Source organism: Mytilus californianus, unplaced genomic scaffold (assembly GCF_021869535.1).
Source record: "Mytilus californianus isolate M0D057914Y unplaced genomic scaffold, xbMytCali1.0.p SCAF_2, whole genome shotgun sequence".
NCBI lineage: Eukaryota > Metazoa > Mollusca > Bivalvia > Mytilida > Mytilidae > Mytilus > Mytilus californianus.
In genome coordinates, this window is record NW_026262668.1 from 114,818,632 (window position 1) to 114,962,810 (window position 144,179).

At 32.4% G+C, this 144,179-nt stretch overlaps 4 protein-coding genes across 4 annotated transcripts; 3 read left to right on the forward strand and 1 right to left on the reverse strand.

Moving 5' to 3' along the window:
* Positions 1–3,775: 3,775 nt before the first annotated feature.
* Positions 3,776–10,422, forward strand: LOC127727770 (putative protein TPRXL). The gene is made up of 3 exons (XM_052234886.1): positions 3,776–3,796; positions 4,903–4,947; positions 9,661–10,422. Exons 1-3 carry the CDS (start codon positions 3,776–3,778, stop codon positions 10,420–10,422), a joined length of 828 nt encoding a protein of 275 aa, XP_052090846.1.
* Positions 10,423–12,566: 2,144 nt separating this feature from the next.
* LOC127730800 (putative ferric-chelate reductase 1) lies at positions 12,567–75,806 on the forward strand. Its single transcript, XM_052239386.1, has 8 exons — positions 12,567–12,970; positions 39,571–39,763; positions 47,605–47,666; positions 50,040–50,117; positions 65,725–65,761; positions 69,231–69,375; positions 73,104–73,347; positions 75,214–75,806. Exons 1-8 carry the CDS (start codon positions 12,730–12,732, stop codon positions 75,360–75,362), a joined length of 1,149 nt encoding a protein of 382 aa, XP_052095346.1. The 5' UTR covers positions 12,567–12,729; the 3' UTR covers positions 75,363–75,806.
* A 10,589-nt stretch (positions 75,807–86,395) lies between these two features.
* Positions 86,396–104,210, forward strand: LOC127730804 (glutathione S-transferase-like). The gene is made up of 5 exons (XM_052239391.1): positions 86,396–86,499; positions 101,115–101,326; positions 101,688–101,822; positions 102,311–102,464; positions 103,545–104,210. The coding sequence occupies exons 2-5, from the start codon at positions 101,116–101,118 to the stop codon at positions 103,753–103,755; spliced, it is 711 nt and encodes a 236-aa protein (XP_052095351.1). The 5' UTR covers positions 86,396–86,499; position 101,115; the 3' UTR covers positions 103,756–104,210.
* Positions 104,211–109,870: 5,660 nt separating this feature from the next.
* On the reverse strand, positions 109,871–121,254 carry LOC127730801 (uncharacterized). The gene is made up of 10 exons (XM_052239388.1): positions 121,158–121,254; positions 120,394–120,411; positions 119,871–120,066; positions 119,531–119,563; positions 118,450–118,506; positions 118,153–118,203; positions 113,362–113,493; positions 112,215–112,475; positions 111,872–111,943; positions 109,871–111,530 (listed from the first exon to the last, which is right to left on the reverse strand). Exons 1-9 carry the CDS (start codon positions 121,248–121,250, stop codon positions 111,882–111,884), a joined length of 903 nt encoding a protein of 300 aa, XP_052095348.1. The 5' UTR covers positions 121,251–121,254; the 3' UTR covers positions 109,871–111,530; positions 111,872–111,881.
* Between the last annotated feature and the right edge of the window lie 22,925 nt (positions 121,255–144,179).

The window sequence follows — 144,179 nt, forward strand, 5'->3', positions numbered from 1 at the left end:
TTTTTTTAATATTATCATTATATTGAACTTTTAGTTTCATAAAATCTAAGGTTGAAAAATATCCATCGAATATTAAAAACGTTATTGAAGTTAGAATAAGTCCGACCATAGATTTTCAGGTCCGTTCAGGTCTTTTCATTTCCCCGTTCAGGTCCAACTTTTGGCATCAAAAAATTGTTTTTTTTTTAATGAAATATGGATATTGACATTTAATAAAATTCTAACTTGAGGAAATTCCATTGAATAATAAAAAAGTTATTGCAATTTGAATAATTTGAGTCGTATATCTTCAGGTCTATTCAGGTCTTTTCAGGTCCACTTTCAGGTCTTTAGTGTAACCCGGAATCTAAAAGTAAGTGTCACCTATGAGCATAACATGCTTTAGGATCTGGGTTAGATGTGGGATTGAAAAAAAAACTGAAAACATTTAAGTAGAAAATTAGAAATCTCTAATTAGAAACATCAGGCATATATATCATAGAACAGAACATGTTTGAACATCCTTGGCAAAAACAATGACCCAAGGTAGAGCACACTGACCAGACGTCATCTCTTTTTTTCAATGGACAGGACTTGTATTAAATAATGACCTGAGGTCATTTCCATTTGTTGTATAGTTCTATAGAATGAGTATAAAACATTGACCTAGGGTCGTCTCTGTCGTCTACTCTTGTATACTAATGTAGAAAACAATTACTCGATGACCTTCCCTTTTGTCTATATTAATTAGAACCCAATCATCATTGGATAAGTATATTAATTAATCCTCCTTGCATATTAATGAATAACGCAATGACTCAAGGTCATCCTCCTTTGTCTTGTTTTATAATTGATTTGTAATCCTTTTCTATTTGGGGAATAACCTTAGGTCACTAGGTGAAACTCGTCCTATACGATCTCATACCATTTGGTTTTGTACATATACTTCTAATAGACGATTAGGATAACCTCAGTCTATTGTGCTACATTTAGCTACAAAGGGGTTTGGTGACAGGAGTTATTGTGAAATACTACTATACAAAGTAAACTGGCCTTTTTTCTTGTGTTTGATACAAGTATCATATTATTCAGCTCCATTCCATAAACCCCATTCAAATTGGATAGGTCATGATATTTTCATATTCATGATATGAGGAAATCAGTTATCACTATAAAGAAACTAAGGTTTAACTCCCTCATGAAAAGTTGGCCTTAGAAGGATTTGGCTATTATTTTAGGTCATTTTTGATTATACAGCTCTTCAACTGTTTCGGTTTTATACATCCTTGGCCTTCAAATATTTGGCATTGAGCGTTCCTGATGAAGGTAAATCCAGAAAAGCGCTTCGGACGCATTAAATTTATACCGTGTTGTTTTCATTATTATCATAGTCATCAAACATTTGTTAACGGTTCATACTATTGCTGACGATCTTTAACATTCGACGGTTATACAACGAAAGTAGAAATGTCAGGCGAATTTAGTCTGAAGAATAAATATCTTTGACGAGGACCTTTTCGGCGATTATGATCAGGGAGGATGATCTGTCGTTGATTCTGACCGGACATGTTAATTGCCCAATTAACACACTTGATAATGTTTAAACGGTTGATCGTTCGATCTCTCTGACTATTTAGAATTGAATTTTAAAAAATGCTTTTAAACAAAGAAATTTTGACTGGGAAGCAGTTCTTCTTATATGACATGATTTCATTTTATATAAAATATACGGAAATAGGTCGCCGAAAAATAGTTTTCAACCTGAAACTTCCATTTAAAGTCTCCAAATCTGCGACACGGAAACTGATGAGAGATGTTTGAGAAAACAGAGCACAGAGACGTCTGCTTGATGGAAATAGATTATGGGTCAGTACCTTTCGTGCATTACATTATTTGGGATTAACAATTATACCTTGATAGTATTTTCTTCGCTTCGAAGCCGCAACCCTGTGTCATACATAGCCAACACTCCGCATGTGGCGTACAATTTGGCTTAAATATACTTTCCTGGTTAAATCAAATATGTGTTTACATGTTTCTAATGCATCATTTAAGATAATTTGGTTGTTGTTTGAGCTCACTGATAAAAGAACTGTAAGTTTAAGAGACGTCATATCAAAAGTTTGAATAATAGACACAATAATTAAGCGGACTCATTGTATCTTTTTAACGAAAGAACGTTTACCCATTATATCTCCTTTATATAATTGAGAAAGGTATGTATCTATGAATATTTTGTAATCATAAAATCACTTCTCATTCAGAAAAGTCAGGGCAAAGTTTAACTACGCACCAAGAAAACAACAGTTTTATCAATACTTTACATACAGAAATTGGAAATCAACAGCTTTCATCAATTTGTGTAAATGAGTACCCTAAATGCTACCAATTTATACATGCTCAGTGTCGAGTTGAAAGTAAACAGGTTTAATTAACTACATTTAGAACGAAGCAAAGACATAAACGTCAATGCTTATTCCTTAACTTCTTCTTTCGGTCAATTAATGTCGTAAAAGACGTTGACATATATGAAAAATGCATTAGAGCGACACTTTGGCTTTGGAACTAGCAATAAATCTGCAATTATAAAGAACCAGCTATCCTTCAATAGTTCTACAGCATATGTCAGAACATTGGAATATTTTCATAGATTGCATCATCAGAACATCTTTTTCAAAGTGATGTTTGCATTTGTTGTAAGGAAACGAATCATAGATACTGTTAAGGAATTTAATTTAATTTAATTCTTTATTTATTTAAAGAAGATTGCCAACAACCAGAGGCTACGTGTGGGTCTCCTCAACATAGATATATACAGATTCACAACTAACAAAGATTTTTTAGTTTACAAACATGTTTGACACAAGACAAGACAATATGTACAGGACAAAACATACGAATGAAATTTGACTACACACCTATCCAATCACTCGCTCATTCTTACTCACATACACACGACTTCACAAACATGTTGGATTCAGTAATATAGAATAATAATTATGGAAAGACGATTTTGAGTACAATCAGGTCAAATGAAAACAAAAGAAGAAAAAAAGAATAATAGATAAAAATAAAATAATATAAGTGTATGTATGTGTTTCACATCTAATATGTTTTATTACAAGGAAAAAGGGAAAAAGATAGTATACGAATAAGTTATTGAGCTATCGAGAAAATCTGTTTGAAGATTTAATATATCGAAACACACACTCAAACAGATCTAAATTAGTATCATCAGACAAATCGTCACTACCTTCTATTAAAATTTTACTAAGATATTTCGGACATAGATCCCGCAACATTGCTATATTCATATCAGGACAATCAGATTCTTAATACCAAGTAGAAGAGTAATCCGATAGTTCGTGTAACGGACGCAATGAATTAAATAGTGCTCAGTGCTTTCAATACGGTTTCCTGGGCAGAAATCGCAAAACCTATTTAATGTAAGATTTTATTTGTACAAGTGGTCATTAAGGGCACTAAGCCATAAGCGTAATCTAGTATGAATCTTTTTCTCATAACCATGCCCTCGTGAATATATTTTTTATTATATATATATACACAAATTGAGATTCTTCTTTAACAACCTTTTGAAACTCGCCAAAGATGTTGCTGAAATTAGTTCAGCTGACAAGCTATTCCAGTCTCTAATCGTAGCTAGAAGGAAAGAATTATAGTATGCTACTGTTCTTGACCTGATAGGTATCAAGTTGGCATGTCGTCTTTAAAAGTTATAGTTTTCAGTGTTATGATGGAATAATGGATGAAAATTACGGAGATAATCTGGGACAAGATGATTTTTAATTTTGTACAGGTATGTAAGTCTATGAACTTTACGGCGTGTTTTAAGAAGCTCAAGGCCAACCTCTTTTAATAAAGTGACATGTTTTGTGACCCTGATTGCCCCAATAGATATAATGCAGGCACGTCTCTGTACAGGTTCAATGTTTGCAGAATCAGCGCTAGAGCAGTTATCGTAGATGACATCTGCATAGTCTAGCAATGAACGAACAAATGCTGTATATAACTTTTCAATGCATAGTCTAGGTAATAAATGTCGCATCCTCAAGATAGTGTTTAGTTTACTATGACATTTCTTACAAATATCAGCAATATGATCGGTCCAAGAAAGTTTATCATTAAAAATAAGACCTAAATGTTTATGGTGTGTAACTCTCTTTATATTTACATTATTTAAGATCAATGGAGGGTAATGGGGTATATTCTTCTTCTTAGAAATAATGAGATACTCTGTTTTTTGTGCATCGAATGTTACACACCATTGATGGGACCATGTGTTCAACGTATCGAGGTCTCTGTTCAGAGTTTGAAAACAATCAGAGATGTTATCAATTTGTTTGACAAGGGAAGTATCATCAGCGAACAGTTTAATATTGCTGATAATTCCATCTTTAATATCTTTAACATAGATAAGAAAAAGCAGAGGACCGAGTATAGAGCCCTGGGGTACACCAGCATTGGTGTTTTGACTCGATGATGTCTGACCATTAATAACGACTCTTTGAGTACGACCTGAAAGGTAATTCTCTATGAGAGACAAAAGTGAACCACATATGCCAAATTGTTTAAGTATTTTTAATCAGGCCTTTGTGCCAAACATTATCAAAGGCCTTTGACACATCTAAAAAGATTGTACATACATCTTTACCGTTATCTAATGACTTGTAAATTTCATGAGTAATGGTAATTAGTTGATTCACTGTTGAATCGTTTTTCTTAAAACCTGAACTGTTAGTGATAAGTATATCATGAAATTCACAGAACTCATAGATAGCCTTGTAGATGATTTTTTCAAGGATCTTGGACACAGATGATAGTAGAGCAATTGGTCGATAATTAGACATGATATTTTTATCGCCTTTATTTTTGTACACTGGGCACACATTTGATACTTTCCAGAGAGATGGATATACTCCAGAACGTAGTGAGAAATTGAACAGTCTAGTGAGTGGTTTATACAGAGATTGAGCACAGTACTTTAGAATATGGTTTGATATACCAACCGGGCCACATGACTTACGTGGGTTAGATTGGCGTAAATATTTAAGAACATCTGATTCAACAACCACTACGTCCTGAAGACGCTCGACGGTAAGAAACGATATTGGCGGTAGAGCGGGTAAATCGTTTTCATGTTGACCTAAGTGCATCTGAGCAGAAACATAACAATTAAAGAGTTCTGCCTTTTCAAGATCATCAGATATCAGATTCATGTTATCTTTAAAAGGGGGGATAGCTCTTTCTGAATTGTAACCTAAAACAGATTTACTAAGGGACCAATATTTCCTAGGATTAAGGTTTTCTCTAGAAAATGAGCTAATGATATTAATATCATATCTTTGCTTAGCGTCTCTTTTTAAGCGATTGACCTCTCTCCTAGCAATTATGTGATATAACTTGTCTTCATCTCTCCGGGTCCGTTGATATTTTTTGAAGCAACGACCACGCTTACGAATCGCTCGCCTAACCTCGTTACTCATCCATGGTTTATCCTTATGACGAATAGTCACTGTTTTATTCGGTATAAATTCAGAACAAGCGGAGGTGATAAGGTCGATCGTATAACTAGCAATGTCGTTTACATCGTCAAAAATTTCATATAGGGAAACAAAGGGAGCGTTATATAATGCAGTATTCAGGCTTTTAAAATCGGGGACTAACTCCGAAGTTCGATACACAACGTTCATTGTCAGAAATATAAGGTCTAACAGTGTCGCACTACTATCCGTATACCTGGTCGGTTCGTTAATTAATTGTGATAGACCATACCTATATGCCAGATTAAAAAGAGAAAGACCGAGCTCGCTGTGACTATGACTATCAAACCATGAAACACATCGGTCGTTGAAGTCCCCTAAAATCAAGCAAACATCTGGGCTGTGTGATTCATATTTTCGACGACTGCAGTAAAGTTATCAATGAATTTTCGACGTTCATTGGCCGTTACGGTCGGCGGTCTGTAACAAACACTAACAAGGATAGACTTATCCTTGGTTTTGACTTCGCGCATAGAATATAATCGGTCGGAAACATATATGGCTACACCACCGTAACCCGACCCGTCAGCCCTATCTCGCCTATGGATATTATAACTATCAATCTTAATATCTTCAAATGAAATATCTGGTTTTAACCAAGTTTCACTAATACAGATCACATCATATGGGAATTCGTTACACAGGACGAACTCAATTTCGTCTAGCTTAGTTTGGTTAGACTTTAATACGCTATCAAAAGAATATAAACTACGTGCATTTAAGTGACATACAGATAGTTTCCCGGACGGACCCGGATTAGGATGAATAGTTCCCGATGTGACTAGTAATAAAAACATCACCATTGCTAGCGTGTGTAATGAAACAGAAAAGGAGAGAACGGTAATAAATGAACAAAAGACGTACATGTAACGGGAGTGTGACAAGATGTTACTCAAAAAGTGATAACTGTTTAGTCGTAATTGCTTCGATACAATAGTATTATGAAATCGTCCGATACACGATCTATACTGATCAACCCCGATCATAGGTTAGCAGGAGGAATGTTGCGGGGTTATGGATCACTACATATGAACAAAACATATATGTAAACAAACAGTATAAAGCAAGTAGACAAAAAAATACAAGCAGGGTACACATAGAAAAAAAAAAAATGAACACAGGCAAACAGATATCCAATGCACACAATAAACAATTAATCATTATAAAATTGGCAACGAATTTTGTATGCCTAGAATAATTTGGGATGTTATCAAGACTGAAAAAGAGGTTCATTAAGAAAAAAATTCAAATAATAATGATTATTTAAAGATCAAGAGATTTATTGCTGCAAACTTTTACTATTGATGAATGCAAAAAAGCAATATATATCCAAAAACTGAAACAAACCATAGGAATCTGTTGCTCATGAAATTAATAAAATATTTACCATTAAGAATATATATATATATAAATATAAAAAGAATAGGTTTCATGAAGCAACATAAATAAAATTATATATATATATATATATATATTCTAAAGAAAATGCTTCAACTCACGAGAAACAGTGTTTTTATATGTGAATTTAGTAAATAAATCAGCTAATAAAGACCCTATTAACATCAGCAATGTCAATTATTCTCTTTATATCATTGTTTTTGTGTTTAGCAAAAATTTTACCATTGAAAGACCAAGCTTGATCTATAAGCTCATGTTCCTGGAGACTTTTTAAAAGTTCAAAGTTCAGTTTAGTAAGTTCGTCACTAATAGAAACTTTTTGGCCTCTAAGTTTACGACGGAATGCTATGATTTTCATTTTATCAGTTCTACGGAGCATTTAACTGTTAAGGAACTGTTGTTTAATTAAATTATATGACAAACTTAAAAGGATTACTTAAAATGTTTTACTCTTTTGTGTGATATTTTCCATTATTCACAAAAATAGGATTTAAAATTAGATGCCCACAAAACAAAATTACTTTGTATATACATGTATTATTATGCATGAATACACAGTCACGTTCGGCTTAACTAAACTATGGGTAATGCTTTAATTGTATTGGGCAATTTATATTTTCATTATTTGTTTTACTGCTTGAGTATCATAGCAAAAATGATATTCCTTTCTTTTATTGCATAGTATATCTTACGTATGATATTTTTACACTTTGCTTTAGATGTCTTTATATTCTGATCAAAATCGGGGAAAATCTCTTTAAATGATTATCACTTTGTTACGGGTGGAATTTAACTTTATAATTGCATCCAGCAACTTCACAGTATTGGGAGGATGGTCGAAAGTTATAACTTTGTTAACAGCATGATTTTGTTTATAATTTAGATCCTAATTTGATGATCTACCGCGGTATTTGAATTGGAGTACAGTTGGACGATAATAAGATAATAAAAGTGCAGCTGCCGCATGCTTTTCTCGGGCAAAAGTGAATTTCGATCTGCAATGTGGTTTTGCCCGTGTGATCCGATACCTTTTTTAAAATATCCTCTTCGGAAAATAGTCTCCGGGTCAATTAGATTTGTAAAAGCATGTCAAGTTATTGTTACCAGAAGTATTTGTGAAATAGTTACTAAAGCACATGCCAGAAAAGCATTTAAAAGATGTGTGTCTACATATATATGCAATCTTCTCGATTTATTCGAATAGCGTTTTTATGTCCAACTCTTGATAAGGTATGAATTCGACTTTGTCGCATTAATTCAAAAGTGTTAATCGTTGCTGCATTTGATTCGATATTGTTAATATGTTTTCCTGTAAATGATAATTCTTTAGTTTAGCAGTTTTTAACTTATTTTTATTACACAAAACTTCTATAGCCCTCTGTTCTTCTCGTTTGTTATATTTAGAGGGAAATAATAACTTCGTACGATAAATCGTTATATTTAGAGGGAAATGATAACTTCGTACGATAAATCGTTATATTTAGAGGGAAATGATCACTTCGTACGATAATTCGTTATATTTAGAGGGGAATGATAACTTCGTACGATAAATCTGATTCAAAACCATTCCAAAATGAGATAATTGTTTGTCATTAATTTTTTCATTGCAATTTGTTGTGATAATAAAATTTTAAGCTGGTAATAACCTTCACAAACGATTTTTGTGACCATAATAACGATATCAGTCGGACATAAATGAAAGGAAATATGGTACACCTGTCAAACATTATGGTTTCCCGGTGTTATCTTTTAAACTATATGTCCAATGTTTACTAAGCTTGGTTTGATAAAGCCACATTAAGCGAGGAAAACCCCTATTTATTTTTGGATCGATAGTTCAAGGTTAATAGACTAACTTTTGATTACCAAATGTTATTTTTTTACCATATGTCCATTTCTTATCGATTTTGTAATGTCACACAAGAAGACAACACCTTGATAAAACACTTTTTGATTTCGAGGGCCCTAGGTCAAAGATCATATTTTAAAGTTAAAGTAATTCCTATTAAAATAAAACGAACGCCATCATGATTTATGGAATGTCTGTGTCACAAATTACCACTGATATGTTGAAATTTTCGTAGCCATACTATCGTCTTCTTTTCCTCGATTTTGACATCATCGAATGCAACTTATCGCCATTTTTGTACTTGTCATGAGCACCACGACGGGATCCACTTGTGGAGCAGGCTCTGATTACCTGATATCATCTCCCAGGTTTTGGTGGTGTTCGTGTTGCTCAGTCTTTGTATCCTGTGAAGTCCTATGTAGAATGTTGTTTGACTTTTTGTTGATTTTCATTTTTGCCCATAAGTTGAAGAAAATAGAGAATATCATGGACAAAAGGAGATTTTTGGTATCTTCTACCTCACACCTTTTTTTCAACAAACTTAAAAACATGCATTTTTGCTTTTTTATTTGTTATTTAGTTTTATTTTAACAAAACATTTAAATATCAACGTTTATAGTAAGTTGCTTGATCGGCTTGAAGTCCGAATAATGTGTCCGAGTAGAGTTAATGTCTTCCTGCGGACTAGTATCTTATACACTATTTGGACGTTGAAAATTCGTATTATAATAATTTCTCTTTATCATGTTCTCGTCCTGATATGAATGTAACTTGACATTAAACATCAATCCATCACCATCACCATCATCATCACCATCACCATCACCATCACCATCACCATCACCATCACCATCACCATCTAATCTACCAAAGTTGGTGGGAATATCTTACATAAAAAGTATCAGTCCATCACCATCATCATCTAATCTACCAAAGTTGGTGGGAATATCTTACATAAAAAGTATCAGTCCATCACCATCATCATCTAATCTACCAAAGTTGGTGGGAATATCTTACATAAAAAGTATCAGTCCATCACCATCATCATCTAATCTACCAAAGTTGGTGGGAATATCTTACATAAAAAGTATCAGTCCATCACCATCATCGTCTAATCTACCAAAGTTGGTGGGAATATCTTACATAAAAAGTATCAGTCCATCACCATCATCATCTAATCTACCAAAGTTAGTGGGAATATCTTACATAAAAAGTATCAGTCCATCACCATCATCATCTAATCTACCAAAGTTGGTGGGAATATCTTACATAAAAAGTATCAGTCCATCACCATCATCATCTAATCTACCAAAGTTGGTGGGAATATCTTACATAAAAAGTATCAGTCCATCACCATCATCATCTAATCTACCAAAGTTGGTGGGAATATCTTACATAAAAAGTATCAGTCCATCACCATCATCATCTAATCTACCAAAGTTAGTGGGAATATCTTACATAAAAAGTATCAGTCCATCACCATCATCATCTAATCTACCAAAGTTAGTGGGAATATCTTACATAAAAAGTATCAGTCCATCACCATCATCATCTAATCTACCAAAGTTGGTGGGAATATCTTACATAAACCATCACCATCTAATCTACCAAAGTTGGTGGGAATATCTTACATAACATCTAATCTACCAAAGTAGGTGGGAATATCTTACATCATCATCTAATCTACCAAAGCTGGTGGGAATATCTTATATAAAATTGTTCATTTAATCAGACGTCCATTTCGATGAACTAGTTGTGACTTTATTGTTAAGGGGACAGCTGTAGCCCGCCTCCTGGTGCAGGATTTTCTCGCTGCGTTGAAAACCAATTGATTGTCTTCAGCTGTTTTCTACTCTTTGCTCTTTGGTCGGTGTGTTGTCTTTTGACAAATTCTCCATTTCCATTCTCTATTCTATCATTCAACTTGGTAATGAACAAAGAAGGAAACAAAACTTTTAAATTAGGAACAGCTTCTTGTCATTTGCCTGAAACTTCTTTGAAATTGCCAATATTTCAAACGTAATTATCCTCGTTGTTTTCATACTCTATCCTACTAATTGCTTCAAAATCAATAGAGTTAAGATAATTACATAAAACAATGCATAAGCCATTTCCTATGTTTTCTGATTTCTCTATACAGTTTGACAAAAATCATTGTTTTATAGAATGTATAGCTGTCGGCATATTTGTTCAGATTAATGGTGCAATATTAAATATACTGGTAATTTATGTTTTGAGATAAAACATTTACCTCCAACATTTTATTTTCTACTTTGTTAACTGTAGTAGCGCGAAAGAAAACAGCCGGGTCTCTACCCATCTTGCTCTAAATGCTTATCTAGGTTGTTTTTTATTCGATAATTGGGTAAGAGAATATGTAAAGACCTATTATTTTGGCCCTGAAAAAAATTCTTAATCCTTTCTAAATAAGGTCTGTCAATTTAGACAATACATGAAAAGGATTAAATCTGGACACTTTAGTGCAGAATGCCACTTGTGATGACATAAACATGTCGAAATAGACGTATAAATAAGAAGGTGTGGTATGAGTGCCAATGAGACAACTATCCATCCAAGTAACAATGTGTAAAAAGTAAACAATTATACATTACAATAGTGTATGGCGAAATTAGATATGCACCAACATTGATTCTTCGTATAAGACTTCTTGCATCAAAATTATTTCCACTATCCCAAGCATTAACATCTGCTAAAATTTTCGAACACTTCATGTAATTTTGAAAAGTTTTACACAAATTTGAAAAAGCCTTTGTAGTTGACATGGTACAGATAAATGAATGGTTTGTATCTACCCATAAACAAAGTAAATTATACTCTATTGGACTATAAAATTTCAAATGTCCGTATCTTTTTTTTGTAACTAATTGAGATATTAAGGTGAAAATTTGATTTTGTGTTTCTGTAATAATCTGGCTGAAATATATGAAGTTATAAAAACATTTGCTATAGTAAGTACATCAGCAGATTACTTTTCACATTCTGAATTGAATTGGTTCGACTTTACGGCTAGCTTTCCAAAGTACCGTTAATATGCACTTAAAACAAAATGTTTTGAATACATATTTGACGTTAGTGGATGCACCGTTATGTCCAGCACATATCCATGTGGATATCAGTAAAGCTCAATAACCTTTTATAGCAGTTTTTATTTTACTAAGTACTGCGGAATCCCTATTGGTTGTACAAAAACACCTTCCGGACCATTTTTTTCCCTCTTCGAAAGAAGTAAAATAACTGTATGTTAAATAGTTTTAAAAACGTTTTACGTTAAATTCAACACATATTATCAATATAATACTTCCGTGATTCAACTAAGTTACGAATTTTTGAATTAATAAAAAAAATCTTATTTCACGGATATAAAATCAACTCAGTAAGAGTTTTAAATGCCTCATTGAAACAACTTGTTGCAAATGTGTTGTGTAATGTTATGAATTAGATGAATATTCTGCAGTTAGTTCATTTACCAAACTATCTCAATCACATATAGAGGAACGCAGGGGACATTTTATTATGTTCTTGATTATTCCAAATAACATCATAAGATATATAAATTGATAATATTTTATGAAATTGAGACGGGATCGATATTTCCGTTACTGCGTTAAATACCCTTGAGAGATGAACACCAATCTAAATTTGTCTGTTATGGTTTTATTTGTAGTACTGCTCCTGATGGTTTCGCAAATCATAAAAATCTTTATATCTGTAATCGGAAGCGATGATAAACAGACAATAGTTCGTTCGAATTGCATTTAATCACTACGATTCTTTGGATGTTTTATATTCTGAAGATTCAACAAGTTTTACCGTCACTATCTGATAATTAAAAAGTGCTTTAAATAACAACAGTTAAAACAATACTGAGTATTGACTTTATTGTGTTGCTACACTTACTGTCTGGTAATAAACTTATTTACAATGTTCTACTTACTTGCATTATGGATAGGATTTACCAATAGTGTCTTATCATATAATATTAGCAACAGACCGGGAAGCTATCTAAGTTGTGTTGACAAGTCACGTAAAACTAACCAAAGCAATGAATTCGTTGATATATTTAATGCTTCTTCGTTTGGCTCTGTCGAATGTCCAAAGCGACCGAACAAGTTGAAGATTATAGAAGTAATGCCTCCTAACAAAATTAAATTTACTTTCAGAGGTAAGTCCATGTATTTTATTTTCTGCAAAACATCTTCTGAACTGATATCTTCAAAACAAAACAAAACAAAACAAAACAAAACAAAACAAAACAAAACATAACAAAACAAAACAAAACAAAACAAAACAAAACAAAACAAAACAAAACAAAACAAAAACAAAACAAAACAATGGTCATAGTTTTGTTGGGTTGCCGCTTCAAGAACGTTTACCGCAATCTTTTATTCATAAACGAATCTCATTTGGAGAGCTTAGGAGAGCCCTAAAGTCAAGTGCGAGTAAATATATGAACAGGCTTGAGATCTAACAGCATATCAAAACAATAAATAATAACAAGGGAGGCACAAACAAATGATCGTAACAGGATGAAACACATATAGTTGTTGAGGGACGAGTTATTTCTGGGTTCGTTGCCTGTATTCAGTTTTCATTATAAAACCGGATTCAGGCATATTCTACTAAACATTTAGTTTATATGATGGTTAATAGAATAAAACACAAAGTGGTGGTGTTAAACATATCGGAGAATATGTTATAGTTATTGAATAAGCAAATCGGTATATATTATTATATCTGCACGGCTCGGGGGACCCTACTGAACCCGAACGACGTAGGAGTTCGGGTTAAAGGGTCATCACGACCGTGCAGATTAAATGACACATACCGATTTGTTTGTCCAATAACTGTTTAAATACATCAATTTACATGAACTTTTTGGATATATGCGGACGATATTCAATCAACGGCTCATGGGAAGTTCTCTTGTAGAGTAAAAAAAGGGGAAAATAGGCTTTTATGTTGAGAAAGGTAGGTAACTTTTAAATTGTTAACATTTGTGATATTCAGGCTTTCTCCTAAATTTTTACATTATATCTAGAGAATTGCGATTTAAGGTAGATAGGGTGTCTTCCTCCATCTTGGATTTGGAAATACCAGAAAACAAGGTCTAGATCTTTACTAGAATGTGCAAATTTTGAGAGTAGTAGGAAATTCATGTGTAAGAACTTTCACTTCAATATAGAAAATGACATGTTTTATCATATTTATGGTTGTATTTTACAAAAAACAGAAAACTTTTGTTTGATTAAATTTTTTCCAACTTTGCCACATAAGGGGAGGCAACTCAAATGCAAGGGCAGATAATTCAGATAAGGGTATTTTTACAATAGAATGTGTTAGGAATTTACCTATTTTACTATGTAGCAAATAAACGGGTCCGGTGACCCCATTTTTTCTTTTTCTTAACTGAAAGCATACTATTAAAGCTATCTTCTCATATGTTATCTCAAAATTCTATGGTGTAGTTTTCGCTTTATTGCAGAAAATTGGGTTTTCCATGCATAATCTATACAAAATCTGTCAATTTTGAACACCGTGTAGCGTGAAAATAAGCCCCGTGACCCATTCTTTTTATTATTTTTTTTTAAAAAGCATGATATAAACTACATTTTGGCAAACTATTAAAAAAATCTATGGATTATAATTTAGACACCCCATCTACCTTAATTGCAGGTCTTTGATTGTTTCTTTTCAATTAATTCACATTTTCCCCCTCAAGGACACAACCCCCCCCCCCCCCCCCAACCCACTCCCCTAATTTTTAAACTGTTTTCGGCGATTAATTTTGAAGATATGTCGCATTTTAACTAAGAGTGGTTGATCTGCAACTTTTTTTTTCTAGTTTTGGTACATACTTAAATATGAAAAGAACCTCATTAAATTGATCCCAAATAGACATTAAAAAGGAATAAATATTTGAAAAGTTGTAATAAATTCAATTGAACACAAAACTAATCCAAATCCGATTTCGGTTATTTGGGTATTCTAAAATAAACTTATTTTTTTTGCAGAAATAAAAAAGAATATTTAGTTTAACACTGATTTAAGATTTACATTGTACACAAGTTTTGTCATAAAATGTTCCCAGTGTAACGAATGAGAAACATTTTCTTTTCCATACTTTGAAACGACGAAGTTTGTACTTTAGTTGTTGATTAATCAACTATGTCGTAATTGCAAGGCCAGTGGCGGATTCAGGGAATAACTTCTTTGATGGGAAACTGTATTTCTTCAGCATAATATCGTCAAATATTTGAATAGAAATTACGCCCCATTTGACAAATCCTTAATCCGCCCCTAAAGGTAAGAGTACATTTGAACTGTGCAGTATATCTGATGTAGTCAATGCACACAGTTGCTGTGTATTATCCATATTATTGCACAGTATTAAAGAACATAGAGATTTTGCCCATGGCATGTGTTAAAAATGAGCTATCGCAATTGAGACTCTGTACATATACTGAGCGCTGTATAGCAGTGATACTGTCACAGAGTTCTCTATATTAGTGACTTTCACTGAGCTAAACATGTCGGGTAAAATTATTGAGTTAAGTAAATTTAAGACCTAAATTGAGCTGTATCGGAGAACATTATTTCTGAGGTATGTATATCGAAGAACATTATTACTGAGGTATGTATATCGGAGAACATTATGACTGAGGTATATATATCAAAGAACATTATGACTGAGGTATGTATATCGGAGTATATTATTACTGAGGTATAAATATCGGAGAATATTATGATTGAGGTATGTATATGACGTATATCGGAGTATATTATGACTGAGGTATGTACATCGGAGTATATTATGATTGAGGTATATATATATCGGAGAACATTATTACTGAGGGATGTATATCGGAGAATATAATGACTGAGGTATTTAGATCGGATATTATTATGACTGAGGTATGTATACATACCAGAGATTATCTTACCTCCTATACATTCTAGGAATATGATTTGTTAAAAGTGTCCGCGTGGAGACCGTGTATATTCCATATTAGGTTAGTAGGGAGGTGGGGCTTATTTCAGTACACGGCTAGTAGTGGCGTTACGTCCCTGTCAATACGTCGACGAGAAGTACGAAACGATTTGCATGGACAACAGATCAAGAAATTGATGCCAAAAGATTAATTGCGAATGCCGATAATACCTTGAAAGTAAACAGAAAGTGTGCAAATATACTCCGGGAATATCTTCAGGAGAAAGAACAAGATTATGACTTTTAAAAATTGATTGTGTGCGGCTGAATGAGACTTTGGGTCATTTTTAAGTCGATCTACGTAAATGTATTGAATGTTCTGTTTAATATTGTTATATCAAGGTTGTTGATATTAAATTGTTATTGTTGACATTAGTTTTTTTGTGTAGACCAACGGAAGTAGGTTCTTAAAATTGAAGACTTGAACACTTTAATATAAAAATAAAAAGATGTGGTATGATTGCAAATGCGACAATTCTAGTCTAAATTCAACAAATAAAGATAGTCGGTAAGATGAATTCGTTACATAGTATGCTAGTGACCTAATACGATATATACGGGGTCAGTAAATTTCATATGGGCTTCGTTCTCACCCCATATGGAATTTACTGACCCCGTATATACCGTATTAGGTCACTAGCACACTATGTAACTAATAATATTATGACTGGGGTATGTACATCGGAGAATATTATGACTGAGGTATGTATATCGGAGTATAGTATGACTGAAGTATGAACATCGGAGATTATAATGACTGAGGTATGTACAACGGAAATTATGACTGAGGTATGTACATCGGAGTATATTATGACTAAGGTATGTACAGCGGAGATTATTATGACTGAGGTATGTACATCGAAGAATATTATGACTGAGGTATGTTTATCTGAGTTTATTATGACTGAGGTATGTACATCGGAGAATATTATGACTGAGGTATGTATATCGGAGTATATTATGACTGAGGTATGTATTTCGGAGATTAATATGACTGAGGTATGTACATCGGAGAATATTATGACTGAGGTATGTTTATCGGAGTATATTATGACTGAGGTATGTGCATCAGAGAATATTATGACTGAGGTATGTAAATCGGAGATGATTATTACTGAGGTATAGACATCGGAGATTATTATGACTGAGGTATGTATATCGGAGAATACTTTGACTTGGGTATGTATATCGGAGATAATCATGACTGGGGTATGTATATCGGAGAATATTATGACTGAGGTATGTATATCGGAGAATATTTTGACTGAGGTATGTATATAGGAGAATATTATGACTGAGGTATGTGTATCGGAGTTATCTTACTTCCTATACATTTCTAGGAATATGATTGGTTAAAAGCAACCGCGTGGAGATAGTGTACATTTCATATGGGGTAATTAGGCGTGGTTTATTTCAATACACGGTTAGTAGTGGTGTTACTATCAGATCTGTACTTAGTGTATTTTTGTTTTTTGGATATATAAGTACCCGTTCACGTCCACTCTGTGTTTTTCTTAGATGTATTTCTATTTGTATCCATCTGATGAGTTAAGCCTTTTCAACTGATTTTCTGATGTTGTACTGTTACACCACTGTCCCATGTTAGGGGGAGGGTTGAGCGCTCACAAACATGTTTAACCCTGCCACATTCTGTATGCGCATGTCCCAAGTCAGGGGCCTGTAGTTCAGTGGTTATCGATGGTTCATGTCTGTCATATTTGTTTTTCGTAAATTGTTTTGTTATAAATTAGGCCGTTAGTTTTCTCAATTGAATTGTTTCATATTTTTCATGTCGGGGCCTTTTATAGCCGACCATACGGTATGGGTTTTTCTCATTGTTGAAGGCCGTACGGTTGCCTATAATCGCTTACATCCACTTCATTTGAAATTTGGTTGATAGTTGTCTAATTGGCAATCATACCACATATCCTTATTTTTATATTACGTTCCTTTGTAAAAACAACACGGTGTTTAGGAAAAATCTTAAAGGTTTCAACAGACGAAGAAATTGATGATGAACGATTGAAATAGATTCATAAAACACATTTAAAGCTAACAAGTTATTATTGTTGGCATTTTTTTTTGTATAGACCAATGGAAGTAGATTCTTAACACTAAGTATTGAAGACTTGATCACTTTGATAGACCATTAGTCAAAATACCACATGTTAAGATAGTCGGTAAGATAAATTCGTTACACAGTGTGCCAGTGACCTAATACGATATATATGGGGTCAGTAAATTCCATTTGGGGATTCGAGCGTCGCTCTCACCCCATATGAAATTTACTGACCCTATATATATCGTATTAGGTCACTAGCACACTATGTAACTAATGATATTATGACTGAAGTATGTATATCGGAGAATATCATGACTGAGGCATGTATATCGGAGAATATTATGACTGGGGTATGTATATCTGAGAATATTATGACTGGGGTATGTATATCGGAGAATATTATGACTGAGTTATGTATATCGGCAAATATTATGACTGATGTATGTATATTAGAGAATATTATGACTGGGGTATATATATAGCAGAATATTATGACTGAGGTATGTATACTGGAGAATACTATGACTGAGGTATGTATATCGGAGAATATTATGACTGGGGTATGTATATCGGATAATATTATGACTGAGGTATGTATGTCGGAGAATATTACTGAGATATGTTTGCGCGCGAAACTATTACCGGACTTGGCCTTTTTGGTACCATTACTTAATTATGTAAATATGTAGTTTACGTTTTATCAAATGTGTTTATTTTGTACATTTTTTTTTATTTTTGAAAAATAAGATGATATATTGTACAGCAGAGCTGCACTCAAATTTTTGATAAATAGACTTAATTTACATCTACTTTAACATCTTACAGCAACCTCAGATTTTAATTCAGACTGACTGACTATTTTATTTATACAAAGTAATGTCGTCAAACCTGTAGCACAAATCTTGCAAAAAGTATTGGAATCGACAATTCTACGCATTGAAATGTAATCTTATTCATTTCAAGAATTTCAAGAATTTCTCGAAGGTATCAAGGGTCTTTGATTTTCGGATGACGAAACCAATGTCTTCTTATAGAAACCCGTAGATAGAATCATTGTCATTTAAGAATTTTTAAGGCAAGAAACTTTTATTGAGGAGAACTGTTGGTTTAAATATTTTTTGTGACCCATGCATTTCATATCGATCAAGGGTTAGTACTAAAGATATATTCATAAACGAAACAAAAATCTTAAATTTTGAAACTAATATTTTGTTGACCGAATCGAATCCATTGCTTATAAAAATTGGCGTTTAGTGATTTTTTCAAAATATTACAACAATATCGCGAAGTTCCAGTTTTGTCAAAGCTTAGATGTATTGAACACAATGACTCCTGAACGCAAAAACTAATGCGAATATATTATAAGGAAGATCCGTTGCTTTTGGTCTTAAAACACATTTCAGAAGTGACGTAGACTTTAAACAAACTGTTTTGACAGGTTAAGATACGATTTCTATAACTCTTATTGAGACTCATTGTCTTGTATCAATTGACTAAAGAAATGTCTTGGTTTTACAATAAAAAAGGTTTCAATGTAGAAATTACTGTGGGCGAAATCGATAAACAAAATAAAAGCAATCCACAATAACTAACAGAATGATGAAATTATATTTGTCTTCTTATGGGTTAATTCATATACAAATGCGAGGGATAATAAGATATAAAAATAACTCTCTGCAGACGACATGACAATAACAGGAGATATGGGGTAAACGTTAATGAGACAGCTACCAAACGAAGCATTAATACCAAAAAAATATATGACTTCTTATGACCAATATAATAGAGATATTCCAAAGTTTAACTGAATTTTTAACAAAAATTCGTAATAGTAAAGTTGCATCGAAAAAGATAGGAAAAATATTTATGATACATTTTCAACTGGTCTACTTTTTCCAAAGTCCCTTTTAATCTATTAGTATATACAGAATACACATATAGATACATCCTATTCAACCATCACGAGAAATGAAAATAGCGGAATACAGATACATCGTATCCAACCTATGTCACAGAAAGTGAAAGTGACGGAATACAGATACGTCGTATCCAACCTATGTCACAGAAAGTGAAAAACGACGGAATACAGATACATCATATCCAACCTATGTCACAGAAAGTGAAAATGACGGAATACAGATACGTCGTATCCAACCTTTGTCACAGAAAGTGAAAAAGATGGAATACAGATACATCGTATCCAACCTATGTCCCAGAAACCGAAAACCACGGAATACAGATACGTCATATCCAACCTTTTTCACAGGAAGTGAGAGCAGCTGAATACAGATACATCATATCCCATCTATATCACAGAAAATGAAAAAAAACGTATTTTTACTTTGCAAGAACCATATAAGACTTTGTTAAAAATCATAGTAGCATGTACCATATTAATTTAACATTTCACATTGCACATTTTGAAAATAAATTCTACAAGTAGGTACTCTGAGGCACCATATGCTTGTTAGACAAGAAAAGGAACAAAACTAATGTGTCGAAGTGTCGAAAAAATTTCAAAGCAGTTGTGATATTGTGAACGATTGGAAGATACAAACGCGCAATCCCTCCTCAACAAGGAGGGTGGCTAGCAAGAACTAGGACATAGAAGAAAACAGGCATGGTAAGCTACAATTTATAAAAGAAAGAGCAGATAAAATGCTTAAAAAACTTTAAAAAAAATAATTAGATAGACATAGGACATACTATCAGCAGATGAAATCCGTTAGCTGTTAATTCCAATTACTGAAGTATATTCAAACCCAATTGACTTTAATTACTGACGTATTATCTTCATTGCAGACTTAATTTTTACTGTCGAGTTATTACGATTGAAACTGCATAGTGATTAAATGGCGATAAGGAAATGTTTCTCTACTATATAGAAAAGTAATCGATGAAGACGGTCATGGAGAAAATTAAAAGTACGACGGAAAATGAACGGAGGATATTTCATTTTGATGAAATAACGTTTTTTTTAAACAGTAACAATCTAAATTGCTTAACAATACAAACATAAACATATTGATATAAAAGTATGATTCCTATCTCAGCATCCCTGACACATTTTACTAGAATAACTTTCAAGGTAACGTTCGAGACAATATTTAGGAAACATAAATACTAAAATAAAATCCGTCAAAACTCTATGTTTTCTTAAACCGTTAATTTAAGCACTATTAACAATTCATAAACTGGAAAATTGAAATTGAGATGGACAAAATTAATCATTGAAATGTCGACGAATTTTACCCTCGAGAGCATACAAGCTACAAGCAGCGATGGAAACCCAGTGGTAGTATTAGACACATTTAATTCCGATGTCACTGTGCACGACGAATTTCTTCAGATAGGTTGAAAATTTGAGAAGTCAACTATATAAAAAGTTTTGACAATATCAAAGTAGGTCTAAATATAGTTATTTGGAAAGTTTGATGGTTATTGCAGATCAGTGATTGTTTCTGTTAAATTTATTCCCTATTTTTATAGACTACCGACAATTTAGAGCTTGACACATTGTGTAGACACCTGTGTGTTGTTGAAAACTTTGTTTTGTCCTCTAGATTGCGGTTGGTAATTATTGTCGTTTGGTTACTGTCTCATTGACGTTTATCACGTCTATTTTTATTCATAGTAAGTAGATCAACTATCGTTTCTATGAAGTCAAGTTTGCCTGACGAGGTCGATATCTGTCTTGAAACACTCTCTAACCGCTGAATTATTGCACAATATATTGGACTACTTGAATGTTTAAAAACAGATATGCATACCGTTGGAAAACGGGTGATACACATTATCGCCATTATTAAAAGGATATTAACGTTCAAGACCATATGAGTATTTATGCCATATAGATGTTTTTTCTCGAATGTATTCTGACTTCCTTTGTAGGATGGCACAGCTCATTATCCGAACCCAAAACTTCACAAGTTACTAACCAAAATCCTTTATCTTTGAGAAATTGTTTGAGTTTTGGTGTATCTGTTATCTTGCCTACGCTAGAATCAAATTAAAGCGCCTTTATCCTATCGACTTGTTCGTCCGTCAGTGAAACCACAGGCCTTTTTGGCATGCGGTGTTTAGGTAATTTTCTTTTAGAAAATTCAGTTGATGTGTTTTTGCTCCCATTCATACGATCTTACAATAAGTAGTTAAAACGTGCTACCCCTATATTCTTATTTTTCACATTATATTCTCTATATTCTTATGACAAAAAGGTATTTGATTGAGAAAAAAAAATGTCTGCTTTCTTTAAATGTGAAATTCAAGAAATCAGTATATTTTTGAATTTGACATACATTCTTGTTTAAGTTAGGCTTCAAACTTCTTGCATTTAACGAAAATAAGCCAAAACTGAGATCCTGTGATTAATATTTAGATATATAAGCAAAAGTCCTTATACCAAAACAGTTTTTTGCTACAAAATTTCTTATACAAAGATATTGATAATGTTAAAATATCTTTTTGATAAGGCTAATTTCTTTTTTTTTAATTAGATAGTTCAGGCAAGTGACATCACAGTGACCTCGCATATAACGTTAAGGATGCAATAAATATTCTAAATTATATAGCATCCTTATTATCAATAAAACTATATATAGGTGCAGTGTGTAATGATAAATACATTGGACAGCATCGTGATATTATAGTGTTTGATAACCAAACAACAAACACATAGTATATACTTTTACCCAAAAAACTTCTTTCTCTGTCATAAACAGTGAAAAATAATAATCGACGAGAGTGTCTGTTGTTTGTGAGCAGGGAAGTTGTCCATTGATATATGTCAAAATTTGATTCTTTATATGAATGGATGCAAAAGGCATTAAATATGCTATAGCAACTAAAACAAATTGCAATATGAAAAATGATATACAACAGAGAGCGAAACAAGAAAACAATGTAGATTAGGCAAAAACACGTGATCTGATTGACCTTGCTGTCATTTTATGTTTTGCGTGTATCATTATTCTGTCCTTACTTTCTTTAGATGTAAATGAATTATTGAATTGTTGTATTTAGTTTATTTTTTGCTAAGTTTATAAAAGCTTTATCTGATTACATTCGTGTTAACAGCAATGCTGACATTCGTCCAGTACTACAGCATTATTTGTGTTTTATGCACTTTTTTCGTTTGTTTTTTGTAGGTTTTGTATTATGTGTGTCGTCTTTTATCGTAGTAATTTATCTGTGTTTGATGTTGGTGCATGTACAATTTGTTGTGTTTTGTGTAGTTAATTTTATGCTTGCTATTGGGTTTGTTTTATATCAATGAACATATTTAGTAATATTTCGTACCATAAGTCATTATCAGTGGTACTGAAGTAATCATGTATAAAGTTGAAATACCGAACTAGTCTGTCCCAAGTCAAATACTTCGTAAGTGGTTGTCATTATCATATCTCCGTAAATTTGCTCAAAAGAATTGGATATTGATGACAAATCATTGGTAGCCTAATCTAATAACTTAACTTTTGTGGGGGTTTGTTCCGGCTTATTCATATATATATATATATATACAAGTCTAAATTGAAAACAACGTTCAAACCTATGATTGCGTTGGATAAAAACCGCAATTTTTATACGTGTGCATGCAAAACAAATTTCTTGTTAGAGGGGTCTAAATACAGCACAAACAACATTTTCCAAAAGACCAAAAAAGTGAAAAAGTATATTTTAACAAAACGCATTTGACTAACAGGTCGAACAGCAAATGTTCTTAAATCCTGCTGACTGCCATTGGCGATTGCCAAATAAACGGATCACAAGGTGTAATAAATAGATCTTAACTATAAATTTAATACCAAACAGAAAACAATAAACTTGCGGCAAAGATGGTATACCGCAAACAAAAGTGCAAAGATTTTTTGTACACCATATCCGGATTTCGACAATTAATGTCTCTTCAGTGATGTTAGGAATCGAAACGGTTATTGGAAGGCCACATAATTTACTTCAATTTAGGATAGACTCTTGAATTTTGAGGAGTCAAAATAGGATGAACGGATCATATAAACCCGAAAGCAAATATAATACAAGCCCAAACGAAAAAATATAACACCAGATGCTTAACTCTGCCACACACATACAACTGTCGCAATTTTTGCTATTTTAGGCGGGAATTGATAACATTTAATGGAAATCTTGTTTTTGTTTCAACTTTGTTATATTGTTATTATGGAATCTAACTATATTATATGCAATATAACATGATCGTATGGATGAAATGCAAAACGAAAATATAGCTGTCATACTATGACATTGGGAATTAAAAAAATAAATGAAATGTTTGAATGAAGGTCAAAATAAATTGGTTAGAATATTACAATGAAGAATATATCTCTAAATGAATGTTTGATAGTATGTTGATAGTTAGTCATAATCTAGAAAACTGAATACTGATTTTTTAACTAGTCAGAGACTGCGAAGATTTCTTGGGTCTTTGACTGGGTTTAATCAGGAACATATATATTGACTACTGTTCCCAGGTTTAATACATATATTAGAAGTCATTATTCACTGCGGAAAATATTTAATCAGGATGACAGTTGAAATTTTCTTTTATTTGATAGAAGTGGTCCCTTGTTTAATGGCGTGTTGGTTAATCAACCATAATTCCTAAAAGGCCTCTTATTTTTATTATTTCCTGAAAGTTTGACAGCAATTTGATTGTCTTACTGGATTGTATTTTATTTTTTCGATATTGATCATGTGTAATTTTTGTAATTGTGACTATTTTGGTCTATCGACGGGGTTGAAGAACATAACTTCAAAATTGACCCCATCCTTCCCACAAGGATATTGCAGGCTAACTGTGTTTCTCAATTGATACATTGGATTCAGAGAAGATGTTTTAAACCAAAAGTTATAGCGTACGTTAAGTGATAACTCCAACATGCCTTTTGGTCCATGTGAGCTAAAAAGAAAAAACAAAACCGAAACCCTGTGGAAGGCAGTGATAAATTAACTTTTGCAGACATTAATACTGAAGATAAATGTCTTCAGCTTCTCACAGCAATCCCGATGTCATGATATCCAATATAAGTAAAATAGCCCTTTTGTGTTTGGTCAAATGCTATATAGTTTGTTCATTTCTGCTTTTTGGTTGCACTTTCGTGTGAACACATATTAGCCTCTACTCAACACTATTTTTACTCGTCTAACAATGTTGAAATTGACATTATACAGGCATCCCTCATTGATCAAAAGCAATTCCAAGCTAAAGATTATCGGTAGTTGGAAGTGTTTAAAGTTCATGACAATTAATTGCAGAGTGCTATATTCAATGAGGTTTTTCAATTCTCAAAGTCATCAAGCTTAGTACATATTAAGATGAAAATTTCTGCTAACTGGAGTGGTTTTTAATGAAAAAGTATTGACAAGTTGACAACTTTCGAAGTAATTGAGAAAAACTATTTTTAGAAAAAGGAAAGTTTATTCTTAAGAAGTGAAGATGCGTCTTTAAGCTATTCGTTTGCGTCTGAACTGTTTTGTCTAATTCAGTATGCCACTGTGACTAGAACAAATATTTACCTAAACTATTTAGATGAATTTTTGTTTTATACAATTCAGGTGATACTTTTCAGATGTCATCGTTTTAAACAATCAATTAAAACATTGGAGTGAAAAATATCAAAGCCGAGAAGTGATATAGCGGAATAAAGCTCTAGATTTTTTGTGAATTTCGAAAACTATTTTAATGTCCATGTTCTGTTTTGATGCGTTTGAAACTCGTTTCTTGGTCCATTTACACCCGGAAAGCTTACAGCTTACAGTTGTGACAGATAAAAGTAACACCAGGAACGCTTACAGCTTACAGTTGTGACAGATAAAAGTAACATCAGGAACACTTACAGCTAAAGCTGTGGCAGACAGAACTTACACCAGGAACGCTTACAGCTAACAACTGTGACAGACCAAACTTACTTCATGAACGCTTACAGCTAACAGCTGTGACAGACAAAACATACATCAGGAACGCTTACAGCTAATAGTTGTGGCAGACAGAACTTGAATTAGGACCGCTTACAGCTAACAGCTGTGGCAGACAAAACTTACATCAAAAACGCTTACTGCTAATAGTTCTGATAGATATACCTTACATCAAGAACGCTTACAGTTAACAGTTGCGGCAGACACAATTTTAACCAGGAACGCTTACAGCTTACAGTTGTGGCAGACAAAACTTATATCAGGAACCGTACAGATAACAAATGTGACAGCCAAAACTTTCATCAGGAACGCTTACAACTCATAGTTGTGGAAGACAAAACTTACACCCGGAACGGTTACTGCTAAAAGTTCTGGCAGACACAACTTACACTTATACACACTTAAATCTAACAGTTGTAGCAACCAAAACTTACATCAGGAACATTACAGCTAACAGTTGTGGCAGTCAAAATTCTATCAGGAACGCATAGAGCTAACAGTTGTGTGAGAGACGCAATTTTATTAGGAACGCTTGCAGCTAACAGTTGTAGCAGTGTAAGCTGTAAAAGTTCCTGATGTAAGTTCTGTCTGTCAAAACTGTTAGCTATAAGTGTTCCTGGTGTTAAAGTTGTGGCAGTCAAAACATTCATCAGGAACACATAGAGCCAACAGTTGTGGCTGTAAAATTAAAAAAAAAGTAAAATAGATATGCATCCATGGTTAGCCGTCTTACCAATAGGGACATTAAAAGAAAAGTAAAAACCTGATAAGGTCAACTATAATAGTACCTAATGTCCCTTGTTTTTTTGTCGGCATGTATTTCAATTGCTTAGAGGAATATAGGAAATCAAAGATTACCTATGTAAAATCCTTGCCATTTCTAACTACTTAGTTATCCAATTTACTTTAAAATTTCATTGGTGAATCAGTTTATTCATAAAACCTAAAAATGTAAGACGTCTTCCATCATTCCATTATAGTTACTAAAATCATTTGGTCTCTTGTGGTTAGCTGTCTCATAGGCCATTATACCACATTTTCTTCTTTTTACTAAATTGTACAATTTGTAAATATTTTAATTCTGCAAAAGAATGAGAGAGAAATTGGTCGTATTTTTATTTCTAAATAAATAAGGTATAATAAGTTCTCACAGCCAACAAAACAATAATTCATTTAAAATTACAAGCAAAATTCTAATAAAATATTTGAATCTGTCATGTATAGATAATCTAATTCTCCTTCACTGTATTTTCAATAATACAGCCCTAAAAATTATTTTGAAATAATGTAGAATTTGTGTTTAATAAATGTCAGTTCTATCAACTATGATTAATTTTAGTATTGCATAACGTAAAGCTTCTTTGAGTAACTTGACCCATTTATGATTTCTTTATATATTTGTTATGTGACCACTTTTACTCACCTTTTAAACTTGTATACAGATAAGGAGATGTGGTATAACTTCTAATGAGACAACTATCAACCAGTCTGAGAGACTAGAAGTAGTGGATGTATAACTATATGTCACCGTACGGCCTTCAACAATGATCAAACCCCGTATAGCTAGCTATAAAAAGTCCGGCTTGACAAAATTTAAATTTAAATGAGAAAACCAACGGCGTTATTTTTGCCACAAAAGAGTAAACGAAAAAGAAGTATTGTTAACAGCAACAAAGACAACAACTGAATAACAGCCCCCCCCCCCTTTTTCATGAGAAAATGGTGTTACACCATTAACCAACTTAAGAACAAACTGTAAAATCAGTTGGAAAGGACATGACTGACCGGAATGCAACAGACACCAAATAGTTTAACGAAAAGACAAAACACACAAGATCACAATCTAGGGAACTCCCAGTTACTGACAGCTAGTTCAAAACCAATTTCAACTAGAAATAAACCCAGACAAAATACTAATCCGTACGCATCCAACGGATTTAATATATAGACGATATACATGTTATCTGTAACGTGTTCAAATATATCATATTTGATTTTTATTTTGCTCTTAAGATTCACCAAAAAATGTATTATAAAAAATCTGAATTCCAAGGTAAATTCAAAAAGGATAAGTCTATAAAACCGGACAAATTCAAACGCTCGACTATACCAACCAACTGAACGACTGTAAAACACTAAGACATCCTCCGAAACTATCTTATTTCCACTATACTAGTAGATTTAAAAAGAAGATTTTCATTAATATCTTTATAAACAATCAAAGTGAAAATAAGTGAAAAGTTGCTTATATTATTGATGCTGATATTCAAAGTATGAAGTACGAAATAACCTGAGGCTTGAGGGGGTAAGAGACAATTTTTGATTTCTAAAGATTTTTTTACAGATTTAATATTGAAACAAAAACTTTTTTTTTTATCAAACTATTCAAATACAGGGGAAGGGTTGGGTACTAAACAAAACCATCTTAACCTCAAAGGATGTTGATATGTTCGCCCTTTGTCAGTAATCTCGTCATGGATTGTTTTATCAAAATGGCTTTTTGTTCTTTTTGTCCTTTATAAAATAAATGTTGCTGTTATAAAATTTTTCATTAACAACATATCTAGACTCCGGTTGATTTAGAGGTTGATATGCAATAAAGTCATCCGTGTAACATTGAAGGTTGTTTACTGACCTCTAAACTTCTTTATACATGTAGGTTAACCAAGTGTAAGTGTATTGATACGTTCGTTGTCTCATTAACGCATAGTTCACATATTCATTCATTCAAAAGCAGGGATAAAACGAAAACGGCCTTGTAAACTTTGTAGAATTGTTTGCAGAAAGTATATTGTTGTAGACATTATTATTACCATTTTTCGTACACGAGTTCTTGAGCATAAACAAATATCACATTGGTTTGTAAAAAAAAAAAACAAAAACACAGTGAATAGTCATGAGAAATGCCAGTTAAAATGTGTCTGCCAGTCATCAGAACGGTTTATGTTTGTCTGGTCCATAAATAGGTCTTTGATTATGACAAATGATTCGATAATTCCTTAGAACCATTTGTAGTAAGACGTTTCTATTATCCAAGATTTTGGTCATTCTGTTATTTCCCACAAATCATCGGAGGACATTTTCCCTAGAGTATCATAAATTACTTTAAGAGAAAATAAATTGCTTTTTGATATAATGTATTGAAGCGTATTACTGCCATACTTCAATGCATGATATTCTATTTTAGTTTCATGATTCTGATGATCTTTTCGGCATTCTTTTTTTTCAACTTACATTTTGCTTTCGTATTTATGACATTTTTATTTTGTCTTTAAGAAATTTTAACATTCATCTCAGTGACTGTAACCTTCTTGTATTTCTAGTTACTTTCGAATCATACAATATTGAGGTAGTGGTGGTATACAAAGTCAATAGTACAACAGATGGGATAATACAGTCAGAGTTATGTGTATGCACATGTTTTCACAGGATGTTATTAGTAAAAATAAATATGTTGTATTATGTCCCTTTTAGCTTGCTGAATTTGGGAAGACTACATAAGGTAAAACTCTCGATAAATCTAAACGTATATCATCCTTCATAGGTGATAGAAATGTAAATGGGTGATGGGAAAAAAGTGAATTGGTGATGTCTCTAATATTTGTAAAAATTTATATAAAACTTTTTAAGATGTTGAACATTTACTGAACAAAACAAAATCATAAATCCACTAATCTGACTAAATTGGTAAATGAAAATTCGTTCAATAGATTGCACATTTGTATAAAATGCATGTTAATTTCTAAGATAATGTTCTCGAAATAATTCGTCAATCATTTTTCCTCATACTAGTCCATTGATTAATATGTGTTTGTCAGATTTTAGTGACATAACATAATCGAAAGGGGATCGTATTCGTATTTTCGCGTTATTCATCTGTGATTAAAAGTGGAGTCTCTGGTAAAAAATACGTTTTTTTCAACATGAAAATGTTTATAGAATGAGAAATAAATTCTAAAAGTTATAAGAACGTTTTACCGGTCTGGAGTGTATTCTTCAGTAGCGGATCAAGAGGTTCAAGCAGGGGAGGGGAAAGTGGTTGTGACGCCATGAAAATTTCCCTGATATGCTTGATTATCTTCAATAACTTTATTAGAAGAAAATGTTCTCACTCAGGCGCGAATCCAGGAGATAAGGTTATTAGGGGTGAGATCCTAACAATTTGCCGAGCGGAGCGAGGCAAACAAATTTTTGAAGTGTTTTAAGCCAAACTATTAAATTTTTCAGATTTTAAGGGAGGGCGCCCTACCTGAATATACCACTCTGTCATAAAAGAAAATAATTCAAATAACGATAGATGTTTAAGGGTGGCATTCGAAAGAAAATCTAGAGTCAATGGAGCAAATGCAGACTTTTCTTTAAAAAATTCTCTTAAGGAAAACTTACAAATATAGATTTATACTTCCAGAGATACAATCAATTAAAAAATTGAGAAATGGATTTTTAAATGTATAAAATGTACTTAAAGGTGTTATATAAAGGATTTCAATTTCACTTAAAATCGCGATTTTTCTAAGTTCCGTCCTAATATATTAGTTAAAAATGATATATCATTGTTGCGAACATTTCCGTTTATATGAAAACGGCTTCATTTTGCTGTCTAGATCATTCAAGTTTGAGTGATATATGAAATAAGTACGATTTTGCAGCGTGACTTCGTCACAACTATTCTCGCTTTGTCCTGTTAAAACTTTTTCTCTCTTCACATTTTATATATATTCAAATGCAGTTTAAAGAATTATAAATGAATATAAAATTTTACAAAAAAATCAACATACTGAGTACTACATATGTTTTGCTTTTAAATTGCAACTTGTGTGATTCGTCTAAAATTTCAAATGACACGAAATGATCATGTATGTCGACTTACTTCTCAATGTTCTACCATCTAACATATGTGTTCCAGTTCATTTTACAAAATATCTTTAAGTGTTAGACCTGAAATAAGATAAAAAGGAGTTCAAATGTATCAATCGTTTATGTGATATCTAACGTCTCAATCATTCAAAATGCAAACTAATCCTGACAAATATCAGGTGTTGACAGTTGGAAAAAGGCTTTTGAGAAGAGGCAATCAATATGTATTGAAAATTATAATTTGTCTATTGAACTGTGTTAAAATTGTTAGGCATAGTCATTGATAACCCGTTTAGTAATTTGCGTAGAAAGGTATCTCAACAGTTTAATATGTTGAAACGTTTAGATCTTTTTCTTTCCAAATAAGATAAACTCACTATATTTCATACATTTATAATATGTAATTTGAATTTCTGCCTTGTGGTTCGGCGTTTTTGTACAGAAAAAATTACAATAAATTTAGAAAAAGGAAAAGACAAACCACTTCGGTTTGTTTTACTACGCTACATATTTCACAACTTGTGGATAAGATTAAGGTGTCAACTGGTGCGCAGAATCAGGACTATGGTTTTAGAAACATTTTAAATACTATAGCTCCTTCATGTTTGAACAGTCTTCTCAAAGTTTAAACTACTAATAATTCTTTTAGAAGATCTACTTACGGTAAAACAAAAATCTGTAACTACCCTGTGCAACATTCTCCGTGCCATTTCAGGACGGAACACAGATTTTCTCAATTCAAGAACTTCATTCAGTCTAGAAATGATTCTTATTGTCACAGCTCCGTATGCAATTAATTCTTAGCATTTTCTTTAATACTCCCAGCTCTTTAACTCTTCATATCTAATTATTTTTTGTATTGCTTTATAAATAGTGGTCACTGGTAAAAAAACAGCTATCTATACAAAAATATTACGACGAAAAGACAGTTTTTCGTTCCCTTTTGTTAGTTTTCGCTTTTTAGACGGCGATGCTCGTTTTGTCCCTTGTATGTTTTCCAACTATTTCGCTTTACCTGTGTCTGTTGTGACGTTTTACTTTTAAATTAATGTAATCTTGGTATAACTGGTAAATTATTATGTTACGGATTTCGTTACCAAAAATTACTTAAAACTTTGACTACATTATTTCACTGATACAAAGTTTTAATTTGGAAGCTCGGTTGTACCTGTAGTATTCTTATTATAAACGGGATATCATGTCTTATTTTTACAGTAATATTGTTAAATAGTCCGTAAACTTAAATGCGATCCATGTAAACTGATTGATTCTTTGAATAACTTATTCTTTAAAGTTATCAGTTTAACACCGTAGTAAGATCTTTGAATATTGTTTTATGGGTACTAATATTTGATTTTGTTTTTTGATAAATCAATACATAATGGTCCTACATCCTGTCGATACTATGTACTTATTTTTTTCGGCATTGTACAAGGTCATGCTATTCTTTACACTGCATTCGTTTGGTGTGTACTGATTGATACTTATGTCTAGAAGAACATGATTTATTCATCAGTTGTAATTGGCTTTGAAACAATAGCAATTTACCGATGTTCAAATTAAGAAGACATTATACCAATGTAGCAAACAAAAACTGAGGGAATCACACGAATGCCAAAACGAGCGAGACCGGTGTCGACAGGGTATGATTTCATTATCCGCCATGCGAACGCACACTCGGTCAAAATGTCACAAACGGGAATAGGAAGCAACCGGTACAACTATAGATTATACGACTATTCTGGTATCTCGAGATCCAAGACTCCGAAATCATATCAGAACATACATATCGCATCGGTCAACCAATTCGTGATGATTACGTCAAACTTACCTGTGTCGTTCTTCCTCATGACTCTGTTGGAGCAGGTTTTTTTTGTAAAGAGCACACTCCTACTAATGAGGTCTGTGATCATATACGAGCGTAACGTATCAGTGAGGTATGTAACCGCAATACGCTGGGACAGAGGACGTGTTACTGCTGAGAAGTTGAACATTGTATGGCAATTGGAAAGTCGAAATCATTATGTTTGTCTCAGATTCTAGTTAAGTCATCCACCTGTGTGAACTAGCTTCCGTTAATTGCGAGCGCTCTTAGATCGACACTTCTTGTCTTTTGTCTTTATGTTAGTTTTTTTTGTGCTTCGTTCCAACCGAGCGCTAATAAACATGTTTAATCCCGCCACATCCTTAATGTGTCTGTTCCAAGTCAGGAGTCTGTCATTCAGTGGTTGACTTGGTTGCTGTCTGTCATATTTGTTTTTCGTTTAATGTTTTGTCGTGAATCAGGTCGTTGGTTTTTTCGTTTAAATAATATCACATTCTGTCATGTCGAACCCTTTTATAGCTGACTTTACTATGGGATTTGCTCATTATTGAAGGCCGTACAGTGATATAATAGCTGCTTAAACGAACGTCTTTTGAACTTTAGTGGATAGTTGTCTCATTGACAATCATACCACATATGAAAAATTGCAAATTGCAAGCATTTTTGAAAAATGTTCTATTTCTACGTCGCTTAAAATCAAGCTAAATAAATGGGGGGAAAAACTAATGCGTCAACTTACACTGATTCATTAAGTAAATGAATTCTTACAAATGTAGCATAGGCCATTAAGTAGTAAGATCAATACAGTGTAATCAAGATTTTATTTTGCTTTAGATGTGGATAATAGAATCTAATAGAATTGCCGCTACAACTGTTCGTATTTACTCTAAGCGTAATAATATGATTATAAAGAACCTTGATGCACTCAATATTATGCAATCCGAGGAAGAGAAACAATGCTTGTTTTAGATTTGTATTTTTTATCAGTGCATTTCTAAATTTGTATTATTTTCACTTTCGTTTCGTACAGTAAAAAATTCTCTCTTGTTCTGACTTACCTTCGGAACTGTCAGAATAATCTGTCATAGAACTGTTCTAAAGTGTTTTAATGTAGAGCAGTCAGAATGATCTATCATAGAACTGTTCTTAAGTGTTTTAGTGTAGAACAGTCAGAATGATCTATCATAGAACTGTTCTTAAATGATCTAATGTAGAACAGTCAGAATAATCTATCATAGAACTGTTCTTAAGTGTTTTAAAGTAGAACAGTCAGAATGATCTATCATAGAACTGTTCTTAAATGATCTAATGTAGAACAGTAAGAATAATCTGTCATAGAACTGTTATTAAATGTTTTAAGGTAGAACTATCAGGATAATCTGTCATAGAACTGTTCTTAAGTGTTCTTATGTAGAACAGTAAGAATAATCTATCATAGAACTGTTCGTATGTGTTCTAATGTAGAACAGTCACAAAAATCTATCACAGAATTGTTCTTAAGTGTTCTAATGAAGAACAGTCAGAATAATCTGTCATAGACTTGTTCTTAAGTGTTCTAATGTAGAACTATCAGAATAATCTGTCATAGAACTGTTATTAAGTGTTCTTAAAGGAAGAACTATCAGGATAATCTGTCATAGAACTGTTCTTAAGTGTTCTTATGTAGAACAGTAAGAATAATCTATCATATAACTGTTCTTAAGTGTTCTAATGTAGAATAGTCAGAATAATCTATCATAGAACTGTTCTTAAGTGTTCTTATGTAGAATAGTCAGAATGATCTGTCATAGAACTGTTCTTAAGTGTTCTTATGTAGAACAGTCAGAATAATCTATGATCATAGAACTGTTCTTAAGTGTTCTTATGCAGAACAGTCAGGATAATCTGTCATAAAACTGTTCTTAAGTGTTCTAATGTAGAACTATCAGAATAATCTGCCATAAAACTGTTCTTAAGTGTTCTAATGTAGAACAGTCACAAAAATAAATCATAGAACTGTTCTTAAGTGTTCTAATGTAGAACAGTCAGGATCTTCTGTCAATGAACTGTTCATAAGTGTTTTAAGGCAGACCTATAAGGATAATCTGTCATGGAACTGTTTTAAGTGTTTTAATGTAGAACTATCAGAATAATCTGTCATAGAACTGTTCTTAAGTGTTCTTATGTAGAACAGTCAGAATAATCTGTCATAGAACTGTTATTAAGTGTTCCAAAGTAGAACAGTCAGAATAATCTGTCATAGAACAGTTCTTACCTGTTTTTATGTAAGTCAGAATAATCTATCTTAGAACTGTTTTAAGGTGTTTTAGGGTAGAACTATCATGATAATCTGTCATAGAACTGTTCCTAAGTGTTTTAAGGTAGAACTATCAGGATAATCTGTCATGGAAGTGTTTTTAAGTGTTTTAAAGTTGAATTATCAGAATAGTCTGTCATAGAATTGTTCTTAAGTGTTTTAAGGTAGAACTATCAGGATAATCTGTCATGGAAGTGTTTTTAAGTGTTTTAATGTTGAATTCTCAGAATAGTCTGTCATAGAACTGTTCTTAAGTGTTCTAATGTAGAATAGTCTGAATAATCTGTCATAGAACTGTTCTTAAGTGTTCTAATGTATAACTGTCAGAATAATCTGTCAAGGAACTGTTCTTACGTGTTTTAAGGTAGAACTGTCAGAATAATCTATCATAGAACTGTTCTTAAGTGTTCTAAAGTGTCATGATCAGTTTATACTTGATCAGTTATAAATAACGTAAATTAGTGCAGCTCTCTGATTATTATTTAAGAACAGTTCTATGCGTTGTGGAAGTGAGGGACAGTTAACTAAATTTTTCCCTGTAAGCGATATTTTAATGATAAATAAAACGATTAAATAGTTCAAAATACAACCTTGACTGTATGTTAGTTTGCTGTTCCTCCATGTTCATAATACTTTATCAAAATATTTTTATAATAAGGCTCAAGAAGTGGAATTTTTATCCTATATTTTCGCTATTATCTCAAACTAGATTCATCGGTATAGAGATGTTCAAATGAGGAGTTTAATTCTTGTTTTATTGTGTTCCTGTTTGCTTTTGATCACACGATACCGAGAGGCTAAAAACTCTGTGAAAAAGGACAAAATATCGTCCTCCATCTAAAATAGATTTGAAACAGTTTCGTCTGGCCATTATAGACGCTCTATGATCCTATTGTAATTAAAAAATTGATGTAAACGGGGAAAATCGGATAAAAAATCTCTTGGTTTTAATGCAAATAAATATATAAATGTTGGGGATATTGGAATATCACATTTTGAAAAAAGTTTAGAAAGAAATAAAAAGATACCTAATACGCATATTTCTAGAATAAGAAACAAACTTCATGTACTCGCAAAGCGGTTAGTGTACCAGCCGAAATAAACAGACATAAATGTGGTGGTGGTATACGGAAGTTCTTAAGAACGAAATAATAAATTCTTCTACTGTTCAGGTTCGTACGGAAGCGTATTAGCGCCACACAACTTTTTTTTTAATATTTCTTCCTATGTTTGCGTTATAACGCAAACCTTTGCGAAATAACGCAAACCTTTTGCGTTATAACGCAAACCTTTGCGAAATAACGCAAACCTTTGCGAAATAACGCAAACCTTTGCGAAATAACGCAAACCTTTGCGTTATAACGCAAACCTTTGCGATATAACGCAAACATTTGTTTTATCTTATTTCTTATTTAAGATTCAAAGGAAGCAGCAGTTATTAATTGAGGAGGCTGCATATATTAAAATTTATCTTCTTTGTACTCATTGCAAAGTAAAATGCTTTACTATTTAACTGATAATGAGCAGGATAATGGATATAAGTAGATGTGGTATGAGTGCCGATGAGAAAACTCTCCATCTAAGTCATAATTGGTAAAAGTAAACCATTATAGGTCAAAGTACGGTCTTGGCTCACACCGAACATCAAGCTATAAAGTGCCCCCCAAAATGATATACATGATAATACATGTACATATATTACAATGAAAATTGAGTAAATTAAAGTTATACCGAAGAAAAAAAACAACCCTGCTAATATAGCTATAGCCGAATATAAATATACTTCCAAAGTAAGCTCTCGTTTGAGGATTGTATAAGGTTGGTTAACTACCCTTTTGCAATAAATGAATAAAATGAAGATGTTTTATTAATAAAATTATGTTCTCTCCATTTAAATTGCTACCAAGTTACCGCACTAGATTGAAAATTTCATGACTTTTTATCAAAAAATCTTTATCATATTCTGAGATTTAAAAAAACGATTTCTTACATCAAAATTTAAAAAAAAATCTTTTCTTAATAATTCATTTTACAGCATAAAGATCATTTTTTCTATTTGACTTGACAGTTTTACAATTGTATGACATTATTTTTGCTCTTATCTACTTAATCAAAATTTTGAAAATGTTGACCTTTCAAATAAAATATGCCTATAACATTTCTATTTTCTTGTTAAATTATATACTTTTCTGATTCCTATGCATATTTATTATAATGACTTTACCTTGTATTTATGGTTCTTTTCCTAACTAAATCACAACAGAAATTTAATGACAGACGGATATATATACAAAACTTAATGAATAATTGAAATCAAGATGTTTGCGTTATAACGCAAAGGTTTGCGTTATTTCGCAAAGGTTTGCGTTATATCGCAAATGGTTTGCGTTATTTCGCAAAGGTTTGCGTTATTTCGCAAAGGTTTGCGTTATATCGCAAAGATAGGAAGAAAATTATAAAAAAAAAATTGTGTGGCGCTAATACGCTTCCGTAGGTTCGCACTCTCCACGGAGAATCATATAGTAAACATCCCCTAGTGAGTGTTCTTAAACTAATCTTTCAGTGATTTTAACTAGTTCCTTAACTATTGATTTTTTCGTTAAATAATCAAGAATTCTCTAAATATACTACCGAAATTTACTCAAAGGACTTACTTTTAATCAATCAAATGTAAACAGCAATAACTGTCCTTTTCTAAATGTAGATATTTCAGTATTACACAGGAATATCTAATAAAAAATTACGATAAAAGGAACGATTTTTTTGTTCCCTATTGTTAATTGTTCTTTTTTTGGACGGCTATGTTCCTTTTGCACCATCTTACGGTGTTTATATAATCCGACTCGTCCGCTATGCTCGTGTCTGTAGTGACGTTTTGGAAGCTAACATTATCACTTAACTTCACGTTCCGCTTTATAAGAGTTCCAAATAGTGAAGTTGAAGTCATCCTTTCAAAATTGTACGGGCGACATCATGAGTTGGTTGACCGTTATGCAATATCTACTGCACAGATGACAACCAATCATTTTTCGTTTTTTTTTGTCATGGTATTGTCATATCGTTTTCGACTTACGAGTTTGATTATCCCTTTTGGCATTATCCGCCTCTCTTCTATGGGAGGGAATGATTTTACATTTGGTCTGTATTTTTACATCTACGGTGCAGCCTCTTATTGTTTTCCGCTAGTTCGAAATTTTATCAACACTCAATGATCAGTTATGCTTTAGTATACTTATTCCTCGATCAATTGCGTGCAGCGACGCAGTCCCAGTCCCGGTATTGGTCTTGTTATGTTTTAGCATTGGATTGTAGTATTGGTTTTATCTATATATATTTATAGAATAACTAATCGCAGAATTCAAATAGAGAAAAATATTCAACGAGTGACCAAACAACACATTAATTCACGAATGCGCGTAGCGCATGAGTTAATTATCAGTGTTGTTCGGTCACGAGTTGAATATTTTTCGATATTTGAATTCTTTGATTAGTTATTCCTTTTATTACATTGGCAAATGGCTTTTTTTAATGAAATTAATGTAGAAAATGTAAGGAACTATATCTTTTTTCTACGCATTCACAATTTGTTTTGATCCGACGTTATCGACGTCTTGACAACGCCTATTGTTGTATGACGTCAGAGAGTGAAATAACCACGTTTATTTCACATGTGAAATTATCGGTTTTTTTTTGACTGGGAAATCAATGTAATTCATTGCTACCAATGTAATAAATAAAAATAAAAACAGTTTTGACTGACGAACCTTAAGTCAGATTTTTCAGATACTCGTTTGCTTCAAAAGTAAGAGTTTGTTGGCACTGAGGTCGCGACAGCGTTATGCAATAAATAATAAATCATAACAAAACGAAAGGTGTATGAGAATATTTTATTAATATATCGGAAGTGTACATATTTGATAACATTATATGAATTTTTATTTATTAGCAATATATTTGGCATACAAAGTAATCGAGAAAAGTGTCTCTTATAAAACTACAACTTATAACGTTGAATGTTTAAAATTCTTCCGGAACTTTTGGTAACCTTTCAATAGTTGCTAACTATTTACAGAATTTAAGGAAAGAATCATTGATATTATGTTTTGTTTTTTCCGGCCTCAATAAAGCTTTGTATCCCTAAAGCTAAGTTAGTATACACTATCTCTACAATGATAACGAAGGGACACGCCATTGAAAGAATAACGACGAAAGAAGACACTATCAGATACAATTCGCTTCTCAGTTAAATCAATATATAACTACTTCCGGTGGATATACGTAAAGTCAATACTGCTTCATATATAATGTATATCAACCGAATTATTGTCATCAACAATGACATAAGTCTAACAGCATGCAGTTAGTAGTGTGATATAGATAAAATCAAAAATTTCGAATAACTTCAAGCAAGGATGTCTATCCCCACATCCAATTCAACCTCTAAAAAAGACACAATACAACCAACAAACACAATCAAACAAAAACCATTCCATCTGAAAAAAATAACAAAAAGAAACAAACAAAAGATAAAAAAGAAAACTAAATATCCCTCTTCTAAAGTAATGTCTATTTTCATACATATCCTTATAAGTATCATGGCTCCCATTTATCCACCCCCCCCCCCCCCCCCTTTTATGAATGTCTCTACTTTCGAATTCCTAGTGAAGATTAATCTAGAAATTAGCATGGAATTAAAGTATAAAAACACACACACTATATACGGTTAACTTTAATTTCATGAATTACCTTTAGGACGACGACATTCATATAACGAAACTTATTTCATATATTTTGCTTTTCAGATATATTCATTTGCTGGCCTGAGAATATCCAACATGGAACACTGATGTTCAATGGTGTAATATCTAAAACAAGACCAAATATTACAACTACTTCAGTGTGTAAACCTCGTGATAGCATAGTCGTTTACAAAAACTTTCACAGAAAAACATATGTACTACTGAGGATGCATGGAGATGTACAACTTACAGGAAGGTTAATACAGACACTTTTTAGTCTTACATTCTATTTTTTATGTTGAAGATGATCCATGTTATTTTTGGAAAATCTTCCTTTTGAACCCCCGCTGTTGACGGAATAAGAAAAGACATACATTAAAGGGGGGTTCAAAATCTTTCCGTCTATTGCAAATGAATAAGAAATATTAACAGTATACATATAAGACATGTACAGTTTTTGTTTCTCAGCTGGCAAAATATGCTTTTTATTATTCTATATTTATAATAATCGTTACTTTCAGATATTGTATAAAATTCATATTTATTGTCGGAATAATAGTTAAATGCAGCTTTTACAAGATTTATCCAAATAAAAAAAGCTAGTAAAGTAGCACATATTTATCCACGAAACGATCCGAGCTTCTGGAAAAATGAGCTGCGTCACGTACCATTCATATGTATGTTCTTTGGGCGAGCGCTCACAATATAAAAATAAAGAGATGTGGCATGATTGCCAATGAGACAACTATCCACCAACGTTAAAATGAAGAGGATGTAAGCAATTATAGGCAATCGTACGGCCTTCAACAATGAGAAAAACCCATACCATATAGTCGGCTATAAAAGGCCCCGACATGAAAAATATGAAACAATTCAATTGAGAATTCTAAGGGCCTAATTTATAACAAAACAATTTACGAAAAACAAATAAAACAGACAAGAACCAACGACAACCACTGAACTCTAGGCTCCTGAATTTGGACAGGCACATAAATAATGTGGTGAGGTTAAACATGTTTGTGAGCTCTCAACCCTCCCCCTAACCTGAGACTGTGGTGTAACAGCACAACATAAGAACAAACTATAAAAATCAGTTGAAAAAGGCTTAACTCATCAGATCGATTCAAAGAAAAACATCAAACAAAAACACAGATAGGACGTGGCAGGGAATATATCTATCCCTCATCCCTAACAACAAAAAAGACACTAAGTACAGAGACAGCTAGTTCAAAGCCAATAACAACTAATTAAAAAAAAATCATGTATCTAAGACTAACATTGACAAACATGTTTAACACCGTCTCATTCTTTATGTGCCTGTACCAAGTCAGGACCCTGTAATTCAGTGAATGCCGTTATATTGTTTTTCGTAAATTGTTTTGTTATAAATTATGTCGTTACTTTTCTTGTTTGAATTGTTTCACATGTTGTCATGTCGGGGCCTTTTAAAGCTGACTATACGGTATGGGTTTTACTCATTGTTGAAGGCCGTACGGTGACTTATAGTTGCTAACAAACTCGTCATTTAAACTCTGGTTGATAGTTGTCTCAATGTCTATCATACCACATCTCCTATTTTTATATATGGCTTTTAACCTACAAAGGAGCTGCCCAGAACAATTTCCTGTATTAATTTTACACCGAGCCATTTTCAAGAAGTATTTCAATCTTTACTTGAATCTAGAGTATCACAGCCAAATGTATGCACTTTAGGGCTTTAACAGTATTTTAGCCCATTTCTAACAAACGCCTGAAGTTTGCACAGAATCGCAATTTTAAGGGATATAGTCAAATTTTGAGAATTTTGCCTATAAATTTTAAGAATGACATTGTTTACCAAAACTAAAGTTATGTTAATGGTTAAGCTATAATGCACTTGTCTTTTTGATACAAATCAATTCATTTTGGTTGTCATCTGTGAAAAAAAATTCAGTAACGGTCAACCAACTCAAGATGGCGTCCGTTAAATTTTCGAAGGGAGGAATTCAACTTCATTACTTGTAACTCTTGGTTTAAGGTCAAGTTACAGTAAATGGACTATGTCACAGATTTTGGTAAAATACTGCATACAAATTTGATTCATTGTATGAACTTTAACTGAAAATCGAAAAAAATAATGCATTAATCTCTTTTATTGTCTGAAATATTACTGATTGAATTCTTGGTGAATAGATGAACATTTGTATAGAAAGGAAAGCACACGGATACAATAAGCGATATATTCAATTTCTAGTAGGATTTGATAACTTTATGATTTTTGTCCATGTGATTGAAACAAATATCAACGATACAAAACAATAATCAGCATACAACACAGACAAACATATTATATTGACTTGACATACAAACGATATAAGAATAAGGCTATGGAACAGGAAAAAATACAAGGCTCTGCAATAAGAAGCTCAAATCATCTCTTTTGCCTTAAAGTTTTGTTCTCAACCGACCATCATTGTCAGTATATATGTAGGACTCAAATCTATGGTGGGTTCCAAATCTTTGGCAGATTCCTAATCTATGGCAAATGTGACGTCATACCATCCCAAATCTATGGCAGATTTTTTACAATCCTAATCTATGGCAAGTTTTGTAATTTCCTAATCTATGGCGGATTTTTGTTGTCTCCAAATCTATGGCAAATTTTGTGCAAATGGAAACAATGCAGTACATATACGATCAATGACTTGTCTTAAACAAGTGGAAATGTACGACAACGGGAGTATGTCTATAAACAGTTGCGAAATAAACATTCGGAATTTCCATAATGGTCAACCTAATCGTGATGGCACCAAAAAATTTCGTAAATGATGAATTCATATACCTTAATACAGACTTCAAGATTGAAATGATGTACCCCGTGAAAAAATAAACATTTTCTAATCTGTGCATGGTAACTGTTTAACCCAACTAGTAAGTCCCTTAACAAAGAAGAAGGCAGTTTTTTATATAAAAAAAAATAAATAAAAATTCGTAAGGGTTCAACAAAAATGGAGAAAAAAAATATTAAAAGTTTTCCTCTTTTGATTGTGAGAACTTCTGTCCAAGTTTGGTAAAAACCCAGGATTGCTTATGAATCTAATAAATGTTTTTAAAACTTTAATTGCAGACTGTGTGTAATGTTAACTTGAAGAAAATCTAAGTCCATTTATAAGTAATTTACGGAAAAACAGGAATAAAATGTTTACCAGATTTCCTTCTCGAAACTAGCTTTTGATCATAAACAAGCTTCTGTTAAAGTTTGGTACAAATCCAACATAGTTTTTAAGAAAATTTCCAAAACTTTAACCACAGAATGAATGCTATATTAACTTGCAGAAAAACTTTATCCATTTATAAGAAAAATACGAATAAACAGGATTATATTTTTTTACAAAATTTACTTCTGGAAACTATCTTATGATCATAAACAAGCTTCTTTCCAAGTTTGGTAGAAATCCAGGATAGTTTAAGAAAGTTATTAAAATTTCAAGAACTTTAACCACAGATTGAATATTTGTGGACGCCGCCGACGTCGAGGACGCTGATTCCGACGACGGAATATAGAATCGCTATGTCTCGCATTTGCGAAAAAAAGTGACAGACTCGACAAAAATGAACAGTTTGAATTTTGAATTAATATTAATTTTATCGTCATTACATAAGTTTTTTTATTTGATGACGAATTAAATCACATTGGTATCTGGTAATTTCATCTTTCACTTTATAAACTTTGCCAGCCGTAGACAGAAAAATATTTACACTGAAATGCAGTCAAGTTTAGCGATTGATAATTCATTGATAACATTCTGGCGTATCACAAACAAACAACTTGTAACGTCTCACTTCATTGGCCGAAAGATTTAAATACAACAACAATTGTTGTGTGCACGTGAATTGACACAGGTGACCGACAATGGAATGTACTACGTTACTACGAACGTAAAAAACAATGATTTTTGGTCGAAATGATTAAATAAGTATTTTGTGAATTTCAAATAGTGGGGTCGAAATATTATACTAATAATTTGTGTTAAGTAATATTCTTTATGCATGCAGCACTTGTACCGCACTATGAAAAATATAAGGATAAATTAAATACATGTGCCGCTTTTATACGGATGAATGTATGAACCACTTTAATTTCTTTCATTTTGACGCTAGGTTATTATCCTGACAATGTCGTAGTTACTTATAATAAGGATCTCATAATACTGATCTATTTCAAATTTATGATGGGTTGCACATTCCTCTTTTATTGTTTTCATGCTATAAAACAAAAATAAAGAAGCTAAGCGTTTGGTCTTCAGAAATGACGTGTCATAAACGAGCAAATTGTCCCCGAAAGATCGTACCATGTGTGCACGTGAATATAGATGTACTATGCAATGTACTTTCATGGTCACCACGAAATTCAAATGAATTCAGTGAAGGCATGTTGGTGTAAAAAGGTTTGAAATGTTTCATCGGCGAAGATTTTATTTTTGCATGTGTGGAACTAAAAAATAAATAAATACTTGTGAGAAATGTCGTAGTTTATAAGGAACTATATAAATGTACTGTTTTCGATTTTGATTGGTTGAAAATTTATCCTTTAATTTCATACCGTAAGAATAGAGCTTTGCATAACATTGTTGAACAATCCGCCAAAGTAACGTGTGGCATGCGTGCGTATTAAAATGAAATACAAAATCATACATGTATGATAAACTTATAAACGAAATATTAAGAAATTAAGGATGACTACTGTAAAAGTATGTACAAAAATGGAGTCACCTTTTATCAATTACATTTAGTGAATAACCACACTGTTTAAAACTGATTGTTTTCTATGCAACTATTTAAATATTTACAATATATAATTTTCAACCGAGGATAGCAAAACAGTTAATTATAAATTAAGAAAGTATATCGCTGGAGTTTATAAAGTACATTTCCTTCCACTGTGCCATGGTTTGCCATCTCCATTTTTTCTCTAAACAAAGCATGGCTGGTTACATGTTCTGAATTTACTTAGAATTTCGGGATTTTTTTTTCAAAATCAAGTAAACTAAATCAGAAAAAATATCACACTATCCTAAAACTTATGAAAGAATATGAATAATGAACATGACAGTTTATAACACAAACCCATTTACTATAAAAATCGAGCAATATCTTTAGTATGTAATTTGGTTATTTTTGTATTTAAGTAATAGTTATACACCGAGGGATAGGTGTGTCTGGATAAGAAACCCCGTCGGCCGGAGGCCGGAGGGGTTTCTTATCCAGACACGCCGTATCCCGAGGTGTATAACTAACTTACACCCCATTCTAAACCCTATATTTGATAACATTGATTATTAAATGAAAAAAAAAACCCGATAGCATATTCATTGTCAATATCAAACCATGATTTATAAGAATATTTTTTTTATTACATGAAACCCCACTAGTAACCTTTCTTTGGTTATCTTCGTTCAAACTTTGACAAGTGAGTATATTTTACAAATGTCAAGTTGTTTTGCATATTCCCGTTAAATCCATGTGCTAATATGGATCAGCAGGTCAAGGTTGACTGTTTCGTGTATTCTTATTACAAACAAAAAATATATCATGCTCCTGGTATACAGTTGTCAATATGAACGGGTATAAGACGGACGACATTTTGTGGCAAGCGTTGGATTTGGTATAAGAGACTAAAGCAATATTATAACCCAAAGTACTTACCTGTATCAGTTTAATAAACAGATAAAGGTAATCATAACTGTATTTTATATTTTACGATTTTATCAAAATCAAAAGCCCCCCCCCCTCTTCTCGAGAATAAACAAACATTCATATTCGAAAAATACTAAGGGATAGATAGGTGTGTCTGCATTAGAAAACCGACTACCAGACACGCTCAACATACACTATTTAATATTGAGGAACTCCCTTTTTTGGGGCAATCAGGGGCTGATCCAACCGGGGGTTCCAAACTCAAAGAGAAAAAGGGGGGTCCAACCATTCAAATGCATTGATCTTTTAAATAAAAGTCGGGTCCAACCCGCGGAACCCCAACCCCGGATCGGCCACTGGGTAACATGGGGGGGGGGGGGGGGGGGGGGGTGGTCCGGGAGTTAGAATCCCCATTTTTTTAAAAGATCAATGCTTTAGAATATAGACATATAACTGGGATAAAAAAAATTACCTTCAAGCAAAAGAGTACTTAAAGGATTATTTTTGTATTCCATATAGATGCTTATTGGAATATCCTAAAATGTGTTTTTTTAATATCATGAAACAATTTGTAGTGAACACTATTAGTAATTTCTTATGTTCATGCTATTCAAAAAATAATCAATTTCTATTGTTACGAATAACAATGGACTTTGTTTGCGGGATGTAGAAGCAGGGGTTTCCAGAAACCCCGCTCGTCACACCCTGTGGTCAAAATCCATTGTTATTCGTAACAATAGATCTATTCAATTTACACTTGTTTCAGAAATAGAAACTATGAAGTATAACAATAGGACTGGGGTGTAAGTACGGTTTCATTTCAAGTACAACGTTAATTCATCAAGTCCATTGAATAAAAGATAAGGCAGGGTGAGCAACTTGACAAAAAAAAGGCAGGATGACGATTTATGTAAAAAATCAGGATAAACGAATAAATATAGTCAGGACCTAACAGACTGAAAAATAGAAAGACAGGACCGTGAGAGATAACAACTAAAAAAAAATGCAGGACAAAATGTTTCATCCAAGTCCTTCACCCCCAATCAAAATAAAATGGTAGCTCCCTTAATCCAGGACCAATTGAGAGGAGACAGTTGAATTAAATATTTCAACGTGACTGTGAAGATTAAAGTTTAAAATTTTACATGCACATGTATAAAAGCTAGAATTGCCATGCGATAATCAAGAACACAATCATGTTCGGGAATACGACGATGGAAGTTTTTAACGACCTTGACCGGCTACGTGAATACTGATCAGTCCATTCAGCTTTATAGTACGCGTGTTCTATTTTCGCAGGTGTGAGGTCGAAGGTTTGAATTGACCAATGAAAACGATCGTTCCTTAACGAGTTAATCTAATAAAGTTTGTTTGACTGATTATGTTGCACGACCTTTCGCTAAGCTTGACCGCAGTTCAGTGTACTATAACTCCTTTTCTAAAATATCCTGTACAGAAAACAGCAGTGCCCTTATTCATCGCGGGCTTTGGCCGGTACAGCACATTTTGTCCCTCTTCAGGATAAAAGGCCACATCTTCCTTTAAACCATCCACAAATTGTTTTCGAGGGAAATACCTTCATCTGGAATGGTGTTCAAATCTATGGGTTCCGCCATCGTTTGCGGCGGCGACGATTTAATATGGTGTTATTTAATTGTGACGTTATATGTTACTCTTTCGCAATTTAAAGATCTGCCATAGATTTGGAGAAAACAAAATCTGCCATGGATTTGATTTGTTTGACGTTTGTAACGTCACATTTGCCATAGATTAGGAATCTGCCATAGATTTGGAACCCGCCATAGATTTGAGTCCTACATATATATGTGAATCAAGATGTGGGACAGCCTTGACTGATTCTGATGTATCCTTTATTTCAAGTTCGATGGGGTAGATGCGTTCAACATAGTCACCAAACTTTGAATTATTTAGTGAGAGGACATCATCGTTTATGTATCGGAACGTGAAGTTAAAAGATAATGCTAGCTTCTTTTCATTCTTTCTAAGACGCTCATCTCATATGCATATGAACAAAGGAAAAAGTCGTCAAAGTATGATTTATCCCTCCCAAAAACAAGATCAATTTCACAGGAGAATAGATAAAACAATAAGTCATTTTGAAAAGAGTAACAACAAATTACCTTACAAAATGATTAAAAATGAATAATTAGAATCCTTTAAGTTTATCCCAATTTGTGGCCAAACGGGGTTTTAATGATTTTTTATCATCATTATACACACATTACCACAGACCTGTCATTTACAGGTAGTTCTTTGAAGAAAATGCCCTTTCTTAAATGAAAATCAGATACAAAGTTATAGCTGTATATGTGTGATAACTGTTACAAAGTATATATTTGTGAAAATGACAGACATTTCGAGGTTTTTTTTTTCTAGAAAATTGACTTCTTTTCTTTATAGGGTATTGCCTACGATGGAAACTAGAATAAAACCAGCAAAGGCATCAGGAATTTCAAGCAAAGGTATACATGATTATCTGTTGCCTGAAAAAAAGAGCCTCCTGCCAAACCCACTCTCCAAATGAATCGACAATTAACAAGCAATTTGTTGTTCGTCTTGTACAAATTGACATTTTTACACTTTTCCACTTTCAACTCAGATTTTAAAAAGATAATAGTATGATTATTAAAATTATTCTCTCATATATAGTTAAACATTCAATTACACGTGTATTCTGTCTCAGACTATTACTAGTAACAGTTTATTTCAGGTGTTATACTACATATACATAACAATCTAATCCTTAGTGTTTGATTCTACATATACATAACAATCTAATCCTTAGTGTTTGATTCTACATATACATAACAATCTAATCCTTAGTGTTTGGTTTGATACTACATAAACATAACAATCTAATCCTTAGTGTTTGATTCTACATATACATAACAATCCAATCTTTAGTGTTTGATACTACATAAACATAACAATCTAATCCTTAGTGTTTGATTCTACATATACATAACAATCTAATCCTTAGTGTTTGATTCTACATATACATAACAATCTAATCCTTAGTGTTTGATACTACATAAACATAACAATATAATCCTTAGTGTTTGATTCTACATATACATAACAATCTAAATTCCTTAGTGTTTGATTCTACATATACATAACAATCTAATCCTTAGTGTTTGATTCTACATATACATAACAATCTAATCCTTAGTGTTTGATACTACATATACATAACAATCTAATCCTTAGTCTTTGATTCTACATAAATCTCCCTAACCTTTTTTTAGCTGTATTTACGTTATGTGTTCTCAGTATGGGTTTTTTCATTGTTTATAAGGCTGCACGATGACCTATAATTGCTCATATCCACGACATTTGGAATTATGTGGATAGTTGTTTCATTGGCAATCATATCACATCTCCTTTTTCTATATAGTGCAAATATAACTGATTCTTCATGGATAACGATCTAATTATAATACAGGTTTAACTGATTTCACATGGATAACGATCTAATTATAATACAGGTTTAACTGATTCTACATGGATAACGATCCAATTATAATACAGGTTTAACTGATTCTACATGGATAACGATCTAATTATAATACAGGTTTAACTGATTCTACATGGATAACGATCTAATTATAATACAGGTTTAACTGATTCTACATGGATAACGATCTAATTATAATACAGGTTTAACTGATTCTACATGGATAACGATCTAATTATAATACAGGTTTCACTGATGTCACATGGATAACAATCTAAAATGAAAATAGAATAAAAACATTTTGAAGCTGTGAGTTTCATTGTAATTTAGTGTGTGTATGTGTGTCTAGTTAAAACCGGTTGCAGTTTGCAAATAATGTTAAAACTTTGAAATAACTTTAGTCTGGGAGAACATGATTTATCTTTAAGTCGTTATTGGCTCTGAACTAGCTTTCAATAACTGCGTGTCCTCTCTTATCAGTGCTTTGTATACCGGGTATATTGTTTTTATGTTAGTTGTTTTTGTCCCTCGCACTGATCTTTTGAGTTAAGCCAATTGCAACTGATGTTTACAGTTTGTTCTTATGTTGTGATGTTATGCCACTGTCCCAGGTAAGGGTGGGTTGAGCGCTCAAAAACTTGTTTAACCCCGCCACATTCTTTTTGTGCCTGTCCAAAGTCAGGAGCATGTAGTACAGTGGTTGTCGTTGGTTCACGTCGCTTTTAATTATTTATTTCGTAAATTGTTTTGTCATAAATTAGGCTGTTAGTTTTCTCGTTTAAATTGTTTCACATTTTGCATGTCTGGGCCTTTTATAGCCGACTATGCGGTATGGGTTTGGCTCATTATTAAAGGTCGTACCATGACCTATAATTGCTTTCATCCACTTCATTCTAACTCTGGTGGATAGTTGTATCATTGGCAATCATACCACATTTCCTCATGTTTAGATTATTTTCTAAATTTAAATAATTTCCCCTGGTCGCCATGTTGAAGTGTAAACAGGTTGATTTTCTTATTTGACAAACCGATTCCAAGCAAGTGTGATACACACGTCTTACTTTATTGTAGAGATGGATTATAATAGGCTTAAACAAATAAAATTGTACAGAAATGTTTTTTGTTAAAGTGATAATAGAAGATCCCATTTTTCGGAGGACCTATATTGTATAAATGTCATTTTGACATCTTTTTATGTATAATTACAGAATAAGTGAAAGATACAACATTTGCAAATTTAACGTTAATGTATTTTAACATTAATTAAGTTTATTATTATGACCAAAATCTTATTATGTCTAAATCTTTTTAGACGTTTTATTTCCCCAAATCATGACCAGTATATGTGAATATTCATTCGTCATTCTTTATTGAACAGGAAATAATACGATGAAAACCCGACAGAAACGGCAGTCAATAGAACACCCTAGTTATACAGAAAAATCTTCCATCACAGGTGAGTCAACATTCCAATTACAAACTCCATTTTTTTTTGGTTATACATCTAAGATGCAGCTGTAAATTATCTGACAAGACTATCAGATTTTCTTAATGAAAATAAACCCACAAAGGGTGTCCGTTTGGTTTATAATACGCAGTCACGTCCGTTTGATGTATGATACACAGTCAAGTCCGTTCGATGTATGATAAGCAGTCATGCCTATTTGATTTATAAATCGCAGTCATGTCCGTTTGATGTATGATACGCAGTCACGTCCGTTTGATCTATAATACTTAGTCACGTCCGTTTGATGTATGATACGCTGTCACATTCGTTTAATAAATAATACGCAATCACGTACGTTTAATGCATAATACGCAATCACGTTCGTTTAATGCATAATACGCAGTCACTTTCGTTTGATGTATAAATACGTAGTCACGTCCAGTTGAAATGGGTACGTTAATTCTATAGGGACAGTATCACGCTCTCTGCATGTTAGAGAACCCTTGCAACAACTTTCTGGGCGATCCTGATGCAAACTAATTGCCCCGATCCAAAAATCCCTCTTTATCCTCATTTCCCGTCCTTTAGGATTTATTGTTAATTTTCTCTAGTCCTAAATCTGAATGATACGTTAGAAACTGGAAGCTAAACAAATAGTAATCTAACTTAATAGACATTCGCCTATAAGACAAGAAGATTAAGGCATTTTTAAGATACAGAATTTGAAAGTTTTGTATCATTCTAATTGTATATTGAAGCAGAAATATCCCAAGAGAACAAACTATATAGTTCTTTGGAAAAAATAGTCGTCATTCAACATCGTGGACATCTTTAAGTCAAACGTACACCGACGTAGCTTTATGATACGAGAAAAAAAACCAACCACAAAATCGTTTGCATATCTTTTTTGTTGGGATTAGTAGTAATCTCCGCATTTCCAACAACTTTGTTTACCTATAAACTTAAATTTTTAATATACGGTCATAAGTTTTAGATCATATTATTTCAGATAAATTGTGTGACATTTATAATTCTATGTAAAAATCAAAAAAGATTTTTGTTTTTATGTCTGAAATATCTCAGTTAATGTGCCTGATATACTAAAATAGAAAATATAAAACCACACCAATATGTTTAAGAAATCACGGTATAAAAAGCCAAAAACTAAATATAAAAACAAAAATACATGAAATATTTTCAATTTTTTTTTTGGTCAGAGGTACATGTATATAAGAGTTTTAAAAAACTTACCAGAATTGAAATTTTGTACGACACGCGTTTCGTCTAAAAAAGACTCATCAGTGACGCTCGTATACAAAAGTTAAAAAAGGCCTAACAAAGTACGAAGTAAATTCATATAAGAAATAATTCTATATGCTACTTTGAAGATGCAACGTTAGAGTATTGTATGATATTCTGTTTTTGCAAGAACTGGATACTAAGAGCACTTGCAAAGAAATGTATTAAGAAAAAGGAGGTTCTGTGAGAATAACATTTGAACAAGAACCGTTTTTAACCGGATTTTCGAAGGAAAAATTGGTTATTGACTTGGGGATGTACTTATTATGTGATTGAGTTATTTCCCTTTGAACAGAAATGGTTAATTATATATATAAAGTCTGATTACACTTACAGATAAGTTTTATAGATTTTTAAAAGACATTGCATTAATGATAAATGACATTTTGGATTTTGGATTTGTTTTCTTCTTTTCTTTGGTAAATTACTTGAAGAATTTTGTGGTAGGTTTGTTTGTTATTCTGTATAAACTAATTTTCTGATTGCTATATATATATATTTAGACCCCTCAAACAAGAAATTTGTTTTGCATGCACACGTATCCTAACATCACTGAAGAGACTTTAATTGTCGAAATCCGGATATGGTGTACAAAAAATCTTTGCACCTTTGTTTGCGGTATACCATCTTTGCCGCACGTTTATTGTTTTCTGTTCGGTATTAAATTTATAGTTAAGATCCATTTAGTACACCTTGTGATCCGTTGATTTGGCGATCGCCAATGGCAGTCAGCAGGGTTTAAGAAAATTCGTTGTTCGACCTGTTAGTCAAATGCGTTTTGTTAAAATATACTTTTTTACTTTTTTGGTCTTTTGAAAAATGTTGTTTGTGCTGTATTTAGACCCCTCAAACAAGAAATTTGTTTTGCATGCACACGTATAAAAATTGCGGTTTTTATCCAACGCAATCATAGGTTTGAACGTTGTTTTCAATTTATACTTGTTTATGAAGTGAACTCCTTTAAAAACTAAGCTTATATTGTCTATTAATAAACATATATTTAGATTTCTGATTTTGGGCCCAGTTTTCCAGTTGGTCCAAATCGGGGTCCAAAACTAAACTGTGTTGGATTTCAACATAAATTGAATACATAGGGTTCTTTGAAATGCTGAATCTAAACCTGTATTTATTTTCATTATTAATTAGATAATACCACATTGAGGTCCAAAGGGTCCTAAATTAAAATTTTGTTTAAATTCATCAAAAATTGAATTCTTGGGGTTCTTTGATATGCTGATTCTAACAATGTTTTAGCGGTTAAATCATATCTAATTTTATTGATTATAATTTGAAAATAGATACAAATGTATAACATCATATCTAATTTTAGAGAACTATTTTTTAATGGTTAAATCATATCTAATTTTAGAGAACTATTTGTTCATCATTTATTCAGTTCGAGTTATTTCCCTTTGAACAGAAAATTAATAAGTATATGGATAAAATTTCAACATAAATTAAATATATATAGGGTTCTTTCAAATGCTGAATCTAAACCTGTATTCAAATATTGCATTTTTGGGCACAGTTTTCAAGTTGGTCCAAATCAGGGTCCAAAATTAAACTGTGTTTGATTTCAACAAAAAATGAATTGATGGTGTTCTTTGAAATGCTGAATCTAACCATGTTTTGATATATTTTGGATTTTGGGCTCCTTTATCAAATTGGTCCACATAGAGGCCCAAAGGGTCCTAAATTAAACTTTGTTTGATTTCATCAAATATTGAATTCTTGGTGTTCTTTGATATGGTGATTCTAACAATGTACTTAGATTTTGGACATTGGACCATAATAGGTAAATGTCCAATTTCAAATTTTTCAGTTCTTTGACCACATTCGTTTTGTGTCACAAACCTATGCTGTGTCAAATATTCAATCACAATCCAAATTCAGAGCTGTTTTAAGCTTAAATGTAGTGTCCATACTTGCTCAACTGTTCAGGGTCCGACTTCTGCAGGAAATCCGGTTTGCTGTCACTCTGACAGCCTCTTGTTATTTAGTGAACTCGTGGACCATAAATGCTAAGTTCTGCATAAGTTAAACCTCCCGTTTATTTTCCTAGCATCCAGATTTTTGTTTGTTTGTCCAAACTGTTTGAGAAATTGTCTTAGAACACAGGCCAGATGTGTTTTTTTTTCTTCTTACTTTTCTTAAAATATCCATTTGATAGTTTGTATGATTCTTGAAATATTGCTGCTACCGAAGATAAACGATAAAATTAGAATACAAATTTCGAGTGCATACATTTAAGATGAAAGAAGGATGCTACCAATAACAATAACATTTACGATACAAGTTTTATTGAACCAGATATGCATTTTGGCAATAAATGTCTCTTCAGTGATGATCGAGACCAAAATATTTGAAAATTCAAAATGTATTCAAAAAAGTTGAAAAGCTGGTAAGACCAAAAAGGACCAAAAGAATAGCAAACCCGAAAAGGAATCAGAGATATAGAGTGCAATACATAGCTTAATTTAAATTTTGCAACAACATATTTCATTGAAGTGGAAATCAAATTTAAAAACAAGCCGTCTGATTGTTATTTTGTCCGATTTTATTTGGTACAGGAGTTAAAAATCAGAGAACACTTGTAATTAAAAACGTGATGCAGAACTATAAAATGTCATTATTTCACGAACATAAGTTTCATATCAATTACAATGATGGCAGTTATTTTATCAAAATTACATTTAGATGCAGTAGATAGTTTTAATCAGATTTACATTAGTTTATAGTTTGTCTCAGATTAATACTCTGGGAAATTGAATTAAACCATAAACAATCATTAAAGACTTCAAAATCTTCAGTCTTTATATTTATACATTGTACCCCAGGGATTCTGTTAAATGTATACCGTAATTGATTTGCGTCATTGTACATCAGTTTGCAGCACGTACAATAAGTAATTGTAATGACCTGTATCAAAAATCACACATGTACAATGAGTAATGGTAATGACCTGTATTTAAATCGCACATGTACGATGAGTAATGGTAATGACCTGTATTTAAATCACACATCAATAAGTAATGGCAATGCCCTGTATTTAAATCGCACATGTACGATGAGTAATTGTAATGAACTGTATTTAAAACACACATGTACACTGAGTAATGGTAATGACCTATATTTAAATCACACATGTGCAACGAGTAACGACAATGACCTGTATTTAAATCGCACATGTACGATGAGTAAAGGTAATGACCTGTATTTAAATCAAACATAAGTAACACAGCCTTCACCCCTTACAGCCAAACATTAAAATAAAAAAAAGTGAGATGTATAGCTTTTTCTGATGAATCAAACTGAGTCCGTCAGTGTTTATATCTTGATAACCTTCTATGATGTGTCAAGATACATATAGTTATGAAAGTGTTGGTCGGGTGATAAATCATTTGATGTTAATAGTACATTCTTTGTATTTCATTGGGATTTTATCATGTATATACCCACGCAATATCATTTCATTGAAAAAATCGTGTATTTTTGGGGCATTTTATAGCTTGCTGTTCGGTGTGAGCCAAGGCTCCGTATTGAAGGCCGTACTTTGACCTATAATGGTTTACTTTTACAAATTGTGACTTAGATAGAAAGTTGTCTCATTGGCACTCATACCACATCTTCTTGTGTCTAATTTAAAACAAAAGTAGTAAATATATTAGACAAATTTAACATCCATGCAAATAACATACATAACAGTATTAAATTTAACCATGAGATATGTCGAGATATTACGAAAACAAATATGAAATATGACAGGCATGATTCAACAACAACCTCTGAACTATTTACAGGCTCCTCACTTGTGACAGGCACATACAGAACGTGGTGGGGTTAAAAACATGTTTTCGAGCGCCCAACCCTCCCTATTACAGTGGTGTAACAGCACATCATAAGAACAACTGTAAAAACAGTTCCAAATTTTCAAATCTTAACCCAAAAGATCGGTACGAGGCACAAAATTAATAACAACTATATATAACATACAAATAATAAACACAAAGCACCGAAATAGAAGTACTCGCAGTTCAAAGCCAATTACAACCAATACATAAAGCATGTTCTCCTGGCCTAAAGTATCAATCAGTACATGTCCAACGGTTTAAGTGTATTTAGCCTATTTAGACACAACAGTCTGAGAAACGCATGACCTCGGGAAACGCATAATATTGACTGTCATGACTGGTTAGTATGGAAAGCCAACGGGGTCAAAATTCTTAATTCGTAAATTGTCAATTTGCCACTTGTAACCGTGTAATTTCAAAATTCGTATATTGAAAATCTGTATTTGCAATTTTGAAACTCAACATTTGTAACTTTGAGATTCTTTATTTGGTACTTTGTAATTCATTAAATCTAACTTTCGTATACTATTTCATATTTTGCCATTCTCCATTTGTAACCACGTCACTTGAATATTTGCCATAGACACGCTGAATTCTCATTCTCAGGAAATCGGGTCCAAAACTTGATTCATTGCCTTGTAGATATTTTAAGCCTTATCTGCTTTGAAATGTCTGAAAAAAAATATGTTTTTGAAACTCCAGGGAGATATCTAACCGAAACAAACATAATTGCTTCATAGAATAATATCAAAATTACTCCAGCCTTACACATAAATGTATTATTTTGAGTAAAACGAATGTCCCAGATGGTATAGATATTTTTTTCTGTTGAGTGTTCTACTTAAGAAGCTTGCAAAACATGTACTAATGTTGCCTTTTCCAATCCATCACCATTCAGCCAGTACATATTTATGTCATTTTAAGTAGTTTGTCATAAAAAAAAACAAAACCAAACACAGTTTTTGGATTATATGTCACTATTTTTGTGACCAGATACGTAACCAACTTTTAATTAGACTCTACATTTATCTAAAGGTCAATTGAAAGAATAGTTATGTTGCTTTTGAAGTGTTGGTCCATAGTTGTAACCAAAACAAAATTATTTTATGTGTATTTATAACGATAAGAAAACTGATAAGCTACTAAAGGAAATGGCTTTTTTACGTTTATATTGAACATATACGTTACTATGGAATCGTTTGCATAAAAATTAACCACTTGCAAGGGATCCGTTTAACTGCAGAAATATGTTTATACATTTTGATCTTCCTTTTCAGAATTCAGACATATGAGCTATCTGCTTTAATATATTTTTCTTTTGTTTAATGACCAATGGATAATATCATCAATACAACAAGTTATGAGCTGCAATTTTCGAAGACATATGAAGGACAACGTCAAATTAGATAATTGTACTGCTTTAAACTGGATATTTTAATACATTTTGTGCTAATATATTAAATAAGATATCTAAACACGTAGATAAGAATTAGACATTTGAATTTTGTACCTACAGGATAAAAATAATGTTAAAAGTATTGTAATTCAGGTTGCATTTGTAAACATTGAGTAACGTATTTGTTTCCTATGGTAACGTATTTGTTGCATGCCTTGAACAGATACGTTACATCTTATATTTTATTGGTTTCGTTAAAGTTTAAAGCTTACTTCTTTTTTTCCAAATATTATATATTTAAAGTTCATGTATAAGTAATAGTTCCAGAACCGATATAACAGAATTTTTGATATCAAAGTCGTTTTCTCAACAGATACGTGATCTGTTCATTTCCAAGTTGAAAATAAGATAAGATATATAAACAGTTGAAAAAATATATGGAATTTACAAGAGCAGTATTTGATAATTGATATTTTAACATATTTGGTTTAATATCTTGATACATTTTTTTATTAAGAACAACTAATTATTATGGTTTTATGTCTTCAAAGTTGTATTTGATCAAGATGTGGAGTCAAGAACAAATCATAAGCTTTTCAGAGTCTTTCATCAAGATTTATGACTATTGATGCTGTATTTAGACCCCTCTACCAAGAAATTTGTTTTCCATGCATGTGTATAAAAATTGCGGTTTTTATCCAACGCAATTGGATAAAAATTATATATATATACAAGTCTTAATTGAAAACAACGTTCAAACCTATGATTGCGTTGGATAAAAACCGCAATTTTTATACGTGTGCATGCAAAACAAATTTCTTAGTAAAGGGGTCTAAATAAAACACAAACAACATATTTTAGACCCCTTTACTAAGAAATTTGTTTTGCATGCACACGTATAAAAATTGCGGTTTCAATTTAGACTTATATATATATATATATATATATATATATATATATATATATATATATATATATACAAGTCTAAATTGAAAACAACGTTCAACCCTATGATTGCGTTGGATAAACACTGCAATTTTTATACGTGTGCATCCAAAACAAATTTCTTGGTAGAGGGGTCTAAATACAGCACAAACAACATTTCCCAAAAGACCAAAAAAGTGAAAAAGTATATTTAAACAAAACGCATTTGACTAGCAGGTTGAACAACGGATGTTCTTAAACCCTGCTGACTGCCATTGGCGATTGCTAAATGAAATGATCACCAGATGTAACAAAATGGATCTTTATTATTAATTTAATATTAAACAGAAAACAATAAACTCGCGGAAAAGATGGTATACCGCAAACAGGAGGTGCAAAAATTTGTACACCATATCCGGATTTCGACAATTAATGTCTCTTCAGTGATGTTAGGAATCGAAACGGTACTTGGAAGCCCATATAATTTACCTCAATTTTGGATAGACTCTTGAATTTTGAAGAGTCGAAATAGGATGAACGGATCATATAAACCCGAAGGCAAATATAATACAAGCCCAAACAAAAAAATATAAATAAGTCTTAATTGAAAATAACGTTCAAACCTATGATTGCGTTCGATAAAAATCGCAATTTTTATACGTTTGCATGCAAAACAAATTTCTTGGTAGAGGGGTCTAAATACAGCACAAACAACATTTTCCAAAAGACCAAAAAAGTGGAAAAGTATATTTAAACAAAACGCATTCAACTAACAGGTCGAACAACGGATGTTCTTAAACCCTGCTGACTGCCATTGGCGATTGCCAAATAAACGTATCACAAGATGTAACAAAATGGATCTTTATTATCAATTTAATATCAAACAGAAAACAATAAACTTGCGGAAAAGATGGTATACCGCAAACATGAGGTGCAAAATTTTGTACACCATATCCGGATTTCGACAATTAATGTCTCTTCAGTGATGTTAGAAATCGAAACGGTATTTGGAAGGCCGTATAATTTACCTCAATTTAGGATAGACTCTTGAATTTTGAAGAGTCGAAATAGGATGAACGGATCATATAAAACCCTGCTGACTGCCATTGGCGATTGCCAAATAAACGGATCACAAGATGTAACAAAAGGTGCAAAGGTTTTTGTACACCATATCCGGATTAAGACAACTAATGTCTTTTCAGTGATGTTAGGAATCGAACCAGTATCTGGAAGGCCATATAATTGACCTCAATTTTGGATAGACTCTTGAATTTTGAAGAGTCGAAATAGGATGAACGTATCTTATAAACTCGAAGGCAAATATAATACAAGCTCAAGCAAAAAAATATAAATAACGTCTAAATTGAAAACAACGTTCAAACCTATGATTGCGTTGGATAAAAACCGCAATTTTTATACGTGTGCATGCAAAACAAATTTCTTGTTAGAGGGGTCTAAATACAGCATAAACAACATTTTCCAAAAGACCAAAAAAGTGAAAAAGTATATTTTAACAAAACGCATTTGACTAACAGGTCGAACAACAAATGTTCTTAAACTGACTTTTTTAAATATTTCAAAACTCTAGTATCTAATACTGAAGAGCACAACAGAAGACCAGAAATGCCAGATAATGAATGTGTTTTTGAAGAACTAGATATGGATATAACCATTGATGAACTTATTAAAGCTATTCACGACTTAAAACGCGGGAAAAGTCATGGTCCAGATGGTTTGTTAAACGAATTTCTCATTGAGTTTAAGGACCTTGTACTGCCCTATATATATACTATTTTCAATGCTGTTCTGAGCTCTGGATATTTTCCGTCCACTTGGTCTGATGCTATTCTAGTGTCAGTATTTAAGTCCGGGGAAGTGAACGACCCAGCAAATTACCGTGGTATAAGTCTTGTCAGCAATCTAGGTAAACTATTCACTACTATATTGAATAGTAGATTATTGAAGTGGGCATCAATGAACGATATTTTATCTGATGCACAATTTGGTTTCCGTCATGGTTACAGTACAGTAGATGCTGTGTTTTGTATATATTCTGTCATACAAAATTCTTTTTGTAAAGGTAATAGATTATATTGTTGCTTTGTTGACTATTTAAAAGCGTTTGATACAGTTGATCGTCTATGTTTGTGGTACAAGATTTCTAAATGAGGAATCAGAGGAAAATTGCTTAATATTTTAAAATCAATGTATAGCAATGTAATTTCTTGTATTAGATTTGATGGATTTAATTCTAAATATTTTTCAAATAATCTTGGCTTAATGCAAGGAGAAGTTCTTTCACCTATATTATTTTCATTTTATGTTAATGACTTTGAGAATGAATTCATCATTAATGGAAACTGTGGACTTGAATTTCAGGACATAACACTTTTTTTACTAATGTATGCTGATGATATGATATTGATGTCAGAATCAATCCAAGGCTTGTAAAATATGTTAAATACTTTATCTGGTTATACTGAGAAATGGGGTTTTTCAGTTAACACTAAAAAAACCAAGATAGTAGTTTTTCGTAAAGGTGGGAAAATTAGACCTACTGAGACATGGATTTATAATGGTAAACCATTAAATATTATAGATCATTTTTGTTATCTGGGTGTGTTATTTCATTATAATTGTAAATTTTATATTACTCAAAAACACTGTGCTGAACAAGGCAGGAAAGCTATGTTTAGTATGAGGAAAAAGGCTTCATCCTTATACCTGAACAATGTTACTTCTATTAGTTTATTTGACACTTATGTATGTAGTATTTCAATGTATGGTTGTGAAGTATGGGGTGTTCATAGAGCACCAAATGTAGAAAAAGTTCATTTGGACTATTATAAAACATTACTAGGTGTCAAGAGGTCGACTTCTAATGTAATGGTATATTATGAATTAGGAAGATTTCCATTGTTATATGAGCGAAATTTTAGGATGCTCAAATTATGGTCTAAAATTCACGGTAGTGAAAATTGTATTATAAAGTCATGCTACAAAGAATTAGTAGCAAATAGTAATAAATGCAAAAACTGGGCAACTTGTATTAAAACACTGTTATATGATCTTGGTATGAATAATTATTGGGACAACCAATCGGTACTTTGTTTGGATAGTTCATTTTTACAATTAACCAGACAACGGCTATATGATCAAGCTAAACAAGAGTTACATTTTACGCTTGAAACATCACCAAAGTGTAGAATATATAAGTATATTGTGTCAAATGTAGAATTACAATTTTATTTACGAAAATGTATTCCTATAAGGTCTCGAAAATGGATAACGAAAATCCGTCTGTCCTCACACAATCTATGTATTGAAACTGGTCGTTTTTATGGAATAAGTAAAACTAGTAGAATGTGTATTATGTGTGATATAAATGTCGTAGAGGATGAATTTCATTTTATTTTACAATGTACAAATTATAGTGATATACGTAAGAAGTTTATCAAGAAATATTATTGGACTAGACCTTCAACTTATAAATTAGTACAATTACTCTCTGTTGAAAATACTAAGGAACTTTGTAATTTTGGAAAGTACTTACTCTATGCATTTAAGTGCAGAAACAATATTTAAGACATATTTATATTATATGTAGTCTGAAACTCACAAACTGTATAATATGTGACTGATATTTCTGACGTTTATTATTTATGTGTTTGTTAACGCTATATAACTTGTAAATTGTATATTTATGCATACTATACTGATGAACTGTATTGTTCAAAGTAATAAAGAATTGAGTGACAAAACATTATATATATAAATGCCTAAGAATGTAACTTTAACACACTAATGAGTGTTATAAAATTAGTTGTTATATTTTATATTATTCACGCAATATTTCAATATTATAACACTCATTAGTGTGTTAAAGTTACATTCTAAGGCACTTATATAATTTAATGTAGTAACTGCATCAGTTTATATACAAACTGATCCACGCCTAGATAGATCGAATGTTGATTGTTGCTATGTTTAGACACTATCTTTTCCGCAAGTTTATTGTTTTCTGTTTGCTATTAAATTAATAATTAGATCCATTTTGTTACATCTTGTGATACGTTTATTTGGCAATCGCCATGGCAGCCAGCAGAGTTTAAGAACATCAGTTGATCGACCTGTTAGTCAATGCGTTTTGTTAAAATATACTTTTTTTCACTTTTTGGTCTTTTGGAAAATGTTGTTTGTGCTGTATTTAGACCCCTCTACCAAGAAACTTGTTTTGCATGCACACGTATAAAAATTGCGGTTTTTATCCAACGCAATCATAGGTTTGAACGTTGTTTTCAATTTAGACTTTATTATATTTTTTCGTTTGGGCTTGTATTATATTTGCCTTCGGGTTTATATGATCCGTTCATCCTATTTCGACTCTTCAAAATTCAAGAGTCTATCCTAAATTGAGGTAAATTATATGGCCTTCCAAATACTGTTTAGATTCCTAACATCACTGAAGAGACATTAATTGTCGAAATCCGGATATGGTGTACAAATTTTTGAACCTCGTGTTTGCGGTATACCATCTTTTCCGCAAGTTTATTGTTTTCTGTTTGGTATTAAATTAATAATTAGATTCATTTTGTTACATCTTGTGATACGTTTATTTGGCAATCGCCATGGCAGCCAGCAGGGTTTAAGAACATCAGTTGTTCGACCTGTTAGTCAATGCGTTTTGTTAAAATATACTTTTTCACTTTTTGGTCTTTTGGAAAATGTTTTTGTGCTGTATTTAGACCCCTCTACCAAGAAATTTGTTTTGCATGCACACGTATAAAAATTGCGGTTTTTATCCAACGCAATCATAGGTTTTAACGTTGTTTTCAATTTAGACTTGATTATATAGATATATATATATATATCCTTAGTAATTTGAATCAGTTATGTACAGCACATACATATAAAAGAAAACAAATAGATAAATATTTTTTTTAATTTTTATATGGCATATGATTTATTTTGTTTTCTGAAGACGACAGGTTGGGCTTCGCTCGAGAACGGAAACTAACATCATTACTGGAAAACCCGGGCAATAAACGGTTTCTATTAATCCTAAAATGCGAGTATCGGACCATTTGATTCTGATTGAGGGGGAAGGGCTGACATATATATATATATCAATATACATGCCTACCAAACTTTACTGGTCAAGAAGGAATTGCCGCCATCCGATTTTTCGTCCTATAAAAATTTACAAAATGTGTTGCAGACAAAACGTCACACAGGGTGTTCTCAAAATATTCCCGATTCTCGATTCCCTTCCCCTTTTTTTATATGGCATATATGACTCGGTTTTATACAGAGGTGACCTCGAATATACATATATATCTACTGTACTGGTCATTACACCTGGGAGGAGGGTGTCATTTCCTTTATTAAGGTATATACAGATGTGTCGCTGGAATGTGTCCCTTTTTCAACTTGGCAAATATATGACTGTCACTTGGTCGGAAATTTCAGACTTAATATATGACGGGTAAAACATTTCAGACTAAATACATGAAATATAAGACTGTGCCGAAAAAATCTGACTAACATTGTTCTGGGCCGGAAATTTTGGACAAAATATATGATGGGAAAAATGGGTTGACACCCATGATTCCTTAATATTATAATCTCAATGTTAAAATTTAGGAAAAGAATTAAAATATCTAATAATTTTTAAATACAAGAAGCAAATAGATGAAAAATCTTTAATTATTTGGGTCTTGGGTAATGAAGATAAAACTGTTTAATATCATGTTTGTACTTTGCAAAACAAATTGAATGAGCAAAGAAGTATTATTTTAAACGAGTCACTTAGTTAATGCATACTATATATCAAAACTGTATTGAATATGCAATATATTGATATATATATATAAAGTCTAAAGGAATCTGACCAACCAGAAAACGTAATGAATACTAGATCGTCGAGACATGACATATACTAGTAGTATAATGGTGTGATGTCCTGGTGTACCCTGTGGATATTTTGTCAATGACCATGATTGTAAAACTATGAAACTGTTTCTTTTTTATTACACACCTATACCCACTTTTAACCAAAGTGACTCTCCCTCCCTCCTTTGATTGGTCAGAGAGAACATCTCGCCATCTCGCCATTTTCATGACAGAAGCAATTCTCTCCAATTTGCTTACCCTAATTTTATTTCTCCATGAAAATCTTCATATATGACAGCTAATTTTAGAAAGCAAAATATCAGCGATCTGTTAGATGTTATGTCTTCAAGTTTAGGTATAACTTTTCCGACAGGAGAGGCGACAAAAATGGGGTGGCAAAAATTACTTGCCGGCGAGAAATACTTTTTGTCCAGTACTTCTACTGGCTGGTCAGAGAGAAGACCTCACAGAAACAATTCTCGCGAAACATGAGTTCATGTACATTAATGTATATATGTCAGCCCTTCCCCCTCAGTCAAAATCAAATGGTCCGATACTCGCATTTTAGGATTAATAGAAACCGTTTATTACCTGGGTTTTCTTTGTAGTTTCCGTTCTCGAACAAAATAAATCCGAGTTCCTGTATATATGCCATATGAAAACAAAAACTTTATTTATCTATTTGTTTTCTTTGATATGTATGTGCTGTACATAACTGAGTTAAATTACTAAGGGTATATATTCCATATGGAGGTGCTCCTTCTTCCAGGAGGCTTATACACAGAAGAAGAAAACCGGGCGCCATCTGTCGTCATGAAGATCGTTAGAATACTACAACGATGACATTTAATTAATCGACATTTAACAAATCGACATGTTTTAAGTTACAAAACATCAATATACCAATTTCACCGTGTCTATGGCAAATATTTAAGTGACGTGAATATAAATGAAGAATGGCAAAATAAGAAATAGTAAACGAATGTTAGATTTAATGAATTACAAAGTCGCAAATAAAGATTTTCAATATACGAATTTTGAAATTACAGTTACAAGTGGCAAATTGACAATTTACGAATTTAGAATTTTGAAATTACACAGTTACAAGTTACAAATTGACAGTTTATGAATTAAGAATTTTGAAATTACACAGTTACAAGTTACAAATCGACAATTTACGAATTAAGATTTTTGAAATTACACAGTTACAAGTTACAAATTGACAATTTACGAATTAGGAATTTCGACCCCGTTGGCTTTCCATAGGTTATGAGGTAAATAACAAATTGTGTCCCTCGTTCTATGATTGGTATCTTAGAGACTACAATTTTGCTATCGGTTCGGCCATTAGTTGGCATCTCAATCATGTTGGTGGAATAAACGAATAGGACGACTTGGTCGTGTTTTTAGTGAAGAAATATATATATTTGTTAATTGACGTTATACGTGTAATCATTTCAAACTTGACACATTTGACAAAAAATGGCAATGTAACAGGTCGCTTTGGCAAAATCAATTAAACGCAACAGATTACCAAAACAATTATATACAACTTTGGAAAAGACATCATACGTCAAAATATCTTTTTGGGTTAAGATATAAATAGGGGAGCTCTCAAGATGAGTCAATTTGTTTTTGCCGTGTCGTTTTTAAGTTTTTACTTGCATGCAAGATGTTACAAGACCTAAAGCAATTATGAAAAAATTCTTTCGAATATCTGGCGGATATTTGATAGATTTATACCAGATAGTCATATTCGAATTCAAGGGGCAAAATGCCTCTAGAACATTTGTGATCTCTTTTTATGAGTCAGTATTATATCTATAATTAAATGTAGTACTACCACAAACAAAACAAGCATTTCTCATTTATAGACGATTTATTGCTGTGTGTTTGTTTATTCTACATTGGCTAGAAGTAGAGGGGGAGGGTTGAGATCTCACAAAACATGTTTAACCCCGCCGCATTTTTGCGCCTGTCCCAAGTCAGGAGCCTCTGGCCTTTGCTAGTCTTGTATGTTTTTTTTTATTTTAGTTCATTTATATGTTTTGGAGTTTAGTATGGCGTCCATTTTCACTGAACTAGTACACATTTTTATTTAGGGGCCAGCTGAAGCCCGCCTCCGGGTGCGGGATTTTCTCGCTGTGTTGAAGACCCATTGGTGGCCGTCGGCTGTTTTTTGCTCTTTGGTCGGGTTGTTGTCTCTTTGACATATTCCCCACTTCCATTCTCAATTTTATAGCATATATTTCAGATGGATCAGAATGTGGAAAGACCAGAAGCTGCTTCAGGTATAGTACAAACCTTACATGGTATGAGTTAATTTATAATGAGTTAGTTTATAATGAGTTAGTATATAATGAGTTAGTATATGATGAATTAGTATATAATGAGTTAGTATATTATGAGTTTGTATATAATGAGTTATTAAGTTAGTATATAACGAGTAAGTATATGATGAGTTAGTATATAACGAGTAAGTATATGATGAGTTAGTATATAATGAGTTGGTATATAAGTTGTTCCTAAATATCGCTGGCTTAGAGGAGATACAGTAATTATCAATTTTAAAGTTTATGGTTGAATCGGGCCAAGGATTGAACCCAAAACCTCCCGTACACCGGGGCGGTATCGCCTTAATTAATTGAAAGTGTTTCTTATTCAAAACAATTATTACAATTTTCTATTCGGCATTGTCTTTAATTTCAACTATTTTGGAGTTCAAATCGTTTCAAGCAAAAAGAAATGCGTATATTTTATTATATACGTGCAAAACAAATATTTTTTTCGCGCAACTTAAAGTTTTCAAACAAGTTCACTTAAAAAGTATAAAAAAAACTTCCAAAAAAAAACAAACAAAACATGATTCAAAGATTTGGTTTGAAAGTTGTATGTTTTACGGTCATGTTGTTAACCGAGCCCGTGCATTTAGATACGATCCGGGTAAACTTATATATCCTTTAAATAAATTTATTTTAAAAGGTTACCAATTAACTGTAACTAGATCTTTGAATACTGTTTTATAGGTATAAAAGTTGATTTAGTAATCAGTAAATTAAAACCAAACTAAATATTATTGTTTAACACATATGTATATTAACGGTTCTACAATCTGTTGATACCTATATTTTGACATTGCACAAGGTCATGTTTTTCACTGACTGTTAAAGACGTCTTTACACTAAAAAAATCCATTGGACGTTTGATGTATACTGGTTAATATTGTAGTCTTAGACACTTGTTTTGTTATTAGTTGTTATTGGCTTCGGACTAGCTATCAGTAACTGCGAGTATCTTCAGATCTCCACTTTTGTGTTTTTGTTAAGGTTTTATTGTGATTTGTATCGATCTGATGAGTTAAGCCCTTTTCAACTGATTTTTAAAGTTTGTTCGTATGTGATACCGTTACACCACTGTCCCAAGTTAGTGGAGGATTTGGCGCCAGCAAACATGTTTAACCCCACCACATTTTGTTTTGTACATTAATCAGGTCGTTAGTTTTCTCGTTTAAATTGTTTTATATTTGTCATTTTTTATAGCTTACTATTTATTGCGGTGTAGGTTTTGGTCATTGTTGAAGGCCGAACGGTGACCTATAGTTAACTTCTATGTTATTTGGTCTCTGTGGAGAGTTGTATCATCGGCAAGCACACCACATCTTCGTATTTTTATGGTCAAGTTTTATAAAATATAAATATACTTTAATTAGAGGAAGATGATTTTGCTAAAGGGGTCATGGTCTAATCCTGAAAACTCTTTTATTTTTACTTTGTGCATGATATATACCTGATCAATGAAGACATATTGTATTATAATGAATGTTAACTAGATAAGGCGTATGTTTTCTCTCTATATCACGAGTAGCAACCAATTACTAAGAGTTCAAAACCAATGTTGTTTTACAAGATGACTGATAGGAAAATTTCCATTCATTTACAGCTATATTCAAATAGCGCTGTATATAATATTATGTGCTTCCGATTTAATCGAACGATAAAGACTGTAGCTAGATATCTTTGTTAACAAACTCAATGCAGAGCCCTTTGGTTTTCATTCCAAAGATGATATTGTCGCCATTACTGGGTAGTTTTAATCTTAATATAGTACCGGAAGTATTATATTTTATTACTGACTCGTCTATCGTCATTACTTCTACTATGTATTTAATAACGATCCTGAATGTTTCTACATTATACATATGGTTATACATCATGCTTTTACAGCAATGAAATAGTTTGAACCGTTTTTGTTATTCAGTCTTTTCGATGGCCTTTAACATAAAGACGACGGCATATTCCGTAAGCTGTAAAAGGACTCTGGTAAAACTTGATTTAAAAATCTTAAGTTACAGTTAACAGCCATATTTTAATTACAAAATATGACTAACGGCAACCCCTAGAAGGACGGTTTTGTGGTTTAGTACAGATATTACAAAAATAAGACGCACCATACATCTAATCTCGAAAGGCCAATTAGAAGACAGAACAATGCACACAGTCATTTTGTCAGAACTAAAACATCCATCGAAAAGTCAGTTCAAATACTTTATTTTCGTATGAACTATTTGATAGAAGGAATCTTTGTCGATATACAGGTGAATGCAGAACCTTGACATTTAAATGAACGCTACATTTTTATTGATAAAAGCTATTGAATTAATCATTTGTATATCATAAACCAGACAAAGTTTTCACGTTGCTTTACTTCAAATACTAGTATATTGAATCATGATGGAAATATTGTTCCTCTTATAGGAATCAAATAAATAGTAGTCTTTCCTGTATTATATGTCATGTATATTTTTCTCGTAAATAAAGGAACACATATAACTTTCACCTTTCTATCTAGTTAAATAAACTTATTAACAAAGTGTTTAATTCAATTGTTGTTGGTAATTCTTGGCATTTTGTGGTATTTTTGGAGTTCAGTGTTATTCGCTAATCAATTCTTTAAACAATAGCTAAATTTCCATTAATTTTTGTTTCTCTATATTTGGAAATTCTTTACACTTATTTGATTACGGGCTTTGCATTACAACGCGTTTCTCACACATTTTTTTCTAGACTGCTTTTGTATAAAAACATTGTTTAAGAATACAGCAGATTCGATATAACGTTGATAAGGCGTTCTTTAATAAATATCCATCTTGCTTCAAGTTACTAATAGTATTCTTTGGTACTGTCAGTTTAGTATTGTTTACCGGATATATTTTGTTGTATTTCGGTAATGTATATTATCTATTCTCTTTTTGAATTATTTCAAATTTTATTTAATTTTGATTTATATCGTGCGTTTTTTCAGTCACTGACTGAGGTATAAGAAGGGGGAGGGGCAAATAAAAAAAAATATTACTTTAATCCCGCCACATATCTATGTATGAATCAAAGAAAGTTTGTAGTAAATGACATCAAAGAGACAGCAACTCAACAACATAAAAAAAGCTTATGACATTTAAAGGTCAAGATACGAGCTTCAACCACATATAAGGTACTTGTCATGCATATATAATGCAATATATCGAGGTCTAAGATAATTTGCTTTTTTCAAACTTTTTAAAACTGTTCTACATTTAGGGGGGTATGATTTTGTCTTTTGTTGAAGACAGATCATTATATGATACTTTATATGTCTATTTGGTTAGCTTTAACTGACTGGTTGTTGTCTTATAGATTATGATCTCACACCTATTGTTTTTCATGGCATAGAGGGAAGGACATATCTTGAGACATGAAAGATTCATCCTTATTTTACCAATTTCAGAAATGGAGTAAAGAATTGTCAACACTTTGAGTGCGAATATTTTCTTAGCTACTGGATGGATAAACAAAAGGCAGTTGTAGATTTTGAACTTAGTGGAAAATCTGATGGTTGGTTGGCAGTTGGATTCTCTTCGGACAGAAAAATGGTGAAAAGATTTTGGAAAAAAAGAAATTTTTAATTTTGATGAATAGTTGCACATTCAATGTTATAATTAACTATTGGACCACAAAAGTTAATTATTTTCTAATACATTTGTGTAATTGCAATAATTATTCTCATACCATTTAGTGTTATTATATGTGAGTATTTATATAGATATTTATAGTAGTAATATCAAAACGAAAAATCATTTACGTCAAATAAATGTACGGTTTTTCTTTCGACGTCCATCGAATAAATCATGAAAATAATAATATTACTAAAATTTAATCAGGTGATTAATAAAAGTAGTACGTACATCTCTTCATGATGTACTGAAGTGTTATCGCTCGTCATGATGTACAACACATGTTCTCGCTCCTCATATTGTCCCGACCCCTCTTGATCGAACAAATGTGATCCGCTCTCCAAGATATACCGTATGTGTTCTCGCTCTTCATGGCGTACCGTACATATTCAAACTCTTAATGATGAATCTTCGTGTTACCATTCCTTAAGATGTTCCGTACGTGTTCTACTCTTCATGGCATACAGTAGATGTTCCCACGCTACAAGATATACCATACGTGATATCGCTCTATATAACGTACCGCACTTGTTACCACTCTTCATGATGTACCGAACATCTTCTTACTCTTCATGATGTACCATACGTGCTCCTACTCTTCATAATGTACCACACTTGCAACCACTCTTCATGATGTACCGCACTTGCAACCACTCTTCATGATGTACCGCACTTGCAACCACTCTTCATGATGTACCATACGTGTTCCTATTCTTCATGATGTACCGTACGTGTTCCCACTCTTCACGAAAGACCTTACGTGTTCCACTTTCATGATGTACCGTACGTGTTCCTACTCTTTATGATATACCATACGTGTTCCCACTCTTCATGATGTACCATACGTCTTATACCGTACTTGTTCCTATTCTTCATTATGTGCCATACGTTTTCCCACTCTTCATGATGTACCATACGTATTCCTACTCTTTATGATATATCGTACGTGTTCATACTCTTCATGATGTATCGCACGTACCCAATCTTCGCCATGCACCGTACGTGTTCCTACTCTTCATTATTTACCGAACTTGTTCTCGCTCTACAACATGTACGGTATGTGTTGTCTCTTCATAATGTACAGTACATGTTCCCACTCTTAATTACGTACCGTACGTGTTCAGACTCTTCAAGATATACCGTACATGTTTCCATGCTTCATGATGTATTGTACGTGTTCCAACTCTTCAAGATATACCGTACGTGTTTTCATGCTTCATGATGTATCGTACGTGTTCCCACTCTTCAAGATATACCGTACGTGTTCTTCCCCTTCATTATGTATCGTACGTGTTCTTCCCCTTCAAGATATACCGTACGTGTTTCTATGCTTCATGATGTATCGTACGTGTTCCAACTCTTCAAGATATACCGTACGTGTTCTTCCCCTTCATGATGTATCGTACGTGTTCCAACTCTTCAAGATATACCGTACGTGTTCTTCCCCTTCATGATGTACCGAAATTTTACCACTCTTCATGAATTACCGTACGTGTTCAAACATTTTATTACGTACCGTGCTTGGTCTCGCTCTTCAAGGTATATAGTACGTGTCCATACTCTTTAAGATGTACCTTATACAATTATAGCCTTTGTATGAGGTCGATACAAGGATATATTGACCTGAAAGAAGTATATTGACTGAGGACGAAGTCCGAGGTCGATATACGTCTTTGGGTCGATATATCCTGTATTGACCTCATCAATAGGCTATAATTGTTATATTATTAATTTCCGACCATATTTGTATCAAAATTCTGATTTGATTTTTTAATTTTGTTGGAATTTTATAGATATCATATTGTCTCCTAGACAATAACAACATAAAAGTTGTTATTTCATTTACATTTTTTTTACATCTTATGTTTATGAAGATTTTTTTTCTTCAAATAATCGATCATAGATATTTTTTTTATAAAACTTTTAACAATATCATGAAATTCATTACATGACGTCACAAAGTAGATCGGTTTTTAGATATTCTAAAAATAACCGTGCAATATGCTTTTTGCTGTGCAATATGCTTTTGCTATCCGCCGTTTTCTTTCTACCTTCGAAAATATAGTTTAACATGTGACTATTTCTGAACGAATCAAATTAGTTAAAAAATACGAATTAATAATATTATACAATTATAGCCTTGATATGAGGTCGATACAAGGATATATTGACCTGAAAGAAGTATATTGACTGAGGACGAAGTCCGAGGTCGATATACTTCTTTGGGTCGATATATCCTGTATTGACCTCATACATAGGCTATAATTGTTATAATTCTAATGCAATTATTTTGAATCAATAGTTCTGATTGGATGACAGAAAGCGTAAAATTCTCTATGTCCTTGTCTGTAACTAAGGAAGCCGACATTTTGAATTGCGGAATGTATTGACATGTAATTTTTACAATAATAAGCAAAAAAACTCACATGTTGCACCTAGAAATCTTCTTTTTATCAAATTTTATTACATTCTGAAGCGGCCAAGAAGCCAGAAAACGCCCGGTGTTTACGTTTGACGCCGGAAGCATACCTATGACGTCACCTAGTTTTGGGGCCAAAGATGATAACATCTTTTCGCGGAATTTTCTTAAATGGGAATTTTACACTGAAATAATGATTGAAATTGAATTATGTACTTGTTTTGCATTAGAATAGAGATAACTGTATTGTATTTGAAGCTTTGCGGACGTCCATCGGTAGTTTTACTGTCGCAAATACCCGTTTACCTGTCTCCGCTACGCGTCGCCAGGTAAACTAAATTTGCGACAGTAAAACTACCGATGGACGTCCGCAAAGCTTCAAATACAATACAGTTATCTCTTAATTTCCGACCATATTTGTATGAAAATCGTCGTTTAATTTTGTTGGAAATTTATAGATATCATATTGTCTCCTAGACAATAACAACATATTAGTTGTTATTTCATTTATTTTTTATGTTTGTTTTTTAACATCTTATTTATTTGAAGATTTTTTTTCTTCAAATAATCGATCAAAGATATGTTTTAATAAAACTTTTAACAATATCATGAAATTCATTACATGACGTCACAAAGTATATCGGTTTTTAGATATTCTAAAAATAACCGTGCAATATGCTTTTTTGCTATGCAATATGCTTTTTGCTATCCGCCGTTTTCTGTCTACCTTCGAAAATATAGTTTAACATGTGACTATCACTGAACGAATCAAATTAGTTAAAATATACGAATTAATAATATTAGGAGTTATCGCTAATCATGACGTATCGTAAAAGTCCCAGCTCCCCGTTATGTACATAACGGACGTGCTCCTAGTAAAACGTTCAGTAATATATATCGTTCACAAACCATAACTGTAATTTCATTTAGATTTTCGTGTTACATATATGGTTTTTTGTTTCAATGTTGTTTTATTTTCAGGATTTTTTTTAATTCTACACAAATTTGTATTCCTCCTTTTTAAATGATCCACAAACAAGGGGATTATTTTGTTGTAATTTAAAGGAAAACATAACTACTGCAAACACACATACACACAAACACACATACACACATACACCATAGTCAGTTTGTTATTACACACATACACCATAGTCAGTTTGTTATTATTAGCAAAAAAATCTTTCTAAAGTCTTAACTCTTCTTTTAATACTAAAATGAATTCTAGGGTGGCGATGCTATTTTTGGATGTATCTACCAGTATTCAAGAACCATGCCTATACGAGCTGCTTCATTTGAAGATCCTCATCCACATGTTCGTCCCGAGGAAAAACAAAACTTTGCACTTAAACATTCCGAAAGCAAAAATGGATATATATATTGTCGCTTTATTGTGCCTGTTAAGAGGAGAGACAGTGGTGTTGATCTTACAAATGAATGGGTACAGTTTTATGCACGTGGGAATGTTTCCGGTAAGTGTGTTCGGAAAAATTCAAACAATGGTATTATCTACGGAAGCCCAATGATATCTCAAAAATATACATTGAATTCAAGAATCACTTTATGTATTTAAAAAATCGTGATCATGGATTAAAATCGTTATCATAAATTGAATGAGTTGTATCGCTTATTATAATTCGTTATATATATCACGTTTTAAATTCGTATAAATGAATCTGTGGAATAGTTATTATAATTTTGTAAATCTTGATCACGGATTTAATTCATTATCACAGATATCATAATTAGTAAATCTTTTATTATAAGTTATCTCGAATTTTTAATTTGCTTCCGTATAAATCCAAAGGATTTAATTTAAAGAGATTTATATGTTGTATTTTGTCCTAAAAAGCAATGAAAACATATGTACCGTAGCCCCAATTTCGAGCGATTTTAAGGGGGCACTAGCTACGAGAAAAAAAAAAATAAGATATAATTTTTGTTTGTTCAATGATTAATTGAAGTGAAAAAGTGAAATAATAATTCGCTTTTAGCAGCCAGTCTGGTTCAATTTTGTCAAAATAAGCTAAGAAACATCGCTGATGAATTATTCACTTGCAAGTGAATAATTCGACCTCATTGAATCTGTATTCATGTGACCTTCAATTTAACCCCTTACCTAGAGATGGTTTACGCATAAACTAGGCGTGTTTAGCTATTAAAAGGAAAAGAATGTCAACATTGAAAGTGAAACATGGGTAAATCATTTGGTTGACTGATTCTATCCACAAAAACTTATTCTTATACAGGTAAAACGTTGATTAACATATTTCAAACCTATGATATGAAATCAAACACACATAGAAAAATCCAATTGCACGTGTTTGCTATCTATTTATATCTTTATTTATGTTTATATCAGGTTATATGGCCGTCGGCAGTCTTTGGTGGTCACCTCAATGGTTAATTAGACGGCGTCTAGACTAAAATACACACGAAATGCTGATACATATTATCGAGTCCATGCATCGTAATTTTTTTATTTTAGACTTTTAATAATTTGGATATACGTTTTAGTATGTTATAAATCAAATATGAGAATTTGAGTCAACTCGTTGAACATGAATTTGACAGCTAATGCCCCTTTAATAGTTTTCGTCATGAGAGAATTATAAACAATAGACAGTAGAACGAATATTACTATAACATCTGGTATTCTATACACCGGTTTTCAGTATTTAATTTGATATGTTACCCAATGCATACAACACGTAACTGTTTAATAGGAACAGTTTTGACATTCATTAACATGAAACTTAAAGCATGAAACCCTAGCATACAATTACACCTCATTAGAAATCAAAATATTTAGTATTTGTTTTTATACAAAAGAAACAGTGCAAAATATATTACATAATTAGAAAAAAATACTTCAAGTTTAACGTGTATTTGCATATAACTATGGTTCTGTACTAAAGTTAAAGGATGGTTTTACAGCAATCTATTCTATGAGCAATCACCCAAAATGTAATGTCTATGGTTTTACGGCAATCTATTCGAAGAGCAGTCACACAAATGTCTCACAGCAATCTATTCTATGAGCAGGCACACACATGTCTCGCAGCAATCTATTCTATGAGCAGTCACACAAATGTTTCACGGCAATCCTTTCTATGAACAGTCACACACATGTCACACATAATCAACTTTGTTTATGTGTGTAGACAGAAATTTTCCATTATTTGCAATAAAAAAAATATCGCAATAATTTCTAATGTACAGTTTTTGTTTAACAAATTCAGTATAAACACACTGATTAATGACGCTTCATCACACTATAGAATCACTATTATTATGTCATAATTATTCAATATGATTTATATAGATTGTTTTTTTAGGCGGTTTAATGGAAAAGCATCACGAAAGACCTCTTATGTCGGAAAGACTTATAAGCATTGTGGAAACCGTTAATGTTATCAGTGTTGTGAATGCTGGCTCCATACTACTTCCGCTTCCATTATTGTATACAGTTATAATATGGATCTAACTGTTTGAGTATTGTCTATGATTGGCTGTTCGTTTGTGTAAGGTTCTAGATGGACATTGTTGTGTATAATATTTCATCGTAATGAAAAACTGGAATCGCAGATGTTTCTTCTCAGTAAACTGCTGAATGGATAATTTGAGACTGTACAAAACAACCATTTTGCTCAAAAGATTTGATTAGATTGCTCAAGAATGCATTTTAACAGATCTAATTGCAATATTAGGTCACGGAATATCGATAGAATGACAATCATAATGTATCGTAATACTGGGATGTAGAACTTATTTAACAAGATTCTTATACGTCATATGACTAAAGATTTCAATAACGAAAGTGGAGAGACGTTTTTATTCAATAACAATTGTCTGATTGAAATACTTTAGCTGAATTTTGATTTTCAGTAAACAGATAATGAAATAGTGAAAAAGGATACTGACAAATGACGTCTATATGTTAATTGTATTTGACTTTTTTCTATTTATTATTAAAGATCTTTTAAATGATTAAAATGGTTACGTGAGATTACAAACCGATAAAACAAGTCGATCAAATAATAAGTAAGACAATAAACAAGCACCAACACACATACTATTCCAAAAATCGTCACGAGTTTAGAGAATAAACAAGCACCAAAACACATGCAGTATTATAAATCATTACGAGTCTATGTAATAAACAATAATAAATACAAATACCATGTTCTTAATTGAAACGAGTCTAGACAATAAACAACCACCCACACTCATACCATGTTCTTAATTGAAACGAGTCTAGACAATAAACACTCATCCACACTCATACCATGTTCTTAATTGACATAAGTCTAGACAATAAACAAGCCCAAACACACAAACATATTCTTAATTTACACGAGTCTAGAAAATAAACAAGCAACAATACACAAACCATGTTTTAAATCGTCACAATGACAATAAACAAGCAACCAACACCCATACCATTGGTTAACTCTTTACAACTCTATACAATAAGCAAGCACCCATACCATGGTTTAAATCGTCACAATTCTAGTCAATAAAATAGTACCAACACACATACCATGTACTAAAACGCTACGAGTATAAACACCAATACACACCTCATGTTCGAAATTGTCACGATTCTAGAAAATAAATAATCATCAACACACATACCATGTTCTTAATAGACACGAATCTAGACAATAAACAACCTTCCACACGCATACCATGTTCTTAATTGTCAAGAGTTTTGATAATAAATAATCATCAACACTCATACCAGTTTCTTAATAGACAAGAGTCTAGACAATAAAAACACAAACACTCATACCATGTTCTTAATTGTCAAGAGTCCTGATAATAAATAATCATCAACATTCATACCATGTTCTTAATAGACAAGAGTCTAGACGATAGATAATCATCAGCACTCATACCATGTTCTTAATAGACACGAGTCTAGACAATAGATAATCATCAACACTCATACAATGTACTTAATAGAAACGAGTCTAGACAAAAAATAAATTTACACTCATACCATGATCTTAATTAGTCAAGAGTTCTCATAATAAATAATCATCAGCACTCATACCATGTTCTTAATAGACACGAGTCTAGACAATAAATAATCTTCAACAATCATGTGAAATATGGCAGATACACAGCAAAAATTGCATACCTGTTTTTCAGACGTAAAACAGGCGTTTTACGTATGTTATAAAACATACGTAAAACGCATATTGAGGACCACGCATGTTAAACGCATGGTAGAAACGTATGAATTACGCATGTTAAACACAGTCACGTATTTACGTGCGTTGGCGTTAAAAATGCGTTAAATGATTACGTATAAAGCCCGTTTTACGGGTAAAACGTCCAACGTCTGTTGATTTCTCGCAAATCATGCGTTTTACGCATGTTTTTTTGGTCCTCAACACCCGTTATACGTATGTTTTTTTGGTCCTCAACACCCGTTTTACGTATGTTATTTTTTGTTCACAGCACCCATAATATATATGCTTTTTTGGGTCATCAACACCAGCTTTATGAATGTTTTTTTTTTGTAAAGTAACACACCTGTTTTTTTGTTGTCCACAACACCCAAATACATTATGATTCATGGAGTTTTTTTTTTTGGTTGGTTATGAATAAACCATAAATACTTGTCTTTTCTTTGTGTACACACTAACAATTTGAATTTTTTTTTTGACATATACAAATTAAAAAGGGAATTGAAGTTTCTGATGCTAATAAAAAAACTAAATTCAATTTTCAGGAATAGCGTATCTGATATGATATGCCATATCAAAATTATTAAGTTCACTAGGATTTTTTTTTCATTGTCACTGTAGTTTAAAACCAATTATTTATGTTCAATCTTATTTCATGCATGCTATTCATTTTGCTATATACATGTATGTCAGGGGAAATTATAAATGCAATCATTGGCCAATCAATAATTTTCAGCATTTTTTTTAGTCTGTTCAGATGATTTTGCACTGTATTCCACTCCTTACATGCCTTAATCAATCTTATGATAAATTTACACATCTTTTGATTTCAAACCTTTGACAAAATTTCTGATTTCATAATTCATTTGTACATGTATCTAAATTTTTAAAAATTTACTGATTAGGGCTGTTCCATAAATTTAGAATTTCAAGTACATTTACACTGTAATATAAATGACTTGACACCAAACCATAGTAGAGATTTCAAAGTGCCTTCCCTGGATCCCCTGTATGTTTTTATGGAACAGCCCTTAAAGGAAAACCATCACACAACCTATGAAAATCAAATGCTAATAATGGATATTTAACCAATATATATAAAGTAATTTTTAGTGTTACTGATAACATGGATAAGCCGTAATGATAAATTCAGAAAAGAGAACAACAAATGTAGAACATTCAGAACAAATAATCTATAACTTCCTATATAAATGATCTATATTCATAAACTTAAATTCATGAACACACCCTCATGAGAACTTCTGTCTTATCAATGTATACACAATATCTGCTTTTTAGAAATACATGTTTATACACTCAGTATAATTTATTATTAAAAAGAAAAGAATATGCTTAAGCCAGTGTGAAGGAGAGAAGGGATTAGACATTATCATTTTCTGTTGATCGTAGATTTTGTTCGCCACAATTGTAATTTGAATGGATTGATTGATTTTTGATTGCTTAACGTCCTGTGGCAAATGATTGATGAAATGACCAAGGATGGACCCATTAAAGTTATTGACAACAGTTCACATGATCCTTTAAATATTGGTCTTAAACATAGAATTTGCTAAAAGACCTCAAAATATGGTGGTCATACAAACATTACAAATTTAGTTATTTCAATTCTATTTATTTAACAACTACATTTTTTTGAATCAGATATTCACAATAATGTAACATGTGCAGCATAATTCTAATTTCATTTGCATTATCTGTTATTAATGTACTTGTGGTTGACAAATATAATACACTCCAAGTTTATTCTATGTTGCTCTTGGTCTCTTGTTCACACAACTGTATGTCTGTTAGTATAATTTACTATTCTCCTGTTTACAATTTTAATTTTCGCACATGAATTCCTTTCTTTATTTTCACTTTTCTTGTAAGATTCCAATGATCATGATGATATAATCCTGTTGAATATATACTCAAATTTTCTACAGCAGCTGTAATGTAAAAACAAAAGAAGATATATTTTGGTGGGCAATCATTTTTTTAAATGGAATAACAAAGTATACCAACATATTAATTTTTATTGAAATCCCAGCATAAATAGATGTTTGCCAAAATATGTCCTTTTTTAAACAAGAGTGCAGAGGGTGCAATGTCTCAACTGCTTTACTTATCGTGAAAGTCTGATATATGTATCAACATCAGTGAATCACACCATACACCAAATATAGGCTATAGCTCATAGCATCTGAGAAACAGACACATTCTGTATGTATGTGCCTTTCCCAAGTCAGGAGCCTGTTATTCAGTGGTTGTCGTTTGTTGCTATGTTACATATTTGTTTTTCGCTCATTATATTGTACATAAATTAGGCCGTTAGTTTTCTCGTTTGAATTGTTTTACATTTGTCATTTTGGGGCCTTTTATAGCTGACTATGCGGTGTGGGCTTTGCTCATTGTTGAAGGTCGTTCGGTGACCTATAGTTGTTAATTTCTGTGTCATTTGGTCTCTTGTGAAGATTTGTCTCATTGGCAATCATACCACATCTTCTTTTTTATATTAATTAGAAAACTGAACATTATGAACCATAAAAATGAGGTCAGTTCAGATGAACACTGCAGACAACACCTACACAATGCAACCATTCTTAGCTACACATATAGTTGATTTCTGAGAAACAGACATAACCATGAAAACTTAACATTGACCAATGAACCATGCAAATGACAAACAGACAGTTACATCTTACAATATTCCATATAATAAATATATTTGATCCATTATTTATAGCAATAGTATCTGAGAAATAGACCAAACCCCAAAAACTTAACATTGTCCTATGAACCATGTTTAAAGGTCAAGGTCAGATATCATCTTTCATTAAAATCCTTACAGGCTCCCTGAGGCGTAGCTTGATTTGACAGCAGACAGCAGAGGTGGAACCTGAACAGTTCGGGCATGTATGGACACAACATCCAAGCTTGATACAGATCTGAATTCCGATTAATATTAAATATTTGACGGACATTTGGCATATGTCAGATAGGTATCTGACACATAAAGAATGTGGTCTAAGAACTTAAAATTTTGAAATTGGACATTCACCTATTGTGGTCCAATATCCAAATCTGTATACATGGTTAGATTCAGCATATCAAAGAACCCCATGAATTCAATTTTTGATGAAATCAAACAAAGTTTATTTGTGGATACTTTGGACCTCAATGTGAATTTGATAACAGGACCCCAAATCCACAATCTAAAAACATGGCTAGATTTAGCATATCAAAGAACCCCAAGAATTCAGTGTTGGTAAAATCAAACTAAGTTTAATTTTGGACCCTTTAGACCTTAATTGGGATCAATTTAAAACCAGGCCCAAAATCAAAAATCTAATTTCATTGTTATATTCAGCATTTCAAAGAACCCAAGGAATTAAATTTTTGTTGAAATCGAACAAAGTTTACATTTGGACCCTTTGGACCTTAGTGTGGACCAATTTGAAAACGGGACCCAAAATTAAAAATCTAAATCCATTGTAAGGTTCGCCATATCAAAAAACCAAAATAATTCAATTTATGATGAATTCAAATAAAGTTTAATTTTGCCCCCTTTGGACAAATTTAACTAGAGGCTCTCAAGAGCCTGTGTCGCTCACCTGATTCTACTTTGGTTTTGGAAATCATGTAAAAATAGATTAGAGCAAAACAAACAGACATAATATGTAAAATGCCAAACATAGGGGTACAACAGTCAACATTGTGTTATAATCTTAATATCTATAAAAACAAACACATATGTTAACAAAGAAAAACAAAATGGCATAGGTGTAACTTGCTTTGTTTTACCTGTTGGTTCAGTGTAAAATAAAATCAGTTTATGTCATGAACATTCTCTTGTTGGATTATCCTGGTAAGAATGTGTAGTCTCATTATTTTTTAAGCGAAGTGATTGATTATGATGTTAATTTGCTAATGTTGTAATTTGACAATTGCCCTTGTATAATTTATCTTTGAAGAGACACCTAAGCTCGTGTCTTCATGAAATAGGGGTAATCAGTAAAAAATGCTTCATACTGGGAAAATTTATACAAAAACTATATCTACATGTCAAATTCTTCTTAATTGTTTGTAAATATGGTAAGTGTATTAGCACGCTTCAACTCCTTGACACAAAGTTCGGTGCAAGACAGATTTACAGGTACAAAGTAAATCATGCAAGTAATCTGAAGACATATGCCCATTGATAAAGTTAGGATTTAATTTATTTTCGTCTTCCCAGGCAAGATAAGTCTGAAGGAGACAGTTGTAGTGGCTGCGCAATAAGTCATGAGATCTAACTACTGGTTTAAAGCAAAGCACACAAGATGATTCTTATGGGGTAGTTTAACCAAGCTTGCATCTCTCTGTTTAGCTTTTCTTTCCCGATGTTTATTCAAAACACCATGATCAAATTTGGCTTTCCGCTTCTGGTCATAGAGCCTTGCAACAAATGTTCTTCTGACAGCAACAGATTCGTCAATGTCGCCGCTTGAAAGGTGGTCTAAATCATGAAGTCTTCAAGATTGTCCGTTAAAACGTTGTTTTCTCCTCTTTAACAAACACTGACGATGTGGTGTCACAACCTATCAAAGCATGAACTAGAGGTAAAACTTTACACATTGCAGGGCTTAACAAACTGCATATTTCATATTCAGGGAGGAATCTACGATCATCTTTATTGCTGTTTATTGTGCCTGTTTAAATAAACTCATTATAGATACCCGGATTAAAACTGTGTACGACAGACGCTCGTTTCGTCTACAAAAAACTGACCGGTGACGCTCGAATAAAAAAATTTAAGTGCCAAATAAAGAACGATTTGCAAGAGCATTGATAGATCGACCATTTACTACCTGAACTAACCTCTGGCTAGAATTTACACCATTCTGTTGGTCTCTATTGACAGATTAATAAAAAGTTTGATGTCGTATCTATCAAAGACATCAACAATTGTATCATCATTGGTAATGAATGATTTCTGATTTTGAATGAAATGAAGTACCCGAAAATGTTAAATAATATCATTTTGTCCCTGATAAGTACGATATCATATCGAACATACGGTGCTGATACTGAGATGCAGCGTCTGCTTCTACCTAAAAACAGAGATCGGCCTTACATGCCCGAATCAGACTTATTACCATTACCGGGTTTGTACTAACATGAGCAACAGGACGGCTGCCACATGTAGAGCAGGATCTGCTTACCCTTCCAAAGCACATGAGATCACCCCCAGTTTTCGGTGGGGTTCGTGTTGCTCAGTCTTTAGTTTTCTATGCTATGTTATGTTTTGTGTTCTATTGTTTGTCTGTTGGTCTTTTTCTTTTTTAAGCATGGTGTTGTCAGTTTATTTTCGACTTATGAGTTTGAATGTCCCTTTGGTATCTTTTGCCTCTCCCTTTTAAGCATGGTGCTGGCCTCATGGAAAAGAGAGATAGGAATAAATCCGATTGAGAGTGATAGAACCTTTTCTATTGTCGTGTTTTCACGACATCTAGCAATAACTAGGACACGAAGGGTTACTTAATCTGGACTAATATGTACATTAAGTTTCTCTCCTAAGATTAAGTAAAAACGAATCGAAAAAATTTAAACAAGTAAACGAACTACAACGTAGCTTTTGGTAAATGTTTTGATAGTTGTTGAGTATGTGTATGGTTTATAACTTAGATAAACTGTTTGAATTCTCTGTTTGATTGTAAATTTTTATGTAAATATATATCTTAGTCTTGTATAAATAAATATATATAACTGCTGTATGCAGAATTGCTCAAAATGAAGCAGTTGTATTACTCATTATATTATTTAATATATTTTTTTAACGTTTTCTTTTTCTTTTTGTTCTAATCAGACAACTCACCATTAAAGAGATTGTTTTGTTTCATAAGATTGAAAATAAAATTTCATTGAAATAGTACTTCGAAGTCTATTAAACAAATCCCTATGAAAACTTAAATATTGAATTTGAAAAGTTTATGGGTATTATAAGAGATATAGTTTTTCCAAATTGGGATACGTTTATCAGTTGGGTAAGGTGCGATCTTAATCATATTTTTGTAATGTAATAATATAAAAAAATAAATTTTGATTAGCCGAAAAGAGGGGTGACCGTTCTGGTTCTAATGCCACGATAATGAGGTACAAAATGGTGTCAATTCCAATTGTTGGGACAGATGTGATTGATTCCAGAGATATGTATTCCTCTGCATCATTGATCAAGGACAAAGTCCACTAAAGACCAATCCTACGAGTCTATTCAGGAACATGAAAACTTTGTAGTGGGACTATATTGTTAAACCATCAAAATATTGCCGTCAGAACTAACTAGCGGATGAACAACCTTGTAAATGAACTGTGTATATAGAATTGATCTGCAAGCTTTCAATTTTATGGACTGTATATTATTATAGAGGTAGAGGATTTAATAAATAACAAACTACAGAGTACTTATAATCGTATAAATAAAGAAAGATGGAAACGTGATAATAACAAACTACAGAGTACTTATAATCGTATAAATAAAGAGAGATGGAAACGTGATAATAACAAACTACAGAGTACTTATAATCGTATAATTTAATTTTGGATGTAACGCGTCTTCTGATTGGCTGACGTTGTTTTGTTTATCAGCTCATGGACATAATTTTGTCATGTGACCGTGACGTCATCAACGTTTTTTCATGGTTTACTCCGGTTTAAAATGGAATTTAGAATTAAATTATAAGAAATGACTGTAATATTTTTTCGGTCTATTCGAAATAACATAAAAAATGTGGTGCACACTTTAAAATAACCCGCTACGCTGGTTATTCAGTGTGCACCACATTTTTGATGTTATTTCTTCATAGACAGAAAAAATATTACAGTCATTCCTTAAAATAAATTAAGAAAGATGGAAACGTGATAATAACAGACTACAGAGTACTTATAATCGTATAAATAAAGAAAGATGGAAACGTGATAATAACAAACTACAGAGTACTTATAATCGTATAAATAAAGAAAGATGGAAACGTGATAATAACAAACTACAGAGTACTTATAATCGTATAAATAAAGAAAGATGGAAACGTGATCTATAGAAACTACAGAGTACTTATAATCGTATAAATAATGAAAGATGGAAACGTGATAATAACAAACTACAGAGTACTTATAATCGTATAAATAAAGAAAGATGGAAACGTGATAATAACAAACTACAGAGTACTTATAATCGTATAAATAAAGAAAGATGGAAACGTGATCTATAGAAACTACAGAGTACTTATAATCATATAAATAAAGAAAGATGGAAACGTGATAATAACAAACTACAGAGTACTTATAATCGTATAAATAAAGAAAGATGGAAACGTGATCTATAGAAACTACAGAGTTTCTATAATCGTATAAATGGAGGAAAATGGAATTAGGATGAACAATAAATTTAAAACTTTCGTTGTTGTTGCTTTGGAAGGAAAAATATAACACAATGTGGACTAGAACATTATCTAATTACATACAAGACAAATGTGTAATTCATTAACATACTATACTTGTGGTTTATTTCGACAGTCGTAATTTATAACTTTTGTATAATTTGTTGTATGGTGAATAAAACAATTACAGAAGTGAACATTGACAAACTTAAGTGAATATTATTTCAGTTTAATTGAAACATCTATCATGCGGGAAAATAATAATCTTGTCCGAAACACGGAACCTAAAACATAAACGTATACATTTGTCCACACATTCACAATACCAGGAACACAGGCAACATAAATTCTAGGAAAGAAAAAGAAACGCCAGGTCTCCCCTCCCTCGTGGGTAGGCAGGAATTCATTCACCACCAGAATTCATATTCTTCAAGACCAAAGAGATAACCCTGTACGATCACGTGCCCGTGTGAAAATTTTTGAACTTTCGAACAATTGAACATTTGAACTGTTAAAACATTCATAAATTTGTATTTACGTAATAAGTTATCATTCTATTTCTAAATCGACTTCGTTATATGTCGTGAATTGGATGCCATTCGATCAAGAAAAACTAGGAATTCAAACTTCACAACGCAAAGGAACCTATAGTGGAGTGACAAATCAAGAAAAAGGTGCTTATTTTACGACTTTAATGGACAATTACTAGTAACTGACAATTACCAAAACTTTTCATCGTTCTTTTAATATAGATAATAAAAATATTCCTATGTCAGCGCAAAAAGTAGAAATGACTTTTCAAGGGGATGAATCCAGTGCATTGAAGGGATTAAGATTATCGTTTGTTCAAAAAATGCGGTTCGCGCGAAAACCTCTGAAAATGTGTAATAGGGACTTCAGGTAAAGGTCAACTTAAAAGATATGCATACAATATTTCTATTACAATTAAAGATTATTTTTGGGGGTTAATTTTATATGCTGTTATCTAAAATATAGTATGAGTTATGCAAACACATGAATATTTATATTTAGAAATAAAATCATAATTATACGTATACAAAATTTTGAGGAAGTCTGTTTTTCGTTTAAGAGTATTAAATTCAGAGTAAATACGGTAAAAACTAAATTTTTTCATTGATGATTGTTTTAAATCATATTTTCAGCTGTTTTCTTAAGATACATTCGACAATTCTAAAACTTAAAAATCTTCAATTTAAAATGGGTTAAGCACAGGTATATGAAGATTGAATTAGAACCGTTTGTAGATGAAGTTAAGGGAACGGATGTGTGCGATGTTATAGCCATTGTTGATTATGGTTTACGCAGTTGGGTAGTGCTTAAGCACGTTTGTTTAGAGAAAACAATTGTCTATATTTTTAGAATCCAACCCCTTCTTCGGATGATTAACATAAGTGTTAAATGTAACGTAAAACATACCGCCTTTTGGACATACAATTAGACTCGTTATATCGCTGCATCACTCAATTGTATAGTTTACTTTTCAGAATGAGAATTTTTTTCGGGAAATACAACTATCATAACTGAAAAAAAAACAGGTTGGTTGGTAATCCCCCTGAACTAAAGGTGAACCTCTGTGTCTATTTTGAGAATCCCGATGAAACTGGGAATACCATCGTAAATAATTAATTTTCTTTTTGTACTTGTTTGTTCTTATGTTTTAGACCTTTATAAAACTCTAGGGGCGCGAAAATTGGCAATACAGAATTTGTTTTTTTTTATCAAATCAAATGTTTTATTAGATAAAGCACATATGCTATATGATCATATTTATATATGACAATGTATATTCAAAGTGTACAACAGTGTTGATAAAACTTCATACATAACAAGGAAAAATAAATGATATGCTGTAACCACAAGTCTTTTTTCGTGTCTAGTACTTCCTTTCCCTTACGGTAGACCAACTGATACTAGGTGTTAGTTTATATTCAATCAGAGTTATCTCTCTTCTTTCTTGTATTTGCATGTAACACACACAGGAAGTAAGGTAAGTTTTAATAAATCGCCTTAATGTGTACCATAATGTGTATTTTAATGTGTATTTTAATTTATAACGTATAAGATTATTTGACATTGTATAAATATAAACAATTAGTGTATTGCAATGCTTAGATTAGACTATTATTACAAATTTTGTGGTTTTATATTTTGTCGTTTCTGTGATTAAATTTACACTTTCTATTAAATATGTCACAATTTAGAACATATGTATATTTTAAATAGCTACTCTATCCTATAGAAGCAGAAAAGACGAAGGTTTTATTTCCATTCAATGGGCTCACAAGGAGCATATCCCTTTATTATAATACGTTCTCATCTAAAATTAAAAATTCTCATTCACGGTCATTTGCCATAATTCGTATTCAAATATGTCGAATTATAGCTCATAAGACAAACGTATGCAAAAACGAGAAAAATAAAGGAAAACACGTTTTTCTTTTTATCAAACATTTGAAAATCGAGAATCTGGCATATTGAACACCTGGGGAATGCTGAACTGAATCTTAATAAATTAACTTGCATTTCTCAGGCCTGTATGCCAGCATACGAACCTGGTGTATGCTAAAGTCTACATTTAATTTATACATTGTATTTCTCAGGTCTGTATGCCTGCATACGAACCTGGTGTATGCAGAACGGCCAATATTGAATCAAATGTTGTATTTCGCAGGTCTGTATGCCAGCATACGAACCTGGATGTTTCCAGAATCTTCAATGTAATGCATTCGAATCAGTAGAGCATACAAACATGGTGTTGCCAAAATCCTTTACTTCAGTAGTTGTGTTTTAACACCGATTTCGATTTTTTTTAAACTACAAGTCTACGACTGACCTCTAAAATTTTCTCCCCATAGGTAAACAGAAAAGCGTTAATTTGCAAAGCAAACTGTTAAAGCGTTTACTGTTGTAAATCTAAAAATGAAAACCGATTCTCAAGTTCCACGACTATGATCACTTTCATATTGACATGCAAGTTATCTGTTTTGTTTTTTGCAAATTAAAATTACGGAAAAATGAGGCCATCATAATTTGTACTGCAAGGTTCCAAGTTGTTGACAAAACTTTAAATGACGTCAGGGACCTTGTGACGTAAGGCGGAGGGAATTACAGACGGATAGCACAATGAGGGCCTTGACTTACGCGAGCTACTTTCACCAGTACACTTAATTAAAATAATAGCAATTAATTACAAAACAAAATAGTTTTTTTATACTTTGTATTGGTAATTGATAAAAAATCAAAGAACAAATGGACTATTTATCTGCGTTGAATGACCTCTAATAACACCGTATGTCACGCGCTCTTATATGACGTCATTTCTAAATGTAAACAATGAGAATGATCAATGACGGAGTTCCCGTCACGGAGAAGAAAATGGACAGTTCATTGAAAAGTACGCTCTATTATCATCTAAATTTTAATATACCAGAAGCAAAACAGAATGTTAGTACATTTAAGGTAAGTAAACCTCGCTGTTTTTGTACATTTTCCACGAATTTAATAGAACACCCCCTTTTTTAAAATTGACTCAATCCGACCTGAAAACTGTTATTTATATAATAAGATTATTGATTATAGATGCTAATTGTGTTTTCTCAAGAGGTTTGTCCACTTCAATCAATTTCATGCAGGACATCGTGTGGCTAACTATCAAGCTGCCCCCCTCCCAAAAAAAAAACCAAAATAGCCTTGCAAGACGTCATAAGTATTTGGACTACCCCCCACCCACCCCGAAAGCATTTAGAGAAAAAAAATGAATGGGAAATACGATTAGGTGTACATCCACAGTGATGTCTCCTTGCATTAGTTCCAGAGGCGGATTGAGGGGGTGCTTTGTGGGAAAAAATTGGTTGATTATTGAGGAAAGCATGACTGGAGCGATCCATCTCTGAGGTAGTCAGTGTCCACCCCCATCCCCCATATGCAACTGTGGATCTGCCACTGAGTTAAGTCTCCCGGCTTTTGTTTTAAATTGAAATTCAGCCCCTATCCAGATTTTCAAAATGCATGACCAATGTCCTTCAGTTAACCCATTCAGTTCTTATTCTAACAATTCTTAGGGAAACAACTGTCCCAGGTAAGGGCGAGGGTTGAGCGCTCACATGTTAAAACCGGCCACACTAGTCTTTATGTGCCTGTCCTAAGTCAGGAGCCTGTAGTTGAAGATGTCATTAATAATTGGTTCATGTATGTCGTATTTCTTTTTCGTAAATTGTTTTGCTATAAATTAGGTCGTTAGTTTTCTCAAATGCATTGTTTCTTATTTTTCATGTTGGGACCTTTTATCATCTGACTATACGATATTGGTTTTTTCTCATTGGTGAAGTCCGTACGGTTGCCTATACTTGCTTACATCCACTTCATTTGGACTTTGGTGGATAGTTGTCTCATTAGCATTCATCCCACATCTCCTTATTTTTACAAGGAGGTTGTATGATGTTCTCCTTGTTTGGGAAAACCGTAGAGTACATTTGTCACATGATCATGCAGCATTCTGTGATGTGTGTATGTAAGAAGCTGTTACAGGGTAATTTATGAAAAACTATCAACAAAATCGAAAGACAGACAGAAAACTTTTGAAATTTAGTGATCAATAAAAAACAAAAAAGAAGTAATTCAAACAAATCAAACATACATTTATTGCGAAAGGATCTGAACAGCACATTTCAAGAGTGTTCAAATTGGAAAAATGAATGTTATTAAGGAAATTACATATTTCATTGATCTTCAATCATATGCATGGTTACAAAAAAACTTTCAAGGGAACGACTTCAATTCAACCACTAAGAACCCTTAGTTCAATAAATTCTAAAATCAGTAACTGCGATAATGTTAAAGTTATATATGAAGTGTATAATATTTACATATATATATACGTATATAATATGTAGTTTCAATTTCTCGTTTCAGCATTTTTCAAACAGTGGCTATACCTTTCATGTAACTATTTATGTGTTGCTTATGAATTGAATTGTAACACTTCTTAGTGACTGGATAGGTTAAACCAATGCCTTCCTAGAAAACTACGACACCAATGAACAGCACCTGACCTTTTGCTGTTCCTGCTTATAAAGTAAAAATAGCTTCACTAGAAAAGGACGACACCTAGAAAAAGCATCAATTCTTTGGCTTTCCTGATTGAAGGATTTATTTTCATAACTCCAGTGTATATGCCAGTATACATAATTTTTACCATAGTATAGTACTATAAATTCACTAATTTTCATATCTAAGCCAATCCAGTTAGATACCGACTTATGATATGCAGTCAAGACAGATCATTGCAAATTGTTTAAATTAACGATAATTAAAATACATGCATGTTTGGCATACATCTTTTTACAGCAAATTGTATACAGACATCCCCCCTAAAAGCATTTAAAAAAATACCAAACAAGAACTTTGTCATACACCATGTTGACAGGCAGAAATGCAAACACAATGACTTAAAAACTTTGCTGTATCACTATCTATTAAGTATGCATATTGCCATCTATATCAGATTTTAAGACAGTTCCATTTTCTATCCATCAATTGAAGTTACTAACTTAGAGCATGATGAAAAATAATAGTTTTACAATTTAAAATATGAATACAACATACGGCTAGTTAGAATGCAAACCGTTCAGCTTGCTAAATATCCAATAAGTTCCACCAAATATGCAGAAATTTTAGACTGGAGGCAAACCCTACACAATTACACTAGCTCATTGAACACCAGCTTGGTTGGACAATACTTAAATGTATGTAAAACTATGATCCAATAGAACATAGGTGGGTATACAGCAATCAAATCTTGTATATATCCAAGTAAAAAAAAATAAGTGTTCACCGTACACCAGTGTTGTATGCAAGAATACCGTGAACTGAAAATGTCAAACAAATATGAAAACTTTCATGTTCAAATGTGTATAGGACTATAGGTCGGTATGCCGACAAGCAAGCCTATGAATTCCATTTTTTTCACAAGAGTTTATTGAAAAGCGGGTTGATATACAGGAATAAACCCCTGAGTGTTGCAGTTAAGAATTGAGAGCTTTCTTTCAAATTCAAACGAAGTTGAAGGCTATACATAAGTAATTCCTTACATCCATGTAATTCAGCCTTTGATGGAGATATGTCTCTTTCACAATCATACACATCTCCTTATTTATGTATATAGTAAATAAGAAATGTTACTACACAGTAAATGCTTAGCATTCAGGCATACAGACTTGCCACTACAAACATGTATCCAGAATAAGGTTTTAGAATCCATGCAGGCATACCTGGCTGAAAAATGCCAAAATAAATAATAATTTAAGTCTACATACACCAGGTTCGTATGCAGGCATACAGACCTAAACTATGCCAAAATAAATATATTAAAGGTTCTAAATACAACAGATTTGTATGCAGGCATACAGACCTGACAAATACTAGTATACGCAGAGAGTGAGAGTTTGGCATACGCCAGGTCGCAGCATACAGACCTGACAAATACTATAGTATACGCATACAGTGAGAGTTTAGCATACACCAGGTCAGTATGCTGGCATACAGACCTGACAAATTCTAGTATACGCATAGAGTGAGAGTTTAGCATACACCAGGTCGGTATGCAGGCATACCGACCTGACAAATACTAGTATACGCATAGAGTGAGAGTTTAGCATACACCAGGTCGGTATGCTGGCATACCGACCTGACAAATTCTATTATACACATAGAGTGAGAGTTTAGCATACACCAGGTCGGTATGCAGGCATACAGACCTGAGAAATACAAGTAAGAGAAAAAGACTGAATTTAGCATATTATTCATTGAAACATCTGAAATAAAGATGGGTAAATGCTATGTTATGTATATATAACAAAAATGGCATAAAAGTATAACAAAAATGCAGAATGAGTAATATATTTAGGTTTATTTGCTTCAACTATTTCCTGGGTGTTGAAATTGTTCATTCTAGCATCCTATGAAAAAGGTTAATGATAAAATGATGAAGTTTTGGATTCGCATAAACAAAAAAAGACCAAAAATCTTGCAAAAAAATTACAGACAAATATAAATAATGCTATACAGTGACTTTTTAACGCGAAATATATCAATCATGCCAAAAGATGTAGCTTTTTCACACAAAAATGAGTTAAATGGCATATGAGAATTTCTAATTTTAGATGAGAACGTATTTTATATATCATTGTAGACAAATATCAGATACAGTTGAACAATAGGCAATATTTTTAAGCAGAAACGCAAATATAACAATCGATAAAAGCTCAATATAAAGTACATTGTATATAATGAAATTGAGAATGGAAATGGGGAATATGTCAAAGAGACAACAACCCGATCAAAGAGCAGATAACAGCCGAAGGCCACCCATATCCAGAAATCAACGCCACTTTGCTTATTTGAATATTATACTAAAGAAATCGGATACGGGTCACGGAAATTATATTGAAATGATAGGGAATTTAGAAAAAATGTCTGTTTTAACTTTGATTTAAGTGATAGACAGGTTGCCGGGGCAGAAAATAAATATACACAACAAAATACACCATTTAAACGAAATATAATGACTGGCGTTGCAAAAATCAAGGTTCCTGAGCTATTTTAAAAATCGAAGCGAGAGGCTTTTAACATTGCAGTATAAAATACAGGCTAAAATGGCTGAAACGTCAAATTTGCAAACTTCGTGTTGAAAATTGGCTAACAAGGTCATTAGAAATACAGGTTGCCGGGGTGAAACTTGAAGCTTGAATGTCCAAAGAATAAGCAAGTCCAAACCTTGTATGTGTAGTCGTTTAACTCTAGGTTCCCACGTAAAGTTAAAATGCCTCTATTTCAAGAAGAATAAACTCACGAAAACACGATAAATTCACTAAATTCGCGTTCATTGTTTTGATTTTGACCGCCTGACAACTTTACGGAAATATCAGAGTGATTATAAACAAGGACTCTGTGACGGGCAACTTATAATATCCGTGTTTTAAAGATTTTAATGATATCAAGCCAGTCCAGTTCAAACTATTATCACGTGGTACAATTCTCATTTACATATTATGAATATTAATTAGCAAAAGTACTACTAATTTCTGGCTATGCAATGGGTCTTCAACGCAGCGAGAAAATCCCGCACCCGGAGGTGGTCCTCAGCTGGCTCCTAAATAAAATTGTGTACTGGTTCAGTGAAAATGGACGTCACACTAAACTCCAAAACATTTAAAGGAACTAAAATTAAAAAACATACAAGACTAAAAAAGGCCAGAGGCTCCTGACTTGAGACAGGCGCAAAAACATGTTTTGTGAGATCTCAACCCCCTATACCTAGCCATTGTAGAATAAAGAAACACATAGCAATACGCACAGTAAAACTCATTTTAAAAGAAGTCCGAGTCCGATGTTAGAATAGGTAACAAAAGAAACTAAGTAAAATGACAATGATACACAAATTAACAAAGGACTACTTGCAGTTACTGACATGCCACCTCCATACCTCAATTAAACTGATTGAAAGATTATGTCTTCATCACATGAAAATCAGGTACAATCCCTCCCGTTAGGGATTTAGTATCATACCATCATAAAATATATGAGAAGAACATAACCCGTATCATGCCAACAACTGGTTTTAGAATAAATGTGTTTATTTCCGATGCAAAGACCCTATGAGTGAATCAATATTAATACCAAAATATGCAATCCTTAATGACCTGACAACAGTATCGTAACTATATCCCTTCCGAATAAGTCTGTTTAAAGGTTTTGTCAGCTTTTGAGGTGAATGTCGATATTTTTGTGCTTTGTAAAGAATATTACCATAAAATATTGGATGTGAAATACATGAACGTATAAGATGTCTGCATGTTGATTTATATTTACGAATGATGTTCTTGTACTGATGATAAAATTTAGTAAATGTTTTGACTAGTTTGTGATATCATAAACCCTGGTGTAATAATTTTTCAGTAATACAGAGATTTCTTTCGTTGAAATCAAATACATTGTTACATACACGAGCGAACAATAGGAAATGAAAAATCATCTCTTTTATCATAAAGTTTGGTATTAAGCTTCTCGTTAAAGATATAGATATCAAGATCCAGGAAAGGGCAGTGTTCATTGATAGTATTAGCCTTATTTAAAGTCAGTTCGGAAGGATAAATCTCTTTAGTGTACATACTGAAGTAGTCATTATTGAGAGCCAATATATCATTTAAATATCTAAAAGTGTTATTAAATTTTTGAATCAGATGTTGTTTCGATGGGTCTTTGCTGATTTTAGTCATAAATTGTAACTCATAACAATACAGAAACAGGTCCGCAATAACTGGTGCACAGTTAGTTCCCATGAGAATTCCGATAACCTGACGATATACGGAATCTCCATAGCAAACATAAATGTTATCTTGTAAAAATTCAAGGGCAGTTATAGTATCAAAGCAAGCCCAATTGACTTAGTTCTTTTGTCTGTTGTTACTAAAATATGACCTAAAAGAGTTCGAACATATATATTCGCATTCCGACTCTTTAAATGCTCATTTAATCAGGTGTGTGATTTTTTTCTTAATAAGATTATGAGTCAAAGTGGTATATAGGGTAGAAAAATCAAAACTTTGAACAGATTCAAAATCCCCAATTTAAGCATGCAATTTATCAAGTACTTCCAACGAATTTTTGACACCCCAAAAGTAATTAATTCCACTATTTTCAAAGGCCTTATTTGAACAATTTATTACCAGGTTTTTGATTTTACCAAGTGTATTAGTAAGTAGAATAGATAGTTTAGTAGTGGAACAATGGCTTGAAGACGAAATAAATCTATATTTGTAAGGAGTTTTGTGCATCTTCGGAAGCCAGTACATAGTTGGAACTTTCATTGTATTTGGTTCTTCTTGTAAAGAGGTAGCTAAAAGTTTATGTTTGTTACAGATGTCATTTTCCGAAAATGGAGTCAGTTGGAATGTTGGTGAATTCGTGATTTCCTTTTTTAGAACCTCAATGTAAGATTTACGTCAAACAATAAAGATATTGTTAGCAGCCTTATCAGCCGGGACAAAAACAAATTCCTTGGCGAGTTCTTTTAGCTCATGTTTGATACGTGAAATTGGGCTATTATGGTTGTTGTTAGGAGTAAAGTGTTCTTTAAAATGTTGAATACGTATATCAACTATGTTCATTATCGAATTAAAAAAAGAATCTAATGATTTCTTGTCAGCTTTTTCTCGTTTTATCCATTTAGGGCAGTAAGTACGGAGTGAGTCGTGGATGATGTTACGACACTCATTCCAATTAATAATTGACGGGGGACGATATTTAGGTCCTTTACTGAGGAATGATTTCAACTCTCGGTCACGAACGATGTTAATGTCTCCTGTTATAACATGGGAACTGGGGCCATAAATTTATTCGGAATTACTGCAATTTCATGACGTAGGTGTATTGTCACTGATAGTAACATCTTTACACACTTCGCTGTATCATATTTCCGGGTAGATTTTTTGTAAACATAACAAATAAGAGGGAGTTCAGTATTATCAAAATAGCCAGGAATTTGTTCTTTAACAGAATGATCATTAAAAAAACCCACAATATTTACAAAATCAAAACCTTTATTGACATATTTAATTTAAAAAAAATGTTTTTTGTGATTTTCAGGGCGATCAATTTTTGGAAATAATTTAGAACATGTAGAATAACAATATGCAATTATAATTTGGACGATTTCTTACTTAGGACTGCAATATTGAATTGTTTTGCATTCCTCCAAAATTTGATGTAATCTATTAACAGGTAACGAACAGAGCTTGGTTAATAGATAATGTCTACCGTTGTTTTTTGAAATAGACATTAGGTCCGAAACATTTGTATTGTTATTACGAAATTTCTTTGATTGCGATTTATTCTACGCCCATTAGAACGGTTTTACGAACTATTTTAGAAACTATATCCAAAATGTTAACAGAATCTGTTCCACATATATTACCAATTCCATGATATTGTCATTAAGACCGAGAGGATAGACTGTCTGCAATTTTTTAATCCAATTAAGTTCAATTATTTTTCGTGATGTTACAAATTTTGAATGAGATTCCCCTTACTGCTTGTTAACTACTTCTGAAGGTAGAACTGTTAAATAGTTAAAAGGATGATTGTGCTTCTTAAGGTGTTAATAAATGATACTTTTGAATTTATCAGGTCTTTTAAAATGATAAAGGTGTTCTTGCGTGCGTTTAGAAAAATATCGTCCAGTTTCACCTACGTACTGAATACCGCATCCCGGTTTGTTTCATTGCAACTATAATATCAAAAAGTCGTATACAAAGTTATTTGTAATCAATATTTTTGTAATACATCATTTCTAACTTTAGACAATGCAAAATTTTATAAGATCACATCTTTAGTATTTGTAAAGATAATAATTGTTGATAATTGTAACATTTAAATACATTTAGATATGTTTCTCTTTTCTTTTTATATAAAGAATGCAATGAAATGGTTTTGGTCTTCATTTTGTTTTGCATACATATTTTACAAAAATCTTTCATTTCTAGCAATTTTATTATATACATGTATCTCCCTCTCTTTCGATTTCGATGTTAAAAACGCTAAGTCTCTTTTTTGCTATAATAGATAGATCAGATTTCCAAGTAAGTTGATCGACATTAGTTTGACGTTCCCCTTTCATCGAAATGATACAAAAAAAACCCTAAAATTTTAGAACTTTGCTCTTGTAGCTTTTGATTTATAATGCGCTGATGTAATTGATTAAAAAATCGACAAAGACCGAAATTTGAATTTTCATAAACTATGGACAACAGATCAAATGTGCAGAATGGATAATTTCTTCTGCGTTTTTTTGCTTAATATGTTACTAAGAATGTAAACGCAGCAGCTACAATAAGTTTTTGATTCAGAGAAAGTGATTAATATCATCATGAACAAAACGTCGAAAAGTCTCAGAGCTATAGATAAATAAATAAAATACTAATCTTTAAAGAGGATGACATCATCAGTCATGACTAATATTCTTGGGGGTTTTAACAGTAAAATGTATACAGTATTAAGCAATACAATAAGATCATAAAATATCATACACATACAACACACAATATAAATATAATAACACATTAATTTGCTTTTTTCCAATAAAAATGAATTATTTTACAAAGATAGCAGAGTAACGTACATGATTGTGGTTGTTGTCATATTGATCATTATCATACCTCAGTTTGTATTTTCTTTATAAAATTATTAACGAATAAATTGACTGTTTTTTTTCGAAATTGTCTGAAAAGACTATTCACCGGTCAATAGTTCTAAAACTATTTAATGGAAGCAAAAGTTTTTCCGTACTTTCTGTAAAATAAAACACTTATATACTGGATATTCGGACATAAGCAAGATTATTGTACTCATAGCTATAAAGTAAGTGTATACTAATTTTGAATCGTTAAACGTCTGTGTAAATGATTTTTTGTTGTTGTCTAAAATAACGTTTTATAGTATAATTTATCGCAAATGATTTTTTGTTGTCTAAAATAAGGTCTTATAAGATATTCTGTCGACCATAGTCTGTGTAAATGATTTTTTGTTGTTGTCTAAAATAACGTCTTATAATATAATCTGTCTACCATAGTCTGTGTAAATGATTTTGTGTTGTCTAAAATAATGTTTTATAATATGATCTGTCACCCATAGTCTGTGGAAATGATTTTTGTTGTCTATAATAACATCCTATAATAAAATATGTCGACCATAGTCTGTGTAAATTATTTTTGATTGTTGTCTAAAATAACGTCTCATAATATGATCTCTCTATCATAGTCTGTGTAAATATTTTTTGTTGTTGTCTAAAATAACGTCTTATAATAAGATCTGTCGATCATAGTCTGTGTAAATAATTTTGTTGCTGTCTAAAATAACGTTTTATAATATATTATGTCGCCCATAGTCTGTGTAAATGATTTTTAGTTGTTGTCTAAAATAACGTCTTATAATATGATCTGTCTACAATAGTCTGTGTAAATGATTTTTTGCTGTCTAAAATGACGTCTTATAATAAGATCTATCGATCATAGTCTGTGTAAATAATTTTGTTGTTGTCTAAAATAAAGTTTTATATTATGATCTGTCGACCATAGTCTATGTAAACGTTTTTTGTTATCTAAAATAATGCTTATTATATGGTTTCAAAACAATGTCTTATAATATGATATGTCGCCCATAGTCTACAGTATCAGCAGTTCATCCACATGAACGTGAACGGCAAACACCTGAACAAGACAATAGGCAATATTTATTAGCATAAACGCAACTATAACAATCGTTTAGCTGTATATAAAGAAAACAGTATAATATACATGATTGGCAACTCTATTTAAAAAAGGTTGCATACAAAATTATTTGTAATTGATATTTTCATAATACATCATTTCTAACTTAAGACAATACAGAAATATAAGAACACGTCTTTAGTATTTGTAAAGTTAATAATTGTTGATTGTTTTAACATAAAGATACATTTAGATATGTTTCTCTTTCCTTTTTATATAAATGAGAATGCCACATGAAATGGTTTTCGTCATCAATTTTATTTTGCATACATATTTTACAAAAATCTTTCACTTCTAGCAATTTTATTATATCTCCCTTTCTTGATTTCGATTTTATGAGATAGATCACATTTCCGAGTAAGTTGACCGACATAAGTTTTACGTTCCCCTATCAACGAAATATTACCAAAAATTAAAATTTTAGAAATTTGCTCTTGTAAGTTCCGATTTATAATGCGATGATGTAATTGATTAAACAATGAATTAAAAATTAAATTTGTATTTACACAAACTATGGGCTACAGATCATAGGAGCAGAATGAATAATTTTTTCTGCTTTTGTTTGCTTAACATATTACTAATTATGTAAACGCAGCAGCTAAAATAATGTTTTGATTCTGAGAATGTGATTAATATCATCATGAACCAAACGCCGAAAAGTCACAGAGCTATGAATAATTAATGAAATACTAATTTTTAAAGAGGATGATCTCATCAGTCATGTCTAATCTTCTTGAGGGGTTTAACAGTAAAATGTACAGCTTGACTCAAACTCTAAACTTAAACTATTTTAGATCCCAAAAAAGATATTTTGTCTATTGTTCAGACCAAAATGACGGTTTCAGACTAAACTTCGTTTGCTAGTGTAGGAAAAACTATAAAAATCAGTTCAAAAATGCCTGATTCATCAGATCGACTGAATTTATACTTCTGTTCACATTTAGGTAGTAACATAGCGATCTTTTACTCAATCAGAACGCTTTCAAATGTAAAAACATATCAACTAAATTTATATCTTGTGCTGTAACTCCAATATCGTCCCGCGTTAGGGATAGAATTAATCGCTAACAAAACATCTAATCATTTAATTCGTTTATTGTTTTTTGCATAAATCAGGCTGTTGGTTTTTCTGTTTTGAAAAGTTCCACATTTTATTTGCTGGGGTATGTTATGGTTTCTATACGGTATCAGGTTTACTCATTTTTTGAAGGCCATGCGATGTCCTAAAGCTTACATCGCAGTCATTTGATCTCTGGTGGTAGTTATCTCATTGGCTATCACGCCACATATCCTTATTTTTATATTGACAATAATAGCTGATTAGTTTGGAAGTTGAGGCCCTTCGATTGCGATTTATTGAAATGGATAAATACAGAACGGAAACCAAGGAGAAGAGTTGTTTAAACTTGTGTCCGACCCTATTTGTCGGTTTGAGCAACGAAAATAATAATAAACTAAGACAAGGGGACAATTAAATATTCTGATGAAAAGAGACAACGGCGATTAATTGTCTCACTGGCAATCATACCACATCTCCTTATTTCATAATGCCATAGCAAAAAAGCCCACGATAAAACAAACAACAATAACAAAACATTACACAGAAGACTAAATGTTGTGCCACTCGAACTCCATAAAAACCGCGGATAGCTCAGGTTTAGCATTCAATTGACCCCTGCAGTGAACTCTTGTTAAACTATATAAATGAATCATGGCAAGTGATATGCATCCTACTTTAGCGGAATGATAAATGTCTCTTCTCTAACATCACCAAACAGGGTGATATCCAGTAAAAGGTAAACTTTTTGTGCATCTTATATACGTTTGTATAGTTGAATTATAGTATGGAGTATCGAGATATTTATAAACTTTTAAAGTAAAGAATTTTTTTCACAAAAGAGCCGATTATAGTAGGTTTAAAACATGTGGATCTTTTTGTGCATAAGCATAAATTCCACCGAAAAAAAATCCACAGAAAGAATAAAAGATTTGTGTTTTTAAGCATTTATTTGCATCCTTGCCCCTGGGCAACTTTTTTTTTGTTTTTGAAAAAATAATAAAAAAACGGGCAAATATTTCATCGAAATGAAAGAGAAAGGCGGGTACACCTTTTTAAGTTCATGCGTTTTTGAGTTGACTGCTTTGTCCTTAAAACGTATAAATAAAGGCAACAGTAGTATACCGCTGTTCAATAGTCCTGGTTCGATGAAGCAAAAAATAAATCCGGGTAACAAACTAAAACCGAAGGAAACACATCAACTATAAGAGGAACACAACGGAACATCAGATACATTGAACTACAACAAAACGAAACGCCAACATACATAGAAACGGACTGTAGATAACAACTGCCATATTCCTGACTTGGTACAGGACAGTTAAAGAAAAAAATGGTGGGTTGAACCTGGTTTTATTGCTAGCGAAACTCCCGCATCTATGGAACTGTTAATAATACCGCCAAAATGACACTACTAGGTGACAGGAATACAGTACCAACAAACGCAAAAAACAGTATATTTGATACATCATCTCGCTTCAGATTTGAATATTTTTAAATATTTAGGCTATGCGTTGATATAATAACACTAACAAATATCAGTTCTATGAAAAAAGTATTAGGGTCTTTGAAATACTTTTCCGATGAGTCATAACAACACAGTAGGTGTGTTTGAATAACGAACAAAAACGTTTCGTCCTTCTACAAATATTAAAATGTAAGGTGTATTTCTTACTTGTAATCTATTTTATTTTCGTTCACTCATTTTTCAATATAAAGACAGTCATATTAATTATCTTATAAATGAAATGTACAAAAAAAGTCGAACACACCGTGCTCTAACGCCCTCTTAAATGTTAGATGAAACGCTTTGACGACAGACTTTACAAGTGGATCCGAAAAATTCTTATCTATCATTTTTTTTGTACATAAATTAGGCCGTTAGTTTTCGCGTTTGAATTGTTATACATTTGTCATTTCGGGGCCTTTTATAGCTGACTATGCGGTATTGGCTTTGCTCATATGCTTATGTGTGTATTTTCTAAGGTAATTCGTCTTCAACCTCTGAACATGTTTGAGTCTGCTATTCAATGAAATATTTCATTAAAATTTTCTTAATATTTTTAAAGAATTATGTACCCGTTTGTTGTTTCAATGCTAAACATATGGAAATTTTATAAAAAAAAAAAACATCCACAGCCTTTCCCCGTTTTCTTTTATATTTGACAATTATGTACTTAAGAAAAGAAATGCACCAGCTAAATGTTATTTCATTGCATGTAGAATGACAGATGAAGCAGCACAGACGGATGTATGGGAATTATTTTACCATGCTGGCATCAACGGACGATCTGCATACATTCGACTAATATTTGAAGAACTTGGTATACCCTACAAAGATATGATAAAATGTAGAGAAGATATAATGAAATACTTCTACTCCAAAGATAAACTAACAGGATTTCCTGTACTTTTCCCTCCTGTCATCAGAAAAGGTAAAAGATACGTACATGTACGACACAAAAGCATTTAGAGAATCATCATAAATTATGTAAATAATATGCTCCCACAAACAAACAAAAAAACATAACATTCATGACAAATTTGATCCAAGAAGTTCTAAGACATATATGAATTGATGCAACTTAGAGAGGAAACAAACTGATTCTTGAAAAGAAACACCTTGAGACATACTTATTAACTGTTAATTGGTATCATCGTGGATCAATATAAAGGTGAATTGCTTGCGAAACTGCTTTAAAGTACAGTACGTAATGAAATCAGTGAGTGTCTGAACAGTCTTTGAAAAAGTAAATAATAAAACGTCTGGCAATATTCAATTGAATATTCTTCTAGGTGATATTCAGTTAGGACAGACATCAGTAATATGCAAGTACCTTGGTGAAAAGTATGGACTGGTTCCAGATAATGAGCAAGATAAATGGCGTGCTGACATGATTAACACAGAGCTTCATGACTATTTAGCTCAGGGTAAGAATTCAAAATGTAATTAGATAAATAATTGTAATAAGTTGAAGATTACAGTTACCGTCCTGAAGTTGTTAGGATTGTAACAAATGACGTGAACTTATGACCGTGTAGACAGTACGGTGAAAAACCTTACAGCAATAAACGTAAGACACGCATAATTGTCAGGCATAATATTGGATTTTTTCGACTTCTTTGATATTTTATTATTTTATATGACGTTTCATTATTTTCACCCTATAATATCGTCGCAATAAACATATTGTCTATGTTTCGTTTTGACAAAGATAGAAAAAACTTGATTTTCCCAATTTTCCTAAGGGGTTTATATAAAAGATATTTGTGACAGTTTTAGCGGAAACTTGTCGTTCCCCAAGATTCTAAGTCATTGCGTTTTGTAGTTTTTTTTGGTTTGAAAAATTGAATAATTATGCCTCCTCTTTTAAAGCAATACTTATTAATATCTTTATATCTTTTGGTTTCTAATTCAGGTCGTTTAGCTTTTCACGGAATTCATCCAACTGCGTCTTACTTCACACAAGTAGAGGAGACTAAGCCATATATAGAAAGATTTGCTGGTGAAAGGATTCCAAAATATCTGTCTTATTTTGAATCTGTACTAAAGTACAACAATGGTGGTAAAGGGTAGGTATTATTTGAAAACCACATATCAAGTATTGTTTGGGCACTACATTATATAAACCGTTCATATGTGACGTCACTTTGTGCGTTGATCTCTTTTGCTAACTCGGCTGTGAATTTTTATGTGCTGGTTTTATGTATCCGTTTTTATTCTGTAGTTAGTCACCACTTCGGTGTTATCATGTATATCTATTATATAGTCATTTTTATAAATTAACTGTTTGCAAAAGTATGAATTATTCTAAATACTAAGGATTTTCTTATCCCAGACATATAAAACCTTAGCCGTATTTGGTACAACTTTTAGGAACTTTTGGTCCTCAATGCTCTTCAACTTTGTACTTGTTTTGGCTTTCGAACATTTTTGATCTGAGCGTCACTGGTTAGTCTAATGTGGACGAAACGCGCGTCTTGCGTATTAAATTTTAAACCTGGTACCTTTTGTTAGCTATTGTTCGTATGTTTCTCTGTCCTATATGTTCTCCCATTTATTTGTATTGTAGTCCTGTCATGTAATGTTGTCATTTTAATGTTATATTTAACATTGCCATAAAAATGGCAGGTTGTGCTAGCCACAAAACCAGGTTCAACCCACCATTTTTTTCTTAAAATGTCCCGTACCAAGTCAGGAAAATGGCAATTTTTATATTATAGTTCGTTTCTGTGTGTGTTACATTTTAATGTTGTGTTTCTGTTGTGTCGTAGTTCTCCTCTTATATTTGACGTGTTTCCCTCAGTTTTAGTTTGTAAACCGGATTTGTTTTTTTCTTAATCGATTTATTAATTTCGAACAGCGGTATACTACTGTTGCCTTTATTTAGGTTTGCCAAAAAAAAAAAAAAAAACAAAAAAACAAAAAAACGGTTGAGGTTGTCTAACAGTTAGATGTTCCCCTTCAATCAAAGTTTTTCACTTATTATTGTATATGTTGAAAAAAAGTTATAGTTAAATCAAATAACAAATCTTATCGATCTGTTTTTTCATTTTTTAATATTTTTTAAATTTTACATGTGTAAATGCATACATCTTCCTGACAGGAATATTACTGTTACATTTGTAATCCCGTATTTTATATTGTTTTAGATTTCTGTTTGGTGACAAACTAACTTATGTTGATTTGACACTATTCTGGGTTTTAAAGGCCACGGAAGCAAGTTACCCAGACGCTTGGAAGTGTGCTGATTTTTGCCCTTTATTAAAGTCATTTCGGGATCGGATTGAAAGAAGACCTAATATTGCTGCATATCTCAACTCTGATAGATTTGTACCGCTTGAAAATAATAGCATGATGTGATTAAGAGGCCTTACATGTGATTAAAATGCCGTACGGTGATCACTAGTTGATAATGTCTACGTCAATTTGTCTCAGCTGGAGATTCGTGTCACTTGCAATCATACACATCTTTTTATTCGTATATCCAAGAATCAATTCACAACAAAAGAATACATGTCATCCTTGCTTATGCGGTACACCTGGTATCACACATTCGTGTGTGTGTAACTCTGAAATATCTTATTCTCAGTATTGTCTGATCATTATTGAGGTAATTGATGAAATATTTGCCATTTTGAAAGTTAATATCAGGCGCCCATATTTCATATCTTCTTGCTTTTGCTACCATAGTGTAATTTTGCATATTTTTTTTGGACTAATTTGTATTGGATATGGTCAGATATTCGGTAAATAATCTTAAGAGCTTATGTTATAACTTATTGTACATGATAAATCAAAATAAAGCTTTCTTTGTACTTTGATATTTTAATTGCCCACTTAAAGAGAGGACATCATCTAATGGCGGAATGTGTTGTAAGGTTCTTTTAATACTTCTGACTGCCTGGTATGAATAAAGAAACAAGTCGTCAATAAAGAACACAATTGGTTCCCATGGGAAACGCCAATTGTTGGTTTAAAAAGCACGTCCTCAAAACGTATCAAATATGTTGATAATGTCAGTTTGGAAAACTTTTTGTTTGGATCAGAGCGATTTTTTAAATAAGTACGATTTATCACTACTTAATACAAAATACTTGTTACCTTGTTGGCCATTTTTTAAGGAAACAAAGCAAGACGAAATCTTTGAATTTGTCGTTGAGTTTAGAACGGGGAATACTTGTGTAAAGGGTAGAAAAGTCAAATGTTTTAATACTATAGCAAGGGGAAAGATACTTAGATTGTATATTCGCTAACAGATCTATGGATTTTAAGTATCCACCTCTGATTCATCCCCTAGAGGAGAAGGTAGTTTCACAATAAATTTGAATGAAGTCAGGCTTTGATTGCTGATAAAATTGATGTTTATAATTAAGAAAGGGTTTTTGAGGAGCACTTTGAAGACGCAGCAATATAACGTTGTTTGTAAGGACAATTGTGTAACTTAGGTATCCAATGTAGTAAAGGAAGGAAGATCCAGTTCTTCATCTTTGGTTGAAATTCCAAAGGAATAATTTACATAGAATAGACCTTTGGTTATTTGGGACTTCCTCCTGGTTAAATATCATGGAGGTATATGTTGAGTCTCCAAGTGACTTGTTAATATCTAATTCCTTTATCACACAGTTTATGTAAAGTAATTTACACACAAAAACGATGTTATTTGGGGTTTTATCTGCGGGGACAACACCATATTTGTCATGGAGGTAGAACAGATGCTAAGCAAAATTTGAGTCTTTAAAGATCGATGTAGCATGTGTATTCACAGATCCATTCAGTTTTTTAATTCTAAATTTGTATCAACGACCTCACACCCTAAACCCATTCTGAAAGCGTGTATACGTCTTCATTGTCGCGATTAGCCCATTGATTAGCATACACCTCGATGGAATTCATTAGTATTTTGAAGTTGTACTTCCAGTTTGTGGATTTTTGTATGATTTTTTGGATAACACATTTTGCAGAGAAGTGTAATTGATAATGTTCGGGCGACCAGCGAACAATAATGGGGCCAGTCGTATTGTATATGAATGAGGAGCTCGCACAGGTTGTATCAGGAGGTTAAGACTTGAAATCATCAATATTGAAATCATAAAACACATGTTTGAAATTGAAAATTTTAATGGCAATTGGTTTGTTAGAGATATAAGTTATATTCACACTACAATTTATTAGTTGTCAGCCATTTACAATGCAGGGGTGTCAATCACATACAACTTATGAATTCTACTGTAAATGTTTTGTGAGATATTCATGTTTATGAAGCTTTTCCCGCGGTCCGTGTTTTTCACAATTATCTATAATAGCAGTTTTAATCATTTGAATCTTAATGTTTTGCGCATATTGACATATGGGGAAAAGATTGCAAAATTTCTACCGTTTAATAAATATAATCCTTCATGTCAAAAACTACAATCGCCACAATAAAATTAAAACGCCTGTACTTAGTCAGGAATATGACAGTTGTTTTCCATTCGTTCCGTTGGTTGATGAAGTGTCATGTTTGAATTTGTCAGTTTTAATTGACTTCGCCGTTTTTGAATTTGGAGTTCGGTATTTTTGTAACAGTATATCAGGAGTTCAAAGAACAGCAGTATTTCAAATGGAAACAAAAATGAAAAGAAAAGAAATTTCATTGAAAAATGAAATAAAGAAAACATATAATAAAGTTTGCCATGGAATTGTCAGTTTGTTTTTGACTTATGGGTTTGAATATCTCTTTGGCATCTTTCGCCTCTCTTTTGTAATCAATGTAAACTAAATTGTTTTGTCTACTTCATGCACAATTGAACTGATTTAATATCAGTTATAGAACTTAACATAGTTTTTTTATGCTCTTGTTCCTTTATAGGGATTACATTCAAGGAAAATTCGAATCAAAATTTCAATTACACATCCGCAGGCAATACCTGTATCACCAACAAAACCAACTTAAGATAAATCTGCATTTAACAGTGTTTAATTAACCACACATGTTACTAATTCAGCACTGTAATTAAATCTTTATTTTTATAAATATTGATTTTGTTATCAATAAAATAAAATCCAGCTAAATATTATTGTTATTCACATACGTACATTATCGTTCCTACAATCTTTGGAAACCTTTATTTTTGCATTGTACTAGATCATGTTTATTCCGCATGCGTGTTTCGCCTGGCAGAGTTCTTTGTGTGCATGTCCCGGATAAGAGGGACTGTGGTACAGAGGTTGTCATTTGTTGATGTGTTTCGTACCTGTTTGCGTTTATTGTTTTGTACATAAATCAGACCGTTACTTTTCTCGTTTGAATTGTTGCACATTTGTCATTTCGGGACCTTTTATAGCTACTATGCGGTATTGGTTTTTCAATGTTGAAGGCCGTACAAAAACCTATAGTTAATATATATGTTTTCTGCTCTTTGGTCGGGTTATTGTCTTTTTGACATATTCCCCATTTCCATTCTCAATTTCATTTCGTATTTCTACGTCATTTGGTATCTGGTGGAGAATTGTTTCACAGGCAATCATAGCACATCGTCTTATTTTTATATGCATAAATGCCAATGTGTACTTCCGAAGCGCTTTTCTGGATTTACATTAGGCAGGAACGCTCAATGCTTTTCCTTTAGGGAGTTGAAACCTAAGTGTCTTAATAATTTCTAAATTATCAACGGTTAATTTAAAAAATGGTTGATATAAAATGACTGAATAATAGCCAACGATAAATCTTACGGGGCGATGGATCATATAAATATGATACAGTAAACTACAAAACATAATATATAACCAGTCTTAAAGGGTACAACATCAACAAAAAATGACAATAAACGAACAAATGTAACTATAAATATTTCGGATAACAGATATCCTTCATCAGTATGAGCACGATGTAAAATGAATCAGATCAATCTATTCTGATTATTAAACTATAGCAGTCTTGAATTCTATACAATAAAATAAGTGAAACAGTTTCACCCGAACATCATATGTAGAGACGCTAATAAATTTTTAAAATTTCCAAAAAAACGACTCAAAGACATGCCTAAAATGAAAATAGTAATTAGAGATATGAACTGGCACAACTCTAAAATTCCAAAATGACGTCAGTTAAGATGTTACAACAACTGCGTGTAAATACATTCCCAAAAAATCAGCACTGATCGATATAAGCTGGTAAAATATGTCAAACAGAGGCTGCGTATTAATCATCCCAAATAAATAGCAGTTTTATAATGAAAAAAAAAAATAGTAAATTTGGGCCAAGGTTAAATAATTGGACGTGGATGCGTACTTGTACATCCCTACAAAATGAAAAGAACCCTGGTATTTAAACTAGTAAAATTCAAAAAATTCCAAAAGAATCCTTAAAACTGTAAGAGTCAAGTAAGGAAGCCGGAGTGACCGGAAACAAATGATGTCAGGAAAATGAGTAATGGTAGGGAAAATGAGTGACTCGTTCTATGTTTTTTCATTTATGCCCTCTGGGGAAACTGTCCTTAGCTTTCTTATCCAAAACCTTTCCCGAGCAAGTCTTTCGGCCCTTGACCAACCCTCGTTGTGGTCTATGATTGTGATTGTAAGTTTTTTGAGATCAGCTTGGGCGTGCCCAGGTGATCTCAAATGACGACTTACGGGGAGGTCTGGCTTAAAGGTGTAGTCACTTCGATGACCATTAATGCGTTTGTTGAATGGCTGTTCTGTCTCGCCAATATACTGCATGCCACATCGACACTGAAGAAGGTATACAACATTCTGTGTTTTGCAAGTTACATTACAAAATATAGTGTACACAGACCCAGTGGGGTGGCAAGTAAATGTTTGAGTATTCAGTTTTTGTTGGCAAGTCAGACATCGTCTGATACCACACGACTTGCACCATCCTGCAGTTAAACAGCTTTTATTAGAGGAGACGTCAGCTCTCACAAATAAGCTGACGTCTCCTCTAATAAAAGCTGTCGTGTGGTAACAGACGATGTCTGACTTGCCAACAAATATTGAATACTCAAACATTTACTTGCCACTCCACTGGGTCTGTGTACACTATATTTTGTAATGTAATGTAACTTGCAAAACACAGAATGTTGTATACCTTCTTCAGTGTCGATTTGGCATGCAGTATATTGGCGAGACAGAACAGCCATTCAACAAACGCATGAATGGTCATCGAAGTGACTACACCTGCAAGCACGACCTCCCCGTAAGTCGTCATTTGAGATCACCTGGGCACGCCCAAGCTGATCTCAAAAACCTTACAATCACAATCATAGACCACAACGAGGGTTGGTCAAGGGCCGAAAGACTTGCTCGAGAAAAGTTTTGAATAAGAAAGCTAAGGACAGTTTCCCCAGAGGGCATAAATGAAAAAACATAGAATGAGGCACTCATTTTCCCTACCATTACTCATTTTCCTGACATCATTTGTTTCCTGTCACTCCGGCTTCCTTACTTGACTCTTACAGTTTTAAGGATTCTTTTGGAATTTTTTGAATTTTACTAGTTTAAATACCAGGGTTCTTTTCATTTTGTAGGGATTTACAAGTACGCATCCACGTCCAATTATTAAACCTAAGCCCAAATTTACTATTTTTTTTTTCATTATAAAACTGCTATTTATTTGGAATGATAAATACGCAGCCTCTGTTTGACATATTTTACCAGCTTATATCGATCAGTGCTGTTTTTTTGGGAATGTATTTACAGGCAGTTGTTGTAACATCTTAACTGACGTCATTTTGGAATTTTAGAGTTGTGCCAGTTCATTTCTCTAATTACTATTTTCATTTTAGGCATGTCTTTGAGTCGTTTTTTGGAAATTTTAAAAATTTATTAGCGTCACTACATATGATGTTCGGGTGAAACTATTTCACTTTTTTTATTGTATAGAATTCAAGATTGCTATTGTTTAATAATCAGAATAGATTGATCTGATTTATTTTACATCGTGCGCATACTGATGAAGGATATCTGTTATCCGAAATATTTATAGTTACATTTGTTCGTTTATTGTCATTTTTTGATAATGTTGTACCCTTTTAGACTAGTTATATATATATATATAAATACTACATACAAATAGTTTCCTGAGGTGAAATTAAAAGTTTTATTACAGATGCAAGTCTAGCCTGGTAATGGACTTCTGCTAAGAATAAATAGACAGCATATATGATTTGAGTAACTTATTAACTAATTGAATAGATTAGATAACAAAAAATACTTAAACAACTATATATTTTTAAATTAGACTGTCAAAACATTTGAACAAGATCTACATCCATATCAATTTGTAAACGCTAACATAAACTGAGGGAATGCAAAAAAAAATGTTTTAAGTAGAACATAACTGTAAACAACAAAATCAAATTCGATAAATAGTTGAGCCTACATAAATGATGCATATGAAGATCTTCTAATGGAGGAATCATATTCTATTTTGTTGTTTGCCTGATCAAGACAGAATTGCTACAATTTTAAGAATGTTTAATTTTCAAAATCTCATATCTATATTTTGGATACTTCTGTTAACATTCTTTGACCTTATATCACAATGTTATTACAAATAGAATAGAGAATGGAATCAAGGAATTGGCCAAAATGAAAAATAAACCGACTAAAGAGAAGAAAACAGCCCAAGGCCACCAATGGGTATTCATCTTATCGAGCTGGCCTCAGCTGGCACTTAAACAATAATGTGTAATAGTTCAGCAAAATGGACACCACACTAACCTCCGAAACATACAATCTGTACATATCAACTGGTAGCATTAGTTTGAATCATTCCGAAGTTTCCTTCTAATGGTAGACAATACAAGTCAATTATATAAACCGACTACACAATGAACTAGATGGAATGTTTAATATTGCCTTTCAAACACATCGGTAGTTTCCTTTGAAATACTGTAAATTCAGATACTATTGCTAGGTTTTTATTAATGCGTATTATACTTACTACCGGGTTTGTACTAACATAAGCAACACGATGGCTGCCACATGTGGAGCAGAATCTGCTTATCCTTCCGGAGCCCCTGAGATCATCTCCAGTTTTTGGTGGGGTTCGTGTTGCTCAGTCTTTAGTTTTATATGTTGTGTTTTGTGTACTATTGTTTGTCTGTTGGTATCTTCCCCTTTTTAGCCGTGGTGTTGTCAGTTTGTTTTCGACTTATGAGTTTGAATGCCCCTCTGGTATCTGTCATCTTTCTTTCTGCGATTGGATGAGTATCACAATAATAAGAACTCGCATTGTGATACTATATACATATAACTGTATTCAGATTTTCCTGAAATCGCAATAATTAATCTCGCATTTTTTTCTCTTCTTCAAAAATCGCAATAATAAATGCACAGAATCATTTATAAATTTACAGTACCTGCCATTCAAAAAAAAAAAAAAAATGTGTGAAAGATATTTGAAATGCAAATGTTCTCTTTCCAGAGCTTTGTATATCTATAAAAGGTACAACTGATTGATGTATAACTTAAAAGAACCAAACAATGACCAAGACGGTATAATCAACTTACCAAATTTAATTTACAACTCAATCTGCATATTGTTATATGAATTGAAAAAAGATGCCAAATATCAAAGAAATTCATGTACCACTATATCTGTTTAGCTTTTCTTGTGGTTCTCAATCTTCAACAAAATTGAGAATGGAAATGGGGAATGTGTCAAAGAGACAACAACCCGACCAAAGAGCAGAAAACAGCCGAAGGCCACCAAATGGGTCTTCATCATAGCGAGAAAATCACGCACCCTAAGGCGTGCTTCAGCTTGCCCCTAAACAAAATTGTGTACTAGTTCAGTGATAATGGACGTCGTACTAAACTCTTAAAAAAATGAACTAAAATTAAAAATCATACAAGACTAACAAAGGCCAGAGGCTCCTGACTTGGGACAGGCGCAAAAATGCGGCAGTGTTAAACATGTTTTGTGAGATCTCAACCCTCCCCCTTTACCTCTAGCCAATATAGAAAAAACAAACACACAGCAATACGCATAGTAAAACTCAGTTGAATCAAGAATTCGTTGTATCTATGTCTGCGGTACACACATTCAGGGAAGATATCATCCATCAACTAGACGTTGTTCAAACAAGAACAGAAAGCTGTTTATCCTTGCAGTTGTTTATATAAAATTCTTTCTCAATTTAATTTTGTACCTGTAAAAATAGAAATAAAAAATAGTTTTCTATAAATGTTGTTTTCCTTAAAAGCAATGATTTGATGTTTTTCAATGTAGATACCTTTATATTCAAATAATAGATGTTCATTTCTCTACTATATGCATGATTTATTTCTTTCGTCAGAAATGTGTATGTCACAAAAAATATCATGTCACTTATTAATTGAAACCCAGTTAATTATTTAAAATATCAACATCTTTAACCTTCATCAGAAAATTCAAAGGGAATAGATGTCTGTATTATATAACGGGATTGATGGTGTAACCAATGGACAACAGAAATATAAATCTGTTTGGAATAATTGTTCATTTGTATACCTTTCTTCTGTCATGGGGTAGCATTCAGGTTACAAGCTTCCAGGTTTTTTCTTCTTTCATTGATATTGAAATCTGTCATATGGAAATGAAAACAAAAGGAAATAAATGAAGTTATTTGTCCTTTTTACTCTTATCAACCACATTTTAAAATATAATGTAACTTATGTTTCTTTTTCAAAACTTTTATTCATCCTATTTTATATTTATAAAACTAACATAAGTTTGAAAATTTTGAAAGTTTTTCCTTTAATTGCAACTTTGGGGGCTAGTTAACGCAACGTAAGATACTTGCCCATAATAAACTTTAAATCTAAAACCAAATGTACCATTAAAATTTTCTTACCCGTGAAAGGTTGGCAATGGTAATATGTTCCAGGCCATATCGTTCTAAGGAAACATTCCTCTTCTAGATTTGACCTGTTGCATTCCTCTAAATTGGGATGTTCAAATTCTAAGGAGCATACACGTTTTGATATGACACTACACATGAACCCAGTATAACCTTCTGTACAGGTCTGTTTCACCAGAGCTTGAAAGTCACTAAAGCAACTCGGAATGCCTCGGTTTTTAAAATAAACTTTGAAAATATCTGCACACCATTGACCTACAGAGTAAACAAATGTGAAACCATTAAGAAGAAAAAACACAAGTTGAAATCATGGCAAAACAATATCTGACAGACAGCAACCAACGACTACCACTGAATTATAGACTGATGAATTTGGGTTTAACATATTCCGAGCGCTCAAACATCAGCTAACAAGGGCAGCGGTGTAATGCAGCAACATAAAGGGTAACAACCAGTACGTTTAGTATGAAAGACAGGCGAAAGATACCAAGGGACATTCAAACAAAAAAAAGTCTATAATAAACTGACAACGCCGTGGATTAAAAATAAAAAAGACAAACAACAGTATAAAAACACAATAATGAATAAAGACAGAGCAACACGAACTCCAACAAAAACTGGGGGTGATCTCATGTGCTTCTGAAAGGTTGGCAGATCAAGCTCAATATGTGGCACCCGTAACAATATGTACAATTCTAGTTATCTTATTGTTTCTTTTTTCAAAATAGTTTACCAAGTCAGGAATATGACAGTTGTTATCCATTCGTTTGATGTGTTTGAGCTTTTGATTTTGCCGTTTGCTTAGGGACTTTCCATTTGGAATTTTCCTTGGACTTCGGTATTTTTGTTATTTTACTTTTTAATATATTCAGGTATACAATTATAACAGTTTAGTTTTTACTTTTTTGTATAATGTTTGAGTATATATGTATACAATTATAACAGTCTAACTGTTAATATTCGCAGAATGGTTAGTAAATTTGTGTACAATTATGATAGTCTAATAACACAGATTTGCTAAAATAAAAGATAGTATATACTGACGAGACATGTAATAGTATTTTTTGCATGAATGACAATAAACATTACTATGTCTTGATATGTTTAAACTCAAAAACAATACAATAGTATAATTACTTACAAATTTTTTTAGAGTAATCGGCTGCTCGACTTCCCAATAATTCTTTATCTTTGACACAGTGCACATCCTTGTCACAGAAGCAAAACGATGGAAGAATGCTTCCATCTGTACATTTCTCGCACACATGACTACCTAAACGTAATACACAATTATTTGGTTATAAAAAGTTTAAAAGATATTTCAAAAGTAGTTCATATTGTTACTCCCTTTGTTCTATTACTAGCCAAGTACAGTCGCAAGGTTTGGGCATCTATGGATGTACAGTATTGTTCACTATTTCAGGTTTATTTATACTTTTAATTTTATTTTCTAAAAAAAAGTCCTTTTTGTTAACTAGAAATAGGCGGGAAAGGGATTTTGCATTAATGATAATGGGTTGGTGCTAAACATCCATTGACAACTATTACATGCTTATCAAGACGAAAACATGTTTATGCAATCTTGCTTTGTACTGGACGTACGCTCTGATTTCGGGTTTATTTTTGAATGATAATGCAGAGGTATGATTCCGGTAAGGCATGCCACTTCACCCGGACATATTTTTTCTGAAGCCGCATGCATAGCAAATTATAATTTTCAAGTCTTAAGTTGTCCCGGCCGGGGATCGAAACACAATCTCCGTCAAAGCAAGGCTACATTTCTGTAGCATTTTTTTTTATTATCTCGGTACTATTAGACTAAAGAAGCGATACCTTTCAGTTACAATAATATTATAATAAGGCCACACCAATTTGATTTGTAGTTCTTCGGACAAAAGCTCCAAAAAATATGGGGCGAGCGAGCGAAATTTTTTTGATTGTATTTATTTCTTGAAAATGAGTTTTTGAGAGGCGAGTGCTCTACAAGTGAAGCGAGCGGTATAATTTTTTTTTTTATTTTGCGATTCAGAATTTATGTACATGTTAAAACTGGGTTACTTCATAGAAAACAAGGAGTAACATGCTCTAATTCATATAATTTGATGTATTGGTGCCTGTACCATACCCGACTTCTTGTCACGCTGTGGTTCAGTTGATTATTTTCGTCAAATAAGCTTTGTCTGCGTGAATTTTCATTTAAATCCATACATGTGTATATATTAAGAAAGCATTGCAGATGCAGTTTAAAAAGATGAATTATGTAAGTAGGATAAATGACATATGTTGAATAAATCAAAATATGTGTATGTTTCCCAAAAAATGCGAATGCACAATATTTTTTGATGTTTTCATTATATGGTAATGATTGTTTATTGGCTGCTTGACATCCAGTTGGAACTATTTATCCATATTTAGGATCAACATAATGAGTGATGTGAATATTTCAACAACATCATGAGCATGATGAGTAAGATAGTTATATTGATATGCATGTAGATCTCAATGTATTAAAATATCCCTTTAAAATACCTGTCACCACATTAACATGGATTATTCTGACTTAGCAAAATATACTCTTTCCTTTTGCTCCAAAAAGCTGCAATGCATTTAAAACTCTTTAACTTGACTAGAAGTGGTTGATAACACATCACAAATTATTATGAGCATGCCAATCCCAATACTACCATGTTGGAACTCTTAAATTTACCCTTACAAAAGAGATCTGCTTGCATGCCAAAAGACTAACAAGGGAATATGGGGTTTCATCAAAATAAGATGATTCTGTGATATTTTGTAAAGTTCATGGGAATTTAATATTAATTTCATTAAAGATAGATATATGTCTATGTCTGTTGAAACGATGATCGGAGATGATGATGGTTCTAACAAATATAGTCCGAGATTACTCTGACGTCCAACGGCTGTTTTGCCAGACAAGCTGGGGCCGTGGTCCCTCGGCACCAGCTTGTCTGGCAAAACAGCCGTTGGACGTCAGAGTAAAAATATTGATGTGATTGTGGTCATCTAACAAAAGATTTTTAATTTTTGCCTCCTAGAACTGGTCTTCAATCAATTAAACGAGATGCATTTTGGATAACAGTGAGTTCAATAACTACTTGTCCATGGCAATGAGCTGACACAACTACATGTTGGCATTCCGATTTTTTACCTTTTATTTACAAATCGATTTATCACACGTGCGTTTGAATCGACAAGAGCAATATATGCACAAGAAAAACGTCTATGTGAAAAAAAAATTTCAAGGAAAAACAAATTTTGGAGCGGCATGCGGCCCAAAAATTTGAGGAAGCGGTAATTATTTTATTTTATTGAAAAGTCAATTTCTCCAAAACAGGAGCAGGAAAATCCAAAGAACTATTAATCAAATTGGTGTGGCCTAATATTAAAAAAAAACTATAAGTGCTTAAACAAAAAAACAAATACAAATATTGTTATGGTAACAGGGTTTAATGTCAATACACTTTGCACTTTATTTTTTCACCGTAATAACTGATCAACTAACAGGATAATGTGGCCTAAAGTTCGACAAGGTAGATAGCACAATTCAAGATCAACTTACAGGATAAACTGACATAAATTTTTACAAGGTAAATGGCACAATGCTAGATCAACTCACAGGATAAAACGACCTAATTTTTACAAGGTAAATGGCACAATGCCAGATTAACTAATAGGATAAACTGACCCAAAGTTCGACAAGGTAAATGGCACAACGCCAGATGAACTGAGAGGATAAACTGACCTAAAGCTTGACAAGGTAAATGGCACAATGCCAGATCAACAAACAGGATACACTGCCCTTAGGTTCAAAAAGGTAAATGGCACAATGTCAGATCAGCTTACAGGATATGGCCTAATATTTGACATGGTAAATGGCACAATGCCAATTCAACTAACAGGATAAAATGACATAAAGTTGGACAAGGTAAATGGCACAATGCCAGATCAACTAGCAGGATAACATCACCATTAAATTCTCGAGGATATATAGCTATTGTGTACAAATTTTAAAAGATGGCAAAATAGAAACGTTCAAGTTGCTGTGATCACGTCTTAAAGGGAATCTACCTTCTAGCCCATTGAACGGGATTCTATTTGTTCTACTTACAGAACATGTTCTCCTTAATGGGACTATATAAAAAGTGCACAGGGTACTCATGGCCGTCTTATAGGCTAATGTAGTATTATTTTTATCGATTTGAAGATTCATATCAAAAGCATACATCTCATAAACAGGTTAAACTCTTTGAGTGTTTTTGTATCTATTAAACCGGTAATTCAGAGTACAGTAAACATCCTGAACATTCAAAAATCATTGAAATAGCCCAAACTCTCTGCCTATTCATTGTTTCAGGTGACATTATAGACTGTCCCAGTTAACTTTAGTTAGAAACGACTGAGGTTGAATTCATAGAAGATCGTCGGAGTTCAACTTGAAACTTAGTAAATAGTTATCAAAGGTACCAGGATTATGATTTAATACGCTAGATGCGCGTTTCGTCTACATAAGACTCATCAGTGACGCTCAGATCAAAATAGTTATAAAGCCAAACCAGTACAAAGTTGAAGAGCATTGAGGACCCAAAATTCAAAAAAGTTGTGCCAAATACGGCTAAGGTAATCTATTCCTGGAATAAGAAAATCCTTAGTTTTTCGAAAAAATCTAAGTTTTGTAAACAGGAAATTTATAAAAATGAACATATAATTGATATGTTCATTACAAAGTGAACTTTTTAAACTTATTACAAATATGATATTGAACCGATTTAAAATTTCACCGAACATGGACGTAAGATATAGCAAGCAGTGCATGGTGTCCTATGAGTGTCTTAATTGGGGTTTCAGAATACAAAATAATTGGTAACAGTGCAAAATGAAGGGCAAAATATATAGAATAGAGAAAAATAGGCCAACAAAGCTATCATAAAGAATAGAGAGAAATATGTCTAAACATAAAAGAATTGAGAATAATGGAGTTCTGATATATGAGGAACATAGAACGAGGGTAAAAATAAATACAAAATAGAGAAAACTGGCCTAATGGCTTAATGAATAAAGAAATGAAGGGCCACATATCACGATCCTCTAATAATGAACCTATATTCTAGATATACTATATGTTTGCCTCACAGGCACTTGTCTCAGAAAAAAAATGTCCTATATACCTTAATATAACACAAGATACTTAACTCGCATTTTTGAAAAATGTCACCCGGTCGCGAAATTCCATTATATATTGATTTCTCGGTTGTCAACCCCACTAAAACTTGTTATGCCGTAAATCTAAATTGATTTATCTACACAATGGTGTATACCACGCATACCTGTGTTGTTGGAATCATTCGTAGCAGTCCTCAGTAAGTATGTCAACCGTAATTATTTCGTCTACCAACACCCGATTGGAAATATAGGACTCGTAGTGAAATGTATTTTTCTCCTCTCTATGTATATCTCGGTGTCCGATTGGTCAAATTTTATGGGAAGGTCTATTGCTAAAAATGAATGTTTCTTGGAGTTATCTCATTTTATATGTTAAGTCCAGAGAGAGTCTGAGAGTACAGTATAAATTGGTAGACGAAATAATTACGGTTGACATACTTGGGGAGGCCTGCTACGAATGATTCCGACAACAATGGTAGGCGCGTTATACACCATTGTGTATATAAATCAATTTAGATTTACGGCATAACAATTTTAGTGGGTTGACAACCGAGAAATCGAAATATAACGGAATTTCGCGACCGGGTGACATTTTTCTAAAAATGCGAGTTAAGTACCTTTTGTTATATTAAAGTATATAGGTTTTTTTCAGAGACAAGAGCCTGTGGTTCGCCTTTCATAAACTTATCCTGAAGTGAAGTTGGTATACCACAATTATTCGTCAAAGTTACTCTATATGTTAATTACTTACTTTCCGATTTCTCTTTACCAATACCACATGTTTTCTTCACGAATTCTGATCCTACAAAATATGGTATGATTGTTCGATAAGAATTTATGTGTTTAAAAGTTTAACCTTTCTATTTATTTTATTTTTTAATAATTATGAATTATTATATAAGAGTTTTTTTTTTAAACTTAATGACCATGGATGAACTCATTACATTTCATTTATGTGATTTACTACCATTAAATTTATAATGCATAAGTTATAAGAAATTCTAAATATCTAATTATATGGTAGACCAATCTAAATTATAATTCTTACCTATTGTACATACTTCTCCATATGCAAATGTATCATTTGGCAGTTTTTTCAAAAAACCTGAAATTTTAAACAATTTTGTTAAATATTCATATTCTACCTTTATTACATGTCAGTGATATTTGAATCCACATGTGCACAGTTTCCAATGTGTGTCAATATGGCATTGCATGTTTTATTCAAAATTCAAATACCTATAGTCAGCTTTGAAAGGCCACGCAATGAAAAATGTGAAACTATGTAAACGAAAAAAACTAACGGCTTAATTTATAACAAATTAATTTACGAAAATCAAAATTATGACAGACATTAACCAACGACAACTACTATACTACATTTTCTGAATAGGGACAGGCATATAAAGAATGTGGCGGGGTCAAACATGTTTGTGAGCGCTCAACCGTCTCCCTAATCTGAAACAGAGGTGTAACAGAACAGCATAGCAACAAACTGCAAAAATCAGTTACAATAGTCTATTTTCCTATTTCCGACTTTTACTCCAGAGTTTATACTATTTCGACAGGTTACCTACTCCTCTTTTGTTGGACATTCTGGTATTGGTCAAGTAAACGCAAAATAAAGAAGTAAAATCAAGATTTCAAATAGTACAATTTTGTGGGGGAAATTAACTGTTTTATGTTTTCTATTCAAGATCAAATAATCAGATAACAGTAAACCTTCCCCCCAAATTGCACCGATTATATGTTTGATTTTAATTCTTTTAGTTGCTCTTACTTAATCAAGTACCAGGGTGTCCTATCACAGATTAACCTGTCGAAAAGTTGTATTATTCGGAATGAGACGTCGGTAATATGAAAAATATTCTATTGGCTTAACTAAAAAGATCGGTACGAGACACAAAAACCACTAACATAAAAAAAAAAGACACACAACGCACATAAATAAGTGTACTCGCAGTTACTGAAAGCTACTTCAGAGTCAACTACAATTAATAAATAAATCTCGTTCGTTGTTTATTCTATCTTGAATCTTAATTATCCTTTATGTGAACAAGAAATAAGTACATCTTTTGAGTTATGTTGTCTGCGTATTTACCAAATATACCCCTAAAAACAGAACTCACCTTCAGATGTTATGTAAAGGCACGTATTTATACCTACAAAAAAAAAAGAGACAGAGATGAAAATTGAACACTTCCGTGTAACTGTTAACAAATATCTTCTTTGCTACATTGTACATACATTTCTTTTTTAAATGTTATTCAGCGAAAACTTTAATTGAATTGTTGTTTGCGTTTAGTGGCGTTACACTTGTTAGTAAAAATTAAATAGACAAACAATTGTGTTTCTGGGATTTATACATGATATACATTTATATATTAATCCTAGTTTGTTCTGAATATTTAGACGAGAAAATCGGTCACTGTGCTAATTTTGTGAGGAAAATAAACACAAAAAACTTACTGCTGTAATTCGTATAAGTAGATTGTGTTTTATTCCTGATGTCCTGTGCATTCTCTTGATTTGTTAGGTTACTCAATGCGTTTACTAATCCTCCCTCGTTTGTAGGACTAGATTTTGTTACATTCCTGATCTCCTCTGCATCCTTTTGATGTCTAAGTTTCCACACTATTCCTATACCACATATCACCACTGTGAACTTTTTAAAAGGTGGGAGAAAAAAACAAAATGTAAGAAAAGTTAGTTTTATCATGTGTATAATGTTAATATCTTGCATTTAAAAATATCTAGGCGAACTAGATTAATATTTGATGGTTTTCTTTTTAGTTTAATACAATGTCTCCTGTTTTAACATATTATCAAATGTTTTGGCCAAACGTACGGGTTAATATTCGTTTGATGTGTTTGAGCTTTTGATTTTGCCATTTGCTTATGGGTTTTCCGTTTAGAATTTTCCTCGTAGTTTGATATTATTGTTATTTTACTTTTTATTTGCATAAAGAATAAAGAAGCAATTGAAACTTACCAAAACTACAAGTAGCACCTGATAAAGAAGATAAGGAAACCTTATTGAAATAACAACGCTTATGTAACTTATGAGCTTGTAAATAATGTTACGAATTACAAGAAAAAGTCAATACATAATAAAGAACTCGTAATGTATTGAGAACATGATGATATAAAACTACAATGTCAATGAAGCGTACAACATAGGTCAGATTGACCTACCTACGTTTTAATAGGTTCTGCTATTATCTTCTTAGTGTCTCTTTACACGAAGTGTAACTAATGCGGGGCAGTTAATATGATATTGAAAATTTTCGAAAATGAATTCAAAATATTATAAAAGCCACGATTCGTCAAATGTTTCATTTTGTTCTTCATGCTATAGTACTACGTCAGAGTTTTCTGTACAGTTTTATATATAGATATATCTGGCGGTCTATTTGTTCTTACAATTATTGAAATTGCAAACTCTAGAGCCAAATAGAAGTGCAAAATATATGGGTAAAATATGTTGTTTGTCTATGCCGAAGGTACTCCAATTGTTCTGATCAACTTTCTTAGGCGATCTTAAATTTATGATACTTGACATTAAGCAAGTAACAATCAATTAATCGTTCAATAAAACATTATCAATCATGGTGTTTCATTCTAACACTTGATTGATCTTTAAACATCATACAGAATTCTTTTTTTAAACGTAAACACTACAATTAAACTTCCTGAGATATAAAGACCTGGAACTTGCTCTTTTAATTAAATAGCGACATTTGTATCGATACTTACAACTTTGTATCTCCTTTTGCAGGGACTTGTATCATTAGGTGTGTCACGGAGAAACACTTGGGTTTCGATAACAGTTGGGTTATCCATTGCCATATATCAAAACCTAAAAATTGCACCATATTTTGAAAATTTATTCATTTTATGATTGTTTCACGTCAATTTTTAGTTGTGATAGTGTCAAGAGAGCTTATTTGTACACGTGTCAAAGGTGATCCTTGTGACCTCGCTAATCCACATATAAGTTTCAAACGGTGTTTTCCAATAAATGGAAGACCCATTTTTTATTAATACAAATATGTTCATATGCATATGTATTATCGAACACTAATTAACGAAAATAATGATGATGCTATCGTTAATAATTAGACAAAATCAACATATCCGGGATGATATTCAATTAGGATATGCTATATATTTTAGTTGTTGATATGATAGGTTTGTTTAAAAGTTTGGATCTGTATTGTTTATTTTGCCTGTGTTAATGAAAGATTTGAACAAAATTAGAAATTACAATTTATTTTGTTGGACCTGATTTTCCATATCAACTTGGTTTTATATTTACAGGGACTCATCATTTCCAATATATATAAGCAAACACATGTAACGACCACTATTCCATAAACTAGTATTACTATATTGGTCAAACTGAAAAAAAGATCGGATGTCAGTTTAGTTATTTACTAATTTGGATATGTCATAGAAGAGGGACGAAAGATACCAGAGGGACAGTCAAACTCATAGATCGAAAACAAACTGACAACGCCATGGCCAAAAATAAAAAGACAAACAGACATATAATAGTACAGATGACACAATATAGAAAACTAAAGACTAAGCAACACGAACCCCACCATAAACTGGGGGTGATCATAGAGTTGTCGCTTGTTTAGACGTACTTATTAGAAATAATTATTTCTGTGACTGTATCTTACGATCCTATACGATAGATGTTTAGCTAATTTGCAATCAATTTCATCTTCATGCCTAATATATCATGTACTGTGTTACAACTCTAGATTCTACTGACGAGAAAAGATAACACTAGGCCTGCGAAAGCTGAATTATTAGTTCAGTCTAGGTGACCGTGTGGTCTAGAGCGCTGGACACATTGCAGGCGGTGTTGTCTCGATATCCCAATAGCGTGAGTTCGAATCCCGGCGAGGAAAGAACAAAAATTTGCTACCGCAAATTTGCAGGTTTAACATTGTTGTGCTGATATTTAGAGTAATAATGAATATAATATGTGTTTTCAGTCGTGTATCACCTTCATTGGTGATCCAATGGATGGATCCGTCATAGAGTTGTTACTTTTTTAGACGTACTTATCAAAATAACTATTTCTGTGACTGTATCTCACGATCCTTTACGATAGATATTTAGCTAATTTGCAATCAATTCCATCTCCATGTGTTACAATTCTAGATTCTTCGCTAGGCCACCGAAAGCTGAATTATTAGTTCAGTCTATCTGTGATTGGCTAACGCATTCCTGAAATTACAACTTATTTTCGATATATAAAATTATATGAATTTTTCATAAGAATCAGTACCTTTGATTGCGTGACAACAATCGCTAGGTACTCTTGTGTCCTGTTAAAAAATGTCCGGTGGTATATTTAAATGTGTCCGATGGTGGGAAAAAGTGTCCATTCAATCGGACATAATTTCATGATAAATTAATTTTAAATTCTGTCCTGTAAAGGTTGATTTTCAATCAGAGGACACTTTTACTGTGAAAAAGTGACATTTTCACAGTTTAAAGTGTCCTTTAAAGGAAGATAATAAAAAAAGTCACTGAAATGTTTTAGCGATATTTATTTTATTTCCGATTACTAAAACAAACCAATTAAGAACCAGTTATAATTCGATATAAACAAAAATGGAAGGTGTTGAATTCCGGTCACAACGCATGTGAAAAGAACAAGAAAGACCAAATGTAGGAAGAACACTATTTATGAGTACTATTTTTGAATATTACATGATTTTGTGAATTGAAATGAATTACGTATGCATGTATTTATATTCACATAGTTCATAAATTAAGTTCTATTAAATATATTACTGTGTGTTTATAAGTACATGTTTAATTGTATGAATTATGTTTAATAAGCCATGGTGATGATCACATTTTGTAAGCAAAAAAATAAAACATCTTTTCAAGACGTCATACTTATTTGGATTTGGACTAACATTTTGTATGCATTTAATACTCCAGTTTACATACCATGTTTTAATAGAGACAAAACCCCCATGTTAATTTCAAAACTTCAATTAGATAAAGAACTGAAGCTTGTGTACATTTTGTAGGTATTGAGGGTGGACACTTTATCCCATGAAATACTGTCCTTTCTTTAAAGAACAATTTTTCATACGAAATATTGTCCTTTCTTTGAAGGACACTTTTTCACATATGTGGACACGATTTCATAGGTAAATATTAAAAAATAAATTTCATTTCTTCAAAAAATCCAATATTCATTACGGCAAGAGCTTCACATGACAACGTCTTTACAAAGAACGAAAAGTTTGAAATAACTCGTTATTTCATGGTTGTCGCATATCAACACTATAAAACCCCACTAAGATTACAAAACGAAGCATTCAGTTGTTAAATAAAGTGCAGCATCTATGTATGTTCGTGCCATTCGGAACAACATCAAAACAATAAATAAGAAAAGCAAACGAAATGTAATCTATTACAGAATGAATTTTACATTTGCTAATTTCTTTTTTGCCTAAAAAAATTAGAACTCATAGTAGCTTTGTGTAGTGTATGAAACTTCATATCGTTTTCAAATGTTTTCAAATATGTATTTGAAAAATAATGTTTAAGCAAAATTATCTAGCTTTAATATCATGCAAGATTGCTGTATACTTTGCCATGTAATATAGATGTTCAGTTTAGTCTGCTAGTGTACAGTGTCTTTGCGTTCATGTCAATCAAGTGTACAAAGCTATTATAAATGTATTGTGACTTCATGTTCAACAAATACAAAAGGTTGAAAGTAATTTCAAGTCCTTAAAAGTTTGGGCATTTAAGATATAATAGAGATTTCCAATAAAATGACATTACTCGACATAACCAACCTATCTGACCGAATCTCGGCCTATTGCATTGAAGGATGACGTAGGGGAGCATAGACTGCATGAATGTTTAGCTCGTTGGAATAGATGCTATTTAAAAATTAATGATTTATTCGGTAAAATGAATTCGGTGACCCCTTATTAATTATTTATCAATAAAATGGATAAAATACTATAAGTTAATTTTCTTCAAGGGATATAAAAAAAATTGTTTGGAAATGTTTTTTGTATTTGGACTATAAACGATAGCATTCCCGTTAAACAAAACAATACAGAACAATCCCTAATCGAACACACCTTCTAAAAAACAACCTATATAGGGATATTTTTATCAATACATTTTATTATAATTGAAAAATAATTTTGTTTAGAAATTAAATGGAAGCGATAGTTTTATCTCAATTTTCAACTTTTACAAAGAGACAGATTCTAACAAACTCTGGTTTCGATATTTCTGTAATTGACAGAAAAATATCCTTCTAATTATTTTCTCCGCAACAAATATAATAAAAGATAGATAAAGAAAGACAGAAAAAAGTATAATGGGGCGTTCATCTGCAAAGTATATTAACAAATAATTGTCATAATCAAAACCATGAAAGATAACTCAAATCGTACGTATTATAGGTATGGGATACGTGTGTTTATACGTGATCTTATGGCAGTTAACCTAAAGGCGGGAATCTGGAAAAGCACGTGATAATTAAAAATGCAAGATTTCTATCATTTTTCGTCATGATAAGATCATTCTATATGAACGAAAATTCCAGTGTCTGATTTTAAAGTCTTGGAATACTTTGTTTAAACTTGAGCGACGTATTTATTCAAATTCAATGGTTGGCAATAGCCAGTTCAATTAGGTCCGTACGTCGAATTACGTACGTATGTCATTTTATTGGAAATCTCTAATAGGGGGTGTTGCTCTTATTTGACCTTAATAGTTTTACGAATAATCGGTAGGTTATGCTTTATTACATTTATTCAAGCTGTACCTCTGGTGCTCTTAAATATCATAGTCTAAAATTGAATTCACGTTACATCGGAAACCTGATGGCACATTTCAGAAAGGACACCGTTCACACAGTGTGATTTTACTTTAAGCAGCACTTGTTACAATAAAGTTATCTACATAATTTTTTTTTTTTATAATTTATATTTTTTTATTCATGACTGATTGACATGGATTTACTTATATTATCTATAGTGGCACATAATAAAGAAAGCAAGATAAATAAGCATAATCAAGCAAAAGAAAGTAAAAAAAAATAGTAATAATAATACGATACGACAGAATACAATATATATTAAAGGACGAAGTATAACATTTTCATAAAAAATATAGTGATAATTGTAATTACATTTCAAGCACATTTATACATTATAATTGATTATTAAATCTAATTAATGACTTTATCCCAGGGGTTCCAGTACATGTTATATTCTTTTGCACTCATATTTTTTGAGGGAATATGCTTTTCTAAAATTAAATTTTCTTTGATATAGTTTTTAAGTCCCTCTATATGAGGTTTTTCCTCCTGCATCTTAGATCTGTAGATGAAATACTTTGCTAGTAAAATGACTTTATTTTTTATACAATTTGGTTTATAGTTATCATAAAGGCCAAACATGACTATATCCACATTCAGTGGAATTTCAATATGTGTTGCTTCAAAAATCCAAGCATTCAGATGGTGCCAAATGTCTGCTACAATATGACAGCCCCACAATTAGTGTTCTATGCTTTCTGGTTCTTCCTTGCAAAATGTACATAAATTACATTGTACAAGGTTCATTTTTAAAAGTAAAGTATTACCTAAAATACGGTGAATAATTCGGTATTAAAATCAACAGAGCTTGGTATTTTTTGAAAATACAGTGACACAATTATATACTTTTTCCAATGACCAACAACTTTATTTAATATACTCTCCCATTTTCGCTCAGCTGCAATTACAACTGGTATTGTACCTTTTTTAATTCCATAAAATTGTAAAAATGTGGGTATAAAAGTATAAAGCCTTTCAAAATTTTGATAGGACAATATATTTTGTTGCTCCTCTAGAATGTTATTCACAGTCCATACCCCATTTTGTGCCCAACTTCTATAATAAACACAGACATTATCAATTTTGATGTTCTCATTATTCCATATAGATGAAGAGATGACTTCCTCAAAATAACAAGGATGTCGGAGTCTTGAAATATTTTTCCAGGCATGAAAAACTTCTTTCCAAAAAACGTTATCAAATTTTTTAGTTGTTCCAAAATAAGCCAACTATGTAAAATTTATCTTTTGTGTAGCAGTAAATAATTTGATCCACTTTGAATTTGAATTAAATAATCTTCTAACCCAAGTCAATTTTAGCCCTTGTATAAAATTTCTCAAATTAATCATTTTTAAACCCCCTCTGAAGTATTCCTGACATAAAAGCTCCCGCTTTACCTTCCCAAATGAATGCATAAATTTTACTATTGAGTTGACGTAGTACATTTTCATCTGGACATGGGATGGATAGGAACAGATGATTCAATTTTGATATAATCAAAGACTTTATAATAGTTATTTTGCCAAATGGGGTAAGCGACTGTTTTGACCATTTTTGTATTATATTTTCTATTTCTTGAATTCGAAGAGCATAATTTAGATATAACATTCTATTCAAATCAACACAAAAAGTAGTACCCAATAATTTGAAGGTACTGGAACCCCATTTCAATCCCCACTTTACACACATTTTATCTTGACTATGTTTTTTACTTCCTATCCATATAACATTTGTTTTATATAAGTTAATTTTCAGTCCTGATATCTCGGCATAGAATTGTAAGATACGGAGGGATGCATCTAAAGAGGAAGGGGATCCATCTTATATAAGTGATGTGTCATCTGCATATTGAGACAATATAAACTCTGTATCATCTATCGTAATACCCTTTGTCCCATTACTATCTCTGACTAGAATACCAAGTATTTCTGCACATAGCAAGAAATGGTAAGGAGATGAAGTGTCTCCTTGTCTACAGTCTCTTTGCACACGAAAAAAATCTGACAGACAACAATTTTGAGTGACTGTTGAAGAAATATTATTATAAAATGTTTTTATCCAATTCATGATGGATTCTCCAAAATTACAATATTCAAGTGTTTCAAATAAAAATAACCAGGAGATAGAGTCGAATGCTTTTTCAAAATCAATTAAGAGTAATATACCAGGGATGTCATTTTCCTCCGCGAAATGTAAAATATCGTATATAAGCCTACAGTTCTCCCCCAATAAATCTCCCAGGAATAAAGCCTGTTTGGTCAGAATTAATTAGTTTGTTAAGAACTGACTTTATTCTCTCTGCTATACAGCTTGATGCTAATTTATAAGTTGAATTCAAAAGGGTAATTGGACGCCAATTTTTTAAAAACTGCCTTGATTTACTTTCCTTTGGTATACATGTGAAAACTCCCTGCTTCTGTGTGACAGACATTTCCCCTATTTGGTACGCATCATTTATTGACTTGAAGACAAATTTTCCGATAATTATCCAAAACACTTTGAAAAATTCTGCTGTGAAGCTATCTGAACCGGGGCTTTTATAATTTTCACACTTTTCAATGCTTGTGCTAGTTCAGTAAAAGTAATCTTACCTTCTAATGAATCTTTTTCATTATCTTTTAATTTAGGTGATTGAAATGGTATTTCCCCTGATAAATTGACTTCTTTTATACACTCTTTTCTTCTGTAATGCTTCTCATAAAATAATTTTGTTTGCTTCAAGATTTCTTTTTGATTTTTTACTACAGTGCTATCATCAGTAATTATCTTTTAATAGTTTTATTTACAAAATTTTGAGTTTCTAGATTACAGAAATAGTTAGTCGGTCTCTCTCCTTCTTCAATCCACTGTGTTCTTGACCGAACATATTGACATTTAACCTTGTTTTGCCGCAAAATTCTAAGTTCACATTTTTTAATCTCTATTACATTTATATTGTTCTCAGTGATTGTTTTTTGTTCTAGTTTTTGTATTTCTTCTGTAAGCTTATTTTCCTGTTTTATCCTTTCCCTTTTTGCATATGTCGAATATGAAATAGTCTTACCTCTGATCTCATTGAGAAGGGTCTCGAAAAATAATTGATCACTGATTGTAAATTGAATATCAAAATCATCAATAATATTGTGTAAAGCATCTCTGCTATAAACTAGCACTGCATATTGCTCAACTGTGCTAATATTTTTTTTTAGTTAATTTTACATATTCAGTTTCTTGAAGGAGAGAGTTGTTGAGTTTCCAGAGGCCCCTAAACTCATTTATCCTTAAAGTCAAAATTACTGGTGAATGGTCTGATCTGTAGCTATTGCCAATGTTTATATCACATATGTCATCTATAAGGCTTTCAGAGATCAAAAAGAAATCTAACCGTGATTGTTTAAATGGATTTTTTTCCCATGTAAATCGTTAAATATCTGGGTATCTCTCTCTAAATGGATCCACAAGATTCTTATATTCTATAATTTCTAAAATTTTATCCCTTGATTTTGGATTATTTAAATGGTTATGGTTTGGGTATCTAGGTAAAAATTCTGAACAAGATTAAAGTCCCCACAGATCAGACACAATTGATTTTCATAATAGTCTATAATTTCTGTTAGTTTGTCATAGAAGCAAGGAGTATCAGTATTCGGCCCATACACATTCATCAGAGTAAAAATCTTGTCTTCAATATTAATATTCAATCCCAACAAATTACCATCCTTATCTTTTTTAACTTGGTGTATTTTATATTCAAAATTATTTTTAAACAGGATAGCAATTCTTCGTTGATTAGACGCATAAGAGTTGAAAATGCATTGACCATTCCACTGGTTTCTTATCAGGGTTCCATCTTGTTCTACGAAGTGTGTGTCCTAATGACAATATATTTATCAAAATCTTTTGAATGCAGATAATTAAAAATGTCCCCCCTTTTTTCTCTCATATGAAGTCCTTGACAATTATGAGACATTATTTTAATATTTTTACCCTCCATCACGATAATATGTCTTCAAACAATTGAAAGTGGATATTTGCCAACACAAAGAAACGAATAGTTTGGTTGAGATATCAGGACTGTTTACATAATGCTCTATTTGTTTCAAAATATATCATATATGTGCAAAGTAACAAAAATCCATATTTTATATAAAATATATACACGACATAAACAAAAACAAATGAAAAGGAAACATATTTAAAAGATATAATATGATACTAAGATATTTCATATTCTAATGCAGATTTACATTTGTGGTCAAAGGGAGATAACTTAAATTTGTTTTTAGTATATTTAAGCTTTGATGTATATTAATCTGCATCATTATTTGTAATACATGTCATCACCTTGACACCTTTATCATAAAATATTTATTCAAATTGGTGAACTAAATTATTCATTAAATAATGAACAGGATTAATATGGCAAAGAGAAGAGATCATGCACACAAGAAGCACATTATCACAAAACTGTCCATTGTTTTGTCCTTCCTCATCTGATCTGGTCAAACTTGCCTAATATTTATAGCAACATCACTACAGCATGGTGTCATCTACAATTCACAGCTAAATGTTAGCTTACACAATATATTGTAGAGAAAGATAAGACAGTTGAACGGCAAACGCCTGAATCTGACAGATAGAGGTCAATTTGTCGACAAAAAAGTACCCGTATGTAAAATGTTTACGCCCACAAACAGCGCCACCTATAATTTTTTCTACGGCGTCTTTGAGAACGATGTTCCGTTCTGTAGTAAATTAAAACATTAAATTAACTAAAACATAGAAAAGTAAGTGTATAAAACTAATTAAAAGATATATTTGCACATGACTGGTTATGCATGATACGCTGGCAATGTGCGCAATGTCCTTTAATCCAAGATTCAAAATTAGTTTGTTTCCTATGTCAAAATGGCGGATTCCAATGTTTACATTTTTCCATCGATTTGAGAGCTGACACAAATTCGTATCCAATCATTAATTTGCATATTATGTACTGTGTAGGGTAGCTTATCCAATGGGATTTACTGTTATAAAGTGGCTATACGTTACCATCCATCGTTACAAAAGTGCCATGTGTTTTGTGTGTATAGCTCAGGAATGGTGTGTATTCAATATTTACGGTAAATAATCAATGTTATGTTCATTATATTTCCATGCATACACAAGTCATAACAGCAAATGCATTTTTTATAGAACTTATTAGGTAAACAGACATGTTTAACTGTCTGCTTTAGCAAAAATTCGTGTAAATAAACCCGATGGGTCGTTTTGAATATTCAAGCACAGCAGACAAACACGTGGTAGATTATTGATGTTTGTTTACCTAAATTGCACGCTGTTGTTACTAAATACTTAGAAATAACCATTATCGTGTTATTATTGTTTAACAGCAGATAAAATTAATTTTACAATTGCATTTAACTACTTTCAAGAGTTATATAATACACCTTGCCTAAGAAATAGGTCTAGCTAGGTCCAGGGACCTCCTTTACTAGGTCCTTAAAAAAAGAGGCTGTAATAATGTACATGATGTAAATTACCATATTTACATTCCAGCATTTTTTTGCATTTGATATATTTCATATACATGTACATGTATGTACATAGAGAACAATAGAGTAAATGAACATACATGGGTTTAATTCCCACCCTAGGTATTAATTTTAATACTCATTAGAGGTTGGAGCAAATAGGGCAGATTGCAATTGACCATAATGTAGTGTCTAAAAATGCTGATTGATGTGGCCAAGTCCTCAACATCCTTTTTTCGAAGTATACAGCAGCTCCTTTAAGGATTAGTAAGGGAACATAGTCCAGTGGCTAAGTCCTGTCTTTTTTGTCTCTATTATTTCCTTATTTATATTATTATATTTCTTATATTCTCTTGTACATGTAGTAAGCTAAAAAGCTGTCATTACTCTTTTTCCTCATCTGCCTGATAACAATGAAATGTATTCATTGTTGATGTCTGTAAAGTGACTTATAATTTAACTGCTAACAGACATTTGGACTCTGGTGGATAGTTTCTATACTGTTATCTCATTGGCAATCATACCACATCTCTTTATTTTAGTACAGGTTAAGTATTTAAAGTAAGTGACTAACAAACATTAAATCATTTGAAAGAAAAATTCTGCAATGATTTCAGTTTACATATATCAACAATAAAATTTGGTTGTATAAATTGTGTCATTATGTTTATAATGACCACTGTAATTGGGAACTGCCATGACTGTCTTGTACAAAATATATTTGAATAAGTTCCCTAATGAATAGTATATAGATGTTTAAAAAAACAAATGAATGTACTAGTTTCAGATCTATCAATTTAAAAATAATTGATGTTTTTTTTAATTAATTGAATAATAACAACTTATTGCAATAATCATGATAATCATGATATCAAAATACAAACTAGCATTCTTATATGTGATACATATATAAATTAATGCAGCTTATTCTGAAATTGTAAGGTATGTCATAAAAAAGAGATTTTTTGTAAAAGTTACCAAAATTGTCTGTATTTCAACCACATTTAGGCCTATGAACCTTAAATTTTTAAGTGTAGAGGTTGACAAGCTAAGTCATGACTGTAAATTCAGATATTATCATGAGGTTTTTATTAAAGTAAATGATGCGATTAAATTGATTATCTCAATAAAAAGAACTCTCATTCTGATTTGATACTATGAGATTTTTTCTGATATCAGAAAAATAAATATCTCATTGTTGTCCATTCTTCAAAAAATTTCTGAACATACTGTACATGTATTTAAGTCAGCTTTGTTTTTGTCTGAGACTACTATAATATGGGAAGTGACCAATCTCTATGTTAATTGTTATAGTAGTCTCAGGTTTTTGTTTTGTAGTTCAATTGACTATGCATTTTAGAGCAGTTAAATATGAATTTGGATTAAATTTGAAGTTGATTCAGTATATTTTATGACATAATAACACTCTTTTATTTAAACAAAGCATTTTCAGACTTTATTTACAGACCAGCTTAGCTAATCATTCATTATTCAATCAATAATTTAGTTAAAGGACTCAACAGTTGTTTGTAGGACTTATGAATTCAAATATAAGGGAAAAAAATCAAAACTTGAAGTAATACATGTAATAGGAATTATGAGAACTGCATGTTATCAGATTGCAATACAGCTTTTTGTTCAGTTTTCTTTGTGTTGATTATAATGTTTTAAATCCCTTTCTGGCTTTTTGGATGTTCAGATTTTTTCTCTTGATTAAGAGCGAGCAACGGAACTTGTACATCTTATATAGTTTCTTATCTCGGGGGTGGATCAAGCCAATTTTCAAAGAGGAGGGGGGCATGTATTGTCTACATTTTCTTTTTTTCCATATTGTATTTTAATGTAATGCAAAGTTAAATTCTATTGTAACACAAGTTCTGCTGACAAATGGCTGATAAACCCCTCTTGTATGTAATTATTTGGCATGAAATGAAATATGTTTTTTCTGTATATGGAAATTAGGAATAATCCACCCTCTCTTTATAAAAGACCTGGATCTGCTTAAAAGTTCTTGCTTTTCTCAGAATTTTTTATTGTTACATCAGGAATAAAGGCTACCAATAATCATGCTTGACGATCATTGAGGTCACACATAAAGAACCCATCTCTTTGCAGATCATAGTAGAAAAACAAAGATACAATGTAGTTGGTAACATAAATGTATTTAAAAATATCAAGAGAAACATTCCCATACAGAATCTCTGTCAATAAGTTATTTTTCCACTCTTAACAGTGAAATCTTAAATATGTAAATTGATCGGCAAGCCTCGCATCTTGAAAAATAAATGTCTGTAGGAAAGAACTATTGTTTCACAATTGATGCTGTGTTAGAATTTATAATATCACTCTTTTTTCCCCATATGATCAGCATAAAAAGTGACAAGTTCTTCAGTCTAAATAACTTTGTTAAATCTCATTTCTGATGGAACATTTTCAGTGCACCAGATTAACAACTTTCTATGTTAGATACTTATTCAAATATAAAAATTCAAGTCTAATTTTAGAGTGAAATTTTGATATATTTAAACAAACTTTTCTAAACAACCAACATGTACAAACACTGAGTTTATTTTCATATCCTTTCTAAGAATATTGATACAAAGAAAGTAAAACAAAGACTTGTATCATTCCATCTACCAAAAGGGTGTTTGAGAATATACAAATAAGTCCAAGTTTCAGAGAAAAGTCAGTTATCTATAATTTTCTTCTTTGGAAGTTTTCAAAAACCTGTTTTAGGGTACTTGAAAAAATGCCATATTCAAACATTCCATGACTATTTTAATGTTACAAGAGTAGAGGAACATTAAATATTGAATGGTTATTCAAGAAAGTGTCGAAATATAACTACAATCATTAATTTTACTCGAATTTACTGTTGTGAACTTGCAGTTTCCTACGACGCGTGTACGGAGTTATCTCCCGTTGATCTCCGCTTCGCCACGAATAAGCTGACACAATTGCGTATCCGGGGAATTTATGATCTATAATTAATATATAAGATCCAGAAAATGGTTTTACTTCATATTTTATACCCCTCCATACGTTACCAAACCCATTTAAGAAATGATTTGGGATTTTCCGTAGACCTACGCAAATTTTCCAAAAAAAATTTCAACTTCCATCGTTGTTTTAGAATACTTTTATAACACCTTTCATAAATAAGTATACATAATAATGAAGCTTATTCACTCAAGATTTGGACCCTACAAGTTTTATTTATGTACGAGTTACAATTAGACGATACGAGGTAAAAAACCAAGAGGTGTACACGTTCACAAGAAAACGGTAAACTCTGACCTTTTATCACGTGACCAATGTCTTGAACTTAGACGCCATTAAATCGTTTGCCGTTCAACTGAGAGAGATCTAAGAATCACCAACATATAATACAGCTCACCTTAAACACAGTGATTTCCTCTGAAAATTCATACTTCATGTATAATTTAAATCCAAAGTTTTGTTTTTGAAATGTAGAGTCAAAGTGGTAATGATACATGATTAAAGGATATTTACCTCATTACATTTTGTTTATGTTATGTTATCGTTAAAAGAAAAAAGAAAATAATTTAAACTATCAATTTTCCGACAGTAACACTGTCTCTGTAAAAAGATTTATTTCTTGTGGTAGATAAATATATATAATCATGAATTTCATAAATTTTCTTTGAAATTTCTACAGAATTTCATCATGTAACATGAATCAGGATAAGAAATACACCAACGCAGTTTGTTACATTGTGCGAAATCAAAAGTAAAAAAAGAAATTATTACAATTCTTTAATCTTATGTGTACAATTGTCTTACCTATTTTTTCCAACTTTAAACAAATCAACTAAACATGAGTGACTTTTAACACTAATGTTTGCAACTTAGATCAATATAACTTTTCAGCGTGTGTTGGAAATTTCCAATTTTTGTGGAGTTCTACCTGACTATCTTTGATAAGGTGAACTGTATCTAAATATAGACTTCATTTGTTTAGTTAAAACAGTTTAACGTATATATCCTTTCAAAACACGAATTCAATTTTCTAGGTTCATTATACTTATTACTTGACTAATTTCAAGTGACTGTACGGGGCTTAATTGGTTCGCTAATGATACGGTTTAAAATAATAATTATTTGTTTATATTTTACTCTGAAGACGGTACTCATAATATAAGCTGGTGCGGCTCCTGATAAGATGATATAGGGAAGAAATTAGAGTTAATCGAAGGCTACTTAATTAAAAATATTAAATCAAATTCATATTGAACAAAGTGTAAATATATATATATAATGTATGTACGAAGGAGCGATGAAAAATTTGACGTTAAAGACGTTTTCTAGTTTGTGTTTTGTCTTCAAGAAATAAAATATGGAACACCATGGGTACCCTATGGCAAAGCATTACGAATGAATAAGCACTTGTAACCGTAGATCAGTCCTTCCATCGACAGGTTTTTCGAGATAAACTAAACAACGAAATGTCCAGTTATGGTCATTGATCAGGTTAAAATTTGTAAACACTGTATGTGTATTCTTAAAGTAAATAGTGTGACAGATTATTTCACCTTATAAGATAAGTGTTCACCCAGTTTGAAACAGTTATTTTGGAATAGTTCCATATTGCACCCCACAGAATAAACTGTTATGGTAAAAAAAGGGGGGGGGGGGTCTAAACTAAAATCAATAGAATTCTTAAACAATTTGTTAAAACGTAGTTTATATCATGTTTTTTTTTCACAAATATAATTAAAAGCATGGGTCACTGGGCTTTTTTTTCACGCTACAGGTTGTGCAAAATTGTCAGATTTTGTATAGATTATGCTTGGAAAACCACATTGTGTGTGATAAAAAGAAAACTAAACTTTGAAAATAAAATATGAATAGAATGAGAAGATAGCTCTAATTATATGCTTCCAGAAAAAGAAAAAAAAATAGGGTACCGGACTCTTTTTCTTGCTATATAATAAAACAGGTAAATTCATAATACACTTACTATTATGAAAGCTACTTTATCTGAGTTAGCTCCCCTTATCTGGCAAACTTAAAAAAAAATGAATCAAACAAAACTATTTTGTTTTTTGTAAAAAAAAATGATAAATCATACAAATTACTTTATTAACATGCAAAGTCTTATACATGAATTACATACTATTCTCGAAATTTGCACATTTTATTAAAGATCTATACCGATTGTTATCTGCTCCTTCAAAATACAAGATGGAGAAAGACAACCCAGCTATCGTCATACTTTAGAGTCAGTCAAGGTCGTTAAAAACCCCATCATCACCTATCATCATTTCTTTTTCTTCAGTAACGTCTCAGTCCTTACAACTGAATAATAAAGATAAAAAAAGTCCTTACAGCTGAAAGGACGTGCTGGATCAGCTCCTGATGATCCGTTAACTACAACATGTTATGCTGCTCAGATGGTTCAACGACAAACTAGTTAATGAGACTCCCGTACAGTAAACCCGCGTCAGCGAAACTCTAAAACCCATTGTGGATGGGTGAATGTCATATGCTGTCCCGACGTCCGAGGGCAAGCTATATCGTAGTTTTAGTGCAGTAGCAGTCATCTACTACGGAGTCAATGATTCATTTAACACATCGTCATGGTTAGCGGGCTGCCTAGCTGATCACCCTGGCCCTGAAAGCAGCCGTTGTGGAGTATAATTAAAGAAACATAAAAATAGTAAAAAACCAAAACAACTCACGTAAACCAAGATGGCCGCCTTCCACAATGACGCCCTCCATGTATAGCCAGTCAAGGTCGCTAATAACCCCCATCATCACCAGCTACCTTAAATGTTATTTTGTTCAATAGGTATGATGGAGTGGATGCAATACAGAGTTCTTGCTTGTGCAATATCCGAAACTTTAAAACACTTGAGCTATAGTACATATCAATGTTTATATATTTCAAACTATTTTATTCTTTCCATACAATACACTCAGTTCTTTTGTAACTGTTTGATGACACTGACAGGTGACTAGTTATCAGTAATAATGGTTTTAACGGCAATCATCCTTATCACACACGACTCCAAATAGACTGTTCTTATGCAAATTAAAAAGAAGTCCCCCGCCCGATAAGCTGAAAAAAATCTTATAAATGATCTCAGTAGCAAGGCCATTAAAGCGTTTTCTGTTAAAACTAAAACTTTCTCTTTTGAGTAAGATTGTTATACAGGTCTCAAATATTCTATTTGACAATATAGTACGCAAAGTCTTGACTTGCAACTCGGAAATTTATTTAATGAATCGCTATTCGATCTATATTAGACTAAAATTTGACAAGACAAGACAATATTTTATTTAAGTCTCACCTCTTACAAAACATTTACTATGATAGACTAAAAATTATTTATATAAATTTACATATATATATACACACATTGAATATAAAACACAAAACCTCATATGAAAGGACCTCAAAAATACATAAAAGAAAACTTGATTTAAAAAAAAACATTTTTCTCAAAATATTTAAATGGAAGAACACAACTTGTACTGGAACCCCTGTGCTAGGGTCACTGATTAAATTTTAATGAGGTTAATCCATATTATACATATGTGTGTATATGAGTATTTGAAAGTATATGTATACTGTTATACCGTATGCATGTACATATATGTTCTTGCACTACTATAACTACTATTAAAAAAAAAAAACATAATAGAAATATACATTTTAGAAATATATTTATTTTCAATAAAATATCATAGCAGATTTTGGCACTGTAAAAGTAAACATGTTCATCACTAAATAATAGTACAAATTTATTGTCATCTAACATACTATAAAATCAGGACAAAAAGAATTAGCATGACTAAACAAAACAGCACGTAAATCTGCATATAGTGGGCAACTCAAAATTACATGTTTCTCATCTTCAATTGTGTTTTCGTTACAATTAAAACATATTCTATCATTAATATGAAAGTTCCGATACCAGCCCGTTTCAATTCTTAAGGGCAGAGGCGAAATTAGGGGGTAGCAGGCCGGGCCCCCATTTTGTTGGAAAAATTTTGTTGATTATTTAGGGAATCACTGAAGCATGACTGGAGCGGGCCCCCTCTTTGGCAGTCAGTGCCCCCTCCCCCTTATGCAATTTTCTGGTCCGCTACTGAAGGGCGCAACATCACAGTGAAATTTTGCAAAAACGTTTCTGTATTTCCCTGCAATATGTTTTTTTACAAATATAATTATCTACCTTAAATTCTGTTTAAAACAATTCATAAGTACGTAGTTTGGCATATTCATCATTCAAAACCAACTTGATATAGCATTCATCTTTATATAAATCAATATCTAAACATTCTATATTCTTTACATTTTTAGTTAACAATATATCACAATTACAGTATAGTTCAAGATTATATTCTTTAAACTAAGCCATTACATTGAAGAACCAATTTTTAATTGGTTTATTTCCGGACGTATACGACCACAAAAATAATCGTTTGTTCACTCTATCATGGCCATTTTACAAAATCTGGACCATAATCTAAAAACAGCTGTCTATTGTTTTACATTGCATGTAATCCAGCCCATATCACCATACAGAGATAAGTTTGGTGTATATTTTCCTACACCCGTAAAAAATCTCAACGCTCTGTTTTTAACTGCATTTTTGCAAGAGAATTCTCTTGATACTATATTGAAGCACCATAGTTGATGACTGACCATACAAGTGTGTCAAAAAGCTTTGTATATGTGGAGTAACAAAAACCACCATATGATTTACCTTTGGCGACCAATAACCCAAGAGCTCTACTTGCAGACGTGACAATAGCTTTTGCCATTAAATCATAATTTAAATACTCTGTAAGATGTAAACCAAGGTAAGTATTTTGTTTAGTAATTTCAATATTATCACTACCAATCATACATTTATTAATAGACCTTAGAATTGAAGATGTTTTCTAAAATAAATAATCTTAAATTTATTTAAATTAACACTAATATCATTTCTTTGAATCCACATATGTAAAACATCTAATAACATGTGTAAGTCTGATTGATTATCAGCAAGTAAAACAATACAATCAGCATATAGCAAAATACATATTGAAAAAAAGTGGGGAAAATCTTAATGTATCTTATCTTAAAGACAAAACTCCCTCTGAAAAGTTCATTTAAATTTTTGTCTATTTAAATTGGATATTGAAAAGTCTGATTCAAATATTTTGGCCGTGACGATCTGAACTTTTAAGATTGCTAGTGGAACATGTCATTTCGATTCATTGATTCTTCTATCAAGAATTTATACTGACAACACAAGCCCCCTTTTAAAACAAAACACCGTACGACCTCAGAATTTATAAAAAATTTTGGAGGTCGTAGTAAGATCGTGGTGGTCGTGGTAAGGTCGTAGTAAGGACGTGTCAAGTCTTCATGATCGCGGAGGTCCACGACCAACTTTGAACATGGTCAAAACATTCGTAGTGCAGTCGTGGCCAAAACTAGTCGTGGTAGAACCGTAGTCAGGTCGTAGTAAGGACGTAGTAAGATCGCAAGGGGCGTAGAAGCATCGTATTGGAAAAGTGGTGCAAACGGGGAAGTTAATGGAAAATATTTCGCTGCGACCCTACTATGATTTCACTGCGACTATACCGATTTCTCTACGTCTTTATTACGCCTCTACTATGATATCATTCTGTTGTTCTTCTTCTTTTGGTATACAATATTCCATCGACATCTGATTATAACATATTGTCGACTATTTATAAAACTGACCCCAATTTAAACAAAATATAATTATTTAGTGCAATGAAAATAACAAATTTGTGATCAAAACTATATCAATGCTATTAAATTATAGTACAGAGAACAGCTGGAGTGAGCTGTTCCCTAAAGCTATCAACGGATGGTGCCTGGACATGTACCACAGGGAGCTGATTCCGATTTGTGGTATTGTATAAGTAAAAGTATGAATATTGTAAGAGTCCTTATGTATATGTGAGTGTATGGTTTTTACTAGTTCTTGAGTCTGCTTTAATGAGTATGTCAGATGGAATAGAAACAAGATGGTATGATATTTTATACATCATTACCGATCTTGTGCGTAACCTACGTTCTGCTGGTGATGGTTTTTTAAATGTGGTTAGCATGATTGGGACACTACTCGTATTGTGGTATTTATTGCAGATATACCGAGCAGCTCGTCGTTTGACCATCTCAATTTTGGTTATTTTCAAGGTGGTGCATTAAATACTTTGTAATTATGTTTTCCATTAACTTGCAACAGATTCAAGTTAATGAAGTAGGTCTGTAATTTACTGCTTTATGTGTGTCTCCACTTTTAAAAAACTGGAGCGACTTTGGCATGTTTCCAGTCTATAGGAGTTTGCCTAATGTCAAATGATTTTTTTGAATATAAGCTGTAATGTTGGCGCTATTTGTTCGTGTAGTTCTGTAAGAACCACGACCTTTAAATGTTTTTGATACCTTTAGTGTCATGTTTTCTCAAGGAAACTGGTGTGTACAATAGGAAAGTCAAGGTATCTATAGGGCCGAAGAGCGTAGTGACAACGTAGTGAAAACGTAGTGGAGTCGAGGTTCGATCGTAGTAGACTCGTATTAAGATCGTAATGCGATCGGAAAGGTCTTCGTACAGAGATCGTGTAAGTCGTGGTAAGGTCTTATTAGACGTAGCAAGAGCGTGACAAGATCGTAACTAGAACATGTTACTGTCGTAGCAGAATCGTATCAGGATCTTATCAAGATCGTAGCAAGGTCGTGGTATGAACGTGAAAACTATGAAATATTGGATATTCAAGCCAACCATACCACGATCTCACCGCGATCTTATTTTTTTATAGATTGTAGTGGGATCTTGGTCTTGGTCTAGTGTGATTGGGGCTTTAGAACATTCTATATTGATATGCATTATTCTTTCATAACTTTATATTGATTGGGGTATGTTCTACATATCTACATATCTTATAAAATATGCTTTTTGAAATCTTATATTAATGACCAATTGTGATATTTGAATCAATCAGGGACTTTATATTTACACAAATATAAAGTTTCTGAATCTTCACCTTTCAAATTTGTTCCCACAAGAACTCCAGAAATCATGAGTGATGAAAGAGGGGCGAAAGATACCAGAGGGACAGTCAATCTCATAGATCGAAAATAAACTGACAACGCCATGGCTAAAAAATAAAAAGACAAACAGACAAATAATTGTACACAAGATACAACATAGAAAACTAAAGACTAAGCAACACGAACTCCACCAAAAACTGGGGGTGATCTCAGGTCACCGGAAGGGTAAGCATATCCTGCTCCACATGTGGCACCCGTCGTGTTGCTAATGTTATTACAAATCCGGTTAATCGTCTAATTCGGTAGGTCACATTTGTGGTGAAAAAGGAAGTGGATTGTAATTTCGACATAAGGAACATATCCGATATCATCTGTGAAACGGTTATTCCATAACAGCCAACCAACTCGTGATGGCGTCCGTAAAATTTACGAAGGGATGATTTCAACTTCACCATTTGGAACTCTTGGTTTAATAGCTTCCTTGTGAGCAGTAACCCTCTATCAAGGAAATCATGATAGGAAATACAAGCCGGGAATATCGTATCAATTGGGAGATATATACTTCGTATGCAGGCGCTGCTGGAATGTTGCTACATAGAAATGGAAAGTTCACAATTGGGAAGCTGAAATCATCTCTTTTGTCGTAAAGTTTTGTTTTCAACCGACCCTCATTGTCAATTTCTAGATGTAAGTCAAGATATGAGGCAGACTTAACTGTATCTGTTGTATCCTTTATCTCTAGTTTGATGGGATAGATGCGTTCAACATAGTCACCAAATTTTGTATTATTTAGTGAGAGAACATCATCTATATAGCGGAAAGTAAAGTTAAAGGATATTGCTAACTTCTTATCTTTCTTCCTAAGAAGTTCCTGTATGAAGCCAGCCTCATAATAATAAAGAAACAAGTAGGCAAGAAGATTGGCACAATTGGTTCCCATTGGAATGCCGACAGTCTGTTGAAAAACACGTCCTCCAAACGTAACAAATATGTTGTCAATCAAAAAATCAAGCATCTTGATTATGTCAGTTTCAGAGAACTGTTTGTTTGAATCAGAGTGATTCTTTACAAAGTAGGATTTATCCTCCCCAGGACAAGATATTTGTTTCTACGTTCGCCATTCTTTTTCATGAAACAAAGCAATACCAACTCTTTCAATTTGTCTTTTAGTTTGGAATGGGAAATACTTGTGTAAAGTGTAGAAAATTCAAATGTTTTAATACTATTGCAAGAGGAGAGAGTCTTAGATTGTATGTACTCTAAAAGATCTTTGGAATTTTTTAGTATCCACATCTGATTCACGCCACCTCTAGAATAGGCATTTTCACAATAACTTTTAAGCCCGGCTTTGATTGCTGATAAAATAGATGTTATAAATTTAAAAGAGGTTTCGTGGAGCACTTGGAAGACCCAGCAATATACCGTTGTTTGTAAGGACACTTATGTAGTTTAGGTATCCAATACAGTGATGGCAGATTCAGTTCTTCATCTTTGGTTGAAATTAGAAAGGAACATAGAACAGACCTATGATTATCCAGGATTTCCTCTTTGGTAAGTGTCGTGAGGGTATATGTTGAGTTTCCAAGTGAATTGTTAATACCTAATTCATTTATCAATCAGTTTATGTAATGAGATTTACACACAAAAACGATGTTGTTTGGGGCTTTATCTACAGGGACAACAACATATTTGTCATGGAGGTAGGATAAGTGTTTTGCAACATTTGGGTCTTTAAAGATTGACGTAGCATGGGTGTTGATAGACCCATTTAGTTTCTTAATTATGATTTGTATCAACAACCTCACAGCCTTAATCCATTCGGAAAGAGTATCTACGTCTTCTTTCTCGCGTTTAGCCCATTTCCTGGCATAATACTCGACCAAATCCATCAGTATTTTGAAGTTGTATTTCCAATTGATGGATTTAGGCTCACGATATTTTGGACCTTTGGATAACACATTTCGCAAGGAAGTGTTATTGACAATGTTGAGGTCTCCGGTAATAACGTGGACAGCCGGATTATATGTGAATTGGGAACTAGCAAGGAGGTATTTTCGACTGAACTAATTAATGATGAAGGATATTGCCATCGAGACCTTTGTTGACAAAGGAAAGTTTAAGAAAAGATCTTTTCTTTTTTTCATCTTTTCCAATGCGAACTGATTTGAAAAGTCTGTGACTTGCAATATCCGAAATGATAGCTGTATGTTTGTATTGGTTTGCATAAGGGTTTGTAACAGTGGTTTCCAAACATAAATTGAACAGAGAATTAAGTTGTGAAAGGGGTAATGAATACAGTTTCGTGCGAATGTGATGAATACCTTACGGCTTTTGTATAAATGGCAGCAAGTCATTAATAGAGACATCATGCAGAGTAGGTGATGTATGATGACGATGACCATGACTGCGTCTACGTCGAGGAGTAGAGTTGAAAATATTCATCACATTCACCGAGCTACAGGAAGGACTAGATAGAATACCTGTACCATCAATTTTGTCATTGCAATTGCAACCATATGGTGTCGCAGTTCCCAATAGTCCTCTTTTTGTCTACGGAGAGGTGTTGCAAGTTGAGGATTGTTAGTCTTGTGGTATATTTTTTCGATAATGCGAACTATCATAGAAACGATGGAATGATCAGGCTGATTAAAATGCTGGTAAAGAATGTCGTTTGCATTGAGGTTGATATCTGATTTATGGCCGCACGTACGTTTGTTTAGCCTTCCCTTCGTTTCACCGACGTATACCAATCCGCAGAGGTTACAATCTAATCCGTAGACGACATTTGTAGATTTACAATTCAGATCATCGTAACTTCTAGTAAAATAAGACTTTTTAGTTGAATTGCTAGTGAATTGAGCATCTGTTATGAAAATTTCACAAGTTTTGAAGCCATTTGCTTCACATTTCGAAATGACACTGTGTTGTTCATAGTCATCAAAATCCAAAATGTCTTTAAGGAGAACTGAGCATGGCTGTGTATGTGTACTATTGCTATTGTCACTAGTATGATGATCTGAATGAGTCATGTTATGGATATTTGTCATGTCTGGTGATGAGGGAACACCTGCCGTATCAGACGACCCGTGTCCATGGTGACGTCTGTTTCGGACCTTTTTATACTAGGCGACGTCCGAGTCAGTATCCTGTTAGATCTTCGTTAATTCATGTAATTTTGCTAATGGGCGGATGATTTCCTCGGGGACAAAATGTCCACCAGCAGAGACAGACATCGACCCAGTGGTTATAAAAGAGGGGCGAAAGATACCAAAGGGACAGTCAAACTCATTGATAATCATTTAGTGCCTATATAAGAATGGGTCATAATTAAAATATTG

Bases quoted from the DNA above. Each gene is read 5' to 3' on its own strand.
- LOC127727770 (XM_052234886.1), top strand. From the start codon at position 3,776: ATGATTTTTAATTTTGTACAG. The intron at 3,797-4,902 runs GTATGTAAGTCT...GATACTTTCCAG, and splicing joins TGATTTTTAATTTTGTACAG to AGAGATGGATATACTCCAGA. The intron at 4,948-9,660 runs GTGAGTGGTTTA...AATCTACCAAAG, and splicing joins GTGAGAAATTGAACAGTCTA to TTGGTGGGAATATCTTACAT.
- LOC127730800 (XM_052239386.1), top strand. From the start codon at position 12,730: ATGTTCTACTTACTTGCATTATGGATAGGATTTACCAATAGTGTCTTA. The intron at 65,762-69,230 runs GTATAGTACAAA...TACCAATTTCAG, and splicing joins AAGACCAGAAGCTGCTTCAG to AAATGGAGTAAAGAATTGTC. The intron at 69,376-73,103 runs GTGAAAAGATTT...AATGAATTCTAG, and splicing joins TCTCTTCGGACAGAAAAATG to GGTGGCGATGCTATTTTTGG.
- LOC127730804 (XM_052239391.1), top strand. From the start codon at position 101,116: ATGACAGATGAAGCAGCACAGACGGATGTATGGGAATTATTTTACCAT. The intron at 101,327-101,687 runs GTAAAAGATACG...ATATTCTTCTAG, and splicing joins CCCTCCTGTCATCAGAAAAG to GTGATATTCAGTTAGGACAG. The intron at 101,823-102,310 runs GTAAGAATTCAA...TTTCTAATTCAG, and splicing joins TCATGACTATTTAGCTCAGG to GTCGTTTAGCTTTTCACGGA.
- LOC127730801 (XM_052239388.1), bottom strand. From the start codon at position 121,250: ATGGCAATGGATAACCCAACTGTTATCGAAACCCAAGTGTTTCTCCGT. The intron at 118,507-119,530 runs GTGAGTTCTGTT...TTAAAATTTCAG, and splicing joins CCTTTACATAACATCTGAAG to GTTTTTTGAAAAAACTGCCA. The intron at 111,944-112,214 runs GTAAGAAAATTT...TCCATATGACAG, and splicing joins CCATTGCCAACCTTTCACGG to ATTTCAATATCAATGAAAGA.